Source organism: Bos indicus, chromosome 25 (assembly GCF_029378745.1).
Source record: "Bos indicus isolate NIAB-ARS_2022 breed Sahiwal x Tharparkar chromosome 25, NIAB-ARS_B.indTharparkar_mat_pri_1.0, whole genome shotgun sequence".
NCBI classification, from domain to species: domain Eukaryota; kingdom Metazoa; phylum Chordata; class Mammalia; order Artiodactyla; family Bovidae; genus Bos; species Bos indicus.
Genome location: NC_091784.1, coordinates 34,287,091 through 34,420,221, shown reverse-complemented (window position 1 = coordinate 34,420,221; position 133,131 = coordinate 34,287,091). Strand labels below are relative to the sequence as shown.

General features: G+C 55.0%; 2 protein-coding genes and 1 long non-coding RNA gene across 10 annotated transcripts; 2 read left to right on the top strand and 1 right to left on the bottom strand.

The window, feature by feature from the left end:
• The first annotated feature begins 50,205 nt into the window (after positions 1 to 50,205).
• ELN (elastin) lies at positions 50,206 to 83,070 on the top strand. Of its 6 annotated transcripts, none has more exons than XM_070780031.1 (36): positions 50,206 to 50,381; positions 56,822 to 56,872; positions 57,952 to 57,981; positions 58,479 to 58,511; positions 61,931 to 61,966; positions 62,605 to 62,697; positions 62,949 to 63,008; positions 63,091 to 63,153; positions 63,854 to 63,901; positions 64,872 to 64,943; positions 65,176 to 65,205; positions 65,711 to 65,782; positions 66,625 to 66,666; positions 67,079 to 67,138; positions 67,399 to 67,449; positions 68,890 to 68,985; positions 69,071 to 69,130; positions 69,687 to 69,872; positions 70,873 to 70,926; positions 71,500 to 71,580; positions 71,852 to 71,890; positions 72,299 to 72,385; positions 73,102 to 73,158; positions 74,768 to 74,881; positions 74,969 to 75,028; positions 75,551 to 75,676; positions 76,301 to 76,339; positions 77,757 to 77,828; positions 78,007 to 78,066; positions 78,335 to 78,403; positions 79,288 to 79,326; positions 79,538 to 79,591; positions 79,931 to 79,975; positions 80,317 to 80,343; positions 80,978 to 81,028; positions 82,045 to 83,070. In XM_070780031.1, the coding sequence occupies exons 1-36, from the start codon at positions 50,300 to 50,302 to the stop codon at positions 82,086 to 82,088; spliced, it is 2,283 nt and encodes a 760-aa protein (XP_070636132.1). In that variant the 5' UTR covers positions 50,206 to 50,299; the 3' UTR covers positions 82,089 to 83,070. The 6 variants fall into 6 exon arrangements, with proteins under 6 accessions (XP_070636132.1, XP_070636131.1, XP_070636133.1 ...); XM_070780030.1 differs by having other exon boundaries at positions 50,207 to 50,381; positions 71,849 to 71,890; XM_070780032.1 differs by lacking the exon at positions 66,625 to 66,666 and having other exon boundaries at positions 50,207 to 50,381; positions 71,849 to 71,890.
• A 12,475-nt stretch (positions 83,071 to 95,545) lies between these two features.
• On the top strand, positions 95,546 to 121,504 carry LIMK1 (LIM domain kinase 1). Of its 2 annotated transcripts, XM_070780028.1 has the most exons (16): positions 95,546 to 95,778; positions 97,461 to 97,557; positions 104,746 to 104,884; positions 105,201 to 105,310; positions 106,866 to 107,072; positions 113,106 to 113,211; positions 113,311 to 113,477; positions 114,492 to 114,675; positions 115,196 to 115,282; positions 115,591 to 115,722; positions 116,081 to 116,140; positions 116,476 to 116,541; positions 116,915 to 117,071; positions 119,652 to 119,707; positions 119,933 to 120,090; positions 120,200 to 121,504. In XM_070780028.1, exons 1-16 carry the CDS (start codon positions 95,724 to 95,726, stop codon positions 120,360 to 120,362), a joined length of 1,944 nt encoding a protein of 647 aa, XP_070636129.1. In that variant the 5' UTR covers positions 95,546 to 95,723; the 3' UTR covers positions 120,363 to 121,504. The 2 variants fall into 2 exon arrangements, with proteins under 2 accessions (XP_070636129.1, XP_070636130.1); XM_070780029.1 differs by lacking the exons at positions 95,546 to 95,778; positions 97,461 to 97,557 and adding an exon at positions 100,974 to 101,143.
• LOC139179745 (uncharacterized) lies at positions 96,025 to 100,679 on the bottom strand. 2 transcript variants are annotated; one of them, XR_011564091.1, is made up of 3 exons: positions 97,811 to 100,679; positions 96,723 to 96,827; positions 96,025 to 96,373 (listed from the first exon to the last, which is right to left on the bottom strand). It is a non-coding gene; the product is annotated as an uncharacterized lncRNA (long non-coding RNA). The 2 variants fall into 2 exon arrangements; XR_011564090.1 differs by having other exon boundaries at positions 96,723 to 98,030; positions 99,138 to 100,679.
• Positions 121,505 to 133,131: the final 11,627 nt, after the last annotated feature.

Genomic DNA, 133,131 nt, shown 5'->3' with positions numbered 1-133,131 from the left:
GACAGGTGAATTCTTAACCATTGGACTACCAGGGAAGCCCCTACCCTGCCCCGCCTTTTCATTTTAAGCTCTCCTACTTCCTAGCTGAGTATCGTGGGGCAGTTGATTACCCACTCTGAGCCTACAATGGTATTTTCCCTTGGTGTTTCACAGACAGTGAGGTGGTGGTGGTGTTCAGTCGCTGAGTCATGTACAACTCTTTGCGACCCATGGACTACAGCACACCAGGCTTCTCTCCCTCACTATCTCCCTGAGTTTGCTCAAACTCATGTCCATTGAGTCAGTGATGCCATCCAACCATCTCATCCTCTGTCGCTCCCTTCTCCTCCTGCCCTCAATTGTGGGTGCTTGGTAGATGGTTACTCTCCACTCCTTCCTTCTTTGGGGAGCCTGTTGTTGGTGTGAGACACTAGGAACCTCTTCTTGAAGAATCAGGGAGTTGGGATGCCTCAACCCTGTAGAAGCCAGACTGAGGCGGCCCTGTGGGAGGTGAGCATGGCAGAATGGTCCCAGAGGTCTCTGCCTTGGGAGGAGGGCCTCCCGAGTCATGGGCACATGGGTGCCCGCCTGCCCTTCTTGCCCACACACTGCCATGGCCTCTGGCCTCTGCACTGCTCGGCAGGGCTGGTACTGGGTGCACCCAGCATTGGCCCCACACTGGCTGGCAGGGCCAAACCGTCATCGGGCCTGGCCCCGTGCCTGGCATCCCTCTGGCATTGCTTGGACACTGGCTTCCTGCAGACGGATGCAGGCCGTATGCCCTGTGCTGACAGGCCCTCCCTGGGGCTGAAGATGCCTGGGGCCAGGCCCCCACCCGCTGACCCTCCCAGGGAAGGCCTGATGAATGGAGGCTAGTCAGAGAAGGGCCCCATCTACCCTCAGGTCACAGCAACCGGGGCAGGGTGACACCTCCCTCCCCTGATGGGGGTTTTTCAGAGTAGGGCCTTGCCCACCACCCTCCTCAGACTGGGCTTTCTGAGCCAGGGCTATGTCCCCCCCTTCAGACTAACTTATGTTTTAGGGTGAGTCTGTGTCTCCTCTCTTGTACCAGCTTCACGGGGCAGAGCTGTGACTCTTGCTCAGACAGAGACGGTGGGTTGCAAGAACATTCTAGAAGGACCCGGTGGTAGGGGAAGCATGGTGAATCCAAGGCCCAGTGAGTGGTCCTATCGGTGCTGGGTGTCAAGTGGTAGAGAAGGGAAAATAATGGATGAAAGATGTTGGGTCCATGGCTCCCTAAGGCTGGGCTTTGTCCTGAAGATGGAGAGGCGCCGGGGAGGAAGCAGGAGGGTCAGGCAGGCGAGTCCCACAGATCCTGGCTGCATGTGGACCACAGGAGACAAGCCTAGGTGCCGAGGGGTGGTGGGTGGATGGGAAAGCGTGAGGAGGGGGGCGTTTGGGAAGGAGGAATCGATGGGCCTGCTGGCGGGGGGATGATGTGGGTGTCAGGCCCAGGTCCCCAAGCCCGGCTTGGGCAGTGGAGGCAGGTCCATAGCAGGGGGGCGAGGATGTGGTTGCTCAGGGCCTGCACTGTGAGGGCCCAGGGCGCTCAGGTGGCCGTGCCCAGAGCGCAGCCCTGGGGGGAGCTCGAGTCCAAGGAGCCAGGCAGTAGGTGGAGGTGACATGCGCCTGAGAAGTCCAGGGAGAGGGAGAGTTTTCGGGGCTGGGCAGGGGGACGCAGAGAGGAGGCAGGGACGAGAAAGCCCCTCCGGCAATGCCCGAGTCCTCTGCTGGAGGAGGGGCAGCACGTTCTGCCTGGAACGTGGGGGTCCCAAGGCAGCTGGTGCTCAGGGGGGGCTCTGTGGGTTCCCTGATGTCCCACTGCCCCGGCCTGAGGCTGCCCGCCCCTGCCTCCAGCCCTCCTACTCCACACCGAGCCCTCGCAGGCTTTTGGAATTTTCCAGGTGGAAATTCACCCCAGAGGCCCTCTGGTCCCACATAGGACAACCCATCTTGTCTCTAGTCCCACCACCCCCGACCCCCAGCCATCCTGTGGGCTCTGGGATGGGGGCTCCCCAGGATCACCGGGCCCTCCTCCCCAGGGGTCAGCATCTGAGGAAGGAGACGGGCCCCCTGGTGACCCCCGCGTACCTCTCTCCTTTCCCCACCAGTTCCAGACACATTTGCAATTTATCTCTGTGTGTTGTTTATTGTGTGGAGGCCAGGCCTCCCAGCCAACTCGGAGCTGGACCGGCCAAGCCATGGCCCGAGACGGCCGTCCCAGCCAAGCCCGGAGCAGCCCCCCGCCCGCGCCCGCTCCGCCGCCCCTGAGCCAAGCAGGCCCCGAGCTCTGGCCGGGCCCGTTGCTCTTTATGGAACCCCGGGGCCTGTCTCCCCCATTGTCTGCCCGTGTTTACAGCCTCGCTGTTTGCCTCATTTCACTCTGGGTGACGCCCCAGTCTGGACAGGGTCTGCATGCCATCCTGCTGAGACCTCTCTCGTCGCCCGGGCCCTGGGCCCCCGGGCTCCTCATCTGTCATTTCACTGGATTTCACTCGCCGGCCACAGGCTTGCTGGGAGGGCTTGTCACCCACGGGAGGCCAAACAAGGGGCCCTGGGTGAGCAGGGCAGGAGGCGTGCACGCGTAGGGTGCGTGTGTATGCTTCTATATGTGCGTGTGTGTGTGTGTGTGTGTTGGGGGCCTGGGGAAGGCACGCACACAGACCCAAGCATACACACACACACCCCGCCTGAGCTCGTCAACTTTTGCCCCATCTCTGCTGCGGTGACACGGCCTGGAGAGCTAAGGCCAGGGATGCTGGCAGACCTCCTTGCCCCCTCTCTCCTTCACCGGCCAAGTCACTCACCTTTCTGGGTCTCGGTTTTTCCTTTTGGGTAGGAGGAAGGCTGTATTCATGCTGCAACTGCTGAAGCCCGCGTACCCCAGAGCCCGTGTTCCTCACCCAGAGATGACACAGCCATGAGAAGCCGGGGCGCCGTGGCTGGAGAGCGGCCCCACCGGCTGCACCTAGAGAAAGCTCGCACAGAGCCACGAAGACCAGCGCAGCCACAGGTCGATAAAGAAACAGTAAAAAAAAGAAGGGAGGCTCTGTTGACACCAGCCTCGCAGCCTGCCTTTGGGCGTCTAGAAGGGCTGTGCTGGCCTCTGGCTACAGTCCTACGGCCTGTCTGTCCCTCTGCCCCTCTCTCCCTCAGCTACCATTGTTAATCTCTGAGGCTCTTCCCAGGAAAACACACCCGGTAAAATTTGGTAGGTCCCCTGAAGTACCCCCATCAATTTGCCAGTGAAAAACCTTCTCTGTGAGACAGGACAGAAAACCCCCCGGAGGCCTAGAGTTTTCCATTCCAGACGCAATAAAGGTGGTAATCACTGCGATGTCCCAAGAGACCAACAAGGGACCCAGGCAGCCACTTGGACCTGTCTCCTCTGTCCATTAAGAGGCAAAATAAGGGAGCAGGTCTCAGACACCCTGAGGCCGGCTGCAGCAGATCACCTGAGCTCATACCTTGACGCTGTGTGATAACAAAGGTTGGTGCCCCTAACTCTAGAAACTGGGGGAGTGCTCACGTAGCTGTGTGATCCTGGGTTGAGGTCTCCCGCCAGTCCCCTGGTTCGAGCGACCCGGGGAGACTGTGGCCAGAGGCCTGTAGCTCTCCGGACCAGGGAGTGGACTTGAGGGCAGGATGCGGCCAGGTGGCAGGGCTGCGTGGTGTGCAGGATGGCAGAGCGTTATTGATCTTGCTGGTTCCTTAGCGGGTGCTGACAGCCAGGCGGCGCTGTGTAACACTTCCCAGGCGCCCCCTTGTCTCTTAGGACTGGAGCTCTAGACACTGATAGTGGTGGTCAGGGGACTACCACCTGTGGCTCCCAAGGACAGGCAGGGGAGGTTTGTAAAGTTCTTGCAGAGATCGGTTCCCCAGGCCATCTGCCTGGGATGCCTGCCAGCCATAGTGCTGGATTCGATTCGCAGGGTCTCCCTTTCTCGGAACCATAGCTATGTTCCTGCAGTCCCCGGGGCTCGCTTGTCACTGGAGACTGGAGACCAGCCCAAGCCCTCTGGGGCTGAATGAGGAACTGAAGCTGGGGTGGTTGTACCTGAGGCAGGGGGCTCAGGGGTGCCCTGGAAAGGACAGAGAGGTTACTCCAAGGGTGTGGAGCCCCTAAGGGGGCTAGGGTCTTCTGAGTCTTTTGACCTTGGTAAAGAACCCACCTGCCAATTGCTGGAGACGCAAGAGAGGTGGGTTTGATCCCTGGGTTGGGAAGATGCCCTGGAGAAGGGAATAGCTACCCACTCCAGTATTCTTACCAATAGAATTCCATGGACAGAAGAGCCTGACAGGCTACAGTCCGTGGGGTTGCAAAGAGTCGGACTTGACTGAGGTGCCATTCTATTTCTAATCTATTCAGGCAAAAGGCTGCTGCAAGTTTACACAACAAATCTTTTACAAGCCATGTCCACTAACCTGAGTGGGCAGGGCGCTCCCCTGGGAACCCTCAGAGCCTGCAGTGGCCAGGCCTGGACAATCTCTGTTCCCCTCACCCACCCCGGGCTGCCTCAGACCCTAAGACGCTTCCACTTGTCTCACACCCGTCAGGGGCTGCCTGAGGAATTGACACAGCATCTTTCTGGATGGTGAGGGAAGGTACGGGGAGGATTGGAGGCTTCCCAGCGGGCCCCTTGTGCCCAAAAATGGCCCAGTCCCCCAAGATCCAGGCTGCGGGGAGGGATGGTCCTGGAGAGCCAAGCTCCTTGACCATCGCTGTGACCAACCCTCGCGCTCGGGAAAGGCTGCATTGTGTACTTGTGTGAATGCTCTTATATCTGAAGCCTCAGGGTCTGTCCAGAGACTCCACAGACAGTTAGACGCAGCCTGTGACACTGAGGCAGGCCATGCGGCTCCATCTGGGAGTCCATGGTCCGGGCCAAGGACGGGCTCGCTGCCCGCCCACCCATACACACACACAGGCCAGCATCCCTGATCGCCCACCTTTCGGAGAACAGAGGATTGGGGTTTGAAGGTCTTGGGAGAGCCCGTAAAAGAGCCAATAAATGCATTTATGTTCCTCCAAATGACACCCTAACAAAGCACACGAAAGAAAGAGGCAGCGTTCATGCATCTTAAATCATGGCCACGAGGACCGTGCGATTAATTTCCATTTATCATCCTTCCTGTGCTCTAGAAACATCCACGTCTCAGACTAGCCCCCGCCCCCAAAAGCCTCATAAATCTGTTTTGCTGATTCCACACGAGCTGCCTGGGAAAAGGCCCCATGTGCTGCGTCTGCTCCTCCGTCCAAGCGTTCAATGCCTTCGAGATTTTATGGTTTCACGTTATTGACTTGGCTTCCCAGGTCTCCTGGGGCAGGCGGCTGTTTGAGAGCGCAGCAAGAGGCTTGGGGTGACCTCAGGTTCACCCCCTCGCCTGACCAGAGCGGGGAGCCCCGTGCAACAGGCCTGTAGCTGCCCAGGGGCCCTGCGACCTCACGCGGGAACTCCTGGGGGACCCTGACCGGGGCTGGCCCCTGTGCCCTGACTTGGGCCCCACACCCCACTCTATGCTGAGGCCCATTTGTCCTCACCTTCCCCCACCTGCGTTGGCAAACCCTCAGCTTCTGCTTCCTCTCCTCTCTGTCTCCCCAGCCAAGCTCCTCCATCCCCAGGGACGCTCTCAAGGGAACAGACCTGAGGTTGGCGCATCCTGGAAGCAACACGTCCAGGTGCAGGTAACATTTTGTGCCCGTGACGCGCAGGTTGGTTCCCTCCATGGCTGCTCCAGGCCTCCTCTGTGCCACCGAGGATGCAGATGAAGGCTGGACTGATTTTCAGCTGCCGTGTCCTCGAGAAGTGGCGTGTGTGCTCAGTGACTTCAGTTGTGTCCGACTCTTTGTCACCCCATGGGCTGTATTATATTATAATAATAATTACAATTGCTTTAACTGTAATGAATAATTGTGTTGGTTTCTTCCGTAAAGGCTGAGTTTAAGCAGAGGAGTAACATGGTAAGGTTTGAATTTTGGCAAAACCATCCTTCAATGAGGGGAGTCAATTGGAAGGAGTCGGACTGGTAGAGGTCACCCTACTTCATACCATATACAGAAATTAAGTCAAAATGGATCATGCTGCTGCTACTGCTAAGTCGCATCAGTTGTGTCTGACTCTGCGACCCCATAGACGGCAGCCCACCAGGCTCCCCTGTCCCTGGGATTCTCCAGGCAAGAACACTGGAGTGGGTTGCCATTTCCTTCTCCGATGTATGAAAGTGGAAAGTGAAAGTGAAGTCGCTCAGTCGTGTCCGACTCTTAGCGACCCCATGGCCTGCAGCCTACCAGGCTCCTCCGTCCATGGGATTTTCCAGGCGAGAGTACTGGAGTGGGGTGCCATCGCCTTCTCTGAAAATGGATCATAGACCTACTAGTATGAATAAAAACTATGAAACCTCTAGAAGAAAACATAGAGGAAATTTTTAAAATTACCTTGGACATGGAAAACATTTCTGAAATGCAATACAAAAAGTACCAACACTAAAAGGAGGAATAGATTGCAATAAATAAAATGCAAAAGGTTAGCTCTTCTATCATTTTTTAAAAATTATTTATTTTTGGCTGTGCCGGGTCTTCGCTGCTGCCTGGCTTTACTCTAGTTGTGGCAAGCAGTGTGTGGGCTTCGCATTGTGGCAGCGTCTCTTGGGGACACAGGCTCTAGAGCGCAGGCTCAATAGTCGCGGTGCATGGGCTTTGCTGCACGTGGGATCTTTCTGGACCAGGGATCGAACCCAGGTCTCCTGCATTGGCAGGCGGATTCTGTACAACTGAGCCACCAGGGGAGCCCTAAGATACTCTTAAGAAAATTTTACAGGCAAGGCACAGACTGGAATTTTTGTAAAACACATATCCAACAAAGGATATACACAGAAAATTTACAACTAAGTAGTAAGATAGATTGGAGAAGGCAATGGCACCCCACTCCAGTACTCTTGCCTGGAAAATCCTATGGACGGAGGAGCCTGGTGGGCTGCAGTCCTTGGGGTCGCTAAGAGTCGGACATGACTGAGCGACTTCACTTTCACTTTTCACTTTCATGCATTGGAGAAGGAAATGGCACCCCACTCCAGTGTTCCTGCCTGGAGAATCCCAGGGACGGGGGAGCCTGGTGGGCTGCCGTCTATGGGGTCACACAGAGTCGGACACGACTGAAGTGACTTAGCTGTAGCAATAAGATAAATATCCAATTTGAAAAAACGGGCCTGGGACTTCTCTGGCAGTCCAGTGGGTTTCAACTCTGTGCTTCCAATGCAGGTGGCGTGAGTTTGATCCCTGGTTGGGGAACTAGAATTCCAATGCCATGCAGAGCATGTCCAGGACTGTGGGTGGAGTAGTAAACACAGGACTATTCCTCTTTCGCTAAAAAAAAAAAAAAAGACAGGCCAAAACTGGAACTCTTATCCATGGCTGGTGGGATTGTAAAATGGAATGACCACTTTGGAAAACAGAGTGGTAGTTCCTCAAAATGCTAACCATCCATGTACCTCATGACCCAGCTATTCCCCTCCTAGGAATCTTCCAAGAGAAATGAAAGAATCTATCCACACACACAAAAAAATTATGCAGGAGTATTCATAGCAAGAGCTATGAATTTGTTTGCACCCCAAACAGAAAACGACCCAAATGTCCATTTGTTGGTGAATGAATGAACAAGCAAATTGAGACGTAAATACGCTGCAACATGGACACATCTCAAATAATTACTCTGAATGAAAGAAGCCAGGCCAAAAAAGAGGATATAAAATTCTAGAAAATGAAAATAAATCTATACTGAGTTGTTAGAGGACGTGGTGGGAAGCTGGAGGGAGAGATTGCAAAGAGGCAGGAGGAGACTTTGGCGGGTGAAGAATGTGTGTGTCCATTATCTTAAACGTGATGACGATTCTGTAGGTGCATACCTGTGTCAAAACATACTCAAACTGAACATGTCAGATTATTTGTGTTAATCTATGTCGGTTGAACCTCAATAAAGCTGTAAACAAACATCCAAATTACAGTGGGCGACCAGAGAGGTCTGGGGTAATGTCCAGGACTGTGGGTGGAGTAGTAAACACAGGACTATTCCTCTTTCGCTAAACTTTCAGTCCCATAAAGGGAGAATTGAGATCTGCCTTGCCCAAGTCGTAGGAGGCACTGGGGCAGAGAAAAGTGCCTCGTCTCAAGAGGCATTTAGAAGGTACTTGGCCAGACCTGAGGGTGTTTGAGGTGAGAGAGGTTGAGGAACCAAAAACAACCGCTCTGTTTCCAGCTCAAGTCAGTGCTCCTGGGGTACACATCCCAGTGGGGAGAGGAAGGTGCATTCAGACCTGGGGGTGCTGAGTCTGTGGTGCTGGGGGCCAACGTGTGGAGACAGGCGGGACTGGGGAGTCCCCAGCGTCTTTCCCAGTGGTTCACAATGTGCGTTTCATATTAGAATGAAAACTTGGAAAGTTTTTTAAACATCCTGACACCTGGACCCCATCACTAGACCGATAGAATCTCCGAGGAAGGATTCCACTTGGCCCTGGAATTTTTCCACGGCTCCTCAGGGATTCTAAAGTACAACCTAGGCCATTTCCAGGAGAAGGAACAGAAAGGTCAGTAGTGAGGGGTCCCGCCTGCGGCCATGCCCAGTTGGGAAATGGCGAGCGGAGTGGGGCTCAAGCTGGCTTTGAGCACCCTGAGCCTGTCACCGAGCAAGGTGGCTCCCTTGGGCTGGCCACCTCGGCCCCCTCCCAGCTCTGAGGCAGGGCCCCGAGCGGCGTCTGGCCCCCCCCCGCCGATGGCTCCCCTCACGGCCGTGGCTGGGTGCCGGCCCATCACATGGCCGGTGCTGATGGATTGGGTGTCTCCGGTGTGCCGGCGGCTGCCGCTAAGTGGCCTCCTGGCAAGGAGTCAGAGGTCACCTCATTGCCGCTCCGCTCAAGCAACACTGGCCTCTTTGGGGCGCCTCCCACGTCTGTCTGGTGGGATGGAGTGTGTTCAGCATCAGCTCTGAGATCTAGCCCCTGCCTGGTTTCTCCCGGGAGAACCGCGTTGGGAACCCGCAGTTCCACAGGGCAGATGAGCCACTGGCCAGAGGGGCGCTGGGTTCGAGTGAGAGCACGGTCACCATGTGTGCAGGACTGGCCGTGTCCTAAGATCCTGTATGCCATCCCCTTGTTCTGGCAGGTGGTGTCCGGGCCACTGGCTCCAGGCAAGTCTTTCTTTTTCTTCTTGCAGTGTTTTTCTCCTTGAGCCTATCTGGGGCCCGGGAACTGGGTGAACCTGCGTCCGAACCTCCATCTAAGACCACGGTCCTGGTCCGTGAGTGGTGTAGGTCAGGTCCCGGTGCAGCAAATGGCCACAGGGGTCAGGGCAGCTCAGTTCCAGGGGCCGTGCCATCACCTAAGCTGAGTGACCCTGGGCGAGTCACTTTCCTGGCTCAGAGAGCCGAGTACCTAACAGGGCTTCAGCAACCCCAAGATGGGAGTCTGAGCGTGTGTGTCACGGCGAGGCTGGTCCGCACCGCTCTCCCAGCAGTTCTGGGCCAGCCCGGCATGGGGACTTTAGACCTAGCCCCAGCCAGGAGGGGAGGCAAGTTCAGTTCAGGTGACAAGTGCCACTGGCAGATACGTCAGAAAGAAGGGGCAGCACGGACCAGGTGGGGATCGGGAAAGGCTTCTTGGGGTGAAATTGGAGCTGTCCATGAGGCCGAGTAGGGGTAACCCTGGGTAGAAAGGAGGAAGAGGAACAAGCCTTCCAGACAGAGGGACCAGCATGTGGAAGAGCGAAGTGCTGGGGAAACAGATGCTGTTCTCAGTGGTCAGAGCAGGGAGTGTGTGTGGGGCGGGGTGGCAGGAAGCCAGAGGGCAAAGTGGGGTCCTGGGGACCAGGGGGCGGGGCTGGGTGAAGCCTGGCGGGCAGGGCAGGTTGCTGTGGTGTAGGCTTTCTTCACGGAGAAGGCAATGGCACCCCACTCCAGTACTCTTGCCTGGAAAATCTCAGGGATGGAAGAGCCTGGTAGGCTGCAGTCCATGGGGTCGCTAAGAGTCGGACACGACTGAGCGACTTCACTTTCACTTTTCACTTTCATGCATTGGAGAAGGAAATGGCAACCCACTCCAGTGTTCTTGCCTGGAGAATCCCAGGGACGGGGGAGCCTAGTGGGCTGCCGTCTGTGGGGTCGCATAGAGTTGGACACGACTGAAGGAACTTAGCAGCAGCAGCAGCAGCAGCAGCAGGCTTTCTTCAGGTGTGCCCGCAGACCTGCTGTCTCTGATCACCTGTGTGTGTGCATGCACGCACTCAGTCACTCAGTGTCTAACTCTTTGTGACCCCATGGACTGTAGTCCACCTGGCTCCTCTGTTCATGGAATTCTCCAGGCGAGAATGCTGGAGCAGGTTGCCATTTCCTTCTCCAGGAGATCTTCCCTACCTGAAGGAATCTGTTAAAAATGTAGGTTCCAGGCCCATAGCTCCAGCAGGGTATGAAGTAGAGAGATCTAAGGAAAAGGGAGACGGCCCCCTCTCAGCCTGATCAGGGCCTGGGGCAGTTTGGGGGCCCTTTGCAGAGAGCAGCTGATGCCTGGGGTGAACCCTGCCCCTTCTGTGTCAGGCTCCTGGCACAGGTGGGCCCTCTGCGTGTTCCCCTGCAGGGAGAGGACCCAGTTACCTCCACCTCTCCCTTCCAAGGCAAGAAGGAGCAGGGGCTGAGTCTCTTGGTCCCCCGGTCTGGGCTGTTAGGCCTGGATCCCTGCAGCAGGAAGCCTGACCCTGTAGCCAGCAGGCGGAGCCCTATCCAGCTGATATGCGCTCTTTGTCTGCTCCCCAGAAGGAGAGGTGACTGTGTCCAGCCTGGTTGGGGTCCAGGCTGGGTCAGCAGTGCCAGCCTCCCATCTGGCCCCAGAGACACTCCCAGAGTTCCAGGCTCTACTAAGCAAGGTCAGGATGCTGGTACCAGGGTTGGGGAGAACTTGGGCTTTTCCGCCATCACTTGCCAAGACTCAGTGGGTAGGTTCCCAGAGATGCAGACGCGCTGTGCTGGGCCGAATCGCCCACCCATCTGGACCAGGGCGGCAGACCCCCGAGCTGCCCAGATGGCTCGGGGCTCCTTGAGTGTGCACAGGGAAGTGAGGCGTTCCCCCAGATCACCAAGGATCCAGACTGGAGACAGTCTCCATTCAGGGCGGGCTGGGGGCTGAGGAGGCCAGGCAGGAGGGTGGGGCTCAGGGACACAGCCCAGCGGGGGGCCCGGGGCTTCTCAGAGGGGCCTGTGCCCTGAGCCCAGGGACAGGATGAGACTTGGCCTAAGCTGAGCTCCCTTGGTGCCTGGCACTGGCTGAGGCTGGAGGTGTGGGTGGGCCTGGCCTCTTCCAAAGCCCTCCTGGTTGGGCAGCGGGTGGGGTGGGCTGGGGGCTGGGCGCGGCCGTTCATATCTTACCCGTTACTTCATTCATTTTGCTCCCACTGATCCCTTGTTTATCTCACTGGGAATGCAGCCGCAGTGGAAGCTGGGGCCAAGGGGAAGGCCGGAGCCTGGGCAGCCTCCAGGAGGGCCCCAGCCCCGACCGCCTGCCTCCCTCACCTGGGTCCCCGGGCTGAGCCCACCGGGTCAGCCATCTCAGCCCCGCTGCTCAGGGAGGGGCCGCTCTAACAGCCTCTAACCTGGAGCCCAGAGGCGGGGTTCTGGACTCGGCCCTGCATGGATGGGCTATGCAGCCAGGCCGAGAACATACTGTCTCCAGGCCTTGTTTCCTCCGTCTGGGAGTTGGAAGTTGTCCTAAATGACCTTTGAGGGTTCTTGTTGCTGTGAGCAATAAACCTACCATTTCATAAGCACGGACCCCATGCCCACCCTAGGCTGGTTCTTGGGCTCCTGGCTCCCACCTGCACCTCGCACCTATCCGTGGATTGTCATGATCCCACTTTTAGAGAGAGGTGGGCTACCTGGAGCACCCCCAGGTGGAGGTGGGGATGGAGCCCAGGCTGAATAAGACCCTCTGGGGTGGGGTGGGGTAGCAGCATCGGAGGTCAGAGCTGCCCTGGGGCAGGGATGTGAGGGCCCCAGAGGGTCAGTGCCTGAAAATGTCCTTTAGAAAGTGATCAGGGGGATATGCCAGGCCCCAGCCACACCTCCCGCTGCAGGGCCCCTGGCTGAGCGCGGCGGATGGGGGCGTTGGTGGCCCTGGGGGCTTGGGTTCAGTGAGTCCTAGTCCCCATCGCCGAGAAAACCTGCCTGGGTGAGGGAGACCCACCCTCGGGGGAGGTGGGGCAGCACTTTGACTTTAAGCCGGCCAGTCTGAGCCCTTGTCCTCGGTCAGTGATGTCCAAGGACTGTACCACCCTGCCAGGAAGGGGGCTTCCAGGTCCCTCCATCAGATGTGGCAGCTGAGTCTTGGAGAAGGTGACTGAGTTCCTCAGGGCGCACAGCTGTGAGTGGCCGAGCTGGGACCCCCTCCACAGCCTGTCTGACCCCCACCATGGATCTGGACCTTGGCCGTTTTCCGGGGCCCCTCCCCTGAGCTCAGCGACCCAGGAGGCTGTGAATTCAGGTCGCGAGAGCCAGAGCCTCAGCGCCCTCTTGTCTTCTTTCCGCCTCCCCCCCCACCGTGACTTGGTTTTCCAGTCTGTGAAATGGGATGGGTGGGTCCAACTCCAGGCTTGTTTCTGCCCTTCATGTTGGAGCCCTGAGGAGGAATGAGGTCATGTTTGTCTAGGGGTTGAAGTGTCTTGGAAGGAGAAAGCTCGGCAAAGACAAGGGCCCATTGTCCCCCCTTCCCCGGGCCCTGCCAGCTCCCGCCCCAGTTACCAGACAAGGCCAGCCCTGCCTGCGGGCCCCAGAGGCCACCACATGCCAACAGGGGGTGACTCAGTGCCCCCTCCCTTCCCATTGGTTGTCACTGTCTGGAATCCCCCCTCAACGCTTTGTCGGGGTGTGCAAAGGTCCAGGCAAGAAAAGAAGCTAAGGCTTTGGGGGTCCCGGCTTGGGGATCCCACATTCAGGGTGACAGAGTAAGCTTGAGTGAGGGATCAAGGACAGCAGCATGTGGACTTGCCTCTCAGCAGCCTTGCTGGGATCCTCCTACCAGCATCAGCTTGGTGATCGCTCACAGCACCCCTGAGCAGGGCACTGATGCCTCTACCCCCATTTCACAGATGCGGAACATTTGTCCTCAGCCATCCAGTTCTTAACTAGTAGATGTGGAAGGGAGAGGTGGAATTTGAACTGGAGTCTGTGTGGTTTGAGAGAACTCTGCAGACAGGATCCAGGATATGTAGACGGGGGTGGTCGGGGGCACAGAGAAGGGGCAGGCCCAGACCCCGGGGCTCACAGTGGCGGAGTGGTCCCAGCAGAGATGCAGCGCCTCCCCTCTGAGCCTGTGGACAAAGGACAGGACACAGGACAAAGCCTGTGTAGCCTTTGCTACAAAATGAAGAGGTTGGGCCAATCGGGTCTTCCTCTGCTAGGAACTGGGAAATTTCCTCGGCCTCCGGCACCTTAAAGGCAAAATAAAGGAGACCTAAAAAAAATCTCGGCACTTCAAAACAGTAAATGAGGGGACTTCCCTCGTGGTCCAGTGGTTAAGAATCCGCCTTCCAATGCAGGGGACATGGGTTCGATGCCTGGTCAGGGAACTGACATTACATGTGCTGCAGGGCAGCTAAGCCAGCACATGGGAACTACTGAGACCACACACGCCCTAAAAGAGAAGCCTGTATGCCACAAAGACCGACACAGCCAAAGATAAATAAATAAATATTTTTAAAAAGAGAAAGAAACACCTTTCTAAAGGGGCCATACGTGGCCAGGGCCGCTTCTGGGTCAGAGACACCCCTCTTTCTGGCCTTTCTGCAGCTCCAAGACCCATGGAGCTCTGTCAGCAATGAACCAGGCAAGACAAATAATAGCTCAAGCTTAAAGCGTCCAAAAGTAAACTCTTGATTTCCTCCCCAACCTGCTCCTCCCTGTGTCTTCCCCATCTCAGGAAATGGCAACCATCGTCCGCCCAGTTGCTCAGGCCAGAAAACTGGGAGGCATCCTTGAATCCTGCCACTCCTCACCACCCACATCCATCCCCTGCCAAGACTTGTCAATTCTACCTCCAAAATAAATCCCCAATCCACTTTCCTCTGTTCCCGCTGCCACCGCTGTGTCACACCACCACAGGCTCTCCCCTGGACCACAGTGCCCGCCTCCCCTCTGCCAGAAGAATGGGCTTAAAATGTAAAATGTGAATCAGATCCCACTCTTTTGCTTAAACAGCCCCTCCCCCCAACAGCTTCCTGTTGCTTCCGGAGCAACATTGACAACCCTTCAATGGCTCTGAGGTTCTGGTGACCTGGTATTACTTCACCTCCTTCCACTCTCCTGATCTTCTCTTTGCATCTGTGTGTTTGCACATGCTGTTCCCTTTGCCTGGAAGCTCTTCCCTGCAGTTTTGCACTCAGACGATCCCTTCTTGTCCTCCAGATCTGGGCTCCTGTCTCATTTTCTTCACCATGGCCCCCAACTAGGATTTCACCAGCCTGTTCCTTCACAGTCCCTGGTTTGTCTCCTTTATAGGAACTTGCTTTAATTTACGATTATGCTTTTCTGGCGGCTCAGATGGTAAAGAATCTGCCTGCAATGCAGGAGACCCAGGTTCGATCCCTGGGAGACCCAGGGAAGATCCCCCGGAGGAGCGCATGGAAACCCACCCCAGTATTCTTGTCTGGAGAATTTCATGGACAGAGGAGCCTGGCGGGCTACTGTCCATGGGGTCATGAAAAGTCGGACACGACTGAGCAACTTTCATTTCAGAATTATGCATTTACCCTTTGTCTCTGCCGCAAACTGTTAAGATCCCCGAGGGCAGAGCACGTCTGTCTCACTGTGTGCTTCTGATTGGCACTGAAATCTCTGCTGAATGAATTAACAACTGAAGTCATAGCAGCAGCTCTTCCTGATTGAGCACTTCAGCCTCTCTCTCACGTGGACTCTAAGCATCTTCACCACCCGAGGAGGTAGATAGTATTAGTGCCCCCATTTCTCAGATGTGGAGACTGAGGCTCAGAGGCTGGGATGAGTAGCCCAGTATCAGCAGCCAGAACAGGGCAGAGCTGGGCTCAGAACTCAGATGGGTCAAACCTGAGGTCTGACCTAACCCTTGTGCTATCTCAGTGGTGTGATGTAATCAAGGCCGTTCCTGTATTCCACCAAGGCTTAGAAGCCATCCAGTCAAGAATGTGACATTGTTTTCTGGCCCATTAAGAAAGATTAAAACCCCTGACAGTTAAGCTGGGACATGCCATCCCAATTTCAAAGACGTGAAAATGTGAAAACAGTGTTTTGGGGGAACTGATGAAATATGGTATTTTGGAAACAAAAACCATCCAGTCCTCATGATCCAAGGGACAAAATAGATGGGTTTCTCAGCAGCACTGAGGATTCTTCTGTAGCCACCCCAGGAAGAGTGGAGAAGCCCCGCCCTCGGCCCTGGAGAATTCAAGGTCAAGCAAGGACAATCCAACCGTGATGAACCGAGCTCTGTGCTGTAGCCAGGAAGCCCAGGATCTCCTGGGGGCACCAGAGGGAGACCCCAACCCTGGGAAGGGCACAAACAGGCTTCCTGGAGGAGGGGGCAACTAAGGTAGATCGGGGAGGAAGAGCAGAGGGGCAGAGAAGGGCTGGGTGGTGTGTCGGGCAGAGGGAAGAGCGCCCCCTGGAGGCCTCAAGGGACAGGGCATGTAGCTCCCTGGGGCTGGAGTAGAAAGAGGGGACCGGCTTGAGAGGGGGATGTGGGGTGAAGAGTGACCGCTCCATTCAGGGCTGGAGAGCTTCGAGGCTTCCTCCTGCAGCGCAGGGAACCCATGAAGTCACGAGGCAGTGCCGTGAGCAGGCCAACTCTATAAGCGAGAAGGATGGAGTGAGAAACGACAGGGGCCTTGAAGGCACTGTGGTGGCCTGGGAGCGTCTGGGAGGATGCTGTCGAGGATCCCCCGTCACCCTTGGGCTGGACGGGACAGGCAGCTTGAGTTACACGCTCACTCTTGGGGGTTCCCCTGGCTGTGGTCCGACCCACTGGTGAGGGGCACAGGGAGCAGGCTGGGGCCGGGGTGGGGTGCAGCCTCCCACTCCCCCGCCACCCCACCCCCCGCCCCGGGGCCTGGGAATGTCTGGGCCGGCTGAGAGCCCGCTAGAAGCTGGTGAAAGGCCCCACTTACCGTGACGGATGGGGGCCCCGTCAGGCCACGCCAATTAGGCAAGATGGAGTGCCAGGGCAAGGCTATAAATATCTTGGCCAAGGCCCGGCCCAAGAATGTAAATGGTGGTGTTGAACAAGCGGGAGAAAATGTTCAGTTCAGACAGGATGGGATTTTTTTGTGTGTTTTAAAAACATGTTCTTCCCGCTGAGAAGACTTCACAACTGGGCAGCAACAAGACTGGGTGCCCAAGAGCTGGCTTCTTGTCTAGTCAGGCTAGAGCAAAGGCTGTTGAGGTGGAAAGTTTCAGGACAAGTCCTTGGGAAGATCCGTGCATTTGAAGCCCAGAATAAGCCTGACCCCACTTGCGGCTTTGGCCTTTGAGTGAGGGTACACATTTGTCATCCAGTCTGGGGACACACAGCCCAGCCAGGTGTCAGGAGTGGCACGAGTAGAGGCATCTGCCCACACCGGGCAGCTTCCCTGGAGTGCTCTGTCCAGCTGCGGGCACTCTGGATGGGGCATCACTGAGGGAACAGCTGCTCAGGGCGCAATGGCAGGGCGGCGGAAGAGCTGCTGGGGTCACGGATGGGTGAGGCTGGGAGACCCTCAGCGGTACATCTGGAGATGGAGTCCTGCCCACCTTAACACCCTTGTAGGGACTTCCTTGGACTTCCCTGGTGCCTGAGATGGTAAAGAATCCGCCTGCAATGCAAGAGACCTGGGTTTGATCCCTGGGTTGAGAAGATCCCCTGGAGGAGGGCATGGCAACCCACTCCAGTATTCTTGCCTGGAGAATCCCCATGGACAGAGGAGCCTGGTGGGCTACTGTCCATGGGGTCACAAAGAGTTGGACATGACTGAGCGACTAACACACACACACACGCACAAGGACTTCGTTGGTGGTCCAGTGGTTAAGAATCCACCTTCCAGTGCAGGGAACATGGGTTCTATCCCTGGTCACGCGTGGGACTAAGATCCCACATGCCACAGAGCGATTGAGCCTGCATGCTGCAACTAAGACCCCAGGCAGCCAAATAAATAAAACAACCAAAAACAACCTTTGTAAATCTCAGAGCAGCACTGACCCACAGGATGACCCCTCTGCCTCGATGTCTCTGTTAGTTTCTAACCACAAGGTTGCAGGAGCACAGGGAGGGAGAATGGAGAGCTGGCTGAGGAGCAGAGACAGGCAGGTGCCCAGCAGCATTGGTACCCGCCCCTCTGCACGGACAGGCTGAGAGTGCTGAGCACTTGGCGCCGCCTGGAAACCCTTGGTCAAGCTCTGAGAGTGAAATACTCACTCGTCCTCAGAGGGGTCTGAGGAAACTCAGCACAGGAGAGGCAGGGTGGGAGGCCTGGGCCTCCAAATGAAGCAGTGGCTGAGCCAGGCCGGCAGAAAACCCCTGGGCAACAGGAAGGGTGAGGTCCAGGAAAGCTGGTGGTGCTGGGCCCTGCTCTGAGCGCCAAGGAGAAGGCGCTTCGAGTCAGGAAAGACGACCCCTCCACAGGGATGCCTGGGAGGGTGCGGGATGGGGCTTGAGCAGACTTGCCCTGAGCAAGGACTCACCTCCTGGCCCAAAGCAGCCCACCCCTGGGGTCCAGCCGAGGGGATGGGTCAAGCAGATCACTAGAGTGTTCGAGGGGTTTTTGAGGAATTGACTCAAATTAATTGACTCAAATATTTGGCAAATATTAATTGAGAACCTACTATGTGCCGGGCACTGTGCTCAGTTCTGGCTGGAGTCCTCCAGCACAGAGGTGGGGCAGGGGGTCTAGCTTTCCAAGGAACGTGCTTCCAAGGGCTTGGAGATAGGACTTGGGCTTAGCCAAGACGGAGCTCAGGGCGGAACTCAAATTCTACAGGGAAGGGCTGGGTCTGGGGAGTAAGCCCAGGCAGATGCTGGAGTTGGGACTGGACCGACTGGAGAGGGGTAAAGGGTGGTGTGTGCTTGCCAGGCAGGAGCAGACCTGGGAAACACAGGATGGAGGCCAGTCCTGCTCCCTGGAGATCCCCCAGCAGGTGGTGATGCCTCCTTCCAGCCTGCGTAGGTAGGAGGGCTTAGAGAACAGGGCTGAACCTGCAGGGGAAGGGGATCCTGTGACCTTGCCTGGGACAGGCCACTTGTCCCTCAAGGCCTGCAGATGCACAGTACTGGCTGGGTTGGAGAGGTGGGCCAGGCTGGGAATATGAGGGGGCAGTGGGGTGAGCACATTTGTGGGACACAAATTGGGGTGCATGAAGTCAAGAGAAGATGCCTCTGTGGAAATCCAAGGCTGTGAGAGTGCAACCAGGGCTGTAGTGCACAACCCAGGTGTGAGTGTGCCCTGAAGGTGTAGCTGGTGTGAGCATCCAAGGGTGGCCAGGGGTTTCCAGGTACCAGCAACGTGGCAGCCATATGTTGGTCTATTTCTCAGTCTTCACCACTAGTTGCTGTGCCCTCGTCCCCCACGGTCATGCCCAGGAGAGTACCTTCTGCTCCTTCCCCTGACCTCACCCAACCCACAGCCAGAAAGATTTGTCTTTCTCCTTGTGATTTCTTCTATTGCTGAGAAGCTTATAAAACCCCTCAGGAAGTTTAAGAAAAGTTAAAGAATTTAAGGAATATGTATAAATGCTTTTCCAGAGGGAAGAAAATCTTCAGTATTTCCTACTAGCTACTGTAGAATTTTATTACTTATTTATATAAGTTTTAACTCTGTCCTCTGCCTGGAGATGATTTTAGTGTTAAATGGGACGGGTTAGCTAATGTCCTCCCACCCCGAGTGCTGACCCTCCATCTTATAATCCTTGCTTTACCGTGCATTGCATTTTCCGTAGAAGTGGTCCTTACATATAATGACTGCTTTGTATTCTATTCCAGTGATGCATGTTTCTAATCTTACCGCACCGTTAAATTATTGTTCTTAGAGGACAAGTTTTATTGAAGGCTTTATAGCATAGTAATTATGATTATGGCCTTTGAAGTCAAACTGCCTGAGATTTACATAGGAACTTTTTGCCACTTAATAGATGTGTGACCTTGGGCTAGTTACCTCACAGTAAAATGGGGTATTCAGTTCAGTTTAGTCGCTCAGTCGTGTCCGACTTTTTGCGACCCCATGAATCGCAGCACGTCAGGCCTCCCTGTCCATCACCATCTCCCGGAGTTCACTCACACTCACGTCCATCGAGTCGGTGATGCCATCCAGCCATCTCATCCTCTGTCGTCCCCTTCTCCTCCTTCCCCAATCTCTCCCAGCATCAGAGTCTTTTCCAATGAGTCAACTCTTCGCATGAGGTGGCCAAAGTACTGGAGTTTCAGCTTTAGCATCATTCCTTCCAAAGAACACCCAGGAATGATCTCCTTCAGAATGGACTGGTTGAATCTCCTTGCAGTCCAAGGGACTCTCAAGAGTCTTCTCCAACACCACAGTTCAAAAGCATCAATTCTTCGGCGCTCAGCTTTCTTCACAGTCGAACTCTCACATCCATACATGACCACTGGAAAAAGCATAGCCTTGAGGCGGCCTATAAATAACATCTTCTTCACCAGTTCAGAAAAAAACTGATTGCTGCAGGAATCCATCAGAGACAGCATTAACCTTATGACTGTGAATTGCTGTCTGCTGTCACCATTCACGTTCAACGTTGTACGGGAGAACCTAGCCACTGCAATAAGGCAAGAAAAAAAAAAAAAGGTATGATGGTTAGAAGAATAACGAAACAAAGCCTCAGTGGGCACCCTAACCTTACCTCCCTGACTTGGATAGAGTTAAACCTTAGTCATTGGTAGTGCCAGACATCCTAGACCTTCTTCCCACCCCTGCCAGGCAGAGGCTTCCCTCATAAAGTTACTGCTGAGCACAGCAGAAAATACAAGTGTCCTGAGAGAGGAGAAACAAGAATGGAGAGAGAACTGGAACATCCTCTAGCTGTCATGCCTTCAGATAGAAATCTGAGCTGGGGTGGCAATGGAGACTGGCCCCTGATGACACCCTCACATGTGCCCCCGTGATGATGCAGTGAGACAATGCCCATGAAGCACTCGGCACAGTGCCTGATACACAGTCAGTGCTGCGCATATTAGCAATGTGCATGGGGTCTTGTTCGATTTCATTTCTTCTCTTGTCTTGAATTTCTGAAAAAAAAAAAAAAAAGAGTTCAGCCTGTATTTTTCCAGATGAAATGTAGGATGCTTTGATGGCATTCGAAGGAAAATAAAACCGACTTCCCTCCAACCTTTGCCCCTCCCTCACTCTTTCAATAGTTGCTGGATCGACATACAAGTGGTCCTGGGGTCGGGGGCTTCATTCAGGTACAGGACGGGAGTGGGCAGCAGGGATGGGAAGCGTGGCAGGGATGGGCACAGCTGGAGGGAGACGAGGCACAGAGGGCTCCACGGAGAGGGCAGCATGGGACACTCAGGTGCATCCAGGATGGCTGGACTGGTGCAGTCGACCGGAACCAAATAACGCAGGGCTCTGTGGGCGTGGAAAGAATTTCCCAGGTTATCCTACTGGTGGTGGGAAGTTATTGGTGGGTTTGAGGCAAGCAGCAGGATGAGCTTGGCATTTTTTAAAGATCAAGCTGGATTAGAAGGGGGCAGGAGTGGCTGATGGCAGATGAGTTGGAAAGCTATCTCAGGAAGGCAGGTGAAAGTGACGGCAGCTTGGTCAGGTGCGGGGGATGATGCTGGAGGAGGGCAGTGGTGGTGGGGGGAGGGAAGGAAGGCGTTGGGGGGCAGTGGGAGCAGTGGTGGAGGAGCAGTGGCGATGGGAAGGTGGTAGGGGTGGGTGATGGGGATGCTTTGGGGAGTGATGAGCTGTGAGGATGGCAGGGGAAGGGAGACGTGGGAGGAGCCATGGCTATGATGGGGTGGGCGTGAGTGGGGGTAACCAGACAGTGCAGGGTGGTGAGGGGATGGGCATGGGACAGAAGGAGGCAAGTGCTCGAGGGATTCACGAGGTCAGATTCCCCAGGGCACGGTCCTGGTTTGGACCTGAGATGGAGAGGAGGGGGCAAGCATGGGAAATGCTTTGGGTTTGAGCGGCTGGGATGTGAGCACTGCAGAGGGAGCAGTTTAGGGGAAGAGGAGGACTCCAGGTTTGGACGACTGAAGTTCAGGTGCCGAGGGAGAACCAGCAGAGATGACACTGCCTGTCTGGACCAAGGAGGGTGGAGTGGGGTCCTCGGAGCCAGAAAGGATAACGGTTTTAGGGGGCGGGTGGTCCGCGGCGCGTAGGGTTAAAAAAAAAAAAAAACCGCGATGGCGGGTAGGGTAAAAAAAAACCCGCAATGTTGCCCTTGGGGCGGGGCTCTGTGGGGTCACCGCTGACCGCGGTGAGGGCTGTGTGGGCAGCACGGTGGGGGCAGGAGCCAGACAGGAGTGGTCCGAGGAGTGAGAGGGAGGTGAGGAGTGGGAACAACTGTGCAGACAGCTTTTTGGAGGGTTTGGCTGTAACAGGGAGGCGCGAGACAGGGGCAGCCAGAGGTGGACGCGGGGTTCAAGGGAGGCTTTCTTTTTGTCGATGGAATGTCTGCATGCCATTGAAGGGACTGATAAAAAGAGAGGTGCTGGAAACCTAAGAGAGGTGGATGGGCTGAGATGCTGAGCAGGTGAAGGGGAGGGGAGCCAGGCACCTTGGGAGGAAGGGTCTCTTTGGCCTGGGTGGAGAGGAGGAGGGCGGACAGACAGCCAGAGGCTTGGAAACAGCAGGTTGATGTTGGTCCGTGGAACCAGCCTCAGGCTGTGCGTAAAGGCTCAGAGCTTGGGGACTGTGATGAGGACTTGAAGGATTTCTGTTTAAGAGCTCAGAGGCAAGTCCAGAATCAGCCTGGGACTGGGGTCAGAGGTCACTGTGGAACTCGAGCCAGGTCTGAGTCTGGAGTTAGGGCCAAGATTCAATCCAGGGGCAGAGAGGGTCCTATCTAGAGTGGGGAGAGAAAGTGTGAACGTGTTAGTCACTCAGTCGCGTCTGACTCTTTGCGACCCCATGGAATGTAGCCTGCCAGGCTCCTCTGTCCACGGGATTTTCCAGGCAAGAGTATTGGAGTGGGTCACCGTTTCCTTCTCCAGGGGATCTTCCCAACCCAGGGATTGAACCTGGGTCTCCCACATTGCGGACAGACTCTTTACCATCTGAAGCACCAGGAAAACCCTACTTTGCGTGGCGACCTGAGTCTACTATTACCACATACATAGACTGGGGAGCAGATGGTTAAAACATGGTCAGAGCTCCACACCCCTGGGGTTCACCCCAAACTCAGGGTGCAGCCCAAGAGCCACTGAGGACAAAGGTGAGCTCTCCCAGATGCTCTGAACTCCAGCTGTCTGACCTGGCCCAGCTCCTATCCAGGAACCCTCCACCCCTAAGGGCAATGCCAACCCAGACCCCACTCCAGCCCTCTCTCCAGGGCCCCCTGGCTCAGCTCACCCTTCCTGTATCTGGGCACGAGCCGAGTCCCACCCTGCCCAGTCCAGGGTGAGAATTCCGGCCACACGTCTCTGTGATGTGGTCACGTTGGAAAAATGTTAATCAAGTATTCTCCTCGGTGTTTCCTTTCTTTCCCAGGCTGGATTCCTAGAAGACAGGAATTTATGGTGTGAGAGCTCCAGCCCCCGCAAACCCACAGCCAAGGTCAACAGCACGAGGCGGGCAGCACTGCCAAGCAAGGGGGGGAGCCCAGAAAACCAAAGTACATGCATTTTAAAAATTCCCTTCTCTCTCTCACGTTCCCAAAAGGGGGGCTGTGCTCAAACAAGGTCCTCCAGACAGGCCCAGATGAGCCCCACTCAGAGGCAAAGCCTGCAGAGCTGTGGGGGAGAGGGTCTCTTGGGCCCACGGAGGGTCTGGAAGTGGCCCCACTGATAAGCCCCAAGCACGGCAGGCCCCACTGGGCCTTGGGGATGCTGGGCCGGCTACCACTGGTGCCCCTCCTTCTGATCAACCAAGGGCAGCTGAGACGGACAAAGGTGCCTGGGCCAGAGCCCCCTGTGGTGGGCGCCTGATTCACCCAGTCTCCCCTCTGCCTTCTGGGGTCTGGGGGTCTCAATCGCCTACCCACAGGGAAGGCCCCATGCCCAGGGGCCAGAATTCCCTGTCACGGGTCCTGGCCCCAGACCCTCTGGCAGAGAACAGGCTCGTTCCAGCCTCCTGGGGTAGCCTAGGAGAGGTGAGGCAAGGCCTGGAGACCCCCATGGTTCAAACCCCAAGGACTCGGTGCTGACAAGGCAGCCCCTACTCCAGCTGTGAGCCCCTGAGCATGTAACTAAACATGTATGCAGCACCCACACGCTTGCCTCCAAGTGAGGATGGAATGAAGGCTGATGTGGAAACAGCGGGTGACCGGCACGTGAGGGGCTGTGGCTCCCCTAGGAGAGAGCGACCTCCCAGAGCACTTGTGTGTGTGTAGTGGGGGGGACGGACCTCAGTCAGAGAAAGCCTCAAGGAGGTGACTGGAGTTCACCAGGCAGACACAGAGCAGGAGGGGGCTTGCAGGGAACATTCCAGCTGAGCTTGCCGCATGTGCAAAGGCCCAGAATGTTTATACCTTGGTGAGACTTTTCATATAAATACATTCTCAAATCCAAGAAAGCCCAGACCTCTGGCAAACTGCACGTCTGGGTCTCTTACTCTGCCCTGGAGCCCGGGGATCAGCAGAGCGTGTGGCCCTACACAGCCCCCGGGTCCCTGCTCTTCCCGTCGGCTTCCACCCCAACAGCGCCACACCATGCACCCCAAAAGGGATCCCCCTCTACTACCATCCAGCCCCTCAGCTCCAGCCTTACTCTGCCTGCTTCCTCCTCCCCACCGCCTCCCTCCCAAGCCCAAGGACCACCTTCAGCCTGTTCTCCACATGTGCCAGGAGTCAGGAAGCAATGGGAGACTCTCCCCAGGACCCCCGAGTCTCTCTCTTTCATGGTCTGTGCTCCCTGAGTCCCTAAAGTAGAGGGAACATGAACTTCCAGCTTGTATTTTATTTTGTTTTATAATTTTTTAATTTACTTATTTAATTTTGGCTGTGCTGGGTCCTGGTTGCCGTGCGGGCTTTTCTGTAGTGACGGTGAGCAGGACTACTCTCTAATAGTCAGACTTCTCATTGCGGTGGCTTCTCTTGTTGCAGAGCATGGGTTTTCAGGCGTACGGCTCCCAGGCTCTACAGCACAGGCTCAACGGTCGTGGCACATGGGCTTAGTTGCTTTACGGCTTATGGGATCTTCCTGGACCAGGGATCAAACCTGTGTCTCCTGCATTGGCTGGCGGATTCTTTACCAACTGAGTCATTAGGGATGCCTTATGTTTTAATTTTTCAATCTTTTTTTGGCCCTCAATCACAGATGGTTCATTTCCGTTGTCGTTTTCAGCCCCATGGCCCTGCCCTCCCCGGTCATCTTTCTAACGCAGGTCCTTTTCTTCACAAGTGTTCTTGCAAATGTGGACGACTAATGATTGCCTTGGAGAAGGCAATGGCACCCCACTCCAGTACTCTTGCCTGGAAAATCCCATGGATGGAGGAGCCTGGTAGGCTGCAGTCCACGGGGTTGCTAGGAATCGGACACGACTGAGCGACTTCACTTTTGCTTTTCACTTTAATTCATTGGAGAAGGAAATGGCAACCCACTCCAGTGTTCTTGCCTGGAGAATCCCAGGGACGGGGGAGCCTGGTGGGCTGCCATCTATGGGGTCGCACAGAGTCGGACACGACTGACGCGACTTTGCAGCAGCAGTGACTGCCTAGTATGTGCGGGGCTTCCTGTCAGGGGGATGACATGTCCCAGAACTACAGAGGGAGTGATTGCACAACATCATGCAACTGGATTGCACACTTTAAAATGGTAAATAGGGGGGAACCTTCCCAGTGGTGCATGGTTAAGATTCCTGGCTTCCAATGCAGGGAGCACCGGTTCAATCCCTGGTCTGGGAACTAAGATCTCACATGCCACACAGCATGACCAAAAATAACATTAAGTTAAATTTAAAATAATAAAAAAAAAATGGTTAATGTTATGTGAATTTTAGGTCAATTTTTTAAAATGTACATCACTATTTGGGGGGATTTTTTATTTACTTGAGTGGAATTGGGCTGTGGGCTATATTTCTTTTTTACTTTTTCCATGCAGGGCTCTGTTTTTAAGATCTAACAGCACGGACTTGTCTCCATCGGGCTGGTCACTTTGCATGGTGACCTACATCATACACCCAGATCCCAGCGTGGGCACCAAGGGTACCCGTCTCCCTGCCACCAAGAGCAGTGTGGCTGTGGATGCCCCCTTGTGGGCCTGGGTGGCAATGTTTTGATGATACTGCCAGGTCTGAAGGCACATGTGCACTTAACGAAACCCTGCTAGATGGCCCGCCATCAGGGCTGATCACTCCTGCCCACATCCATGCCAGTATTTAGCATTACCTGGCTCTCTAATGGCCTTCTGTGGTGGCTCAGATGGTAAAGAATCTGCCTGCAATGAGGGAGACCTGGGTTCGATCCCTGGGTTGGGAAGATGCCCTGGAGGAGATCTTGGCAACACACTCCAGTATTCTTGTCTGGAGAATCCCCACAGACAGAGGAGCCTGGCGAGCTACAGTCCGTGGGGTCGCAAAGAGTCGTACTCTGTGTATGACCGAGCGACTAAGCACACACTAATACCCAGGAGTCTGATGAATGTTAAGACATATCTCATCATTGGCCTTCCTTGGTGGCTCAGCGGTGAAGAGTCCATCTGCCAGTGCAGGAGACACGGGTCGGATCCCTGGTGCAGGAAGATCCCACGTGCCGTGGAGCCACCAGGCCCGTGTGGCACAACTGTTGAGCGTGTGCTCTAGAGCCCAGGAGCTGCAGCTGCTGAAGCCTGCAGGCCCTAGAGTCCATGCTCCTCAGTAAGAGAAGCCACCGCGATGAGAAGCCACCGCGATGAGAAGCCCGCGCACCACACGAGAGAAAGCCTGTGCAGTGAAGGAGATCCAGGGCAGGCATAAATAAATAAAGTTTGAAAAAAAATATATCTCATTATTGTTTTAATTCCCTGGGCTTAAAGGCTTCCCTGGTGGCTCAGCTGGTAAAGAATCTGCCTGCAGTGTGGGAGACCTGGGTTCAATCTCTGGGTTGGGAAGATCCCCTGGAGAAGGCTACCTACTCCAGTATTCTGGCCTGGAGAATTCCATGCACTTTATAGTCTCCATGGGGTCACAAAAAGTCAGACACGGCTGAGCAAGTTTCGCTTTCATTGTCTTAATTAGCATTTCTCTGATTATAAGTGCAGTTGAGTCCCTTTCCCTGTTCTCTAGTTGGGTGTGTCTTCTCTGCAAACGGTCCGTTCATAGCCTTTGGCCCATTTTTCTACTGGAGCTGCTGTCTGTTTCTCCTTGCCTTACAGCCATTCCTTGTCTATTTCAGGTCACAGTTCCTTGTTGCTTAAAAACCACGATATGTCATCATCCTCCCGTCTGTCACTTCCAGAACCCCTAGTTCCATCTGGATATTTTTGAGGAACTCAATAAACTTACTCTAAAATTGACACAGAAGACAGATCCGTGAATGGCCAGGTGACTTGGAAGTACCGAGAGTGAAGCGTTCACTTGTCCTGCCCAACGTTAGCACACAGAACAAAGCCACTGGGAGAAAACAATTTGGTGTGGGCGTGAGCACAGAGAAGCAAGTGACAGAGCAGACACGCACGCTCGGGGCAGAGTTTAACACACTCCAGGTCCACGGGGAAAGGGTGGAGGGCTTAATAGGGTTGAGGAGATGGGCTCACTTGACCGAGACAAATTACAACCTCATCCCTGTTTAATACTATCGTAAAAAGGTGACTCCAGATGGATTAAAGACGGAAATGTAAAAAAGCAGAGTTCTGAATTTGCTAGAATCAACTGTTGGGTGGAGAATAGCTTTGTAACACAGGAGTGGGGAAGGACTTCAAACAAAACCCCTGAAGCACAGATCTGAAGGCAGAAACGGCGGGCCCTGTAGCCTTATCCAGGGGAAGTGGCATTTCCTCCCGGATGCCAGCCTGGACCCTGCCCACCTGGTGAGTCATGGGCGCTCTCGAGGCTGGCGGCCTGGCCCGCCCTTCCCGTCCGTCCCCAGGCGGGAGCAGCCTGCAATGCCCGGCTTATCTCGCCCTCGCCCAGGTTCTGCAGACATGAGGTCAGGGCCGGGGATGTGATGGAGGGTGGGAGGGGGGCAGGGGTCAGGGAGAGGTCAGGGGTCACTGGCAAAGCTGTCGCTGCCCTTTCAAAGTGGGAGTGGAAGACAAAGCAGGCCTTGAGCGACCCTGCCAGCCCCTGGGGCTGGGCCACAGGTGCGAGGCTCCTGTCATTGGGGTGAGGGGAACAGGGACACGTGTGGCAGCCTAGCCCTAGATCAGGATCCCCAGGCTGGGACTCCCTCTGCACCCCCTCCCACCTCCCAGCACCCTCTCCAGTTTCTCCACCGGTTTTTTGTTACCGGCTCTTCCAGCCAGACTGAGTGTGTCTATGCTCCACCTGGGCACCTCCCTGGGGCGTATCCCGTATCTGTGTGTCACTCTTTGGGTCTCCCCGCACCAGCCCTGTCCCCGGGGCACTCCGAGTCCAGGGTGGGCTGAGTCCCTCTCAGAAGCAGGGTACGTGGACACCTGGGTGCCCAGGTCCACACCAGGTGTGTCTGTGACCGTGTGCGTGCAGCTCTCTCCAGCCGTCCCGCCCCCTTGTCCTGTCCCCGAGTCTGTGCCGCCTGTATTGACTGCTCTTCCCAGAAGGTCCCTGATGAGTGGGACGAGATGGTGTGTCCCCCACCTGCTTCTGGGCATTCTGGCCAGTGCTGGGCAGCAGTCTGCAAGCTGGGCACTCAGTGGATCAGCACATATTTATTGAGGGGCGTATAGGTCGGCCTTGAGGGGCTTACAGCCTGGTCTGCCAGCCTGCAGGGACCAGGAGGAGGATATAGATGTAGTTGTCTGCTCTGGCCAGCAGTGTTATTTGTCTCTGTAGCTCAAAGACAACAACACAACCCTGAGCCCTTCCCCTTCCGGCGGAGGGGTGTCAGATCTGAGGGTCTTTGTTCCGGGTGAGTAGGGGAGGGGGGACCTGGTCCTTACCTCCCTTCACCCACCTCCCTGCAGGGAACCCAACATGCAAGTGTTATCAAAGTTTTCTCGAGTACACATAGCTAAATGATGATAGATGTGTGTGTGCTCCATCGCTTCAACCATGTCCGACTCTTTGTGACCCCATGAACAGTAGCCGACCAGGCTCCCCTGTCCATAGGATTCTCCAGGCAAGAATCCTGGAGTGGGTTGCCATGCCCTCCTCCAGGGCATCTTCCTGACCCAGGGATCAAACCTGTGTCTCCTGCATCGCAGGTCAATTCTTTACCCACTGAATCACTTGGGAAGCCCAGACAGGCAGATAAATTAACAAACATTTGATTGTTGTTGCTTGGTCGCTGAGTTATATTCAACCCCACAGACTGTAGCCTACCAGGCTCCTCTGTCTATGGAATTCTCCAGGCAAGAACACTGGAGTGGGTAGCCCTCTCCTTCCCCATGGGATCTTCCTGACCCCGGGATCGAACCTGCATCTCCTGCATTGCAGGTGGACTCTACTGCTGAGCCAGCAAAGAAGCCCAGATTTGTATATACACACACATATATACATACATATATATTCAAATACTGTGACTCATTTTTGAACTCTTTAATTACAGTATTATATTATTGGGTTGGCCAGAAAGTTCGTTTGGGTTTTTCATACCATCTTATGGAAAAATCTGAATGGACTTTTTGGCCACCATTGTTCCTCTAGAAAAGCACAAAAATCAATCAAATCCAATGTGAATTTTCACAAACTGAGCACACTTGTGTTGACAGCACCGAAATCAATATAGAGACCTTTGCCGGGTCCCCCAAAAGCCACCTCACACCCCCTTTCCGTCTTGATGACTGCTCCCCCTCCACCCCAGGATGACCACTCTGCCGGCCTCTCTTACCATAGACAAATTTTGCCTGTTTCGGAACTGGATGTAACTGGAATCCTAGAATATGTCCCCGTTTACGTCTGAGGCTCATCAAAGCCATCGAGTGTAGCTGCCAGTGTTTACGTGTTTATTTGATGCAGGCAACAGCCTGTGCCTCCCCTTCACCACCTGAGCTCTCAGAGTCCACCCCTCGGATCGCTGAAGTTATCCCGAAAGACTCCTGGGGCCCCTCCTGGACCCTGCAGCCCCTTCCTGGGTACCAATGGGTGGTGTTCTGCACGTAGGAGGTGATGCCCTGAAGGCCATCCGAAGATGCAAGTCTGGTCTTATGGCCCCTCTGCTTCGAACCTCCCATGCCTCCCACTCGCCTCCATAAAAGCCACGTCTGGAGGGATCCGGCCTGCTGGCCTCCCCGCCTTTTTCTTTCCACTTGCCACTCTCAGGCACCCTACTCAAAGCCCAGCCTTCGATTTCTGGCTTGTGTGTTTTCTGAATTGTGGTTACCCTAATTGCTATGTCCCTGTCTCCCTTTAAACTAGCAAACATCTTCTTGTCTTTGAAGACTTGGCTGAAATGCGCCCTCCTCCAGGAAGCCTTCTCTGACTGCTAAGGCAGGGTCAGCGCCTCCTCTGGGCTCCCACAGCCTCCTGCTCCCCTTAAGGTGCCCCCATTCCTCCATTTCAGTAGCATCAGTTCACGTGACCTGGGTGCATCCGGCTTGGGAAAGATGTCAAGGGGTCCTGGCCAGGGACCCCAAAGGAGAACCATCTCTGCAGGGGTAAGCCAGCTTCTCCTCCAAGCTGGCTTGGCAGCAGAGAAGGCGGTGTGACCCTTCGGGTCAGAAACCAGTCTTGGACAACACCTCTGATCGGGATCTACTATGACTCCTCCAATTTCCCCTGACCAGGATCCCACAGCCCTCTAACAGGGCCCTCCATCTGCCCTGTTGCAGCCCAAGGGTAGCTGCTCATCCCCATATCTGATCATGATGCTCCCTGTCTCAAACCCTCCATGGCTCCCCAGTGCCTTGGGCCCACACCTTGGTGTGATTCCCATGGTCTGCTGACCTCCCCAGCCTCGCATCTCAACACCCATGGCTCATCTGCAGCACTTCACTCCATCAGATAGACCCTGGGAAGTTCCCCAAACTCTGTCCCCCGAGCCTTCGCCCACCACACTGCTCTGCCCAGAGCTCCCTTTCCATCCCCCAGCCTGGCCCCAGGTACTGTAGAAATGGATCCTCTTCTTTCCAGAGAGGACTGACTGCTCTGCCTTGTCCCCCGGCACCCCCTGTACCATCTGTCCTAGACCCTGAGATGCTGGGGGAGCCCCTCTGTGTTTGTCTATCGTCCCCTCTAGACTGTAGATGCTGCCTGGTGCTGCACCATGCCTGGGGCCTGGCACGCAGTGAATGTTTGTCTGATGAAGGAGTGAACGCACCCATTTCACAGACAAGGGGTGTGAGGCCCAGAAGAGCAGGGACAGGGCCTCTGATCTGTTGTGGAGTGCAGACATAGGCCCTAGAGTTTCTCAGAGGGTGTGGGCCAGTTTCTAGCCTCTAGGGTCTTCCCCTCCGCCCCCGACCCCAGATCATCCCCTGCAGGGAACAGTAGGCTTGACTACCCCTCCAGGGGCCAGGAAAATAGGGGTCCCCTGGAGCAGTCTTTGGAGAACTTTGGGGCTGCTTCCTGAGAACCAGGTCACCAGGACATCTGTTCTGCAGAGCTGGGAGCTCTGGCCAGGCCCTAGGCTCACCTCTGGGCCCCCCTCTGCCTCCCCAGCTGGGTGGGACTCAGGGTGAGGTGAGCAGCAAGGGGAGGATGTGGCCAGAGATGGGAGGTGTTGGGGAGAGGCAGGCCTGATTTATGAGGCAAGCAGTGATGGGACCATTTGGCAAGGTGGGCACGCACGACAGACCCTTGGAGATAAGAGCCCAGAAGTATGTGAGCAATGTAAACAGCAGGGGGCGGACACCGCGGCTGCCCTCCCGCGCCCGCCACTGCCCCGTACCAGCCGGAGACACCGGGACCGGGGCAGGTGAAGGACAGAAGGTGTCAGGACCTTCCAGGACCCGACCCACCTTTCCCCACGAGCTGGCCTGAACCTCTCCTTTGTGGGGAATGGCCACCTCCACACATCACTTCATCCTCTCTCAAAGCAAACCTACTCCTTTTTTTCATCACTGCCTTTGCTCAAGTCAGTCTCTCCTCTTCCTAGCTCATCATAGCCCTTCTCAATCTCAGCCTTGGGGCTTCCCTGCTAGTCCGATGGTTAAGGATCTGCCTGCCAGTGCAGGCGGCATGGGTTCAATCTCCGATCCAGGAAGATGCCATATACCTCGGAGCAACTAAGCCCTTGCGCTACAATTGTGGAGCTTGCACAGCTAGAGTTCATGCTCTGTAACAAGAGAAGCCACCGCCATGAGAAGCCTGCACACCACGACTGGGAGTAGCCCCCTCTCACTGCAACTGGAGAAAGCCCGCGCAGCAACGAAGATCCAGCATAGCCAAGGATAAATAAATAAGTAAATATGAATCTTAAAAAAAAAAGCACAGCCTTCCTAAGTGTGCCTCACACTTCATACCACCTTGGGGGCCTTTGCACACATGAGGCTTGATGCCTTGTCTCTAAATTCCTTCTCTGCACTGATCTGCTGGCAAACTCCTACTCAACCATCAAAACCCATCCCATAAGTCCCCTCCTTGAGAGTCACTCCTGCCTCCCTAAGGTAGGAGAGGGGTTGTCTTCAGCTCCTGCAACCCCCAACCCCATCCTGGTCCTCTTGTTTCACAGTACTCAGCACTCTTGCCCACCTCCTCTTTCTTTGATGGGCTCTCTAAGGCAGAGGCCTCATGCACGCCTTCTCTGGGTCCCTGACCTCCATCTTAGGCTAATGAGGACTCGGAATCTCCAAGTTCAAGACTAGAGGCTCCCTCCTTTTATAAAGAGGCCAGAAGGATCAGGCCTCCAGCATAATCCACCTCCTATACATACCCACATTCTCTCTGTCTTTCCCTGTAACCCAGTCCTGGGCCAGAGACCAAGAGTGTCCTGGCCATCACACTTTATCCTGATCACGGCAGTCATGTGAATGACAAGAGCCCCTTAAAGAGGAGGAAACTGAGGCTAAAGGTTGGGGGGCACACACTTACCCAAACCATACTCCAACCAGCCCAGGCCGGTACCCGGGAGGACACGCGCGTGGGGAAAGGTCAGTGAGTGCAAGGGCAGAGGCTGTACCAGCTGCCTGGTCAGGACTGAAGACACTCGTGGGCAGGGTCATACCAGTTGTCCCCATGGGGGCAGGGAGATGACCAGCTGAGTGCCGGGGGCAGGACACAGAACCGGGGCGTCGGCTCCGTGACAAGGCTGGTGTCCACCGGCGGCCTGCAAGGACAGGATGGCAGCTGCCTGCCCACGGCGCCGCCACCCGGCACTGACTGTCCTTGGCTGTGGACACGGCCCAGGGACCCACGTCTGCAGACAGGACTGGGTGTCTTAGCAGAGCCTCGCTTCTGCAGACAGCTGAGACCCCTCCTCACAGCCCTCCCACAGGAATGCGTGACTTGGGATGGAGACTGTGTCATCCAAGAAACATTCCATGTTTTCCTTGGTGTGTGCTCTGGGAACGTGGCAAGAACGGCTGCCCACACGGCCGTCCACATACTTGGGCGGCTGCCGGAAAGCTGGGCTGCCCGGGGCCAGCCACAGCCTCCGTCCCGAGAGGACTGGCCCCCGGGAGGCCGCCCCCCCACCTCTCTGGAGAACAGGTGGGAATATCCTGGGGCTGGCATCTGGATCGAGAGGAGGAAGGGGAGGGTGCTGGCGACGGAGGTCTCCCACCCAGGCCCGGGGCCCTGCTGGCCAAACACTGTCTTTGAGTCTGGGAGACAGACATGGAGGCCAGATCCCTTTCTGGCCACAACCACGTGACTTTGGGCAAGCCACAGTCCTCTCTGAGCCTCAGTCTTAGCCTCCAGATAATGGGCTCCCCTCAAGGTCCTCTCCAGAGAAGGCAATGGCACCCCACTCCAGTACTCTTGCCTGGAAAATCCCATGGACGGAGGAGCCTGGAAGGCTGCAGTCCATGGGGTCGCGAAGAGTTGGACATGACTGAGCGACTTCACTTTCACTTTTCACTTTGATGCATTGGAGAAGGAAATGGCAACCCACGCCAGTGTTCTTGCCTGGAGAATCCCAGGGACAGGGGAGCCTGGTGGGCTGCTGTCTATGGGGTCACACAGAGTCGGACACGACTGAAGTGACTTAGCAGTAGCAGCAAGGTCCTCTCAGCTCTGAGGTGTCTGAAGATAGAACCTGGGTCTTGGAATCTGAGCATCTCATGTGAAAAGGGCTCACTAGAAACACCCGCCACCCCCAACCCGAGACACCAGGGACACGCCAGCCTTTGTGCCTGTGGGCATCCTGCCTGAAAAACTGCCCCTCTTCCTGCTTTGAGCACAGCGGCCCCCTGCCATGGTGTCCTTAGTCTCACACTGGCCCCCACTTTTGTGCTGTGACAAAGCAAAGTGGGAGCAGTGAGGTGTGCCGTCTGCCCTACTCCTCTCTCAAAGGGGGCGCCCAGGCCCGGCCCTCGGGTGGCTCTGAAACATCTCTCAGCCTTTCCCTCCTTTGCCCCCTCCCTTCCCCCAGAAAGGCCTCCCACTGAGGTAGCTGGTCTGGGTGTCCCTGGGCCCAGAGTATGAGGTTGGCTGGCAAGGAGCACCCACCTGCCAGCCCTGAACCTGCCCACGATGGAGTCTGGGGCAGAGGTGTGCACCTGGGCGCCAGCGCCAAGCCCCAGGCCATTCACTGGCTCTCCCAGAGTTAACAGCAGCGCTCCAGCCCCTTCTGTTTTCAATTGGACGTGGTGGACAGAGCTTCAGGATTTCCATGTTTCCTTAAACATTTCTGGTTGGGGCCTGGGGCAGGGACCGAAGACAAGCGACTTCAGGGAGGAGCGGCAGGTACCACCTGGCCGCTCCTGGAAAGCCAGGTCTACACAGAGACATGGGATTGTTGTGGGCCACAGGCTCACAGGGCGCCAGGGGCTCGGGGGTGACCGATGAGGAAGCTGAGGCCCACAGGGCACGGGCACGGAGTCCAGATGGGAGCCCAGGGCATCCAGCCCTCCACCTTTGGCTGAGCAGCTTCTAGCCTGCGGCAGCTCTAAAGAGTAATGTCTTTTGGGACCCAAAGACTCAGGTTGAGGTGGGTTTCTCTATCTGAACTGGGCCTGTCCCTCCGTCTCTGGGCCTCAGGCTCTTGCGTGGGGTATATGTCCATGTGAGAGGTGTCAAGGCTATCCCTGGGAAGCCCAACCCTCTCTGACTGGCATTTCAGTTTAGGGGATTTATCAGAGAATGACCTTTCAGGGACTAATGCACCAGCTTCATGGCTCAGGGCCTCAGTTGGGACCCCCTGGAACTGAGACCCAGGCCTGGGTCAGCCTTTGGATCCCTTGACCAGCCAGGCCTGGCCTCCCTGCCTGCCCCCTGCCCAGCTGGCGTTTGCCTTGGCCTGCCTCTCACCAGCCTCGGGGAGGCCCAAGCGCCTGGATGTGGTCACATCCGGCCCAGCCGTCTAAACAGGCCTGAGGCCCCAGGGCCCGCCAGGCCCAAGGGGAGCCCAAAATAACATCTGAGTCAGCGTCCCTGCAGACACCCCCACCCGTCCGGGCCTGCAAGGAGGGGCCTAGAGGTGGCCCAGACCAGGGACTGGGCCGGGGCAAACAGCCACCTGCTCCAGTGGGGACCCAGCCAGTGACGGTCACAGCCTAGAGGGCGGCAGGACCGTTAGGGTCAAGAGAGGGAGGTTGGGGAGTGGCAGAAGAGGGCGCCCAGCTCTGCGACTCCCTTCTGAGAAGAGTCTGCAGGTGCGGGCAGCCCAGGGTGGCCGAGGTCCCAGGAAGGGGAGAAGTAGGGGGTTGGGGAAACAGAAGGGAGCCCTCAACCCCCCCTGGGGTCAGAGAAGACACCGGAGGCCGAGAAGTCCTGAAGGATGGGTTGGGTACAGACAGGACAGGGAGAAGGAACACACCATAGTCAGGGCTGCAAGATGGACAGAAGCCCCAGGCACCCGGGGGCCCGCCCCAGAGCAAGTGGGGCCTCACCCCTCGGGGACACATTTGGGCAACCCAGGACAGCTCCTGCCCCGGGTGTGTCTGCCCCACACCATGACCCGGCAGCTGTGGCTGGGATCTCCATCCCATGCTGTCTCCCACCTGAGCACAGAAGTGGTCTTAACAGAAAGGACCATCTGCCCTGAGGCCCCCACCTCCTCCGACCCCTTCCTCCACGCAGATCCCAACCCCAGGAGACTCAGAGGAGGGGAGATCCCAAGTTCGGGGCAGGGTCCAGCCTGGGGTCAGCACTCAGCCGGGGCTGGAGGAGAGGGGCTCCAGGCTGCGAAGCCGGGTCGACTGAGGGGGCAAGAGGGACCAGAGTCAGGTGGCCCTGGCTCCGCTTTGAAGGTGGTTCCCGGGCGAGCTGGCTCGGGGGGTGTTGTGTCCCCAAGAGGATGGCAGCTCTGAGGTCGTCCTGCCCCTCCTCTCCAGGCCGGGGACAAGAGGCGGATACCTGAGTCCCTGCTGGCCTGCGGCTTAATCCCCCAGCTTTCCTGAGAACGGCTCTGCTGTTCTTGGCCAAGGGCCTCCGCTGAGCCTGGCACGGCCCTGGCTTGGCCCTCACCAGCGAGTGAGGGCTTGGCGGGGGCCCAGCCAGGGCGGTGGACATGATGAAAGTGGAGAACATGGGGCCCGGGCGGGAGGCAGGGGCCCAGCTGGGCTCCGATCGGCGGCTCTGCAGCGGACTTGGGGCTCACCTCCCAGGGCCCCCTCTCGTCCAGCCGAGACAGCAGTGGCCTTTTTCCCAGCTTACCCGGGACAGAAAACAGACAGACCCTGTTCCTTCAGGACTCTGAAACCAATTAGGGCTTCCCCAGAGGGAAGGAACCAGAAGATTGAGAGCAAAACCCTGATCTTTCCTCCCTGCCTCCCTCCCTCCCTCCCTCCCTCCTGTAACAGGCCTAGATTGCCTGTCTACCATGTTCCCAGCTCCGTGCCAAAGTCTGTGCAGGGGGCACAGTGATGAATGTTCTACAGAGCCCCGAGCGCCGGGCCACGCCCTCCGCCCTGCTCCAGTTTCTCGGAACAGCTCTGAGCCAGGGATCTGAGCGGGGCTTTGGGGGGTGCTCCCGTAACGGTTGCTGAACCCCACACCCAATGTGTGTGCCACGTGCTCGTGGGTGTCTCACCCACCACCCTCTCTAAGAGACGGGGATGGTGAGGCTCGGGGAGGCTGCCTCACCCAAGGCTGAGTCACAAGTGGAACAGTGAGAGCTCTAACTTGAGATCTGTGAGCACAGACCCTTGTGGGGCAGAGAAGGTGTGTCTAAGCCTGCGTTTGTCTATGGCCCCGTGTGTGCTCCTCTGTGTGTGTGTATGTGTGTGTGCATACCTATCTACATGTGTGTGCATCTAGGGAAGAGTGGAGAGTCCTGAGGCTGGCTCAGAGGGAGAAGGGTGTCCAGACCAGGGGGCAGGACCAGGGGGTTGTCGTCAGATGGTGTCCAGACAGGCCCCGAGAGTCATTTCAGAATCCCCGGGGTCCTCCTGGGCCATTTCATTAGCGATTTTCACATCCTTTTGTTACAGGTCTCATCTGTGGATGAGTTTTGTGAAAGTTATCTGGGGAGAAGCACTTCAATCATGGAACTTCAGGTACATACCAAGTTCCATTTTTAAAAAACTGTACTATAATTTCACCCCAGGGACTGGGACTGGAGGATGAAGAAGTGAGCGACGGCAGGCTGGCAGGATGGCAGATGAACATCATGTGAGACCCCCTGATTCATTGATTCTGTATGTTGAATATTGGCATCAGGGAAATCATGAGACGAGGGATATGCCAGACTAGGGCTTATTCATCATTATATCCTCAATGCCCAGCTGTTATCGTTCAGTCATTAAGTCATATCCAGCTCTTTGCAACCCCGTGGACTGCAGCACACCAGGCTTCCCTGTTCTTCAGTCTTCCAGAGTTTGCTCAAACTCATGTCTATTTATCAGTGAGGCCAGTGCCCAGTTCGGGGCCTGAAATATTGTAGGTGCTCCATCAATATTTGGTAAGTGAATATATAAGCTGCTTTTTGGCTGAATGGGTAACACCTGAGCTTCCAAACTGTCTCTCTCTTAATTAAGAGCTGAGTGCCCTTGAATGAGTCATTGAAACTCTACTTTTGACTAATCCTAGTGAGAGTCTTAGACTGGATCAGAGGCATTAAAGACACAATGTGCAGGGCACAGCGCCCATCTCTTGTTTCCAGGCAGACGTTACCAAGCAACTGTGCAATTCTCACCTGCTGAAACTGGATATCCCCAGAATCCTTTTTAACACCATTTCAGGCAGCCAATGCCAATCAAATGTGGTTGGTGATGGAGCCTATTTGTCATCCTGGTCAGGACAAGCTCCTCTGGTCCATAAATCTATGAACAAATGGAGAGTAGCTATGGGGAAGGTCCAGGCTGTGGGGTGGGTTTAGAGAAGAGTAAGGAAGGATCAGTAAAGAGGCTCCACATCCCAGTCTGGGGACCCTCAGAGTTGTAGAAACTGATGAGCTTATCCCACCCCAGGTAGGAATAGACATGCATATGGAGAGGGGATGGGGCACCCCACCTGCTGCCTGAATCCTGACAGAGGTTGGAGCCAACATTCAGTCTGAAAACCACAGGCAGCTCGGAGCTTTTATTAAATCCAGGGCCTGAGGGAAGGGCAGGGGCTGGTGAAAGAGGCCATACAGCCGGCAGCACAGGAGGGAAGGACTTCTCCCAAAGGCTGGAGCCACCAAGCTTGGAGAGTGGTTGGGTGGGCAGACTGAGGCCTGGCTCTGCTAAGATTTAAAATACTCTTGTATTGGGACTTCCCTTAGTAGCCCAGTTGTTAACACTCTCTGCTTCCAATGCAGGGGGCCCAGTTCGATTCTTGGTCAAGGAACTAGATCCCACGTGCCACAACCAAAAGTTCGCATGCCACAGCTAAAGATCCCACGTGCCGCAACGAAGATCCGGTGCAGCCAAATAATTGTTTTTTTAATTACTTCTGTGTCAAAGTAGATCTGAGACCTAAAAGTGAGAAGCAAAACTATAAAGCTTCTAAAAGAAAATAGGAGAATATCTTTAAGACTTTTGAGTAGGCAAAGATTTCCTAAATGAAACAGAAAAGGCACTGACCACTAAAGAAATACTGGTAACTCTGCCTTCATTAAAGTCAATGACTTCTGTTCATCAAAAGACAGGAAGGCAAGACAGGCAAGCTACAGAGTGGGAGATCCTTACAATACATGCAACTAGCCACAGAATTGTATCAGCGTACATAAAGAACTCTTACAAATAAACAGAAAACTATCAAACAACTCAATTTTCAAAAGTGAATAGAAGTCTTAAATAGGCAGCATGTCACAAACACAGATATTCAAAGGCCCAAAGGTCATATGATAAAGAGCTCACCATCATTACTCATCAGAGAGATGAAAGTTAAAACCATAATGAGATATCCCTGTATACGCACCAGAATGGCTAAAATTTAAACACTGACAATTCTAAATGTTGACAGGATGAGGAATAACCGGAATTCTCCTAGGCTGCTGATAGGAAAGTAAAATGGTACTTCTTTAAAAAAAACTGTCCAAAAATTCTTCAAATAATTAAACATGTATTTAGCATAGAACCCAGCAATTCTACTTCCAGCTGTATACCCATGAGAAATGAGTACATATTTCTACTAAAGACAGGGATGTTCCAGCAGCATTATTCACAATACCAAAAAAAAAAAAATTGGAACCAAAAGTGCATTAAAATTACAATAGATAAATACACTGGGGTTTATTTATCAGATGGAATATGACACGGCCTTGAAAAAGAATGAGGTCTAGTTACAGACGGAAGTATGGGTAAATCTGGTAGTCACCATATGAGCAAAAGAAAGCAAATACAAAGAAGTACACACTGTGGGAGTTCATTCCTGAGAGGGTGTGAGCTTCCTGAGGCTGCCAGAACAAACGACCACATACCTGGTGTACAAACAAGAGAAATGGATTCTGCCACAATTCTAGAAGTCCAGACTCAAGCGGTTGAAAGGGCCATGCTCCTTTCAAAGGCTCTAAGGAAGAACGCTTCCATGCCTCTTTCTAGTTTCTGATGGTTGACAGCCATCCTTGGTGTTCCTTGGCTTGTCTACCTCCATCTTCGCATGGCCATCTTCTCCCTGTGTGTCTGCACCCCCACATCATCACATGGCCTTTTAAAATTTTATTTATTTGGCTGCTCTGTGTCTTAGCTAAGGCATCAGTTCAGTTCAGTCACTCAGTTGTGTCCAACTCTTTGAAACTCCATGAACTGCAGCATGCCAGGCTTCCCTGTCCACCAACTCCTGGAGCTTATTCAAACTCATGTCCATCGAGTCGGTGATGCCATCCAACCATCTCAACCCCTTCTCCTCCTGCCTTCAATCTTTCCCAGCATCAGGGTCTTTTCCAATGAGTCAGTTCCTCGCATGAGGTGGCCAAAGTATTGGAGTTTTAGCTTCAGCATCAGTCCTTCCAATGAATATTCAGGACTGATTTCCTTTAGGATGAACTGATTGGATCTCCTTGCACTCCAAGAGACTCTCAAGAGTCTTCTCCAACACCACAGTTCAAAAGCATCAATTCTTCGGCGCTCAGCTTTCTTCACAGTCCAACTCTCACATCCATACATGACTAGTGGAAAAACCATAGCTTTAACTAGACAGACCTTTGTTGGCAAAGTAATGTCTCTGCTTTTCAACGTGCTGTGTAGGTTGGTCATAGCTTTTCTGTCAAGGAGAAAGTGTCAAAAAAAAAAAAAAAAAGGAGAAAGTGTCTTTTAATTTCATGGCTGCATTCACCATCTGCAGTGATTTTGGAGCCCAAGAAAATAAAGTCTCTCACTGTTTCTATTGTTTCCCCACCTATTTGCCATGAAGTGATGGCACCAGATGCCATGATCTTCATTTTTTGAATTTGCTTTTTAAGTCAGCTTTTTCACTCTTCTCTTCACTTTCATCAAGAGGCTCCTTTTCACTTTCTGCCGTAAGGGTGGTGTCATCTGCATAGCTGAGGTTATTGATATTTTTCCTGGAAATCTTGATTCCAGCTTTTGCTTCATTCAGCCTGGTATTTCGCCTGATGTACTCTGTACATAAGTTAGATAAGCAGGGTGACAATATACAGCCTTGATGTACTCCTTTCCCAAAAACGGGATCTTAATTGGGGCACGCGAACTCTTAGTTGTGGCATGTGGGACCCAGTCCCCTGATCAAGGATTGAGCCCAGGCTCCCTGCATTGGGAGTCTTAGCCACTGGACTACCAGGGAAGTCCCCACGTGGCCTTCTTATGAAGACACCAGTCATTGGATGTAGGACTCACCCTAATCCAGTAGGACCTCATCTGAATTAGATTACATCTGCAAAAACTCTAGTATTAAATAAGGTCACAGGTGCCAGCCATTAGGGCTTGACCATATCTTTGGGGGACACAGTTAGGCCCACTGCAAAGTTCAAGAACAGGCAGCAGTACTCTGTGGTGAGAGGCATCAGCCGAGTGGTTGTCTCCGGTGGGGACTGACCCGGAAGTGCTCTGTATGTTGATGCGAAGGGTAGTGACCTGGGTGTGTAAGCATTTAAAAACCCTCAAGCAAAAAAATCACATAAAACAAAAACCCTCAAGCTACCCACCTACTCTCTGTGCACTTGACTCTGTATATGTTGTGTGAAAGTTGCTCAGTCGTGTCCGACTCTTTGTGACCTCGTGGACTGTATAGTTCATGGAATTCTCCAGGCCAGAATACTGGAGTGGATAGCCTTTCCCTTCTCCAGGGGATCTTCCCAACCCAGGGATTGAACCCAGGTCTCCCACATTGCAGGCAGATTCTTTACCAGCTCTCACTTTAAAATGCCCTTGTGGAGTTGAATTCACTGATCCCTGGCCTGGGGTTGATTAGGGCAGATGAGTGGTGGCCCGGAGGATGAGAGCTCCATAGAGGAGGTGGTTGAAGTGTGAACTCTGGATTGGCTGGTTTATATGTGAAAGTCCCTCTCCCAGGCAAGCTGTTTACTATCTATAGGAATTAGCTTGCCCTGGGAAGGATGGTCCCTCCAGAGTCAGCAACATCCAAAGATGGCAAAGCATCAGAAATACCAGATAAAAAGATGTGATTGAGTCAGGAAAATAACACCAGCTCCTCATTCATTTGGAGATGAAACAGGTTACTGTCGTTGAAGCTCCCAGCATGGGGCCTGACAGATGAGGGGAGCACAGTACCGGCTGGATCCAAAGCCACATGCTTCCTCCTCTGAGAAGCCTTCCTGGGTTGACCCCACCTGACACTTCTTCTGCTTGACGGCCCCCAATCCGCTTTAGCAGTATCAGATTTTTATTTCCTAACCGGCGAACTCTACACACACAGGGTTCTGGAGGGACCAGGGCTCTCAGCAGTCTGGGTTGATGGACAAAGAGTGGGCAGCTTAGCCGAACACTGCCGGGCAGGGAGCCCTCCTAGATTCTGCCAGTCTCCAGCCCTACAAGACCTCAAAGTGCGTTCTGAGAGCAATGGGTGAGAACAGCCCTACACCCGTCTGGATAGTAGGCCCGTCTGGTAACACCATGTGACCAGGAAAGACCCCTTGGAGAAGCCAGCGCAGGGGAGGGACCTTCTGTCCTCTAGGGGACATTTTGAAATGTCATATCAGGAGGTTTATACACCTCCTGAAACCCACCCCGCAAATCCAGGCAAGAATCAGCACCAGAGGGACTGCTCTCAGGAACGGGAGCAGTGAGCATGTTGAGGGTCAGGAAAGGAATCAGAGCGTCAGGAGGGCCCTTGGGGGAGTCTTGGGGGCTTTGGAGCCAGACGGCAGGCATAGCGACCCCCAAGAACAATGGTGACCCAAGCTTGGGGGCCAAGACTTCAGTTCTTATCAGCTTGGTGGGAACCCAACCTGTGGCCAGGCGAGGGGTATCAGGAAGGCATTGCAGGATTGGGGGATCTCCCTCCCCCCATTCAGCTGTCTACCTGGACGTTCCTCAGTCACATCACAGGTACCTCTTCCCCACAGCTCCCCCGCGCAGAGTGTGAGAACCATTTGTAAACACTCATGGTCATGGTGTCTCTCGGACTTTCTGACTGTGACATGCAGGAAAAGAATTCATCTTCATCTAGGCCTCCCAGGCAAACATGAAAACCAGACAAAAGAGTTAAGATACAAGGCTGGTTTGGTCACATGTATATTACACTTGCATGTCTTCTTTTCTCTCCTTCTAAAATGCTGTTCCTGACCCGCTAAATCAATTTTATACCTCATCAATGGGTCACAGCCTGCTAGTAGAGTGTGAAAGGCTGAGCAGGAAGGGCCAGCATCCTCCCAGGGTCAGTTACTGGTGGCCTGAAGCAGGGCGGGGACAGCTGGGGTCTATGCTTTCAGAAGCTACCCCTCCCCCGCAGGCAGTCAGGCAGGCAGCCCGTGGGTGGGCTGAAGGGTACAGGTCTCAGCCAGGGCTTTCAGCCTTCCTGCTTCTGCAGATGCCACCCAGCGTGCATCTCCCTTTGAGAGAAGGGACCAGGATGCAGCTCTGGCGTCATCTCCTCCAGGAAGTCTTCCTGATTGCTCCTCATTCCAGGATTGCTGGTGCTAGCATTCTGTGAGTCCCCCACTCCCAAGGCTCCATGCTCAGCGAAAGCAGGCAGCTCAGGAATGTGAAGGACAGAAAGAACTGACAGAGTAGATAACCCCAGCCCAGCAGGACCCCTGGCCTGGCCTCGCCTGTCTCCCACCCTTCATCCTGGCAGCTGCCCTGCCCGCCCCGTGGGACCCGCCTGGCGCCACAGGGATCAAGCCAGCTAAGGGTTCCAGGCATGGGTGGAGGGGTCTGCTCAGGGCAGGGAGTGGCCCCAAACGTGGTGTAGAGATGGAGACTGGCAGGATTCAGGCGAAGAGAGCTCCCTGCCCGGCCGTGTTCATGGGTCAGGCTTTTGGAAGGGCTCCTGGGCACGGCGGGCTGGGGGAGGTGAGGTGATAAGGCGTGCAGGAGAAAGCCGGGCAGAGGGAGCACGGAGGAGGGCAGGGTGCGCAGACTGCTCTGCCCACCAGAGCCCCGTAGGAACTGCTGGGGGCAGACAGCTCAGCCCTGGGCCCTACTATGTGCCAAAACCAGGGAAGAGAAGGCCCTGCTCTCCATCACTCAGAAGACAGGGTGGCTGAGGGGGTGAAATCAGCTCCAGGTGACAACGCCTTGGGGTGACCTTGGGCCGGGTGTGTGCTTTCTTAAGGCCCAGTTTCCTCCTCTGGGAAGCGTAATAGTTTATTTGGTTGTGAATACCTGTAAGTGTCAGTCCTGAATCCCTCCCCTCCAGCAGCTTAGCAGGCTGCTGGCCAACGCGGACTGAAGCCATCCTCGCTTTGAGTCAGAATCCCAGAGGGACAGGGGGCCCAGAGGGAAGAGGTCCTTCTCGGGGACCGGGAGATCCTCCTGTGACTCCCAGGAGGGGATTGCCCCATGAAAGCCTCCCCAGGCCCCGGCTCCCCAGCCTCAGCGCAATGCGGGGTTCACAAAGGCACAGAGGCTCCCACATGGCGATCGTTGAGCCAGAGCCGATTCTAGTCTCCAGGGCTTAGCGGAGACGCCTGGATTTTGGTTGGGGGTGGAGGGAGGAGGCAGAGAGGCCCAGTAACTGGGATGGAATTCGCTGCCCCTGCCCATGTGACAGGGGCTCAGAGTTAGAATTAAATAGATCTGCAAGAGATAGCAGTGCTTTCTGGCAGCCCAAGTTTGTAGACAGGGCTCCTAACCCCTGTGTTTATAAACTTGGTTAATAATATCTCTGATCGAAAATGGAGATGTGCTTTTGTAAACTGTCAAGTGTGAAAGCCGTGAGAGGCGTGTCCTGGACTCCTCCGTCCCAGGTCCCCTAGGGAGGGGTGCTCAGAGCACCCAGCTCACGATGTTCCCCCCAGACGGCAGCAGACAGCCCGCGAGGCAAAGCGGAACAGCACGGGGCAGAACGGCCCGTCCGGGACACCCACCCCCTGGCTTGCACGGGCCAAGGACCCAGACTGACAAATGACTCAGACATACAAACACCCGGGCCTGGGCAGAGGTTACTGGATCGGAGACGCGGGCCTCCGGAGCTGGGACACCCTGGGGCAGTGTGTGGAGCTGGGGCGTGGGGCAGGGGGGATGGTCCTCCTTGGCCTTCTCCTCCCCCAGCCTCAAACGTCTGCTTCAGTGGACCCTGTCCCACTCTTGAGTACTTGCTGTGTGTGTGTGTGTGTCTGTGTGTTAGTCACTCAGTCGTGTGACTCTTTGCGACCCCATGTGCCTGCCAGGCTCCTCTGTCCATGGAATTCTCCAGGCAAGAATACTGGAGTGGGTTGTCATTCCATTCTCCAGGGAATGTTCCCAACCCAGGGATTGAACCCAGGTCTCCTGCATTGCAGGCAGATTCTTAAACATTTGAGCCACCAGGGACTAGACTCTTAAAGCCAGAAGTTTTCCCTCATAAGGGCTTGTGGAGACCCCTGTCCCGTCTCCATAAAAGGAAACGAGTGCACCTTAGGGTTGATTACTCCTGATGTCACCTTCATCAGGTATTACAAGGTGATCTGTCGCAGCTCACACACTGATCAGCGTTAATCCCTGTCACAGTGACAGCCACTGGCCCCTCTGCCCTCCCACCCCAGCCTGGGGGGTTGTAGAAATGCTAGCCAGCCTTCCCAACTCCCAAACCCCGCTCTGAGCACAGGCTGTACTTCCCTTGGGTTTACCCGGGTTTGGGCAGATCCCATGTGATGAAGTAAGATTCCACGAGTGGCCCAGATCTGCAGCGTTCAGTCTTTTTTCAGCTGCAGATGCTTTATCCCCAGGAAAGTCCGCTGCGGGGGTCCCAGCCGCCTCTGGGGAGGCTGAGCTGCAGAAGGCCGCTCTCCTCTCCTAGATGAAATGCTGCCTGGTACCCCTCGGTAGGAGGCCGGCCTCCCTGGCTCGGTCACCAACACAATGGCCTCTCCCCTGTGCTGTGCGTTCCTCGGGCCTCCCACTGAGGGCCCCCAAGGACTGCACTCTTCCCTCTGTCCCTTCTCCTCATGCCCTGTCCCACTGGTAACCTTTCAGTAGCAAGAACCACCCCCAGTGTTCCCTCCTCGCTGGTCCCAAGTCAGGCTCATTCCCCATCAGACCCAGACTCCTCGTGGTCTCGCCCTGGACCATCCACCCAGCAGCCACTGGCCACAGGAGGCTGCTGAGCACTTGAAATGTAACTGATCTAAATCAAGGTGATAGTCAAAGTGTATCCTACACTCCAGTTTGAAGACTTTGTACAAAAAAGAATGCAAAATATCTCTTGAATAATTTTTTGTATCCATCAATTGCTCCAAATACAATCTTTTAGGTATATTGGGTTAAATGCCACCCCACTCCAGTACTCTTGCCTGGAAAATCCCATGGATGGAGGAGCCTGGTAGACTGCAGTCCATGGGGTTGCAAAGAGTCGGACACAACTGAGCGACTTCACTTTCACTTTTCACTTTCATGCATTGGAGAAGGAAATGGCAACCCACTCCAGTGTTCTTGCCTGGAGAATCCCAGGGACGGGGGAGCCTGGTGGGCTGCTGTCTCTGGGGTTGCACAGAGTCGGACACAACTGAGGTGACTTAGCATAGCTTATTAAGCAAATTAATTTTATTTGTCTTTTCTTTCAAGTGGCTACTTGTTATTGTTCAGTTGCTAAGTCATGTCCAGCTCTTTGTGACCCCATGGACTGCAGCATGCTAGGCTTCCCTGTCCTTCCCCATCTCCCAGAGTTTGTTTGAACTCATGTCCATTGAGTCGGTGATGCCATCCAACCATCTCATCCTCTGTTGTCCCCTTCTCTTCCTGCCTTCAATCTTTCCCAGCAGCAGGATCTTTTCCAATGAGTTGGCTCTTCGCATCAGGTGTCCAAAGTATTAGAATTTCAGCTTCAGCATCAGTCCTTCCAATGAATATTCAGGACTGATTTCCTTTAGGATGGACTGATTTGATCTCCTTGCTGCCCAAGGGACTCTCAAAAGTCTGGTCCAGCACCACAGTTCGGAAGTATCAATTCTTCAGTGCTCAACCTTCTTTATGGTCTAACTGTCACATTCATCCATGACCACTGGAAAAACCATAGCTGTGACTACACGGACCTTTGTTGGCAAAGTGATCTCTCTGGTTTTTAATATGCTGTCTAGGTTTGTCACATTTGTCATAGCTTTCTTTCCAAAGCTACTAGAAAATTTAAAATCAGAAGAGGGGAAAGCTCAGACCTTAATGTCATTGGCAGCTGGGTCTCATGGGTGAGAAGGGATGGGCCAGGGCAGCGTGTGTATGTATGGCCTTCACTCTGCCTTCCTGCTGCTTCTCTCTTAGAAGGTCTGCTCTGGAGCCCACACTACCCAACCAGCATGCAAGTCCTTCCCAAACCTCACTTAGGTTGAGAAATTCTTGTTCCCGCTGTTAGTGTAACGAGGACCTTATTTCCCATGGGACCAGCCGGGGGGACGCTCGCTCACACGGAGGTGTAAATGATTGATAACTGAGGCCCCCTCATTTGAGGGAACCCCAGTAGGGGGTCCCAGGTCTGGGATGACATCGAGCTCTTCCCAGGCTAGCTGGCAGCCTACGCTTACTCTCTCTGGTCCAAGGTCCCGTGCAGATAGATAGCACATCCTGCACTCAGTGGACAAAAGGACCGTGTGCAGATAAGGAAGAAAACAGAAACCACACCTCCCGGGTTTCTGGAGGTCTGTCCTTATCACCAGAACTCTGCCCCCATCTCCTGGAGTGCACGTCTGTGTTTGTCCTCTCATACTCTTCAACCATGAAGGAAGCAGAAATGAGTCCGTCCTCACACTGCCCTCAGTGATGGCCAGGCCAGTGGAGGATAAGAATGAAGCACCAAGTTCAAGTCAAGAACCTTCAGAGAGCTTCTGGGGGCAGGCATGTCGAGGGGCACGGAGCTGGAGGAAGTTGAGACCAGTGAACTCCAGCAGCAAAGGTCCAGCACCCAGCCCTCCAGGACGAGTCCAGGTGCTGGGGAGCCGCTCCATCAGCCAGAGGGGAGGAGAGAGGCAGAGCAGTGGAGCCAGGTCGGGCAAGGCCCTGAAGGACATGCTCAGAAATCCGGGCTTTGTCTGAGAGGCTTTTTCTGAGGGTTTCTGAGCACAGCCATGACTGAGAGCCAAACGGAGGCTGGGGCTCTGTCCTTCCTAAAGGTCTGGAGAGGCTGGTGGCCCATCAATGACTCACCTGGATGCTCTGGACCAAGTGGGTGGGTAACACTTGTTGGTGGTAACAGTAAAGCCAAGCCCCTGCAACATTTGGTGCCCCAGGCAGTTTGACATTTTCTTTTTTTTTTTACATTGCTTATCTGTACAGCTATGCCGGCAGGTGGGTAGAGAGCAATTCAGGACTGTTGTGTTTCTTGAATGAATGAATGTTGGTCTATCACTGTAACCCCCAGTTCTTACATTTTATGCCTTGAATGCATTGGACTAAGTGGCACTGGATAATCAGTCTACTGGGTTTGATTCTTTGGAGGTGTACAGAAAGCCTGTGGGATATGAGTTCAGGGAGCTGCTGTGATACAGGATGCTAAGGAAAAGGGGGGACTCAGGGATGCAGGTGGGGGACAGGACACAGCGGAGAGGCTGGGCCCGGCAGCCTCAAGTCGTACCCTGCAGGCGCCCCCACACCTCTCCTGGCCCCCCCCCCCCACCACTACCCCTGCAGCAAGTCCTCTCCCGCTGGCTCCAGCCTCCCTCCCAGTCCTGGAATTAATAAAGACTCTGAGCAGACTGCGGTTTGCAAGTCTGAAAGCCGGTTCCTGCCCACGTCACTGCCCTGAGAGGAGTGGGGCCCAGTTTCTCCCCAGTACCCTTGTCCTTCCCGCTCCCCGGGACGGGGCAGGCACTCAGATCCACCCTACCCCCTGGCTTCCCCTCCCTTCCCCCAGCAGGCACATCTCAGGCCCCGAGCCTCAGCCCCTAACCCTGATCACCCCCTACCCTCAACAACAAGGGCTGGCTTGGGCTCATCATCTCATCAGCGACGCCCCCTGAAAGGATCCCCAAGTAACACACACAGGAAGTAAGAGCTGTACACTTACTGTGCATGCACAGATTCAAGACAGTTCTTCTAGCACCCACACCCACCACCTTCCAAACTCCTAGAGCAGCCACTGCCTAAGAGCAGGGAGAGGAAGGGGAGAGCCCGGGGTCCCAGGGTGACCCAGCAGAGAGCCAGGTCTAATAGTTACATGGAGTGGGGCTTGCAGAACTAATGTTAACAGCAGCAGCACTGCAGCTAAGACCAGGGCACGGAGCATTTCGGAACTGCAGCACGGTACAGAAATATATGACCTCATCTCACTCATCTTTGCGATAACCTCCCAGGCAGGAGTATTTATCACCATATGACAGATGAGGAAACCGAAGTCCTTTGAAGAGGTTACCCTGATAGAAAGTGCTCGAGCCAGAATTTTAGTCCTAGGTCCCACCAAGCCCAATGCCTGGCCTCTGGCCCCTGCCACCCCGGCCTCCCCCACTGGCCCTGCCGACTGCCTCGGTGCTCCTGGCTGGAGGAGGGGTCCTTTAACTCCTGTCCTCGGACTTGTGACTGTGTTCTCCTCTTATCCTCCCTCTGGGGGCAGGGAAAAGCTCTCAGACCTCACGGCCTTGACTTTTCCCCGTCGAAAGCTGGGATGAAGTCAGGTACCCGTCTCCCTCTCCTATCCTCTGGCCCCTAAATTTTCCCCCACTTAGGTGGGGAGGCATGACCCCCTCGTTTCCCACCCCATCTCACCCCTCAATCCCCAGGGTCCCGATCCCATAGTCAGGCAAGGACAGCCCAAGTCCTTCTGGAAATGCTGGTCCCAGTTGTTTCAGCGCAGGGCCTCCCCCTCCTGGCCGCCAGAGGAACGTCAGCCCCAGGCATTCTCCTGGGGCAAGGAGAGGCCTGGTAGTCTGAGGGCTACCAGGTCTGGTTTGGGTCCTAGGGATGCTCGGTGTTTGGACAGGTGGGGGCCAAGTGATAAAGGTGGGGGATGTTGGGCCACTTATCAGTCTGAGTGGGCTCCCTCGTCCCCCTGGTTCTCTGCAGGGCACCTGGGGATCCAGCCTGACCTTAACCAGACACCGTGGCCCGCATAAACGGCAGGGGGCTATATCTTCATCCATGACAGACGGAGCCCCTTGATGTATCAGAGTCTCCAATGTGACCCCCTGATGCCCCAGGGAATGACACCAACAGGGTCTCAACCCCCAAGCCATACTGCCCGCAGCCACCTGGCCTCTGCAGACCCGGATCCTAGACCAACCCATCACCCCCTCCCCAGCCTCAGGCAGGAGGCTGTGACCTTAACCCACAGAGAATGGAGCCCTGCAGGGCATCAGGGTCCCCTTCCCTGCACCCAGATGCCCCACGGGGGCAGCAGCAACACAGTCTCACCTTCCCAGCCATTCTGCCCACAGTCCCTTGACCTCTCCAGACCCTGGCCTGGATGGACCCCAGACCCCAGCCCCCTCCCCAGCTTTGGCCTGTCTCTGGCCGGGTCTGGGAGTGGTGAGGGAGTCTGGAGGGCTGGGGTGGGGGGGCAGAGGCGCAGGACAGCTGGCCTGTGTCCCCACACTGGGCCCGGGGCCCAGCCGGAGGGGCGGGGGCCTGGCCACTCAGGCCTTGGCTGGAGCCGGATTTTTGGCCGGGCTGCAGGGCCCTCCCTCCTGCTTCCTCTCCCGAGGGCTGTCCTGGCAGAGGCCCCCCTCGCACTTTCTGGCGGGAACAGGGCCAGCAGCGAAAGAACAGCCGCAGAGGGAAAGCGGGAGAGAGATGGGGGGAAACTGTGTGTGTGTGTGTGTGCGCGTGTGTATGTGCGCGCGTGTGTTTTAAGGGAAAAAAAAAAAAAAGAGCCCACAGTCCAGTCCAGTCAGACCCAGCCTGGGAGGCTTGCGAGCCGGCCTTTCGTAATTGCCCCCTCCCCGTGGCCCCCTCCCCGAGGCCTCCCCCTTCTCCCGCCCTCCCGCCCGCCCTCTCTCCCTCCCTCCTTCCCTCGCAGCCGACGAGGCAGCAATTACGCTTTGGGGATAAAACGAGGCGCAGAGAGCGGGCTGGGGCATTTCTCCCCGAGATGGCGGGTCTGACGGCTGCGGCTCGGCGGCCCGGAGTCCTTCTGCTCCTGCTGTGCATCCTCCAGCCCTCGCAGCCCGGAGGTAGGCCTCCCCCTGTTCCCCCCAAGGGCCCGCAGCCCTTGGGCCGCCCGCTCAGGTGGCTGGACCGACCGACAAGAGGGCTCCCTGCCCTCCCAGCACCCTCCAGGGGGCTCCCAGGCAGGAGCCCCTCAGCCACTGGACCCTCGGAACCACCCCTCCCGGGAGCCAGCCGTGCGGAGCAGAAACCTGTCATACGTTCGCCCCGAGACTAAGAACGGTGATGGTCCCAGATCAGCGCCGGCTTCTGCTGCCCCGACAGAGTGGATGAACCTTGCTCTGTCCTGGGGGGCTCTCCCAGGATGGGGATCCTGAGCACGCTGGGGAAGGGCCGGCGAGGTCCGGTCGGGTCTGTGAGCACCAGCGGTTTGCACACCTGTGGACCCAGTGGCTGTGTACACGTGCCCCAGGGACAGGGGACCTGGGCTGGAGGCCAGCTCTGCAGGAGTGAGCTCTCTGACCTCAGCAGGTTCCTTGTCCCCTGGGAAGTCGGGACCTGCTCTGGGTGATGTCAGGGTTAAGTTGATTACAGGGTTGCGGGTTGGAAAGCTGCCGCTGTGGTCTGTCCCTGGTGAGAAAGGCTGGGACTTCTGAGCATGTGTGTAAGTATGTGAAGTGTACGTGTGTGCACGAGTGTGTTACATGCTCTTGTACAGGTGTGCATGGTCTGTATATGTCCAATCGTGTCATCAGATAAAGGAGGAGGTTTCTGCAAGGGGATGAATGTTCACAGGTTCATCCCTGGACAGGTGTGTGTGTTTGTGTGTGAGTGTGTGTGTGTGTTGGAAGGAGGGGTGTTATAAGATATATGAAAGTGCCTGTTAGCATGTGCAGAAGTCTGCCACCCAACAGGCATGTACACAGAGGCGATCTGGTGTCCAGGTGTGTCACTGGGTGTGGTTTGTCATTGTGCATATGCGTGCGTGAGAGTGTGTGTGTGTGTGTTGGAGGGAAGCATGTTATAGGATATATTCATAGGATATGTGAAAGTGCCTGTTAGCATGTGTAAAAGCCTGCCACCCAACAGGCGCATCCCAGAGGCGATCTGGTGTCCAGGTGCGTCACTGGGTGTGGTTCGTCATTGAGCATGTGTGTGCGTGTGAGTGTGTGCGTGCGAGTGTGTGTGCTATGGAACACCAGCGAGGACAGGGAAGCTGGGGAAGGTATCCGTCTCCTGGCAGAGGGAGAGGCCTGAGTGCTGGGGGCTTGCACGAACCTGGGGGCACTCCCGGGCCACCTGGCATGTTCCCTGCCGTGGTCCCGGAGGACGTCCCTCTCCAGGTGCTACGCACCTTGGGGGGACTCTGGGAGTGGTCCCCCCGCATCCCCTGAAGGTGCTCCTGGCCGTGGGGAGAGAGAGGTGCAGGCAGGCTCCTGAAGCTTTGGTGGGGTAGCCTGGGTGGGGTCTGGTTTCCAGGAGACTCCTCTTTGCCGTGAGAACCAGTGGGGGCCAGTGTCGGGATGGGGGGGCCACTGGGTGGAGCAGGGCCAGGCCAGAGGGCAGGAGCAGGAGCTGGGCAGAGGCAGCAGCTGTTTCCGTGAGATTGACCGGCAGGGCAGGACCGCTGGGAGCAGGGGCTTCCTGCACAGAGGTCAGCTCCCAAGTCTGGACAAAGCCGAGGGATGCTGGCACAGCATCAGGTGGGGTCCCGTGGGGGCCAGAGAGACCATCCCAAGGGAGCAGCCGTCCCCGGGCCTGAGATGGCAGCTTGGGTCCCATCTGAACCTCCTCCCCGGAGTCTGGCCCCTGAACACCTGCCTTCCCAGAGACAGCTCCTCGCTAGAGCATGACGCCTAGCCTCCGCAGGAACCCTGAGAGTAGAGAATTTTTATCTACACTCCACAAACAGGGAGATTGAGGCTGAGACAGGCTAAGGCAGCACCAGGGGGTGAGTACCAGCCAGCTCGTCCCTGGGCTAAAGGATGAGGGAGGTGGGGGCCAGGTTCCAAGTGGCATTTGGGAGGGGGCAGGCCTGGGCCTGAGTACTCCAGGGTGGGCCTGCCCTAAGAAGAATGCACCCTCAATGACCGGGTTAAATGCTCCGCTGGCCCTGTTCTTTTTTTGCAAACATAAATCTCAGCTCTGTCCTGGGTGGTAGAGTAGCCGGGTCCAAATAAGGGGTGTGTGAACTGATGCGTTCTTCTGGGGTTTGTGCCCAGAGCCTCCCAAAGGAGGGGCCCCCTCGCACATACACAGGCTCAACACAAGCACACACACTCTCACACCTGCCCGGCTATCCTGAAGGATGTCACCCCTATGGGTCCCCTAGTCCCAAAGAACCACGTTGCCAGTGGAGACAAAAACGGGACAACCCAGGAAGGCTCTGCGATGGAAGGGTTGTCTGGACCCATTTAAGATGGGTCAAAAGTAGCTTTGAAGATCATTTGCCCCAGACTCCCTTGCCATTTAAAGAGAGAGAGAAATTAAATCAGTTATAATTGGGACCAGCTGCCCCAAACCCCCAGAAATTTTATCATTTTAGCTTTGGGTGGTTTTTCATTTTTGTTTTTCTGATTTTGGAACTGAAGATGGTTTTGAAACAGGGATTTTTTTTCAGCCTATTGGAACTTGAAACCATTCTGACATGGGGTCTCACCCCCAAATTCTTGCTTTACTTGGTCTGAGGAGGGACCCAGACATGTAGGTCTTGTTAAAGCTGCTGCCCAGGTGACTCTGAGGGGCCTCCAGGGCCTCGGACCCCCAGTTTAGGGGTTGATGCTGCTCTCTGAGTCTGCTGGGGCCGAGGCAGGAAGGCAGGCATGCCCGAGGGGAGGGAGGGGACAGACTCAGTCACTGAAGGGCGGATTGTTTTTGAAAAGCCCTTGGCAGCCTTTCTCCATGCAAACAACAAACAGCTTCGTGTGGTCTTATCTGCTCCCCAGGCCGGCCCCCCTGGACTTGAAATTGGCAAAGTCCCCTGCCAAGGCCCGCTGGCCCTCTGCTTGCTCCCGAACAGCCGTCTCCCAGCTCTTTGAACCTGGAGCCCAGGGCCCAGGCAGAAGGCCCTGTGTGTGACTGGGGTCAGCTCTGAGTACCTGGCCAGGCATTTCATCTCTCTGGTTTATGGATGGTTTCCCTGGCTGTAAAATAGGGAGAAGATCCTTGCCCAGCATATCTCCTAGGGCCGGTGGGTGGCTCCAGCAATGTCATATTGCAAATAATGCATCAAGAGGACTATGGGAATGCAAATTTTAAAAACCATATATTCTCTTACTGGAGATTTGCTAGTGTGAACTAATATCAACCTTTGTAATTCATACACATTTATAAGGTTTAATTTTTCTCTTGCTACTCACGCCACATTTTGTCTAATGGGGAGGCAGCCCATGTGTAAACAGAGATGCAGTAACGGAGGAAGGTGACAAGCCTGGGAGAGAGGGTGGTGCAGAGGAAATCCAAGAAGGCTTCATGGCAGAGGTGACATTTGAGTTAAATCTTGAAAGAAAATTAAATGTTTGAGGGGCTTCTGTGGATGGGAGGTGAGCCTCGGTCTTTGGGGCTCTAGGGGGCAGAACTGGAGAGACAGAAGAGCAGATTCTATCTCAGTAGGAGGGAGATCTCTGTTGGTAGAGCTGATAGCATCAGGAGGTGGTGATTTGCCTGTCACTGGAGGCGTGCAAGCAGAAACACAGGATGTTCGCAGAGGAATTTCAACCCAGGCCAAAAGACTGTTATGATCCCTGAGAGTCTAGGACCATGATTCTAAGATGCAAGAGACAAGTTCCACCCTGGGCTAGCCGGTGAAACAAGCCAAACCCACATAAAACAAGACAAGTATGCTCCAGGCCAACTGCTTTGGGCAGCTGAGCAGTGGGAACCACAGGCTCAGAGACGGCAGGGGGGAGAAGCAGAGCCCAGTCTTGGTGGAAGGGTAGGACTTGGAGAGAGGAAAGGGCATTCCTGGCAGGAGGAACAGCTCAGGCCAAGGAGGGGAGGTGGGAAGCAGGATGACCCTTCGCATGAGGGGCAGGAGAGGAGACTGCTGCCTTTTCAAAAACCTTTGATCACCACCAGTCTTATTCTGTTCTCCCCTCTCCTGTACTCAAAGAGGGGCCCGGCGGGGATCCTTTACGCCCACTAAGGCTTCTCCGTTTCCTCACTGCAGAATGGGGATCAAAACCTTTGGCTCTGTGGGCCGTCATGGTTCAGGCATGGAGTTTGGCAGACACTGTTGGGCTCTGAATCATGGAGGTGGAGAGTGGGGAGAAGAGAGAGCTGGGGAGAGCTGGGTAGGCCCTGGGGAGAGTGAAAGCAGAAGAGGAGCTGGCTGATCCCAGGACGGGCCTGGCCCCTGCGCTGGGGGGAGAACAGAACCCCAGGAGAGGAACTGGGGGTTCAATCAGACCAGCCTGAGGTGGGGAGACCCGTAAGCCCGTTGGGGATGGAAGAGGTCAGACCAGACCTCCAGGCAACTTCCTTGGCTCCCCTCCACCAAATTCACCCATCCTTTATTGAGCACCTATGTCTCCCTGGCCCCAGGCCATGTACTGTGAAGTAGAAACAAAGTGTCAGTCATTAATTAATTTACTTATTTTGGAGCAATTACGGAGCAAGCGCCAGGCCCAGGGCAGGTCTCTGGAACTCTTTGACAACTCCGCAGCAACCTGGCAAGGCAGAAGTTATTAGCCCCACGTTTCTACAAAGGAAACTGAAGTTCAGAGAGGTTAAGTGACTTGCCTGAGGTCACACAGATGGTAAGAAGTTGGCACAGCCGGGATTACAGACCAGATGGGTCTGTCCTGAGCCCTTTGCTCCCTCCGCCCACCACATTGTTCTTGCAGCCACCCAGCGCCCCCCTCCCCCAACTCTGGAGCCAGAGAGCCGAGGGGAGAGGAGAGGAGGGGGAGGGGAAGGAAGGGGAGGAGGGAGAGAGGCCAGGCAGGGAAAGGCACACGAGCCAGTGCTCAGAGCTGGAAGCCCGAGCCAGAGAAGGCATCAAAGGACCATGTGTGCGCTTGGCAGTCGATGACAGGGCCCGAGCGCCCATTCCCAGCAGGCCCAGCCTCCTGGGCCACCGCTCTGAGCCCCTCAAGGCTCTGAGCAGATTACTTAGACACTCCAGGCCTGGATCACAGTGCCTGGGGCGGCGGCGGGGGGTGGGGGGGAGGGGCGGGTGGCGCCGGGGCTTTGGCACAGGGTGACCATGACAGCTTGGCATCCTCCACCCTGCTGGGCCGTGGCTGAGGCTGACCAGGCCCTGGGGCCAGCAGGCCCAGCTGTGCAGCACAGCCAGGCCACAGAGGCCAGATGTCTGCTGGGCATGCGGGAAGCTGCCCTACACTCTCCCCTTACCCCATTCATTCAGCCATGTTCAGCTGGGTGGTGCCGGGGCTCAGGCTGGGGCACCGGCAAGGCAGCTTGTCAAGGGGCCATTCAGTGGTGATGGAGTCAGGGCCTGGTCTGCACCAGGATTGTCTGTTGCCATGACTACACACAGGCTGGGTCTGGGGCCCGGCCTCCCAGTGTTCCCCTGTGAGAGCTTCACGGGTCCATGGGGACTGAACTCGTGATCTGGGCTGGGCAGACGGCCCCTTTGGCCCAGCCAGTGAATTAGCTTTTCCTTAGGAAACTATTCACTTTGCTCATTCATGGTGTCCCCCTCTGGGCCCCCGCGCCTCCTTAGACAGCTCTGTGTCAGACAGCCAGAGCCCCACCCAAGCTCTGCTGCCCAGCAGCTAAGGACGCTGACCTCACGCTTTCCTATCAGTGTGGGAATGGCTGGGCTTCGGCTGGCAGCAGCCGCGTTTCCTTACCGCTTGCTGTCACAGCCCAGGCCTGCTCTCCCACGACGCTGGGTCCTGCCCACGCTGCTCAGGACTGGAGAGACGTGGCCAAAGGTGCTCAGACCCAGTCCCTGGCCAGGCCTTCCCCAGGTAACACAGCACGAGCCATTATGCTCAGAGGACTGGCCTGGCTTTGAATCCAGCCTACATCTATTTGCAGCTGTGTGACCCCCGGCCCGTGTCTTAACATCTCTGAGCCTGAATTCACATCTGTTAAATTGAAGTTAATAATCCCTGCCCTTCCAAACTCACTGGACCATTTTGAGGAGCAGGAAAGAGAAAATGCTTTGCAAACATAAGGTGCTTGGGCGACACTGGTTACTTTGTAGACACACAGGATTATTGCCATCATCCCTATCTTTTATCTTAGACTTTAGACTTCCCTGGTGGCTCAGACGATAAAGCGTCTGTCTACAATGCGGGAGACCTGGGTTCGATCCCTGGGTTGGGAAGATCCCCTGGAGAAGGAAATGACAATCCACTCCAGGACTATTGCCTGGAAAATCCCATGGACAGAGGAGCCTGGTAGACTACAGTCCATGGGGTCACAAAGAGTCGGACACGACTAAGCGACTTCACTAAGACTCACCAAGACTATCTTTTATCATTACGCTTTTATTCATTCTGGCTCATGGGGGACTCTGCCTCCTTCCTTCCAGGGGTCCCAGGAGCTGTTCCTGGTGGAGTTCCTGGAGGCGTCTTCTTCCCAGGTAATGTACATGAAATTTGCACGTGCCCAGGTAAGACAGATGCTGATTAAATTTGCAAGAGACAGACATTTGGACATTTAAAAAGGAAAAAACATTGGCATGCCCACCGCAGAGGACTCATCAGTCACTCCTATATTAAAAAGCAGTTTACATGATGCTGTTCTACAACTACTGAGCATAAATTTTCTAAAAGATGAAACTCAGTGCTTGCAAAACGGTAGGAAAGTGGCCGCCTCACCCATCCTCTGCTGTTTAGTCTTCGAACCATTAACCCCACTCTTGGAAATCCATTCAAAGGAAATCATTGAAAAGAAGAGAGAGAGAAAAAAAAAAGCCATCTGCCCCAAGGTTCATAAGAATGTTACTAGCAAAAATGCAAAACAAGAAACCCGCTTGACAGGAGGGTGTGATTAAGTAATCTAAGGTTATACAACTACTAAAAAGTATGAATATGCTCTCTTACGGTCAAGTGATTTTCAAGTAAAAACAATATAAAAGCAAGAACAAGGTGCAGATGAAGATTAGCCCCACCTCAAGAGAAAAAAAAAAGGGCAGAATGTTAGCTCAATGGCATGGCCGGGGTTGTGGGGGGGGTGGGGGCGGGGATAGAGGGGGAGGCAATCCCTTCCTTTAATTTAGAAAAAAAGCTTGATGTTTTAACGTAGATTGAAAAATCACAGATAATATTTTCAATACTTAAAAAGTGTTTAAAGGACTTCCCTGATGGTCCAGTGGTTTAGAAACCACGCTTTCACTACAGGAGGCATGGGTTCCAGGTCCAGGGGACTGAGACCCCTCATACCGCACAGTATGGCCAAAAAAACCCACAAAAAATAAAAGGGTTTGAGCGTTCAGAACTCATGTGGAAGTGAGAGAAGCCACCAGCACATTCCCAGGCACACACAGAGGCAGGAGACTTTTGCCAGATGAGACAGATGAGGAAACAGAGGCTCGCAGAGCTCAAGGCTTGCCCAAGATCATGTGGCTAGGCAGCAATGGATTTGACCATGGGTCAGTCGATGGCTTCTTGGCAGGGACCTTGATGCCTTTCCCTCTCTCTCTCTATCCTGCTGACACAGGGGCTGGTCTTGGAGGCCTGGGAGTAGGAGGTGAGTTCAAACACCAAACTTGGCTCCTCGCTAATGGGGTCTGGGTCTCAGCCTAACCCACACATATCCTTGGACCTCAAACCTCAGAAAACTCAGGCATTAAGGGGTCCCTCTTTTCCCAGACTGAGCATCTAGTGGAGAGGGACTTTTCTAAAAACTATCTCCCTCAGCCCCCTAAGCCCTTGCCCCTAGTCTCTTCTCCCTGGGGGCCCCTGCCTTCTTTCACATTTCTTTTGATCCTTAGTAATATCCATGCAAATCCAGCTGAATGGGAACCATCACCCCCTTCAGAGGCCTGATAAACAGTGAGAGAGGGGGAAACCCCAGGTCAGGAAGGGACCTGGGCCCCCACCCAGGCATCTAGGTGCTGGGCTCCCAGCAGCTCCTTGTACACTGACCCCACAGTGAGACCCCACAGTGCCCTGTGGGGATCGTAGTGGGACAGGTGGGCTAGGACTCCCCATTAACAACCATCTCTTCCCTCCTTCCCTCTGTAGCACTGGGCCCTGGAGTCAAACCAGCTAAGCCAGGTAAGCCTTGCAGCCTCTGAGCACTGAGGGGGCAGGGGAGGGAAGGGGCCACAGACCCCTGAACCGGGCCTGTGGATGGGAGGAGGGAGTGAGGTGGTGGATGGACCCTCCCCTCTAGTCAACGCCTCCCAGGACCAGGCTAGGACCGAGCTCTGGGGCTTCCAGGGTCAGGAGGCTAGAGGCAGCTTACAGTCCTCCCTGAAGGTGGGGTGTCCGGCACCGACTCTGCCCAGGCCTCTGTGCCCCCCGAGAGTCCCCTCTGCACCAGATCCCAGAAAACAGCCCTGGTGCTGGGGTCAAAGGTCAGAATTGATGCTCCAGTGGCCACCAAGCCTGTGAATGTCACTCTGGGCTCAGACACAGATAATTGGACCCCAGCCTCTGCCTGAATGATCCCTGACTCCCAAATGAAGCCCTCTCTTACTCCAGGCCAAGATCTTGGCTATCCTTGACTCTGATGATCCATTCTGAGCCCTTATCCTGACCCCAGGCTGAGCCTTGACCCCAGATCAAAGCCCTGCACCTAACCCTAGGCTGCACCCTAACCCTGACCCCAGATGAGCTTCCTTCCTGATCCCAGGCCCCTTTCAGCTGTGCTCCGACCATGGAGTTTTCCAGTAAGATGTGGTTGGCTGTGTCCTGGCCCACAGGGCTCCAATCCACCGCTAGGTCCACTAAGCTCCAGAGAACACACCACACCCCCCTCGCCAAGGAAAGAGGGAAGGTGGGTTCCTCCAGGAAGTCCTGGTGGATAAGGAGCAGGTGGAGGAAGGGGTGTCTCTGTCTGGATTTATGATCTGATCAACACGAGATATAGCCTTTCCCCCCACCCGCCCCCCTACCCCGCCCCACTCCGTGTCTCCCTTGTTTTGAAGCCTGAGACTCCAGGACAGTTTGCATGTCCAACAGCTCTTACGAAATCCACCCCCCCTCCAACAATGTTCGATGATTCAAGTGCAAATGAATCTACAAAACCCAGATTCCCCTTCCCTGCAACCCCATCTGGGTTGTGAAACTCTAGGGCTGGGGCCAGGCAAGAGAGAGACACAGGAGGGCAGGAGGCCTGGGCAAGGGGTTTACTGGGGTCTGTAGGAGTCTGCAGGGCTGGGAGCCCTTTGGGATCCACTGCTTTTCCCGCCAGAACCTGTTTCCTATCTTCTCAGAGGAGTGAGTGATCTTAAAAGCATCTTTGATGGTGGAGAGAGAAGAGAGGAAAGGCTAGATAAGCAAGGGTGTGGAATTAGGATCGCACGTATCTGGGAAGACCCAAATGGAGGAAGTCGTGACTGCAGAGCTGGAGGAGGGACTGGTTGATCCCGTTGGCAGCCGGGGACGCACGGTCGGTGGTGATGAAACACCAGAGAGAAGACAGAAACTTGCACACAGTCGCAGTTGATAAAGTGAAGCTTTGAGTAATGAAAGATTTAGCGTAGACTTCCAAAAGGACTTCCAGCTTGGAGTGAAGATGTAGACCAAGAGGAAAGTCAGGACCTCGACTGATGAAAAGGGACTGGACTCCATGACCTCCCAGAGCTTATCTTTCAGCCTTAGGTCTCCGGGCTCCAAAGGCCTGGACTGGGCCACAGTGCCCCCCAACACAGGGCAGCTCCCCACATCCAGGCATACCCAGGAGAGATGGAACTGGGCACAGGCAGCGAGTGTCATGCCTGGGAACAACTAATCCCTTGGCGAGTAGAGGGTGGGTGGCCTGGCAGCTGCTGCTCGTGGGCCTCGGGAGCTGGCCCCGCCTGGGCTCTCAGTGGGGGACCAGGCAGCTGGGAGCCAGCACCACCCCCACCCCCAGCACCGGCTGAAGGCCAGTCACCCACCCAAGAGCCTAGGAAAGAGCAGGGGGGGGACATCCAGCGGTCATCCCAACAGGCTGCAGACACAACATGCTCTCTGCTCACAAGCCCTGTGGTCCCAGGAAGGCTGGGGACACACCAGCCTTTTTGTACGTGGGGAAACTGAGGGAAAGTGAAGGGCAAGTGACTTGCTGTTTCATGCAAGGAGTAACATGGGGCAGCAAGATTTAAATCCAGAGCTCAGTGACTCTGGAGAGTGACGGTTGGATAAGCCAGGCCTCTCGGGGCTCCCAATCTTGGCCATTCTCACCCCTCTCTCCTCCTCACCCCTCTCTCCTTCTTTCCAGGGGTTGGACTCCTGGGGGCATTTGGGCCAGAGAAGTCCACGGGAAGAAGGGGAGCAGGGGTGGGACTCTGCTCAGGGGCGACCCTGGAGGGGAGCCCTGGAAGAGGGCAGATGGCTGCAGAGAGCCACCTGCCCCACCCCACCCACCAGCCTCTTCTTGCTTCCTGGCCGGTCCCCATCCTCTCCTCCCGGCCCCTCTGTGGTCAGGAAAGGCCAGAGGGTGTCTGCTGCCCTGCTGGACCTCAGGAAATAGGCCAGGCTGGAGAGAAACACCCCTGACAGAGCTGGGGCGGGGTGGGGCCGGCAGCGCTGGGAAGTGAACCCAGGCACACCCCAGGCCCGGCCAGACCACACCACACCTGCCCGGAAGGGAGATGGGCTGGAGGCAGAGGCCCATCTCACAGAGGGCCTGGCTGGCTTTCAGACGGGCCAGCTCACATAAGTAGGAAGTGAGGCCAGGGGACCACACCCAGAGAAAGGCAGGTGGACTCTCCGGGACTCAGCTGTCCTGCTTGTTTGGGGTCGGTCCCCAGAGAGGCCGCCTCTGAGCTTGGGACCCTGGTGACCAGGACTGGCGCTTGTGGGAGAGATTCTCATATAATTGGAAACAAAGCCGGCACGGTTGTGAACTCCAACCTGATTGCCCATCGGTCCTGGCCAAAGCCGTGGAATGTCTCCTGGAGGGAGAAAAGCAGAGATCGAGCCCAGATGTGGGAAGGAGAGAGCCAGAGGGACCCATTTGGCTTTTTATAAACATTTTAGCATCTGTCTGCAGGCAAGGAGGCTCCCAGACTGCAGGGCAGGCTAGATGGATGACAAAAAGGGCTCCAGATACAAGGGAGAGGGCGTGGGCTGCACCAGGGGACTCCTGCAAGGAAGCCGAAGAAAGGCCTGGGGTGGGGCTGACGTGGGAGCAGGGCAGGGCCTGGCCTGGCCTTGCTGGCAGCTTCTGCTCAGCTCCAGCCTCAAGGGAAAGCCCTCCTGGGTCCCCCGTTAGCTGGCGGGACTTCTAAGGAAACTGAGAGGTCTGGTTGGGATCAACACAGTGGCACCCACATGGCACAAAGCAGTTGGTTACTAAGCAGTGGTGACTATCTTACCAGGATTGGCCTCCAAGTACCGAAAACTTGAGTTCAGCTTAGAGACCTGAGTGGCCACACACGGATCCCAGCATTGCCGGGTTCCGAGAGTCCCTTCCCACCCTGGGCCCAGGAACGATGACCCACACCAGCCTTCCCTCACCTGGCTCTGTGTTCTTCTCCCTACAGGTGTCGGAGGGCTTGCCGGCCCTGGCCTTGGAGCAGGTTAGTGTTAACATCCAGGCAAGATGCTCCTTTGGGTGCAGACCAGGCCTCTTTTGGGCACTGGTGTAGGGTGTGATGTTAAGACCACCTGCCCGGGGCCCCGGGAATGACAGCTGGGTCTTGGCGCTATTATAACATACTGACGAGGTGGCAGTAGTGGTTAAGAACCCGCCTGCCAATGCAGGAGACAGAGGCAGATTCGATTCCTGGGTCGGGAAGATTCCCCTGGAGAAGGGCATGGCAACCCACTCCGGGATTCTTGCCTGGAGAACCCCGTGGACAGAGGAGCTACAGTGGACTGCAGTCCATGGGGTCCCAAAGAGTCGGACACAACTGCAGCAACTTAGCAGGCAGCAAGCAAGAAGAGCTAGAAGGAAGCAGCCCCCGGAGCCCAAAGAAGTCACCCAACTCAGCGGGGCTTCAGGAAGGCTTCCTGAAGGAGGGAGGTGTGGAAGTCTGACTCCAAAAGATCCCTGTAGCTTGTCAGGCTGAGCGGAGCAGCCTGGGCCGTACTGCATCTCTGACATTGAACCCAGTCACATCTTTGCACGGAGCAGAAGAGCCTCAGATGTACCTCCTGGACGGGGTGGGCCAGGGCCGGGCTGGGAGCAGGAGCTCACCTATCTTCCTCTCTGCAGGGCTCGGGGCTTTGCCCGGCGCCTTCCCAGGGGCTCTGGTGCCCGGTGGCCCGGCTGGCGCTGCTGCAGCCTATAAAGCCGCTGCCAAGGCCGGTGAGTATTACCCTTTGGGATGTGCCGTAAGCCCTCTGGCCTCTGTGGGCTCTCCACCTTGCAAAAAACCTTTCCTGAGTTGGGTAGCGGGTGGGCAGGTGAACAGGATCCTCAGCTCCAGTCTCCTGGGGGTGATGGGAGGCAACTAGCTATGTCTGAGTCTCAAAGTGAGGCAGAGGCGGAGCCAGACCTCAGTCCAGTGTCCTGCTGCCTTTCAAGGCTCCTGGTGTGACCCGCCTCTGCCTCTGCAGGTGCTGCTGGTCTCGGGGTCGGCGGCATTGGTGGTGTTGGCGGCTTAGGAGTGTCTACAGGTATGGAGGCGAGACCTGGGTGGCCCGGGAGGAAGTCGTGGGAGGAGGGGAGCCCCCTCTGATGTGGCCCCTTCCCCTCCAGGTGCAGTGGTGCCTCAACTTGGAGCCGGAGTCGGGGCTGGAGTGAAGCCTGGGAAAGTGCCAGGTCAGTGGATGGAGTCCCTGGGGCTGGAGGGCAGAGGTCAGGGAGAGGCAAGAGCTCCCAAGCTCCCCCCAGGGGCAGGAAGGTCAGGGCCTGGCTGCAGCGGGGCAGGGGTCAAGGGGCAGAGGCAGGCCCAGAGCGTGATGCCGGGTCCCAGACAGGGGCGAGGGACTCCGGCCGTCCTTCCAGGCCCTTCCTCCAGGACCTTGGAGCAGACCTGAGAGACAGGCTCTGTGGCAGGCATTCGGGTGACCGATGGGGACACTGAGGCGCAGAGCAGGGAGTCAGTGCAGCAGGGTCCGCCCAGTCCCGGCAGGGCTGGGGTGAAGCCCCATCCGGTGCCCGTCCCTCTGCACCGAGCCCTCAAGGAAGTGACTTCAGGTTCAACTGAAGGCGGCCTGAGTCCGCACAGCGGGAAGGGAACATCTGGAAGCTGTTAGCCCCGAGTTGGGCTGGGCCGACCGTGTCCGGCCGTGTAAACAGGCTCCAGGAGACGGGACAAATCCACGCACAGAAGGATCTGCAGATGACTTCCGGAACTTGTGGGAGGGGGGCCTGCAGCCACCACACACATGTCCCCAGCTCTTCCCCAGGGCGATTCTGGGGGGCTAGCTCGGGAGCCTTGGGACTGCCGCAAAGGGAAGGACCACGAGAGGCTCCTGGAGGCACGGCTGCTGCTCACACGGTTTTCTTTTGGCCGTAGGTGTGGGGCTCCCAGGTGTGTACCCGGGCGGAGTGCTTCCAGGCGCAGGTGAGAGCAAAGAGGAAAAGAGGGACCCTAGAGCGAGGAGAACAGCCCCTGGCAGCCTCCCAGGGGGCCCCCAGCTCCCCCAAACTGTGGCCACCGGAGTCTTGACGGGCACTGTTGCCCTAAGCATTAAAGCTCAGGCCACAGACCAAAGATAGCTCTGGTTGTCTTTCCCCTAGGAAGACCAGCAAGCTCCCCCCAGCCCCCCCAGAACCCCAAGCCTAGGCCCAGACCCAGACCAACGTCACAGCCTGCGGTGGGTCTCCAGGGACAGACCGAGTCCCCAGAGTGGCCAGCGGTTTCCCAAATGCCATGAGTCACCGGGGGGCCCGCCCAGCACATCCGCCCTACAGGAGACCCTCGGAGTTGCCCTCTCAACCTCCTTTCCCCGCCAGGGCCTGGCCACCCTACGCAACATGTGACCTCCTGAATTCCCCCAAAACCCCAGACTCAGGCTGGCTCGGTGGGATTGGCTGGCAGAGGGTCCCCCGTGGCCCCTGCCGAGCCCCTGCCTGCTATGGTGGCCCAGCCCCGGTGTGGGGAGAAAGGAGAGGTGGCAGCACTAAACGCTGGAGACCTCCCAGCCAGAGCAGATGATGGTTTCGTGTTTGGTTGTGAATCGCATCCACTGAGAGCCCCTCCCCGCCAAGGGCACAGGCCTCCCCGACCTGCAGCCTGTTCCCTTGTCTGCCTGCCTTCTCTGATGAGGCTGGGCAGGGCGATGGGAAATTAACTCCAGTTTAAGAGACAGGCCAACAGAAGCACAGGAAATAGGATTAAAACTTCTGACCCTGGGGCAGACAGGGCAGAGAAGTCACCACCAGAGGAGCCCTCCACCCACCCCATGAGCCACGCCAGTAGCTGACATCGAAGGAAGCCAGCTGTGTCATGGAGGGTGGGTGCAGTGCCAGGCTGGCCCTTCCAGGTTGTACCTTCCCCACCCTCACCACCAGCCCCCTCTTTGCTCTCTCAGGAGCTCGGTTCCCGGGTATAGGGGTGCTCCCCGGGGTTCCCACTGGAGCAGGAGTCAAGCCCAAGGCCCCAGGTATGTGGGACTCTCCGATCACCCTCAGTCCCCTCTGTCCTGGGTTGAGTGGGGTGGGGAACCTGGGCTCAGCTGGCCCAGATGGGTGGTGCGAAATCCCTGATGTGTTTGTGATGAGCTGGGAGGTCTGGGCAGAACTGGCCACGGCTTGGGCCAGCACTCCCCTCACCAGAGCCAGGGTGCCCTGGGCCTGTGGTGGCCAAGCTGCAATGATGGCTCCTTGTCATTACAGGTGGGGGCGGAGCTTTTGCTGGAATCCCAGGTAAGGCAAGGCTGGGTCCCTCCACGCCAGGGAGGGTGGGCAGGCCTGGGGGGCGGTGGCGGGCAGCCAGGCAGGGATTCCTGCCTTGGGAGGAGCTGAGCACTCCCACTGCTCCAGGCCTTGGACTGGCTTCGCACAAAGTGGCATCCGTCACAGGCCTGCTTCCCCTGCCCCCACTCCTGTCTGGCAGCCCAGAGGAGCCCAGAAAATGCAGCAGCCTGTGCCAAATGGCGAGAAGGCTGCGGTCTCCGAGTGTAGCCCAAGCCACAGGAAGGGGTGCATCCTGCAGCTTCCTGGAGGAAGCGGCCCGTCGCTGGGGGTTGCTCAGCTGACTGATGACATAAAGAGGCAGGAAGGCCCTCTGGGCAGGATGCTTTCCATATTCCCATGCCATGGGAGCTCATTCTAGCCTGAGCGGAAAGTGGGACTGGAGGCTGGAGGCTTCGCAGGGGCTTCTGGCCCACGTGGCTGGGGCCTGATTGCTTTGCTTTCCTTGTTCCCGCAGGAGTTGGACCCTTCGGAGGGCAGCAGCCTGGAGTCCCGCTGGGATACCCCATCAAGGCACCCAAGCTGCCAGGTAAGGCAGGCAGAGGATTTGTGAGACACCACTCACTGGGCCTCCCTGCTGGGAGGTCAGTTTGGGAGGGGACTTGTTTGTCCACCTGTATCTTGGCGTGGCTGGAGAGGGTAGTCAGGAAACCTGAGTAATTTTGCCCACTTCTGGTCACCAGCAAAAGAAAGCAGGGAGGAACGAACTTCCCTGGTGGGTCCAGCGGCTGAGACTCCACACTCCCAATGCAGGGAGGGGGCCGGGTTCAAGCCCCAGTCAGGGAACTAGAGCGGGCACGCTGCAACTAGAAATCCCCCATGCCTCAACCAAGATGCTGCAAAGCCAAATAAAGAAATATTTTTTTTAAAAAAGAAGGAAAGCGGGGACAGACCAACATCTTGCAGGTGCTGGCCTCCCACACACACACATGCATCCCTGTCCACACACACATACACACGCACAGAGACCCATAGCCCTGATGGGAAGCCATATATGTTGATGGCAAGAAACACCATTCACTGGAAAGAAACCTCTGATGTCAGTTCACCCCAGCTGTCAAGCTCACACGATGATGAGCTATTTCCTGCTGGGGAAGAGACTAAGGAAGACCCTCAGGCTTGGGGGCCATGGCAGGTAGAAGAATGGCCATCCCTTTGTGCCCTGGAGCGGCGCATCCTCTCCCCTCTCCTCCTCCAAGGCCTTGGCTCTCCTGAGAGCCTCTGGAAGCAGCTCAGGACCCTGGTGGACAGAAGGAGGCCTCAGGCCTCAGTACGTGTGGGGACTAGGTCTGTCTGCCCAGGTAGCCGGGGGCCCGGTGAGGCGTGGGGCCGCCAGGGGGCAGCCGCTGAGCCCACGCTCCATCTCCTCAGGTGGCTATGGACTGCCCTACAGCACGGGGAAACTGCCCTATGGTAAGGCCCTCTTAGACTGACGGGCTTCTGGCTCCTTCCAGCTGCAGGGTTCTGGCAAGGGAGCTATGGCCCCAGTCCAGGGCTAGGAGAATACCAACTGGGGGGTAGGGTGGGCGTGGAGTCTCAGAATGGGAGCCCCCTAAGAAGGGGGACGTGGAACTGGGACTCAAGACAGCTTGGTTCTCAATCCTGGCCCTCGCACTTATCACCAGGCCTTGAGAAAACAGGTTTTCTTCTCAGAACCTCAGTCTCTTCATCTGTAAAATGGGAATAACCATTCCACACATGTTTGTATTTAACTCTGGCTGGGGGTGACAGGTGGAGGCTCTGGGTGGCCTGGTCCTTGAAGGGCAGGGGAGGGGGCAGCCACCGTGAGATCGCACGGATGCCCACTGAGCCTCTCCTCTCGCAGGCTTTGGGCCTGGAGGAGTGGCTGGTGCCGCGGGCAAGGCTGGGTATCCAACGGGGACAGGTAAGGAGAGCCTCACCCCTCCACCAGCCAAATAACTCAGGCTCCAGAAAGCTAGCCTATATCCAGACCCTGGTCTGAGTCTAAAGAAGGACCCTGGTGGGGCAAGGCAGGAAGCTGGGGCAGCTCTCCCAGCCTCTGCTTGCTATATGCCCCACATCCACACCCAGATATGAACCAGTTGGTTTTCTTGGGCCTGGAAGAGACGGGCTCCGGAGATCCCGGGGCACACTTTCCAGGCTCTCCCCTTCCTCTTCCCCCAGGGGTTGGCCCCCAGGCTGCAGCAGCAGCGGCTAAAGCAGCAGCGAAGCTTGGTAAGTACGCCTGGACCCCCTGCCTGCTAGCTGCCAGCCCTCCAGCCTCACCATGCCTATTACCACCGAGAGCGTAGTTATCCCAGATAACTAACCAAGGTGGCCCCTCCTCACCACACTCCTGTTTATCCGGCTGTTTCAATGCCACCCGTTCCTCCCTCCCGCCCTCCATTCATTCCTTCCCCCTGTGCATCCGATCCACCCTCCATCCCTCCATCCATCCACCCACCCCTCCACCCATCCATTCACCCATCCCTCCCTCCTTCGGTCCTTCCTCCCTCCATCCAGCCATGAATCCACCCCTCCCTCTGTCCATCTATCCACCCATTCATCTCTCCATCCATCCATCTACCCATCCCTCCATCCATCTGTTCATCCATCCCTCCATCCTTTCCTCCTCTGTCCCGCCCTCCGTTTCAGAAACCAGGGACAGATAAGGGCTCTGCTGAAGAATGTCAGCACTGTCATGGGGCTCAGGAAGAGGGAGATGTTGCTTCTACCTGGGGATAATCAGGAAGGGTTCTCAGAGAAAATGATATTTGATTCATAGCCTTAAAATATAGGTAGAGAGTTTGCCAGGCGGTTAAAATAGGAAGGAGCAAGCAGAGGGAGTGGGTACAGCAGTGGTTAGAATGATCATTTTAGGTGGTACATGTATGAGCGTTTAAACAGTTTAATAGTTGAGTATCAATTTAATATGTACTATAAAACTTTTAACTAGCTCCTCAAGCCCCGATCCCTTGGCTAGTCGATGTGGCACGGCCTTCCCTCGGCCCATGCATGGGCCGAGTGGGCCCCTGGCGGTTCCCCAGTTCAGAGTTAGATCATGGGGGTGAAGTCTTCACCTTCAGCCCCAGTCCCAAGGGAGCCCCTTCTTGCAGCCATGATGAGATGGAAGATGCCTGCCCACTAGCCCAAGGGGGCGAGAATGTGGAGGGAAGCAGTGAGTTGGAGGCCTGCCACACAGAGGTCCTCCTCCAGGCCCCCAAGGCTGGAGGGGATGGCTGGAATGTGGGAGCAAGAGAGCGGGGCGGCGAGGGGCAGCGAGGGGCTGCGAGAGCCAGGCGGCTGGGCGCTTGGATTACAAACTTGGCCGCGTGTTCGGAACACAGAGAGAGGAAGTCTTGAACATTCTTGCAGGGGCCCCTCTGGCCCGGGGAGCGGCCGCTTGTGGTTTCTCAGTATGTGGCAGTGATTAGGATGGGATTTGTCTGAAAACATACGAGTCACTTAATGAGGCTGTTGAAATGGACACTTTAGGGGTGAGTCAAGGAACAGTGGGGTGGGGGCCCCTTCCCAAGCAGGCCCGGCCGGAGATGCCTGGGCCTCATTCCCAGAGGAGATTGCAGCGGTGAAAACACCAGCGTCCAAGCAGCCTTCCTGCCTGGCTTCAGGAGGGGCCCCTGGGAGCCACCTCTTCACTGTCCCCACTCCAAACAGGTGCTGGAGGAGCCGGAGTTCTCCCTGGCGTTGGCGTCGGTGGTGCTGGCATTCCTGGTGCGCCTGGCGCAATTCCTGGCATCGGAGGCATTGCAGGTAGGGTCCATCCCAGCAGGCGGTGAGGGGTGTCCTTGAGAAGGTCGCAGGGAAAGGGCCTCACCCTCTGCCGCTTTCCCTCCAGGGGTCGGGGCTCCAGATGCTGCTGCTGCCGCCGCCGCCGCCGCTAAAGCAGCCAAATTCGGTGAGTGTCCCCGGAATGGGCAGTGCCAGGGCTGCAGCCAGCCCCAGCCTCAGCATGCACCTTGGAAGGCTCCAGGCCTATAAGGCTGGATGGACTTTGTCTTTGTCCAGCTGGGGCACTGTTCCCCCCCAACCCCCCCAAGCATCATGGTCATGCCTCCTTGCCTCTGTCCAGGAGGCTCTGTCCACTGCTCTGCACTGATTGGCCCAGCGCTGTGGGCAGGGACCCTGCTGACTCCTCCCATTTTACGCCCTGGGCCAATCACAGCTGCTGTACCAACTGCCTGGGCCTAGTAGAGCATTATGAATCTGCTTTAGACATAGTCCTTGCTCTTCCCAGCCACAGATCCAAACAAACCCCTAGAGCTCTGTCGGGGTTCCCTCAGTTCCCTCACCTCCTCTCGGGTGACTTGGATCCACGCAGAGGCTATGCCCCTCAGGCTAGCATCCTGCACACAGGACCTGTGGCTCCTGAAGCTCCCCAAAGTCATGCTCCCAAAGGCCCCCCTGAGGTTCCCACAGGGTCCAGGCCAGAACAGTAATCCTTCCATCCACAGGTGCTGCTGGAGGCTTCCCAGGAGTTGGAGTCCCTGGTGTCGGGGTCCCTGGTGTCGGGGTTCCAGGTGTCGGGGTCCCTGGTGTCGGGGTTCCAGGTGTCGGAGTCCCAGGTGTTGGAGTCCCAGGTGTTGGAGTCCCTGGTGTTGGGGTCCCTGGTGTTGGGGTCCCTGGTGTTGGAGTTCCAGGTATTGGGTGCTCGGATATCATAGGTGGACCAGCTGAGCTTGGCTATGTGTGCACATATGTGTTTGTGTGTGCAAGAGAGAGATGTTAGAAATTATTGCCAAGACTTTCCGATTCTCCTTAACACATCACCCTTCTATCCTTTTCTCTCCATACCCTTGGTCATCTTCTCTCTCTTGGGCTATAATTAACTACTGCCAGCCTCTGATCTTCTTCAATTTACCTTCTGGTTGTCAGTATGCTCCATGTCTTTTTCATCTCTGTGTTCCCAGCCCTTCACAGAATATGTGTTCAGTAAATGGTGGATAGATGGGTGGGTCGGTAGATGGATGGATAGATGTCTGGGGAGATGGATGGATGGATGGATGGGCAAATGGGCAGCTGGGGAAGTAGGTGGACAGCCAGGTGGATGAGTAGGCATATTGATGGATGAGAGAGTGGGTGATGGGTGGATGAATGGAGAGATACAAAGATGGGTGGTTACATGGATGGATAAATAAGATGGGCAAAATAGTGGATGGCAAGATAAATGGGTAGATGAAAAGAGAGATGGATAAGCAGGTGGGGACAATACAAGTGATTAGAATGATGGGTGAATGAATGGATGGTGGATGAGCAGATGAATGGGTGGGTAGAAGGCCAATACAAAATAGATAGTTGGTTAGACATTTAGATGAAAAGATAGATAGGCAGGCGGGTGGATAAATGGATGGATAATGCATGTGTGGGTGGCTGGAGAGCTGAGTGGTTGAGTGGGTAGATTGAGATTGAAAGATAGACAAATGGACAGACATTTGGGAAGGTCAGCAGATGGATGAATGGGTGGCTGGGTAGACAGATGGACAGATGGGTAAGTGGAGATATGAGTGGGTAAATGGATGGACAACCCTGTGTTGGCTCAATAGATAGAAGATGGACTGAAAGACAGAGGGATATATATACATATCCTGAGTGTCCACTCCATTCTCCCCTGAGCATTTGTGTTTCTCTTGGTCTCTCCAGGGGCCGTGTCCCCAGCCGCAGCTGCTAAAGCAGCAGCCAAAGCAGCCAAATTCGGTGAGTGCCAAGCGGATAGCTCCGCCCCGCCCTGTTCTGGCCTTTACTTGGACTCCAGGACCCTCATCTTCTACTCCCCATTGTGCAGCCCAGAGAAGAGGAGGGACTTGCCCAGGGCCACACAGCAAGTCACTGGCAGAGCTGGGACTTGGACCTGTTGGGCCTCAGGACGATGTGTCCCCCAGGTGTCTCCCACCATGAGGCCAAGGGACTGAGTAATAGTGGAGTCCCAGTATGTCATTCCCAGTGGAGACAGTGTCCCTGACCTCCCTGTCCTGGCCAGGACCCACTCAGAGGAGAGCCTCAGCCTGGCGGAGGATAAGACTGCACAGTCCGCCCATCACCAACAAAGAGACCCTTCCCCAACTGCTCAGAGAAGAGAGGGGCTGGGGACACACTAGGGGGTGTCAGTAGGGAGGGAATTGGTGGGGCTCAGGCATCTCATGGTTTCCTGTCCTTCATGGACCAGACTTGGGGGGAGGCTCGCATCCTGTCCCCCATCCAGCATCCCCCAGAGCCTGCCCCAGCCTCTCCCACTAGACCCTTTACCACTTGATTCTCTTCCCTCTGCAGGGGCCAGAGGCGGAGTGGGAGTTGGAGGCATTCCCACATTTGGGGTTGGCCCTGGGGGCTTTCCTGGCATCGGAGACGCAGGTATTCTAGGAGCTGGCCTTTCCCGTGAGCCTTAGCTCCATGAAGGCAGGTGGTGGGGGGTGGTGGGGACAGGGAAAGGGATGGAGGCTCATCTTCTGTCGGGCTATGGGAGGCTGGGGAGGGTAGACTGAGCTCTGGGAACTCAGGGAAGACGTGGGGGAGAGCACAGGGTGGGCCTCCGGTGCCCTTGGGGCAGGTGCACTGTCAGCACAGCCCAGCTGAGATCCAGCAAGGTTTCTGAATCTCTTTCTTTCTCGATTCCTCGTAGCAGCAGCTCAGGCAGCTGCCGCCGCCAAGGCAGCCAAAATCGGTAAGTGCCCCAGCCCTGCGTTCCCTGCCCCCTCCGCCTCCCCTCCTCCCCCTACTCCTCCCCCCACGGCCAAGCCCTGCCCCCTCCCCTCCACAGCCAGGCTCTCCTGTGGGGGCCAAGGCTCAAAAATCAGAGCAACCTCATACTCTTGGCCTCTGGGGCCGAAAAGGCCTGGGTTAAGTCAGAAGCCCCTGGCCCCATTTTCCAAAGCCACAGTGAACATTTCTGGCCTTTGCAATTGCCCACTGTTGGGGTCATTGGTACCTGGCTCATCATCCCCCATCCCACACCAGTGAGTTAAAGGTGCCCAGATGATACCCGGCCACGATGCAACCCCCACCTCCACCCTCGGCTCCCCCAAGAAGAGGGTGCTTCAAGGGCAAAGCTGGATGCTCTTCCTCACTCCAGGTGCTGGGGGAGTAGGAGCCCTGGGAGGGCTGGTGCCAGGCGCCCCAGGAGCAATACCAGGCGTGCCAGGTGTTGGAGGGGTGCCAGGTGAGCTGTGTCCCAGCCCAGACGTGGGTTTGGTTTATCTCATTGAAGGGGCCCTGGAATTGATGTAGATCAAGGGTCCCATTTTACAGATGGCAAGACTGAGCCCAGAGACAGGGGTAGAGAAAAAGGGATTTCCCATACTTTGAAGGGAAGTGTCTCCATGGGATTCCAGATCGCTGAGTGAACCCAGAAAGTCTCCTCCCTGCCCTCAGGGATGCTCAGGATGTCAGCCTGAGAGCCAGCAGAACTCCGCTTGGCTGGGGTTTGGGGAGACCTCATTCATCCCTCACCCCACGGGGCCTTTCTGCTTTCTGATCGGGTGGGAGGGCCTGTGTTAGTCTCTGTTTACCGGCACTCTTTCTCCAGAGGGAGGAAATGAGATTAACTTACAATCCTCCTTGTCGGTTTGTGGTTTTTTTCCCCACCAGAAGATTTCTCTTCTGCATTTCTTCTTCTTTCTGGGCGGGGGGAGGGACATTCCTCTCTTGCGTTTCTCCCCAAGAAATGAGCCGTTTCCTCCAATAGCCACAGAGTCAGAGCTGCTTCTCAGGGAGACGGCATGCCCAGAGCGGCTGGCGGGCCATCACAGTGCGGGCCTGGGAGAGGGGGCAGTTCCCGAGATGTGGACTCCACGAAGTCTTTCTACCATGGGGGATGGAAGAGAGAGGGGAGGGGTGCTGGGGACGGCTCCGGATCCTTAATCTTCGCCTTTCCAGGGGTCGGGATTCCAGCAGCTGCAGCCGCCAAAGCTGCCGCCAAAGCCGCCCAGTTTGGTAAGAGTTGTTGTTTTGTCCCTCAGTCGTGTCCAGCTCTTTGCAGACCCACGGCTGCGGCCCGCCAGGCTTCTCTGTCATGGGATTTTCCTAGGCAAGAATACCGGAGTGGGTTGCCATTTCCTTCTCCAGGGGGCCTTCCCGACCCAGGGATGGAACCCACATCTCCTGCATTGGCAGATGGATTCTTTACCACTGAGCCACCTGGGAAGCCCCCTGCCAATTCTGCCTCCGAGCCTGATCCCAGAGCACTGCTCTCTCATATCTCTGCTTTGGAGTCTGACAGCACCCCTCTCCAACGTGATCTCTCCAAGCTGTCACATTCTGGGCCTGGGCCTTCCTCAAAGGTCTCGGCCCATCCAAGCACTTTGAGGGATGGGAGCGAAGTTTCTGAGCAGGAAGACAAAGAGAGAAGAGATGCCGGAGAGCCCTCCAGCACCCACCCCTACCCTTCCCACAGCCCTTGCTGCCTTCCGGTCCAGCTGGGGCCTTGCCCCATTTCTGGAGCCAACGCTGGGCTTCTCTGAGCTCCTGCCCACCCTGAGCGACAGCAGGGCTCTCACTCCCTGACCAGGCTCTGCATCTCCTGCTTCAGCCGGGGGCCACCCTGGCAGCCCCAGGCTCCCACACCCTCCTGAATACGGCACAGCCAAACAGCTCACTTTAGAGCCCAGCTGCGTGCCAGAGAAATCTTAACCTCGGGTCTGTTTAATCGCTGAGTCGTGCCTGATTCTTTGTGACCCCATGGACTGTAGCCCACTAGGCTCCTCCGTCCATGGGATTTCCCAGGCAAGAGTACTGGAGTGGGTTGCCATTTCCTTCTCCAGGCGATCTTCCCAACCCAAGGATCGAACCCACGTCACCTACCTTGACAGGCAGCTTCTTTGCCACTGAGCCACCAGTGATTCCTAAACTCAGATACAGCAACTCATGTTTGTAAAACTACTATTTGCTGAGAGTTTCCCTGGTGGCTCAGACAGTAAAGAATCTGACTGCAATGTGCGTTCCATCTCTGGGCCAGGAGTCTCCCTCCTGTTTTCTTGTTGGGAAATTCCATGGCCAAAGGAGCCTGGTGGGCTACAGTCCATGGGGTCACAAAGAGTCAGGCATGACTGAGCTACTAACACTTTCAGCGTTTGCTGAGGTAATCCTTACACCAGCCTTATGAGATCGGTTCTGTTGCACCCATTTTGCAGATGTGGAAACTGAGTCTCCAGGAGCTTAAGTATCTTGCCCATACTCACGTAGCTAAATGGTGGCTGAGCTGAGCTTTGAAGCCAGGCCTGCCTGTCTTGCCAAACTCCCTTTACTACACGTTGTTGCAGTTGTTTAGCTGCTGCATGAGTCTGCCTGTATCACCCTCAGAGTCTCAAAGGGGTCCCTGGAACTCCAAAAGTTGAGCTCCTGATCTTGCACAGACCTCTTATTAGGGATGAAGAAGCTGAGGCCCATCAAGAGAAAGTAACTTGCCCAAGGTCACACAGCAAGTCTGTGCCCAGCTGGAGCAAGGATCCAGGGTTCCTGACCCCCCAGCCCGCTGCTCTTTCCGTCAGCTTCTGTCCTCCTTGGTTAGGATTCGGTTAAGGACTGGCTCTGCTCGCTTTTGCAGGATTAGGCCCTGGAGTCGGCGTGGCTCCCGGCGTTGGCGTGGTTCCTGGCGTCGGTGTGGTTCCCGGTGTCGGCGTGGCTCCCGGCATTGGCCTGGGCCCCGGTGGTGTCATAGGTAAGCCGTGTGAATAAGTGGGCCTGAGTGAGGGTGCTCTGAATCCTCCATGGGTGCCGTCCTTAAACCTCATCCTCTCCCCTACAGGAGCAGGGGTCCCAGCTGCAGCCAAGTCTGCTGCTAAGGCCGCCGCCAAAGCCCAGTTCCGTGAGTGTCCTGCCTGCCTTCTCGGTCTGGTGTGACCCCAGCCTGAGCTGGGTCCCTGGACACGCAACCTCTCAGACCTGCCCTCCAGCTTCCCGAGGCCCCCCAGGCGGCAGACATGGGCATTAGAAACAGATTTAGCATAAGGGAGACCCGCGTTCGTGTCCTGAGCCCCACACCAGCCGAGTGACCTCTGATGTCCCTGTGTGGTACCGAGGGTACATGCCAGGGAGGCTTGTTAGGGGAATCAAATGAGTTCATTCAAGAGGGAGGGACAGGACGTGAGGATGAAAAGGGAAGCAGTGTCCAGCGTGTGCAGCCGGTCTGGGGAGGGGCTGGACTTGGTGGTCAGTGTGAGTTTTAGGAGAACTGGTGGCGGTGTAGAGGGCAGATGAAAGGGATAGGGGCCCCTGCAAGAGACTGGGCCCCTTCTCCTGGGCCCTGACTCAGCTTCCTGGGCAGGACACCCCCAAAAGGGCCTGTTTCCTGCCTGCCGCTGTCACCCTACCCCCCCATCTCCCGCAGGGGCTGCTGCTGGCCTTCCCGCTGGTGTTCCTGGCCTTGGAGTGGGCGTTGGAGTTCCTGGCCTTGGAGTGGGCGTTGGTGTTCCTGGCCTTGGAGTCGGGGCCGGAGTTCCTGGACTTGGGGCAGGTAAGGGGCCTTCTGGGGGCTGAAGAGCAATGCTCCCCGAGCCCAAAGGAGGCAGGGCTCTCTCCCCAGCACGTCCTCCAGCACTCTCGCACCGAGGCGTGTGATACATGCTCTGTTAGATCCTCCTGAGCAGTCCGAGACAACTGGGATAAGAGGTAGGGGAAAGGCCAGGTGAAGGGCTCCAAGCTGAAAGGAAGCCCACCGCCCAAGGAAGGAGGCTGGGGGTCCCTGGGGTCAGTGGAAGTGGTTGGGCCCACCTAGCTCCCCTTCAGCAGTGTGTGGGGGAAAGGGGGCCACGGGGAACTCTAGTTCTTCATCTTCTAGTTACATCAGCCTCAGACAGACCATGCTGGTCCTCGAGGAGCCAGCAGAGGATAGAATGGAAAGAGGAGGCACAGTTAATCCCTCAAGCACCCCCAGACCAGACTGGTAGAGACACAGTTAGATACCAGAGCTCTGTCCCTGGCCCAGTGAGCTCCTAGCTATGAAGCCACGGCTTCAGGGCTTTGAGAGAAACAAAGAAAGCTGAGGAAGTCAAGGAGGGCTCCCTGGAGGAAGCAGAACTCCCAGGCACAGAGCTCAGCTACTGACCTCCCCAACTCTTCCTTTTGCCCTTTTCCCCAGTACCTGGAACCCTGGCCGCAGCTAAAGCAGCCAAGTTCGGTAAGAGCCCCTCAACCCACCACCCACAGTGGTTGATACCCTTGCTGCCCCACCATCCCTGATAACACCTGGTCACCTGTCTCCTCTCCCCCTGGGCCAGGACCCAGTGCCTACAGCCTACATCACAGGGCTGTGATGGTCAGCGTGGAAAAAGGCAGTTTCTAGGACACATTAATGACAGCTCAGCAGACTCCGGCTCCCACCCACTAAATGCCTAGCGTGCCTACAGCCCCAGGACAACCCAAACCGCCCCTCACGTTTCCAGCCCCCCGGGGGGGCAGTTCCATGTTGGCGAGGACCATGGTCGTTAAGGCCCCTCAGACCATGACAGTTTCATGGGGCCCAAGGCCAGGGAGGGACCAGGGCTGATGTCCCAGCAAAGCCAGGACTCCTCATCTGGGCCCCTGCGTTGCTGTCAGCAGGACCGTGCCCGCCACGAGGACGTGGCAGGCCTGCCTGCCCCCACCCCCCGACACTTGGCACCTAGGCAGCCCCAGCCTGGCCAATGCTGTCTGTGTCCCCCTGCATTCCGGCCTCCTAGGATCTGGGCCGGGGCCTCTGCCAGGGAACTGCCAACCAGGTCTGGCCGGTCCACTTGGGGCCACTTTCCACCTTGGAAAGTGTTCCGTCCGTGGCGGGCCTGGTAACCCACAGGCCTCTCTCCTGTTCCTTGCTGGCGGCCCTGCTGGTCTGAGCTCGACAGCCATTGCCAGGGAAACGGAGCAGCTAAGGGCTCTGGCTCCCAAGTCATTTCCTGCCCTTGAAGCCATGAGCACATTGCTTAACTTCTGCTGTGCTTCAGTTTTCTCATCTGCAAAATGGGGCTAACGGTACCTACCTTCCTGCTGCCTGAAACAATAAGCCGGCTAACGAGCATGAAGCACTGACCATGAGTGTGCCCCTAAAGCACTAGCTGTAACTCCTGGCAGCTCTGTACTGGACAGTGGTTCACACTCAGAGGGCCTTCACACAGAGAGCGTCCTCTCACTCTCCAAACACTTGTAGGTGAACAGGGAAAGGATCGTCATCCCCTTTAGGGTCAGAGAGGTGACAGCTCTGATGAGCAAAGAAACCAGAATTCAAACCCAGGGCTGTCAGGGCCTGAGACTAGTCCTCCACCCTTGGCAGCTCGTGGCCACAGCCACCACTGGGACCACCCGCGGCTCCCAGTGCCGGCCTGGGAGGAAGGAGAGGAGGTGGGCAGGTCAGGGATCAAGACGGGGTCTGCCTTTGTCCAGTGGGTCAGGGCAGAGCCGGGACTCAGACCCGTGTGTCTGGGAATGGACCTCTGTCCTCTGCTCCTTCCACTGGGTCACGTGGCCTTCACCACCTGTCTACTTGCCTAGTGACCTTGGGGTGGGGAAGCCTCGTCCTTCAGAAGGGGGGGAAGGACTGACTTTCCGCCCTCTCTCCACAGGACCAGGAGGGGTCGGGGCCCTTGGAGGGGTTGGAGATCTTGGTGGAGCCGGCATTCCAGGTGGTGTGGCAGGTGAGTTGAAACCCCATGAAGCCTTGAGCACATTGCTTAACCTCTGCTGTGCCTCAGTTTTCTCATCTGTGAAATGGGGCTAATGGTACCTACCTTAGTGGAAACCCCAGGATGGGCTGGGCATTGAGGGAGACTGACCTGTGGAGACTCCCTCCCTGAGCTCCCTCTGTGTCCCCAGGAGTCGGACCTGCTGCCGCGGCCGCCGCCGCCAAAGCTGCCGCCAAAGCCGCCCAATTTGGTGAGCACGGGTGTGAGGTGGGAGCTGCCCTGGGAGTTGGGGTGGAGGGTGTCTGACTACATGCCATGAAGCATATATTCCTGGCCTGCTCCCCAAGGCCTTCAGGGGCATTGTCTCTGGGGGTCCAGCCCACCTCCTGGCCCCACCAGCCCTCCAAGGCCCTTGGGGGCCCAGGCTCCACGTGGGACCTGGGATGATAGCCCCACCCCTCTGCGGACAGAGCCAGCTGCTCTCACTTTCAGGGTTTAATACACAGCTCTCTCCACAGGCCTGGGGGGAGTCGGAGGCCTGGGAGTTGGTGGGCTTGGAGCTGTCCCAGGGGCTGTGGGCCTTGGAGGTAAAGTGTGTTCTGGAATCAGTGAACGAATGGCGTGGGATGTGTGTCTGTGTTTGCATACACGGGCACATACTGAAGTGACTTAGCAGCAGCAGCAGCAGCCTATATGAATGAGATAGAGACTGACTTTCTTTCCCTCTGGCCATACCTTGCTGAGGCGGTCCTCTTTGCCTGGACCCTGCCCACACTTTATCAGCAACTCAAGATTATACTGAGCCCTCCCCCCTTCTCTGGGCTCGTGCAGCATTTGGAGGGGCCCCAGTGGCTCAGCGGGTAAAGAATCTGCCTGCAATGCAGAAAACATGGGTTTGATCCCTGGGTCGAGACGATCCCCTGGAGGAGGAAATGGCAACCCACTCCAGTATTCTTGCCCGGAAAATCCCACGGACAGAGGAGCCTGGCGGGTTACAGTCCATGGGGTCACAAGGAGTCGGACACGACTGAGCGACTGAGCACAGGGCAGGCTTAGAGAGGGCTGCCCCTTGCAGTTGGATGTCCCAATCTCTCCCTCTCCTCTCTCTTTCAATCCGCCCAACCACCTCCAGTGGGAGTTCAGAGAAGGGAAGCAAAGCCTGGAGGAAAATCCCTTTCCCAAAGTCTCTGCCATCGTGGTGGACCTTGTGTTAACGTCTCTGTCTCTCTCGGGTCATCGTTGTGTCTCTGACCCAGCCTGAAGTTTCTTACCCCGTGTGCTCCACAAGTCTGGTCACACAGTAGGAGCTTAATAAAGATTTCTGGAAAGATGGATGGATGGAGGCGGGGTGGAGGCATGGTGAAAGCATGAGTCAGTGGGCAGGGGCAGATCGATGGCAGTGGTCAGGAGGAGGACACGACTCTGGGAGGGAGGAGATATTCCTAAGCCCTCCTGCTCCCCATCTTTCCAGGTGTGTCTCCAGCTGCAGCTGCTAAAGCAGCCAAATTCGGTGAGTTACTCCCACAGCCCCCCCGAGCCCAGGCCTGCAAGCTGCCTATACCCCACCCTCACTGCCCTGTCCACGAACCAGCTCAGGCCTCAGTCCTGTTCACAATACCTGTGAAGGATCCTTCCTGGAAATCACGTCCCAGACCCTGGAGGGGATGCTCAGGGCCCCTTACGCTGTGCCTCATCCCGACCCCCATCTGCCCTCTTCTCAGGTGCCGCTGGCCTCGGAGGTGTCCTAGGAGCTGGCCAGCCGTTCCCAATTGGAGGTAGGGGCCACCTCTGCTGTGAGATCCGCAGCTGAGCCTGGCTGGCTAGCAGCAGGGACTCCAGGGCTGTATCAGCACAGGGAACCAAGAGAGAGGGCGGAGGGGACAGTCCGGGAAAGGCCGCAGGGTTGGGGGGACATGTGGGCCTCAGACACCAGGCTGATGAGACTTTGTTAAGAAAGCTGTTTTGCCAGTGGGGGAGGGGCAGTGGGAGGAGGGGATCTTAGGCGGAGAGGAGTAGGTGGCCAGGCCGTGGTGGGTCCCAGGGTCCCACCCCACCCCACCCCACACCACCCCACGCCCCCACACCCCCACGCCAACCCCAAACCCCTCCTGCAGGAGTTGCAGCAAGGCCTGGCTTCGGACTCTCTCCTATTTTCCCAGGTACGGCCAGGAGCCCCAGCCCTCCTCTTCCCCTGCCCAGAAGGGCTGAGCCAGGCTACAGACTGGGGGGCCCCCTACATCTTTAGATAGTACAGATCTGGGCCTCCTCTTCTTCTCTTCCTCCCGTGCAACATCAGGGAGCATCGGATTTTACAAAACATCATGTTCAGATGAGACAAACTGAGGTTCAGAGAGGATCCAGGGTCACACAGTCACTGGCAGGGCCCCCCACACCCCAGCCCAGAACTGGGCCCCTCTCAGACGAGGCCCACGCTGCCGGGGAGGGCTTGGTGGGCTTCTTAGAGGCGCGCACCCTCACCACCCCTCTGCTTGCCTTGCAGGTGGAGCTGGGGGCCTGGGAGTTGGTGGTGAGTCTACCAATCTCACAAGTCGGGGCCTCATTTCAAGCAGGGCCCTGAGCTCCTTCGCAGTGTGGGGCGGGGAGGGTCCATCCTATTGAGGGAACGGTTAGTGCAGCCACAGCCCTAGGCTGGCCTTCTGGTGTGGGGGCTTGATGGAGCCCATGGGAGAATCACAGAAGCTGAAAAGGCCAGCCTTGGGGTGTGGGGACCCCAATTCCTAGAGCTCCCAGCCTGGCACTTGACTGGGCATCAGGAGTGAGACGGGGATCTGGGTCACCCCAGGTCTTAGGGTCTAACCAGAGAGGTTGACGAGGTCTCAAAGAGGAAAGATATTGTTGGGTAAGAACAGGGCCTATTCAAGCAGGTGGTCAAGGAGGCCGAGCCTGGAGCCCCTCGGCTGGGGGGTGAAGCTGTCCCTGGGAAATGTGGCCTGGGGTCTGACTGTGGTGGGAGGGGCTGCCACAGAGCTGGTCAGACCTCCAGAGGCTGCAAGGAACGAGGCTGGGCGGGAGGGTCAGGCTGGGGGCAGAGAGGCCTTCGGAACCTGCTGCTACAGGCGCATGGGTGCGGGCTAGTGGGGCGGGCTGGTAGAGGTGGGGAAGCCTGGCCACCTCCCCAACCCCCTGCCTTCCCTCCACAGGCAAACCTCCCAAGCCCTTCGGAGGGGCCCTGGGAGCCCTGGGATTCCCAGGTGAGTAGACTCTGCCCCTGGAAGAGGGCAGGGTGGGGGGACAGGCTGGAGCTGCTGTCTCCAAAACAGATCCTCAGAGCTGAGAGTGGGCCAGGGACCCTCCTGGCTCTCCCAGGCCAGGCCTGGCAAGCCCTCCCTGCCTGGTACCCACACCCCGACTCCTGCAGGGAGAAGCCGAGAGAAAGAAAAGGTGGGGGGAGGAGGAAGGACTGGGAGGGACAGAGGAGGAGAGAGAGGATGGAGGTGACAGGGAGCCCTGGTGTCAGGGAACTGGAGGGTAGACCCTGCAGGGGTCCTGGAGCCACGCCCTTGCTCCAAGGGGCAGACATGTGTCTGGCAGTGTCTGATCACCACCCTCAAGGCCTCTCCCAAGATGCCTGAAAGGGACTCAGAAAAGCCCCAGCTCCACCCTGGCAGTCGCTCAGGCTTTGGATCCCCTTCCACCCGCACCTGCTTCCCACCGCCCCCCCCCCCTCACCCTGAGACGAGGCAGCCCAGGGAGGAACAGAGGCCAGAGCAGTCTGACCTCATTCAAGGCGCCCAGCTCTCAGTCAGGCACCAGCTGGTGCTTGCGGCCCATGACCCTACTTGCTTTCTTTCCCAACAAACACCCTGGATGAGCTCTGCAGAGATATGGTGTCTCTACCACTAGGCAGCTCGCTGCCACCAGGTGGCGGTAACGAGCCACACCTTGCTCCTGCAGGGGTAGGCGCTAGTCCAGGCCCCACGACCGACCCTGGTGGCTTGATGATTTGAAACAAGGTTAACCAGTCAGATCCTCCCCAGGAGAGGGCAAGAGCCCTGCTACCATCCACTTGCCCAGTGGGAGTTTGCACAATGAAAGGGCGCGGAGTTTGGCCTGGGGTGGTGGCCAGGCTTCCGCCTGGCTTCCTGGAGCCTCTGTTTCCCGTGGTGATAATGCGGATGTGAGAAGAGCTTGGAGTTGGGCAGAGTGGGCAAGGGCTTGAGCACCAGCGGCCAGGACTGACTGGGGGGCGTGCCTCCCCTGCACCCAGGTGGGGCCTGCCTGGGGAAATCCTGTGGCCGGAAGAGAAAGTGAGCTTCCCGGGACCCCTGACTCACGACCTCATCAACGTTGGTGCTACTGCTTGGTGGAGAATGTAAACCCTTTGTGACCCCACCCCCCTTTCCCATGCCCCCTCCTAAGTTCCCACCCCGGGTGGGAACAGGGCAGGCCGGGCGGCCTTGGAAATCCACAGGGCAAGGAGGCAAGAGAGTGGTGGCCAAGTGGGCCCCGGGAGGCCCCCCCTCCTTCAGAGGCAAGGGGTGGGTGGGCTTGGCCCCCTGCCCCGACGCCCTTCCCGCCCAGGAACTCCCCCTTCACACACTCTCCATCTCTAGGGGAACTTGGTGCTACATGCTGGTGCTCTGACTCTTCCTGCGGGGAGGGAGGAGGGAAGGGCAGCCCCTTAGGGACCCCCCCTCCCTGGGGCTCCTCTGAAGATGGTGCAGACACTTCCTGGGCAGTCTCGCCTCCCCCTGCCCACCAGGACCCACCTCTGGCTGCGGTCCAGTTGGTACCCAAGCATCGAAACCCTCACGCTGGATTGGGTCACACCATCTCTTGGCCTCCTTGGCCCCCCTTTCCCCGACCCATTGCTGTTCCCTATGTCCGAAGACTCCCCCCGCCCCCATATTGGGAACAGCCCTCTTGCTCTTGTGGAATTCATCCGCCCATCTGTCCATCCGTCCGTCCATCCTTGTCCTGGTTTGGCCGCCCGGCACCCCTAGCTGGCTGGGCACCCCCACCATCGACTTGGTTAACCTGTCATGGCAGCCTGGGCCCAGCCTCCACCCCATCGCACACACCCCTACGAAGGGGCCCCGAGCCTCTGGGTGTGAAGAGCTGTACCAGCTGGGGCCGCAGGAATCTCCGCCCAAACCTGGATCTCCCCCCACGCAGTACTGTATCCCCGTCCCCTCCTCGAGCCACTGTACTTCAGAGCATTTCTCCCCCGCCCCGCCCATCTCTATGTGTCTCGCTGTGATAGATCAATAAATATTTTATTTTTTGTCCTGGACATTTGGGGATTATTTTTGATTGTTGATGTTCTTTCATTTTACTTGTGTGGTTTATTGGAAAAAAACAAACAAACAAACAAAAAACCTTTCTTTTTTCTGATCTGGGGAGCTATATCCCCTTTAGAAAATTCATTTTAATCACTTTGGTATAGCTCTGGATGAAACATACATTTAAAAAAAAAAAGAATTAACTGCTTCAGAAAAGACTAATAAATGAAAACATTTTAAAGGAAACTGTGTCTTGGCCTCCTTTGTAAGCTCTCATCTGCCTTCAGTTGCCGGTCCAGGTAGGGAACAGGGCTCAGGGAAACTCGGGGAAACTTGGGTCTTCCCAAGTGGCGCTTAGGTAAAGAATCTACCTGCCAATGCAGGAGGTGCAAGAGACGCACATTCGATCCCTGGGTCAGGGAAGATCCCCTGGAGAAGGGAATGGCAACCCACTCCAGTTTTCTTGCCTGGAGAATCCCATGGACAGAGAAGCCGAGTGGGCTACAGACCATGGGGTCGCAAAGAGTCAGACACGACTGAGCGACTAACACTTTCACTCTACCAAAATCATCTGCCATTGACTTCTGGTGAAAGGATCCTTCTTCAAGTTCAGCCTGTCCTTTAAAAATGATAATCCCTTTTAGGGGAAGCAGGGAAGCCAGTCTGACGCACTCATCCCTCCGAGGAGATGGGCTCACCCAGACACACGTTCCCCAGCCCTCACCCCTCAGACCCAAGTCCTTGGCCTCTGGATGCTGTGGCTGCAGCTGGATGAGCGGAGGAAACAAAAATGACCCTTCTGTCCAGACCAAACCTTGACCTTGGTGAACAGCCAAGAGAGAAGAAATGGTCCAGCCGAAGAAAAACAGGAGCATGCTTCCCTCTCAACGCTCCCTCCCTGTCACACCTGGCATAAGGCACCACTTTGCTTCCTGACAAATTATAAAGAGGGACACCCTGCTGGCTCAACAGGAGACTGAGTACCACCCTTGACTGCACCCATTCCCCAGGGCCGTCCCCCTCCCCTCGGGCCACTCATCCATCTGATGCGCCCTCCCGGAGCCCACCCCTCCCTTCTAGAGCACTCTGGGTACCAGATTCCAAACTCCCCTCCCCAAACCACCAAGTCCACGTCCAGGGCCCGTATGGGCTAGTGTCCGTCCTCCCCAGAGACAACCCCAGGGCCAGTGGGCACCCGGGGAAGCCACAAGGGTGGCAAGGAGGAGCTGTGTTGGGAGTGCAGGTGGGGTCTGCCCGTGTAGACGCTAGTATCCGCACATCTGAGAACAAGGGCCCTCACGCTGCCAGGAGTCTGGCTGGAAAGACACGGGTGTGGGGCGATGCTCAGGGACCCAGTTCCAGAGGACAGCAGAGCGCAGGAAGCAATTTACCAGGCGGAGAATAGTGCAGAGAGTAGGGAGGATCAGGCCTCTCAGGGAGGAAGAGCAGCCCCGTGAAGGCCCGCAGTGCCTGGCCGGAGCGGCCAGAGCCCAGGAGAAACGGAGGATGGGTCAGAAGGGGGTAGGGGTGCGTTCGCAGAGACCGCAAGGGGCTGCGGTGACCATCAGTGAGGAGGGACAACCTGCCCAAGAGCAGTGGCAAGCGAGATCGATTCATCACTTATTTGTTCATCGAAAAGATCCCTTGCTCATTACTCCACAAGCTCTCCAGACTCTGAAATTTGGCCGGCTCCAGCATTCAGCCCTGGGGGCCCCCTGCTGTGGTTTCTCATAATTTATGACTTTAAATACCATGTACGCATTAGCAATTCCCAAACTGATACCTCCAGCACAGACCTCTCCCCTGAACTCTGGACCTGCACGTTCACAGCCAGTTCCTAACATCCCCACCTGAAAGTCTCATAACCCTGAGTGGCATGGGTTCCCCCCTCCCACCCCCACCATAACCTGCTCCCCTCTGCCCCTCGGCACCTTCCCCATCTCAGTTCCAGGGGTTCAGGCTGCAGCTTAGGAATCCTCCTCTCCTCCCATTTCACACACCAGATTCACCAGCAAACCCCAGGGCACCACCTTCAGAGGGTGACCAGGGTCCAACCACCCCTCCCAACCTCCAGGGTCCAGGCCCTGGTCCACAGCAACTCTTGCCTAGACAACAGACACAGCTTCCAGACTGGGCTTCCCCATCCTGACCTGGCTCCTTTTCAGCCTTCGCTTCACACAGCAGCCAAAACAATCCTTTTAAAACGTAAAGTCAGCTCAGGTCATGCATCTGCTCAAAATCCTGCAGCGGCGGCCGTCTGCCCAAGCCAGAGGCCCGTCCATGGCCGAGGAGCCTCTTAACTGAGTTAGACCAGCTGTTCTGATCTTGCATCCTGCTACCTGGCCCCCTACCAGCCACCCAACTACCCTGCCCTCTCCCCATTCCTCGCGGGCAGAGGCCACCCCATCTCCGGCCAGCACCTCTGCTGTCTCCCTTGCCCAGAACGTCCTTCCCTCTGCTATCAACGTGCTTGGCACCCTCACCTCCTTCAGGTCTTGACTCAAATGTCACCTTCTCAGAAGGTGCTCCCCTGACCCTGTTTCTGAAATTGCAAACTCTAGGGAATTCCCTGGTGGTCCAGGGGCTTCCCTGGTAACTCAGCTGGTAAAGAATCCCCCTGCTGTGCGGGAGACCCAGTACAATTCCTGGGTCAGGAAGATCTGCTGGAGAAGGGATAGTATTCTTGGGCTTCCCTGGTGGCTCAGCTGGTAAAGAATCCGCCTGTAACGTGGGAGACCCGGGTTTGCCCTGGGTTGGGAAGATCCCCTGGAGAAGGGAGTGGCTACCCACTCCAGTGTTCTGGCCTGGAGAATTCTATGACTTGTACAGGCCATGGGGTTGCAAAGAGTCAGAGATGGCTGAGCGGCTTTCACTTTCTTTTCCAGTGGTTGGGGCTTCCCAGGTGGCGCTAGTGGTAAAGAACCCACCTGCCAAAGCAGGAGACATGAGTCCGCATGACTGAAGCAACTGAAGTGGTTAGGATTCCTGACTTTCACTGCTGAGGGCAAAGGTTCAGTCCCTGATTGGGGATTTCGAGCTATACCTTCCTCTAACACTAGGCCCTGCCTTCTCTTTCTCCAAGCACCCGTGACCAACACCCACTGTCATGTCGCGACATAACACAGCACACTTTGTTGTTGTCGTTTAGTCATTAAGTCGTGTCCGACTCTGCGATCCCATGGACTGTAGCCCGCCAGGCTCCTTTGTCCATGGGATTTCCCAGGCAAGAATCCTGGAGTGGGTTGCCATTGCCTTCTGCAGGGGATCTTCCTGATCCAGGGACGGAATCCGCGTCTCCTGCACTGGCAGGCCGATGCTTTACCGCGGGGTCATCAGGAAAGCCCAGAGTGCACTTTGCTTCTTTGTTTACTGTCTATCCACACCATAATGCAATTCCCTGAGGATAAACTTTGTTGTAAGAATAAGAGAGATTAAACTCCCTGCTGTCACTAGTTATACACGCTGGGAGAGAGATGGTGATTTAGTCGCTGAGTCGTAGCCGACTCTTGCGACCCCCGTGGACTGTAGCCTGCCAGGCTCCTCTGTTCATGGGATTCTCCAGGCAAGACTCCTGTGCCAGGCTGATAACAGTCTCAAGGAGACCTGGGTCCTAATCCCCGAAACCCTGTAAATACCACCGCTTGCTAGTAGTCTGTTCAGGCTGCCATAGCAAAGTGGCACAGGCTGGTTGGCAGAAATTTATTTTCTCACAGTTCTGGAGGCTGGAAGTCCAAGATCAAGGTGTCCACAGGCCCAGTTTCTCCTAAGGCCTCTCTCCTCGGAGTGCAGGTGGCCGCCTTCTACCTGGGTCCCTGCATGGTCTTCCCTCTGTGCATATATGTCTCCTAACCTCCTCTTCTTATAAGGACACAAGTCGTAGTGGATTTGAGCCCATTCTGACAAATTTTTATTTATTATTCTGACACCATTTTTATTTTAGTTCTTGTATTCATTTCATTTTTGTGTGTATTTTTCAGTATTGATTTATTTGGCTGCACCGGGTCTTCGTTGCCGTGTGAGGGCTCTTAGTTGTGGTATGGGGGAGTCTTAGTTCCCTGACCAGGAATCGAACCCAGGCCCCCTGCATTGGGAGCATGGAGTCTTAGCCACTGGACTGCCAGGAAAGTTCCCGATGACCTCATTTTAACCTAATCGCCTCTTTAAAGATTCTATCTCCAGACACAGTGACATTCCGAGATGTTGGGGGTTGGGACTTCGACATATGAATTTTAAGGGGGCATGAATTTTAAGCCCATGGCAGCTACCTTATATGAAAAAAGTTTTTGCAGATGTAATTAAGAATCTTAAGATGAGGATATTATCCTGATGGGCCCTAAATGCCATCACAAGTATCCTTAAAAGAAGCTAGGAGACTTGTGTGCCAACAAATTGAATAACCTCCAAGAAATGAATAAATTCCTAAAAACACACAATCTGCTAAGACTGAATGGTGAAAAAAAAATTGAAAATCTGAACAGACTAATGGCAAGAAAGGAGAATGAATCAGTAATCAATCCTCCCAACAAAGAAAAGCCAGGACCAGATGGTTTCACTGGTGAATTCTACCAAATATTTAAAGAAGAATTTATACCAATTCTCCTGAAACTCTTCCAAAAGACTGAAGAGGTGAAACAGATCCAAGTTCATTCTAAGAGGCCAGCATTACCCTGATACCATTTCGTTACTCGGAAAGCCGGACAAAGATACCACAAGAAGAGAAAAATACAGAGAAATGACATTAGCAAGGTTGCAGAATAGGAAGTCTTCAGCCCACGTACCCTCACAGAAACAAGCCTAAAATTCATCCAGAACCTCAAAAGACCCCAAACAGTCAAAACAGTCTTGAACAGGAAGAATAAAGCTGAAGGCATCACTCTTCCTGACTTCAAAATACATTACAAAGCTACAGTAATAAAGAAAAAGAGAGAGTCCAATGGAACAGAATAGAGTCCAGAAATAATTCCATGCATTTACGATCGACTGATCTTCAAGGGCTTCCCTTGTAGCTCAGTTGGTAAAGAATCCGCCTATAATGCAGGAGACCCGGGTTCAATTCCTGGGTTGGGAAGATGCCCTGGAGAAGGAAATGGCAACCCACTCTAGTATTCTTGCCTGGAGAATCCCATGGACTGTAGCCTGCCAGGCTCCTCTGTCTGTGAGGTCACAAGAGTCGGTCACAACTTAGCGACTAAACCACCACCACGAATCTTCAACAAGGGTACCAAAAACACACAATGGGGTAAGGATAGTCTCTTCAATAAACGGTGCTGGAAAAAACTGAATATCCAGATGCAGAAGAAGGAGGGTGAACCCCCATCTCACACCGTACACAAAAATCGACTCCAAATGCATTAAAGACAACTGTAAGGCCTGAAACTATCAAACGTTAGAAGAAAATAAACATATAGAAGAAAAATATATTAGAAGAAAACATAGAAGACAAGCTTCCTGACCGTGGTCTGGGCAACAGTTTTTTTGGATAAGACCCCAGGGGAACAGATGGCAAAAGCAAAAATGAGCAAGTGGGATGGTTTTAAACTAAAAAGCTTTCTCACAGAAGAGGAAACCATCAACAAAGCAAAGAGACCACCGACGAAATGGGAGGAAATATTTTTGGATCGTATCTTTGATATAGGTAAATAGCAAAATGTATTTTGCTTAAGCAACTCAAAAATCTTTTTTCTTTTTAATCCAATTTTTTAAAATAGGCAAAAAATCTGAGCAGACATTTCTCAGGAGAATGCATCTACGTGGCCATTTGGTAAATGAAAAGGTGCTCAGCATCACTAATCGTCAGGTGATGCAAATACAGATCAAAACCACAATGAGATATCACCCCTTTCCTGTTAGAATGGTTTCTTATCAAAAAACAAAAGATAACAAGTGTGGGAGAGGACGTGGAGAAAAGGGAACCCTTGTATACTGCTAGTGGGAATGTAAGTTGGGACAGCCATAATGGGAGAATGGTATGGAGGTTCCTTGAAAAAATTAAAAATAAGGATTTCCCTGGTAGCGCAATGGATAAGAATCTACGAGTGGATCGAACCCTAGTCTGGGAAGATTCCACATGCCTCTGGGCCTGTACGCTAAAGCCCACGAGACACAACTACTGAAGCCCGTGTGCTTAGAGCCTGTGCTCCGCAGCAAGAGAAGTCACCGCCAAGAGAAGCCTGTGCACCGCAACGAAGAGCAGCCCCTCTTGGCCGCAACTAGAGAGAGCCCTTGCGCAGCGACGAAGACTCAGCGCGACCAAAAATAAATAAATTTTTAAAAAAAGAAAAGAAAAGAACTATCGTATGACTCAGCAATTTCACTTATGTGTATATAAGTGAAGAAAATGAAATCACTGTCTTGAAGAGATATTTGCACTCCACGCTTGCAGCAGCACGATCCACATTAACCAAGATATGGGAACAAAATACGTTTCCAACAACAGAGGAACGAAGAGAGAAAATGTGGAGTATTATTCAGCCTTAAAAAGGAAGGAAATCCTAAAAATAAATAAAGGAAGGAAATCCTGTCACATGCTACCACACGGAGGAAGCTAGAGGACACCTTGCTGAGTGCAAAGCCCGTCACAAGGGAAATTCTGTACAATCCCACTTGGATGAAGCCTCTAAAGTAGTCAAATTCATGGGAAAAGAGTGTAGAACGGTGGTCACCAGGGGCTGGGGGAGAGGGGGAAAGAAGATGGACTGTTTAATGGGTTCAGAGCTTCAGATTTGCAAGATGGAAAAGTTTTGCACTCCGTGATGATCTATATGGGAAAATACTCTTTAAAATTTTTTGGCTATATGTGCACATATCACTGATTCACTTGACTGTAAACCTGAAACCAACACGTATTGCAAATCAACTATATTCCAAATAAATAAAGAAAGGCTTTTTTTCTTCCAAGTATTGGGGAATTCCCTGGTGGTCTGGTGGTTAGGACTCTATGCTTCCACTGCAGGAGGCACAGGTTCGAGCCCTGGTCGGGGAACTAGAATCCGGCAAACCAAATGGCATAGCCCCCCCAAAAAAGAAAATTAAACTTTTGGAGATCTGTTTCACAACAGTGTGAATGTACAGTTTACCCTGGAACAACATCCATTTCAGCTGGGAGTGTCCATTTATATGCAGATTTTCTTCAGTAAAGATAGTACCTGTATTTTCATTTTACAGGTCTTTGATGAAGTGTGGGGAAAAGTTTGTGTTTGAGTAGAGATCGCAATTTGTAGAATCAAAAGAACAGGGAGTTGAGTCCTGATTCTTTCCAGTTTCGGCTTCCTGGCCTGGGTGAGTCATCATCTATCAACTCTTTTGGTTTTAAGGCAGAGATAGCAGTGTGCAGATTTTACGACTGTGTGTGTGTGTGTGTGTGTCTGTGTGTCTGTGTCTCTGGGGGCAGTGGGAGTGGGCGAGAGGGGGTGTTGGTGGCCCTAACCCCCTGAATTGTTCAAGTATCAACTGTACTTAAACCACTGACCTGTACACTTAAAAATGGTCAAGATGATTCATTTATACTATGTGTGTGTGTTTTAAAACACAATTTTAAAAGGAAAAGAAGCCGGAAAGGGAAAGGAACAGATTGTCCTCTAGAGACTCCGGAAGGAATGCAGCCCTTGATTTTGGCCAGTGCAACTGAGTTGGGACTTGTGGCCTCTGGCACTGTGAGCACAGTAATTTGTGACAGCAGCCACAGGAAGCGAACACAGTGAGCAAACGATTAATCCTAACATCAGGCGAATCAGTGCTATGGGGATCAAAAGCCAGGGAAGGAGATGGAGAGTGAGGAAGAATGTTAAGTCAGTTGGGATGGTGGGGGACACCTGATCTCAGGTGAGAAGCCCTGTGACAACCCCTTGCTTGGGAAGTTATGAGAGCAGAGAGGTGCACTGTGGTTATTGAAAAAGAGCAAAGGAGAGAAGAAACAGGAGCAAAGAGTAATCAGGGACGAGGTCCCCTAATGGCTGCGGTAAGAGTTTTGGATTTGAAAGTAAGGAAATGTCACACTTTGACCCATGTGTGCAGGGGCATCATGGGGGAATAACCCGGGGGCAGTTGTACCCAGCTAGACAAGGGAGGAGGGTGGCTGGAGAGAGAAGCAGTGGAGTTTGGGATTTACAGGGAACCAGTAGAATCTGCCAATAGGATTTGCTGATGGATCAGGAACTCGCCTGCCAACGCATTAGACGTAAGAGAGGCAGGTTTCAATCCCTGGGTCGGGAAAATCCCCTAGAGGAGGAAGTGGCAACCTGCTCCAGTATTCTTGCCTGGAAAATCCCAGGGACAGAGAAGCCTGGGGGGGCTACAGTCCATGGGGTTGCAAAGAGTCGGACACAACTGAGTACACACACACGGGTGCAAGAAAAGAAATAGGGAGAGAGGAGTTGAGGATGTCTTTGAATTTTGGCTGAGCCACTAAAGGACAAGGGTGTCATTTACTGAGATGAGAAACACTGAGGGAGGAACAGATCCGGGCACCAGTTAAGAGCTCTAATCTGGATGCATTCAGTTTGAGGTGCCCATGTGTCATCCAAGAGATGCCACAAAGATATTTGGGTCTTTGTGTCCACAGTTCAAGGAGAGGGCAGGGGAGTCACCGAGCCACGTGTCTGGGTGAGGTCACACAGAATGGGCAAGGAGAGGGCAGGCTGTATCTGACAGCAGGGATCCTGTGATGCCAGCTCTCTGTCCCTCCCTGGGCTAGAACACTTCAGGCTCTGGCCCCTGTCCTGGGTCACAGTCTTGGGCTCATCCTGTCGGTGTTCCTATGCAGCCTTTTGGCACCAGCTTGTGTTCAGCCAGGCCACAATTTGGCAATTTGGGCAAATCCTAATCACTGACCTGGAGTAAAAGTGAAAATGTTAGTTGCTCAGTTCAATTCAGTTGCTCAGTCATGTCCAACTCTTCGAGAGCACACCAGGCCTCCCTATCCATCACCAACTCCCGGAGCTTGCTCGAACTCATGTGCATTGAGTCCGTGGTGCCATCCAAACATCTCATCCCCTTCTCTTTCAATCTTTCCCAGCATCCCAGTCTTTTCCAATGAGTCAGTTCTTCACATCAGGTGGCCAAAGTCTTGGAGCTTCAGCTTCACCATCAGTCCTTCCAATGAATATTCAGGGTTAGTTGCTCAGTTGTGTCCAACTCTTTGCAACCTCATGGACTGTAGCCCACCAAGCTCCTCTGTCCATGGGATCCTCCAGGCAAGAATACTGGGTTGCCATTCCCTTCTCCAGGGGATCTTCCCCACTCAGGAATCGAACCCAGGTCTCCTGCATTGCAGGCAAATTCTTTACCGTCTGAGCCACCAGACCTGGAGTAAGTCTTTCCCAATAGGGCTCTGGACCCCTAATCCCAAAACTTGTATCACAAACACAATCATTAAAATATTTTTTAGCAAACATCACATATATATTTGCCACTTGGATGGCAAATGGGTACCTAAAACTTAACACCTCTAAGCCAGAGATCTTAATTTGTACCCAAATTACTATTTGGGAATTCTGTGGCAGTCCAGGGAATTTAGGACTCAGAACTTTTGTTGCTGGGGGCCCAGGTTCAATCCTTGGTAGGGAAACTAAAAGCCCATAATCCGTGTGGTACAGCCAAAAAATAAAAATTTAATATTTGTTCCCCAACACACACATAGACATATTCACTTACAAATTACATACCTTCTTGTTCGTATAAATTATTTTTAAAATGTTCGTCACATAACAATGCAAAAACAGAATCTAAGAAGAATGTTCTAAAGATGAAAGTGAAAAGTGGAAGTGTTAGTTGCTCAGTTATGTCCAACTCTTTGTGACCCCACAGACTAGAGGAGCCACCCAGGCAGGGTTCTCTAGTCCATGGAATTCTCCAAGCAAGAATACTGGAGTGAGTAGCCATCCCTTTTTCCAGGGGATCTTCCCAACCTAGGTATTAAATCTGGGTCTCCTGCATTGCAGGCATATTCTTTACCACGTGATCCACCAGGGAAGCCCCTGGTTCTAAAGATGAGATGAACAATATGTGAATGTTTTATTTATTAAAAGTAAAAAGTTGGTTTGTTGCTTTCAGTTAAAAAGAGACTTAACTTGGATGAGCAATGCGACTGAATATGTCAGATCTGATGAGCTGGTCCTCGGTTTCACGGAAAAACGCGGCTGCCAAGGAGCTCCAGCAAGAGAAGGAAGTGTCAGCTCCGTCTTCTCATGCGTCTTACAGCATCAGCATCATCTTCAATCTCTGCTTTCTTTTCCAGAATCTTACACAGCCACAAGTCTATTCTGTAAGGGTTAATTGTGTTAAAACTGAGTGATTGTCTTCCAGCTAACTGGGCACAGGCCCACAGCACCTCTACATCCCCCTTGGTAGCCCCCTGCACTGGGGGCCTCTCCCAAGCCCCTTCACCCAGGAGTACTAACTGCTGCCACACTGAGGCTGTGCCTGTCTTCATGGATTTCCCTTAACTCTGCCCAGTCCATTGTCAAATCTCCTTTATTAAACTCCTCAGTAATCCCCACTGACTGCTCCTGTTTCCTATATCAGCCTGGACCCTGCCTGATACATACCTTGAAGGAAACCAACAAACAAGCAAAGGCGTTGCTGGCCAGCCTCTGAGGACCTACACACCTCCTTAGGACACTTTACTATAAGTACTTTAGGGCCATCTGACCAGCATAAAGTGAGGACAAGCATCAACCCTGCATGTTAAGAAAGGAGGGAGGAGGAAGAAGGGAGGAAGGAAGAAAAAGAAAGAAATAAACAGGTAGGGAGGGAAGAAAGAAGGAAGAAAGAAAAATTATGTTTTGTTTCCTCCCCCAGGTAGTTGTTTTGCACCCAGAGGTGACTGCCCCTCATGTAGGCCACTGGACAAAGCCCTGGCTAGAGAAAATTTATACACACGATGGCTGGAGTTGGAGCATAAACAGCTCTGCCCCTTGTTCACTGGATGAACTTGGGTACGTGGGTCAGCCTCTCCCCGTATAGGCTCCCAGGCAGTGGGATGAAGTGGGAGGGTGGATCTCGGAAAGACAGTTGTAAGCAGGGTGCTCCATACTTCCAGGGCTGGAAGGAGCACCTGCGCTTTGAAAGTGAAAGTGAAAGTGTTAGTCTCTCTCAGTCCTGTCCGACTCCTGGGACCCCATGGACTGTAGCTCGCCAGGCTCCTCAGTCCGTGGAATTCTCCAGGCAAGAATACTGGAGTGGGCAGCCAGTGCCTTCTCCAGGGGATCTTCCTGACACAGGGACGGAACCTGGATCTCCCACAGTGCAGGCAGATTCTTTATGGTCTGAGCCACCAGGGAAGCCTGTGCTTTGGGGACCACCCAATTCCTCCGGCCACTTCTCTCAAAACCTCCTTTTAGCAGTACCTCCTCCTGAATCCTGGGCAGGGTGGCGCCAGCTCCAGGGCTCTAGCACTGAGAGAAGCAAATCCCTGGGCTCAGTTGTCACCGTCTCCCCTGGGGTCTGAACCTTTAGCACACTGCCTGGCTGGTGAGGGCCTCACATCTCCTCCCCACCCAGCACCCCACCTGCCCCTGGTGGGGCCAGCTCTCACTGCAGGCCTCAGAGAGGGAAAGGATCTGGCCGAGGCCCCTCCCCCAGGCAACTACTATGGACCTCAGGGTCCCGCGACGTCTCTTTCCGATAGGGTCCCGGTTCTCAGCCCCCACCGAGCAGGCCTGGATCAGACGGGCTCTGCGCAGGGAAACCGAGGCTCCTAACTGCGGGCTTCTGGTTTTTCCAGTAGTCATGTATGGATGTGAGAGCTGGATCATAAAGAAGGCTGAGCGCCGAAGTATTGATCCTTTTGAATTGTGGTGTTGGAAAAGACTCTTGAGAGTCCCTTGGGCTGCAAGGAGATCCAACCAGTCAATCCTAAAGGAAATCAGTCCTGAATGTTCATTGGAAGGACTGATGCTGAAGCTGAGACTCCAATACTTTGGCCACCTAATGCGAAGAGCCGACTCTTTAGAAAAGACCCTGATGCTGGGAAAGACTGAAGGCAGGAGGAGAAGGGGATGACAGAGGACGAAATGGTTGGATGGCGTCACCGACTCAACGGACGAGTTCGAGCAAGCTCCGGGAGATGGTGAAGGACAAGGGAAGCTGTGCTGCAGTCCATGGGGTCGCAGAGTCGGACACAACTGAGCGACTGAACAACTGCGGCTTCTACACCCTCTAGGTTGCCGCATCAGAGCACACATCCCACCTAAGCCGCAGTTTTCGGATTCCGGATTTGCCTAGGGACTCGGAGGAGTGCTGTCGCTCTGGGAAAGATGAATGAAAGGAGGAGTGGGGCGGGGCCCAGCGGGGAGGGGGCGTGGTCGCTGGCGGGGCGGGGCTGCGGGCGGGGCGGGGCTGCGGGCGGGGCGGGGCCGCGCAGGGCCGTTCCGCAGCTCGCCGGCGCCCCGCCCCGCCCCGCCCCCGTGCCGCAGCTCGGAGGCCCCGCCCCGGTCCGCCCCTCCGCTCGCTCCCCAGGCCGCCGCGGTGCGGAGTGGTTGCCGGAGCCGGTATCCGAGACGCGGCGGCGGCGGTGCCGCGAGCCCCGAGCCCAGCCCGGCCCGGCCCGGCCCGCGCTCTCCGCCCCTGCCTCCCTGGCCGGCGGCGGCGGCGGCTGCGGGCGAGCGCGCGGGGCCCGGGCCGCCCCCAGCCCCAGACCCGCCGGGCCCCGCCCCCCGCCGAGTGCATGAGGTTGACGCTACTTTGTTGTACCTGGAGGGAAGAACGTATGGGAGAGGAAGGTGCGCGGGATGCGGGCGGCGGTGGCGCCGACCTGGGGGCCGGGCGGGCGGGGATGCTGCGCTGGGGGGGAGACGGAGAAGCAAGGGGGGCCGGGCGCGGGGAGGGGGCCGGGCCTGCCCGCCGCGGAGGCCGGGTTTGCGGCGAGGCCGCGCCCCTGTGTCGTCCGGGATGAGCTCGTCCTTCAGAAGCCCGCAGGCCCCTCCCTGGAAAGATCCCATCCCGTTTTCCCCTCCTCGGCTCCGGTGAGATGCTCCCTCCACCCCTCGCTGGCGGAGAGCCCCCTCCTCCCTTTCATCCCCGCCTTCTCCCATCCTCCGACCGACGACCACCCCGGAGGAAGCCCGGGCACAGCCCACCCAGCCCTGGCCTCCATCCGCGCGTGCTGTGTCCATCCCAGGCTCGCCCTGGGCCACCCGTTATCGCGTCTCTAACCGGCCCTTGGAAGAAAGAGTCGTTGGGAAAGCCGCAGCCCTGCGTCCGAATCGCAGCCCCAAGTCTGGGCCGGCTCTCTGACCTTGAGCCAGGCGCTACCTTCTGGGCCTCAGTTTCCTTGTTTGTACAGTTGGCCCCCGCATAGTTGGCGTGCCTGGGAATCTAGGGGCAGGATGGGCAGAGCAGAGATATGAGTCCGCCGAAGCTTGTGGGCAGCGGCCCCCACCCCACCCCCTCCCTGCACCAAACCCACTGCCTGCTGTCAGTCTTGACTGGGAGGATGATTAGTCTTTCTTCTGCCCCTTTCACCTACTACGGTCCAAGGCTTGGGTTTGCAGGACAGTTACGGTAGGAAGATCCCCACGATTCCCTCCCTAGCGTCTCCTTTCCTGGGGTTCCTCCTCTGAGCCATCTCATAGGCCCACCTGGTCCAACAAAGCTTCTACTCTGCCAGCTCCTCCAGCCCTGCCCTCCCCCCAGGTCCATGAAGGCCCACTTGGAGCCACCTTACGGAAGCTCCTAGGCCCCTGAGTCCTCTTGAAGGGGCAGGCTGTGGCCTTGGAGCCTGGTTGGTGACCTTGCAAGCTTTATCTTGTCCAGGGCTCAGTCTTCCCATCTGTGCAATGGGAAGGGGCAAGCTGGGAGATCTTGCAGGGCCCACCCTGCTCCGAGGGTGCCAGGCCCCAAGGATGACTAAGCATGCCTAGTGGCCCAGCTTAAAGAGGTGCCAGGCCTCCCTGGGAGCAGGTGTCTGGGAGCTCAGCCCTGAGGCCCTGGCCCCTTGTGAGGCCAGGGCATAGCCAAGCCTTCCAGGGGTCTTTAATACAGGATGCACCAACTTAGTGCTGTCCACTCCCTGCCCTTCAAAAGAGCTCCTCTTCCTGGGCAGGCAGCAGAGGAGAAGGGGCTGTGACGAGAGTGTCAGCCACTGCCTTCCATCTGCTTTCTTTTTTCACATTTACACTGCCAGAGCCTGAGCTGAAGAATGCTCTTGCTGGGGGGTGGACCTCTGCTACCTCCTCCTTAGCTTACATAGAGAGAAACTGAGGCCCGGGGGGCTTGGAGACTGAGCCATGGTCTCAGCAACTCTCATTCTGTCTCCTGCTCTGCACGGACACTGCTCAGCTTGGGTGCTGCATGTGTACAGGGGGCTTTGTGGAGGTGTACATGGGGTCTAGCGAGGCAGGCCAGGCCTACAGCAAATGGCCCCTCCTGAGTATGGTTCCTAACGCTCTTTCCACCCCTGCAGGAAGCGAGTTGCCCGTGTGTGCGAGCTGCGGCCAGAGGATCTACGATGGCCAGTACCTCCAGGCCCTGAATGCTGACTGGCACGCAGACTGCTTCAGGTAGGGCAGGCTAGTGGGGGCTGGGGTGCCCGAAAAAAGGCTTGCCAGAGGCAGGGGGATCTCTCTTTGGTCCTGGGCCTCAGTTTCCCATCTGTAAAATGGGGCATCTGGCTTAGAAGCTCCCTGGAGGCCTCTCTTTTTTGTCATTCTACACCTCTGAAGAGAGAAAAGGAGAGACCTGCATTTATGCTGATAATCCCAAGGCCTGATGGCACCTTGGCAGGCAGGGGAGTGGAGGGTGATCCACCCTTACCTTCTGGATGCTGGTGCTTCAGGGAGAAGAGGCAGACCAAGCAGGCCTTGGGAGGAGACGGGCCCCCGTCGTGGCCCCAGGCTCCTTGCAAAGATGCCTAACCAGGAAGACCAGTCCCTTCCGTCCAGGACACCAACTCCCAAGTACAGGAGAGAAGGATCAGGGTTGTGGTGGTGCATGTGGGGACGCAGAGGTGGCCCAGCAATCCAGTACCCCCATCCTGAGAAACAAGGCCAGAGGAGGGCCTTAGAGAGCCCTGTGGGGCCTGAGCTGGGGTCCGAAGGATGGGAGATTTCCCAGGTGGAGAAGTGTGGTAGGAAGCAATTCTAGACAGAGAGCCCAGCAGGTGCAGAATGAATGAATGGTAGAATGAATGGTGACGGGGCCTGGCCCAGCCAGTGGCCAGCAGAGTTCAGGCAGAAAAGCACCAAAAAGGAGGGAGGTAAAGTTGGGGAGGCCCTGCTGGGGTCAGGGCCACTACCACCAGCTGAACGAAGGGTTAAATTTGGGCACCGGGAGCCGCCAACGAGGGTTTTTTTTTTTTATGTTTTAAAAATAATTTCTAATATTTTCCACACTTTAGCAAGGGCTGGACACTGGTTTAAGGACTCTGTATAGTTGGATATGTGTGGTCTCCTTTAGTTGGGACACAGAGTGGTTAATTCTCTTGACCAAAGACACACAGCCGCAGGGGTGAAATGAACATTGGCTGGGGAGCCCAGAGGAGAGGTGAGGTGGGTTCCATGTCCTGGGCTTCCCAATCAGGTGTTCAGAAGGAGGCATTCGAGGAGGAACGGGGCTCTGAACAGGCAGAGAAGACCACATGCACGGAGACAGGGAAGGGGGAACAGTGCCAGCAGCTGAGGCATGGGAACAGCTCATCTGGTTGGACAGAGTGAGTCGAGGGATGTGATGAGGAGGCAAAGTTAGGACTGATGTGTGAAGGGCCCTGAATGCCAAGATAAGGAGCTTCTGAAGGCAGTAGGGAGCCAGCGGAGAGTGTCAGGAAGCAGGGGAGGGTTGTGAGCAGAAGTGCTACTGAAAAGTGCCATTCCAGTGGGCAGATGGTGGTCAGGTGACAGGGAAGGGACTGTCACAGTGGTTCAGGGATCTGTGCTCATAAGACCCGACCTGGGACAGTGACTCAGAGCAGAGAGAGTTTCAGATCTGAAAGGGACGCTATTTGGCAAGTTAGTCATATTAGCCACTGTTCATCAGTGACTCCTGGATGTCATGTCCTCAAGCCTTCACCACAACTGTAGGAGGTACCATCATTTGCCCAATTTCCATGTTAGAAACGGAGGCTCAGAGAAATCAAGTAACTTACCAAAAGTTGCAGCAGCGGAGCTGGGACTCGAACCTGTATCTGTCTCACTCCAAGTCACTGCAGAGTTGAAGAAGTCAGGGACCATGGGGGAGGAGCTGGGGGCTGGTGAGTGGCAGGGGCACACTAATCTAAGCCATTTGGTTCTGCACCCCCGGGTGCAAAGGAGACGAGTGGTCCGTTGGGTCTGGTGGAGCTGGGGGCCAAGTTGGCCATGAGTCATGCCCTGTTCTCTTTGAGTTGGAGAAGCAGTAGGTTAACCAGAGTGGCCCTGCCCTGCCCACAGCTGGCCGAGGTGATCTGAGACCAGTCCCAGGCGGAGAGATCAGAGAAATCAGCCCACTGAGGGCCGGCAGAGGGGATTGAGATGAGGCTGAGAGAAATCAAGGGAAGAACTTTGGGGGTCCCTGTGTGTGGGGTGGGGAGGGAGGGAGAGTCTTGGGAGACATGGGGAAGGGGCAAGAGTGCGCCTGCAGAAGCCACAGAAGGGCAGAGTGGGGCAGGATGTGTGGAACCCAACTTGGGAGGGGTCCCTGCCCTGTTCACCAGCAGAGGAGGGAGGCCCCAGGTGGGGACAGTAGGGAGGGGGCACGTTGGGTTTGTCCCTGGTGTGGTGGGGCCACAGGGAAGGCTCCCACAATGGGGCAGGGGCCCACAGGCAGTAAGAGTCGTGGCTTCCCCTGCTTCCATGACTCCCACAGCATTTCAGGCCCCACGCTGTGTGGTTCTCCCAACAGCCCCCAAACCTGGTTAAGGCTACCAGTCCTCACGCCCATGACAGGAAAGCAGCTCATAAAGGAGGGACTGCTTGCTGGGCCCCCTGGAAGTGCTAGCCCCTGGGCTTCAAGGCCTCGCAGTGGGAGGGTTGCTGTGGGCCCACGGAATGCCTCTGGCGTTAGCACTAGGGGTCGCTGTCACGGCAGGGCCACCCCCTTTCTCTGTCCCAGCCTTCTAGAAGGTTGGGGCCAGGCCCAGGGTGGTCCAGGCTTCCTTTGGCCCAGCTGTTGCCTCCGGGAGGTCCATTCTCAGAAAAGCATGGTGCAGGAGCCCCAGGGCTGCTGTAACTCTGGTAACATCTCCCTGGAGGCTGGTGGGGCCTGGAGGGCGAGAGCTCAGTACGCAGCTGGCACTGGGGGCTGGAGCCTGGGCTGGGATGCCCCCCCCTTTTCAGGGGACTTTCAGGGAAGGAGGATAGACTGTTCGTGGAAGTCAACCTCTGTTCCCTTGGGGGCAGCACCGGAAGAAGCAGCTGCTCCCTGTCCCCAGAGAGTACCCGGAGCCTTTCAAAGCAGAGGCCGAGGGGGACTTCCCAGGCAGTCCAGTGGTTCAGATGCCACACTCCCAGTGAGGGATTCTCAGGTGGAGCTAGTGGTAAAGAATCCAGTTGCCAAGGCAAGAGATGCAAGAGACACGGGTTCGATCCCTGGTTCGGGAAGATCCCCCTGGAGGAGGAAATGGCAAGAATTTCAGGAAATTCTTGCCTGAAAATTCCATGGACAGAGGAGCCTGGCAGGCAACAGTCCATGGGGTCACAAAAAGTCAGATATGACTGAACACACACACACACACTCCCAATGCAGAGGGTGCAGGTTCGATCCCTGGTCAGGGAGCTAAGATTCCACAAGCCATGCAGCAAGGCCAAAAAACAAAAGAGGCTGCGGGCTGTGGAGGGTGCCTTTCCCTGACGTGCAGGGCTGAGGGCAGGGTGCAGCCAGGCCTCCCTATCTGCACCAGAGCCCAGGCAGTAGGGCCTTCAGCTGCTTCCTGTTCTGAGCTAAGACCAGGTCCGCCAGCACCCACACTGCCGCATCCTCCTCCCCTGCCTCGTGGCCACGCTCGCCCCTCCCTCGGCAGCCTCCAATCCTGAGTGCCTGGAGCGGGACGGGGAAGCAGCTCTGTCGGCCCACCCCTGCGCTCCCCGCAGCCTCCGGGGGACCCAGAGATAGGCAGCAGCGCAGGATGCTGGCCTCCCCCCTGAGAAGACGGCGTGTCTTCATCAGAAGGGCCAAGTAAGTGGAAAGCCCCCCCTCCTGCCCTGTCCCAGGCCTCAGGCAGGGCCTGCGGTGTGAGGGCTGGGGCCGGCTGGGGCCTGCTGGGGCCGGAGGCCACGGTGGGACAGACCCACCTGAGGCCGGGTGCTGGGGCAGGAGAAGTGAAACTCCTTGGTCACTGTTGGCTGCTGGTCGAGGGGGAAGCAGGCCGAGGCTGCGGCCCCTGGCCCTTCTGGTACAGGTTCCCATCAGGCTGGTCCCCCAGCTGCTCTTTTGCACCCTTGGTATCCAGAAATATGATTCTGGGTAGAGGGCACCCCTGGGAGGGATTGCTCTTTCCTTGAGGGGGTCATCCCGGTTTCCCAGCCTGGCCTGTTCAGCCCCCCCCAACTCCACCCCACCCCACCCCCAGTGCCCTTCTCTCCTGCCCAAGGTTGGCTCTGCCATTGCCTGCTCTCAGGGAAGGTACAGTATCCTGGGTATTCCTCCCTGGACACCCTTTGTAGGGACATGACCTGCCCCACCTGCCTCCTCTGGCTCCTGCCCAGATAGGGGCCTGAGGGATGAGGGGATGCCCAGGGTCAGGGGCTCCTGTGTGCCTGCCATCAGCAGAGTCCACCGAGGCCCCAGGGGGCCGGCCACTAAGCCTCTGTGTGACCCTAGGCTGGGTCCGCTCTCTGAGGTGGAGGTCCCCTGGCCGAGGTAGAAGCTGAGCCCCAGGCTCCTGGGAGCAGTCCCGAGGACGCTGGCGGATGAGAACTGCTCCAGGCTGACGGAAACACTTACGTTCTCCGTGAGCGGCGAGCACCGTTTAAAGGTGCCTGGCCTGGGACCTCAGAGAGCCGGCAGGTTATAATGGCAGAGGCTGGGGGGATGCAGGCAGCGTGGGGAGCCCGTGGTGGGGCATCGGAGCAGGTTGCGAGGAAGTGGTTATTGGGGAGCTGACTGCAGTCTCAGCGCGTGAGTGAATCAACAGTCGCGTCTTCCAGGGCTGCTGCAGTGTTGAGTGTGTGTGCGTGAGCGAAGTAGTTCTCCGGCAGAAGAGCAGTCTCTGCCCTGGAGGAAGGTGACTGCCGCTGTCCCGCCCACTGGGGCGGGGGAGGGGGCTTCCAGCCGCCCGGAGTCGGGTGAGACTCCCGCGGGGACACTCCCGGGACGCGGTGGAAGGGCGCAGTGACTCCCGGATCGGGGTGCGGGGCGAGCGCGCCCCGCCTCTGTGCGGAGCCCGCTCTCAGGCCGCCACCTTCCCTTCCGCGCTGGGTTAGAGCCCCCCGGGGGCTGCGCTAGGGACTTCCCCTAGGGACCTCCCCACCCTGGGCGTCCTCCCGCCCCCTGGCTCGGTAAGTTCCTTGCCCGTCGCCCACCCTGCGGTAAGACGTCCACCCACCATAGGGGCCGCGAGTGTCGGGGCAGGAAGGGCCGCGGGGGCGCCTGATGACGTCATGGCTCTGGTCCAGCTGCTTCCGCCGCAGCGCCGCCTCCCACATCCCAGCGCTGCCTCCAGGAGCTTTCCTTGTCCCCTCCGCCCACCATTGGAGGTTTCAAAACCTGGGCATTTTGTGCTCCTCTGCCACCCGCCCCCACCCAAAGCCCTGAGCTGTGGTCCCCAGCGCCTCCCTTGAGGCTCCCAGACAGCAGGGAACCTGCTGGATCCTCTTAAAGGGACAGCGTCCCATCAGCGCTCTGGTTGCTGTCCCCTCCCTCTCCCTCCTCCTCTTCCTCCTCCTCCTCCTCCTCCTCCTCCACCACCCCCACCCCCCCACCCCCCGCCCCGCCAGTTGCCTAGTTCAGGAGCAGTTATGGAGCACAGTCAATGAGCCCTGCCACTCTGCAGGCTACAATAGAGTGGAGGCCTCCCCGGCTGCCTGGGGCACGGGGCTCTCTGACCCAGTCCCAGTCTATCCTGCCCTCCTCTCTCCTAGATTGTTCCTGCACCGAGCTAGGAGCTCTAAGCCTGGTCCTTCTATCCTTGTGTGACTTTGGCACATCATGCAGAGCACCCAGACAGCAGCAGAGCTGGACGGATTCCCTAGCAGTTCTCTGCATGGCATGTCCTCAGCTCAGACATACCTGTGCACGCCAGGACCCCGGTCAAGCTCTATGAACCCAGCAGGGCTCATGCCCAGGGTGGAGGGGCTGTTGGTCACTCAGAGTCCATTCTTGGATTTGTTCACCCTGGCTTAGCTGGGCTGCTGGTCCCCACCCCACCAGGACCCTTGAGTGTAAAGAAGCCAGGCGTGCCGGTCTAGCTCCTGGCTGTGGAGTTGTGCCTAGGAAGAAACCTGTACCTCATTTCTCTGCACCTGCCCTTCAGGGGCTCCACCAGCCAGGCCTCCCTGCTCCCTATGCCAAACCCTGTTCCTGTTACCAGCAGCACCCATGGGGCTGGCTGGAGTCTAGGAAGCCAGGAGATTTCCTTGTCTTAGCTAACTGACTGGTCTACACTGAGCTGAACTCCTGCCTTCTATCTTAGTGCAACTGGGAACATCTTCGTGGGGCCTGTGCTGCCCATCTGTATGACCCTGGGTGGAACAGACCCTCTCAAGTTCATCTGCCTCGTCTCTAGAAATGGGGATAGCCATGCCTGCCTCATGGTAGCCTGTGAGGACTAAGTAAATTTAAGCAAGAAGGTGAGCCTGTCATACAGAGTGAAGTAAGTCAGAAAGAAAAAACAAGTATCATATATTAACACTTTTCTGTGGAATCTAGAAAAATGGTACTGATGAACCTATTTGCAGGGCAGGATAGAGACACAGACGAAGAGAACAGACTGTGGACACACCTGGGAAGGAGAGGGTGGGATGAAGCGAGAGAGCAGCTTTGACGCTTATACACTACCATGTGTAAAACAGATAGCTAGTGGAAGCTTCTGCGAAACACAGGGAGCTCAGCTCGATGCTCTGTGATGACCTAGGGGGTGGATGGGGGGGTAGGAGGGAGGCTCGAGAAGGAAGGGATATGTGTATACTTACAGCTGATTCACGTTGTACAGCGGAAACCAGTAGAACATTGTAAAACAACTATACTCCAATTAATTTTTTTTTTAATGGAAAGATGTGAGCACTTAATAGGTCTTCACAGCTCCAAAAAGACACCTCCATTTACATCAGCAGCCTCCCCATTGCTGGGAATAGGAGGACAAGAAGGGAGAAGAAGCAGACTAGACTAGATGAGTGGGGCTCACAGTTTGTTCCAGTGCTCCCCGCAACATGAGTCCTGGGCTCCCAGGTTCTTCCCTGGGCCTGAAAGTAAGTCTTCTGCCCACACTTGGCCCTCTTCCTTGCACGACAGGGGATGGGGGCCTCAGATGAGGAGCAGTTCTCACCCCAGGGCTAGCAGGTGGACCGGACACTTTGGGTGCAGAACTGCTGTGGTGGGGGCACGGGGGTTGTGATTTGAGGTTGCACACAGGACCAAGGCTTCTGGCCGAGGGACCATGGTGGAGGGAGTGGGGTGGTCACCAAATCCATCCCTGAGTCCACTCACCAAGCCCTGTGCCCAGAGCAGGCTGCCTCCATCCAGAGAGCACACCTTTCTCTAATGCTGCCTGGAGACTGGCAGGGCCCAGGTGTGGGGGGAAAGGGTGGGCCCCTCTGAGTCCCAGCTCCCCTTCCACCCAGGTGTTGCGAATGCAGTGCCTCCCTTTCGCACCAGTACTACGAGAAGGATGGGCAGCTCTTCTGCAAGAAGGACTATTGGGCCCGCTATGGCGAGTCTTGCCACGGATGCTCAGAGCACATCACCAAGGGGCTGGTCATGGTAAGTACGCCCCCCAACCTTACCTGGTGGGTGTGTGTATGTGTTCACAGGTTACTCCCTGCCCCAGATCTCTCTCCCATCATCTCTCTTGTTCTTTTCACTGGTTTTCTGATTCCCCAGTGCCTCCTGAGCCTGTGTGTCTGTCTGTATCCCTCAGTCCCCATCTGTGGAGCCAGCTCTGCCCCCAAGTTGGTTTGGGGCTGCCCTTCTGAGAGGAGGCAAAGGGGAGAAGCTACAGGGGCTGAAGGAACCTCTGAGCTGGGTTGTGGTCCCCTTCCCCGCATGCCCCCCCCTACACACACACACTTGCTTCCAGGTGGCCGGGGAGCTGAAATATCACCCCGAATGCTTCATCTGCCTCACATGCGGAACCTTCATCGGTGACGGGGACACCTACACTCTGGTGGAGCACTCCAAGCTGTACTGGTGAGCGCCAGCCCCTCCCTGATTCTGGCGTGCCCCCAGGTCTCCCACGCCAGGGCCCTTCCCCTTTCTGCGAGAGGGCAGTCATGGTGACAGTGCAGAATCCACTGGGAAATAAGACACCGAAGTCAGATGGAGGAAGCCTGAGACATCAGCTCTCTTCCTGACATCATTGCTGTGTAACTCTGGCACCAGCGTGAGCACTAACCCTGTAAGCTCTGGACTCATCCCCAGCAAGACCGCCCACACCCCAGACCCAAGTGCAGGGGTCCCCAGGCCACTCACACTTCTGACCAACCAACTGCAGACTCAGGGATCCCCACAGCGCCCTCAGATTTGATACTTCACTCAGTGACTCACAGAGCTCAGGAGAGCACCACAATCACAGTTTTTACTAAAAGCTATACTACAAAGCTACAGTCATCAAAACAGTATGGTACTGGCACAAAAATAGAAATACAGATCAATGGAACAGGATAAAAACCCAGAAATAAACCCACGCACCTGTGGTCAATTAATCTTTGACAAAGGAGGCAAGACTGAAAAGCTAAAATCAGGACCAGCCAGGTGGAGACACACAAAGGGCAAGTCCGGGAGGTCTGGAATGCAGAGCTTCCACGCGTTCCGCTCATAGAATCAGGACATGCGATCTGTCCTCGCCAGCATCACCACAGTTTTTATTGGAGTTTCGTTATGTGGCGTAATTGACCGAATCACTGGGCATGGGGTTGAACTTGGGCTCCTTGAGGTCAGACTGGATCAGGATGGCAGCCTCTCATCACATGGTCAGTCTTTCTGGTGACCATCCTACCCCTACCCCCCTACCCCCGCCTGAATTGGCTCATTAACATTAACTCAAAAAAAGACAAAAAATAAATAAAAATTTTGGTTCGATGCATGGGTGCTCAGGGCTGGTGCACTGGGATGACCCTGAGGGATGGGATGGGGAGGGAGGTGGAAGGGAGGGTCAGGATGGGGAACACATGTACACCCATGGCTGATTCATGTGAATGTATGGCAAAAACCACCACAATATTGTAAAGTAATTAGCCTCCAATTAAATAGAAATTTTGAAAAAGAAAGAAAAACAGATAAAAGCAAAACCAAAAACATTAGCTCAAGTGTGGGTTGAGGGACTCATGAAAAAAGAAGACACACTCCTGAGGATTTAGAGCCTCTTTCGCAGGAACCAGGGACAAAGATCAGAGAAATCCTTTAGTGTGGCAGCACTGATAAAGCTGGATTTGAGGGCAGCATGGCTTTTGAGGCTCCCAAATGGACTTTTAATGACTTCCTCCCAAATGGGATTTATCCCCAGGTCTCATCCTGGCCAGCTGACAGTGTAGACAACCCTGAATGACTGAGCCCCAGAGAGGGGCAGGGCCTGCTCCCAGCCCACCAAGCAGCCAAGACCCTCCTCTTCCCATGGGGAGCAGGAAGGCGAAGGTGGAAGGAGAAGAGAGCCCGGGCCTGAGGGATTGTGGGGGGTGATGCTGCTGACTGCCCTGACACACTTTTCTTCCCACTCTTGGGTCCCCACCGCCGGCGGCTCTTGCAGCGGACACTGCTACTACCAGACCGTGGTGACCCCCGTCATCGAGCAGATTCTGCCCGACTCCCCTGGCTCCCACCTGCCCCACACGGTCACCCTAGTCTCCATCCCAGCCTCAGCTCATGGCAAACGTGGCCTCTCGGTCTCCATCGACCCCCCTCACGGCCTGCCGGGCTGCAGCACGGAGCACTCTCACACCGTCCGCGTCCAGGGGTGAGTGGCTAGGCTGCCAAGGCTGCAGCTGGTGTGGCTGTGGGCACGGATGCCTTAGGTGGGCAGGCCGACTCGGGCGGGGACTGAGAACGGGTAAATGTGAGCCCAGATGGAGCCCAGCTCCAACAACCTGCTATACCAGCTGTCTGATCCAGTCATTCCTCCAAGAGAAAAAAATCTGTAACAATTGCCAGATAAAATATTTAAAATGTTCTCTTTACTTACTGCATGACCAAAGAAGAAAGAGAAGCAACCAGGTCAGGAGCAGGTGAAGAAGGGAGCCTGAGGGTGTCAGCAGAGCATGGAAGGCAGCCATACCTTGAGGGCAAATCTAAATCAGGGGTGGGGGGGAGGGAATTAAGTTTCACTTTTGAAGTCTTCTTGTGGCTGAGCATCTCTCAAAGCCCAAGCGACTAGCTCTAGGAAAGTGAGTCTAGTAAGAGAACACTTATCCCTTCTCCATAAAGTTGGGACACCCCCCGCCCCCACAAAGTGCTCTCAAGGTGAGGAAGAACAAGAAATAAACCGTGCCTTCCACCAGCGATTTCCACCCCTCCTTCCCAGAACTGGAAAATAAACTGATTTGAACCTGAACAGAAGGGGAGAAGGAATCTCCCCTGAGAATTCAAACACTTGAGTTTGCCAACCAAATTGACAAGCCTGGGTAGTTCAAAAAGCCTCCAGGAGAAGTTGTAAAAGTTTAAAGTACTTCTCCACTGGGAATGTCCCTAGGCCCTGACAGAAGCAGATGCAGGTGGGACCCACCTCCAGGCTTCAGAGAATTTCCTGAGATGAGTGTCCCAAGGAATAGGAGCCGTTCAGTCAAAAACCACAGAGCACGTGTGGCAACAAGGCACTGTGATCGCAAGCCGACAGCAGCAACGGGGCAGGAGCAGACCTACAGAAACTGCAGAGAGCAAGATTATCAGAGACCATGTAAAATGCGCATGCTCCGTGTGTGTTCTTTTTCTGTTTACTCCTGTGTTTTAATAAGTAAGAGATGCTTGGGAAAAGTGAGTAAAGAGCAAATGAATTTGGAAAAGAACCAAATAGCACCTCTAGAAGTGAAATACAGGTTTAGTACTAGTAGAGCAAGGTTTTAAACAGCTGAAGTGAGAAGCAGAAACACGAGATGAAAGTAGAGAAAGAAAGGCTAAGATGTACTAAGAAAGTAGAGAGGCTTAAGAAAGTAGTGAGGCTAAGAAAGTAGAGAAAGAGAGGACAGAGTGAGTGGATCTAATTATCCATCTAAAATCCCAGAAGAGAGAATGGGAGAGAGGCAGTATTTAACAGCTGAGAACTTCCCAGAGGGGATAAAAGATGTCAATCCACAAACTCAAACCCAGTAAATCCCAAACAGAAAAATAAGAAATCTACCCATGGATCACCCCCACAAAGGCAAAAAACATATATATCTTAAAAGTAGCCATAGGGAAGAAACAAATTTCCTTCAAAAAAAGACCTGACTGTGGTCTGGTGGTTGAGACTCCAAGCTTGCATTGCATCGGGCTCAGGTTCGATCCCTGGTCAGGCAACTAGAAATCCTGCATGCCGCAACTAAGACGTGGCGCAGCCAGATGATTTTAAAAAGACAAAACAGAATTCTATACTCGATGAAAATGTCCTTCAAGGGTGAAGGAAAGGGCTTCCCCGGTGGCTGAGTGGTAAAGAATCTGCCTGCCAATGCAGGAGACATGGGTTCAATCCCTGATCTGGGAAGATCCCACATGCTGCGGAGCAACTAGGTCAGTGCACCTTAACTATTGAGACTGTGCTCTGGAGCCTGGGAGCCACAACTGCTGGGCCCAGGCGCCTGAAACCCGAGCTCCACGATGAGACACCCGCACACTGCAACACGTAGCCCCCACACACTGCAGCTACAGAAAAGCCAGCACTGCAACGAAGACCCTGCACAGCTCCAAAAAACAACAAACAGATAAATCAATTAAAAATTAAAAAAAGGAATGAAGGTGAAATAAAGACATGTTAAAGCAGACAAAACAGGATTTGATACCCGCAGATCATCCCTAAAGAAAATTCTAAAGGTTGTAGAAAAGGCCTGAGATGCAAGAAGAAATGAAAGTTAAGGGGCCAAGCCAGTGGCTCATACGCTGTGTGACACTGAGCTGCTTCCTTGTCCTCTCTGAGCTTCGTGCTGCTGCTGCTACTGCTAAGTCGCTTCAGTCGTGTCCAACTCTGTGCGACCCCATAGACAGCAGCCCACCAGGCTCCCCTGTCCCTGGGATTCTCCAGGCAAGAACACTGGAGTGGGTTGCCATTTCTTTCTCCAATGCATGAAAGTGAAAAGTGAAAGTGAAGTCACTCAGTCATGTCCGACTCTTAGTGACCCCATGGACTGCAGCCTTCCAGGTTCCTCCATCCATGGGATTTTCCAGGCAAGAATACTGGAGCGGGGTGCCATTGCCTTCTCTGAGCTTCGTAGTCTTTGTCTAAACCATGAGGGAGTCAGATACCTTGGAGCCTTCTAATATTTCTCCTGGGCCTTCAAGGACCCTTGAGAAATAGTTGTCTGAGTGTAGGACAACTACCCCCTTGGAGTCAGTGAACTGTTCCTTCCTTGGGAGTCAGTGAACAGTTCTCACACGCCTGCTGGGTACCAGGCCAGTGCCTGGTGAGAAGTGAAGATGGTTGGGGCAGGAGTGGAGAGGGTAGCGGGAGAGAGGAGGAGGCTGGACTTGATGCTGTGTTTCCAGCCCCATCTGGAGCATCAGCCAGGCCAGCAGCTGCCTTCCGCACACAACTAAGCAGACAGACTGGTGAGAGACAGGGAAACTCCCAGACCAGCTGGACCCTGACAGCAAGGCAGAATTTTAGAAACAGAGAGTCAGTGACACCTCCTCCCTGCCTCCCTCACTGGGCGAGCATTCTTTCCAGCCAACGTCTGCTTTCCCAGCAGTCTGCGAGGGGCCACACCCTTCTCAAAAGCATCCCAGCTTGCCCAAAGGCAGCTGGCCAGATTGAACTGTTTGTTTGAAGAGTCTTAGCTGGCCACTTTTTATTTTGTTTATGTGTATTTTGTTTATAGCAGCATTGAAAGGGAAGTTAAATTTATCTTTGCCCCAGCCTCCCCGCTACTTGAGCAGGAGACTGAGGCAAGGGAGACGGAGAGTCTAAGGAATATATATATATACACGCTTTCCTATTGGTTTTTCGGCCAAGCCGTGCGGCTTGTGGGATCCAAGTTCCCTGATCAGGGACTGAACCCAGACCACCCCATAGTGGAAGTGCAGAGTCTTAACCACTGGACTATCAGGGCAGTCCAGGAAATATATTTTTAAGGCCATATCCTTGGAAGAAAAGTTACGACCAACCTAGATAGCATATTAAAAAGCAGAGACATTACTTTGCCAACAAAGGTTTGTCTAGTCAAAGCTATGGTTTTTCCAGTGGTCATGTATGGACGTGAGAGTTGGACTATAAAGAAAGCTGAGCACCAAAGAATTGTTGCTTTTGAACTGTGATGTTGGAGAAAACTCTTGAGAGTCCCTTGGACTGCAAGGAGACCCAAACAGTCCATCCTAAAGGAAATCAATCCTGAATATTCATTGGAAGGACTGATGCTGAAGCTGAAACTGCAGTACTTTGGCCACCTGTTGCAAAGAACTGATTCATTGGAAAAGACTCTGATCCTGAGAAAGATTGAAGGCGGGAGGAGAAGGAGCCGACAGAGTATGAGATGGTTGGATGGCATTACTGACTCAATAGACATGAGTTTGAGTAAACTCCCAGAGTTGGTGATGGACAGGGAAGCCTGGCATGCTGCAGTCTGTGGGGTCGCAAAGAGTCAGACACGACTGAGTGACTAAACTGAACTGAACTGATCCACAAGAAGTCTCTGTGAAAATATAGTCGCGATTTTAAAATTTTTTATCTTGAAAAATACCAAGTTTACAGAAAAATTGCTGAAATAATAAGTGTATTGAATACCTATACACCCTTTCGGGCTTCCCAGATGGCGCTAGTGGTAAAGAACCCACCTGCCAATGCAGGCATGTGGGTTCAATCACAGGGTCGGGAGCATCCCTGGGAGGAGAGCATGGCAACCCACTCCAGGATTCTTGCCTGGAGAGTCCCGTAGAGAGGATCCTGGGGGGCTAGAGTCCAGGGGGTTGCAAAGAGTCAGACACAACTAAAGTGACTTAGCACATGTACATCCTTTACCTAGGTTCATCATTTTTAACTTTTTGTCACGTTTGAGATATGTGTGTGTTTTCGTCTATGTATATCTAGGTGTGGGTGTATCAACATATATATATTCATTTGTATATGTTCATACACACATGTACATGTATTGCTGTTATTTACTGAATCATTTGAGAGTAAGCTGTAGGCACCATTGACTCATCCTTTCCCCAAATACTTCAGACATTCTCCTGAAAATAAAAGCATAAATTCTCTTTATGTAATTACCCACTGTGTCCTATAGTGCAACTATATGACAGTTAGGAAATTTACCATCAATATAATACTTTTATCCAGTATACAACCCCGAACTCGGATTTTGCCAGCCGTCACAATGCTGTCTTCAAGTGTCTTCAGCTTCTTTTAACCTGTGCCAGTGCCTCCGCTTTCCATTGTCCTTTATGCCCTTGACATCTGTGAAGAGTCCAAGTCAGTCGTTAGGAGGATGTCCCCCTCCCCCGCACTTGGGTTCCTCTTCCCTAGATTTGGGTCGTGCATTTTGCCCTCGTAACTGATGCTCTCTCCTCCTCTGTGCATCTTAGTGGTAGACACAGGAGGTATAAAGTGTACCCTTCACTGGGGATGTCAACTTCGATTATTTGGTTAAAGTGCAGTCTACTCTCTCCGCTGTAAAGGATTTTTCCCCCCTTTGCAGTGTAACCAGTGAGTCGTCTGTGAGATTTGAGTCTAAATATCCTGTCCCCAACCACCTTTCACTAAATGGTTCTTGCCTTCATGATAAGTCTTCCCTATAGCAGTTACTACTGTGATGGCTACAAAATGATGATTTTTCTAGCTCTGTTCTTGCTGCTTCATTTGTTACCTGACTTCCCTGTGTAAGGAAGCGCTTCTCCCCCACGTGAGAATATACTCTCAATAATTGAAAAATTGCTAAGACTGTTTTTCTTAAAGCTCTGTCTCCTTTCTGTCCTGCCACCACCACAACCATATCCCTCTGCCCCAGCCCTTCCGCATCTCAAGGCAGAGACAAACATTCCTTGAAAAGCTTTAATGAGGACAAAATGAAATCAGATCATTAACACTCAGGAGGAGTTAAAAGAAGCAAAGTAGTGTGGCAAGTTGGCCATCTGTGACTTAGCTCGTGGCCAGCTAATGGAAGTCACCAGCCCCACCTCACCTGTAGCTGTGGTTCAGGGAAGGCTGCTTACCCCTTCCTGCCAATCTCGGAGGAGTGGGAGCCTTAGGCTCGTTTTGCAGTGCATGTTTGGGGGTCAGGCAGGAAGCCAGTAGGTCCAGACCCTCTTAGGCCTCTTTGACACTCGTCTGCTCCAAGCATCACAGGCAGTTGGAAGGAGAAGTCTGCCCTCCGTAGCAGAGACAATGCTCTGTTGAACAGGAGCCCCCGAGCATCTCGTTGTTGCTGCTGTTGCTGTTCAGCCACTAAGTTGTGTCCAACTTTTCTGCGACCCCATGGACAGTAGCCTGCCAGCTGCTCTGTCCCTGGGACTTTCCAGGCAGGAACACTGGAGTGGGTAGCCATTTCCTTCTCCAGGGGATCTTCCCGACCCAGAGATCTAACTGCATCTCCTGCATCGGCAGGTGGGTTTTTTTACCATCTGAGCCACCAGGGAAGCCTGACCATCTCGTATAGCAGGGCAGATACCTCGGGGCATGGCACTTTCCACCACCCATGGCAGGCGTTGCAATTAACGTAGAACTCTTCCCACCACCCAGACTTCGGTGTTCTGGACAACGGCCACCCACCAGTCATGCAAGACAGCATGGTTTGCCCCCACACTCCTGACCTGATCCCCTTGGCCTTGGCTTCCTGGGGCAGGCAGGGGTCTGACCACTGCCCTGTGCCCACAGAGTGGACCCAGGCTGCATGAGCCCAGATGTGAAGAATTCCATCCATGTCGGGGACCGGATCCTGGAAATCAATGGCACCCCCATCCGGAACGTGCCCCTGGACGAGGTGCGGGTCCCAGGTCTGGCAAGTGGGGTTGGAGGTGGTGCCTTCGTACCTGCTCGCCACCACCTGAGACTCACCTGTCCACGCGCCTGCTCTCCCCAGATTGATCTGCTGATCCAGGAAACCAGCCGCCTGCTCCAGCTGACTCTGGAGCATGACCCCCATGACAGCCTGGGCCATGGGCTGGGGTCTGAGCCCAGCCCCCTGGGCTCCCCGGCTCACACGCCCAGCGGGGAGGCGGGCAGCTCCGGCCGGCAGAAGCCTGTGCTGTAAGTCAGCCCTGCACCGTGATGCTCTGTATCTTGTTACTTTCACTGACACTGGGCCTCAGTCGGGGTGGGGAGGGGTGGTCCCTGCCCTCCAGTTGCTCACAGTCTGATGGAGAAGTCAGCCCTGCAAAAAAAAAAAAAAAGAACACGCCAGCAAGGGGTGCAGGGAGCTGGGAAGAAGAAGGGGAATGAGAAGGAGGAAATGGGGAAGCGGCACCCCCAGCCAGGGGTGACAGGGCTCCCGGGGTGGACCAGAGCCCTGGCTTCAAGGAGCCGCTAGCCTGGCGCTCAGGATGCTGTGGCGTCTGGTGTGTGTTGAGAGGTGGGCTCCGAGGCGGCAGCTGGTGGCCAGGGTCTCACAGCACAGTGATGCGTCCCACAGAGACCACTCTGGTCCCCTTTGCGAGAAGGTGCTCAGGACCAGAGACAGCCGGAGGGCTGTGATGTGGTCCAGGCTGGGGGGGCCAGGGGCACCTCTTAAAGGGAGGTGAAGGGTGCAAAGAAGAAGCCCAGAGACAGCCTGGTCCTCACGCCACTCCCTCTGGGGCCTGCTCAGGACTCCTGGTCAGGGGCACACCTGGGGTGACAGCCTTTACACTAGGAAGCAGTGACCTCGAAGGCCTGTGTCTCCTCCTCCCCCGTTTGGAGCTCAGGTCACCCTGCAGGGCCACCTAGGGGCGTCCTGCGCAGGTCGTCCGCCTCTGCACCTCGGGGCCAGGACTCAAATGCTGGGAGACAAAGCATCTGATCCAGGGTCGTCAGGCAGAGAAGGCCAAGGGCAAACATTCCTTCCTGAACGGGAAGTCCAAGCCAGACAGGGCACGGAGTGCTCGCATCAGGGCAGGGCAGGGCTCTCATGATGGTCCCTGGAGAGCTGCCCGGTCCCACCCTTCCTGACTACGGGCGATTTACATGGACTGGCATCGGGGCGTGGCAGGCTGGGGGAAGGGGCAGGGCCCTCGGCCAGGGGCCCACCTGACACCGGTGGCACCTGGCACTGGTGTGTCTCCCCAGGAGGAGCTGCAGCATCGACAGGTCCCCGGGCGCCAGCTCGCTGGGCTCCCCGGCCTCCCAGCGCAAGGACCTGGGTCGCTCCGAGTCCCTCCGTGTGGTCTGCCGGCCGCACCGCATCTTTCGGCCTTCGGATCTCATCCATGGGGAGGTGTTGGGCAAGGGCTGCTTCGGCCAGGCCATCAAGGTACGGGGCATGCCAGGGAGGGAGGGGACCACCTGGGGGTGACCTGTTGGCCCTCCACCCTCTTCCCACCAGTGTCCCCAGGAAGCCACAGTGGAAAGGTGTCTGGCTTCCAGGCTCCCTGGCCAGGGCTTGCCTCCCCCTGGGCCTCCTCGAGCTAGCTACCATATGTAGGTAGACTGCGTGAAGGAGGTCGTAGGGCAGTGGCTTCTCAGAGTCGGGATGAGAGGGCAGCCCAGACTGACCCTGAAGGCTTCCTCCCCCAGGCCCCCCTACTCAGCCCAATGTGGGCCGCTCACCCCCTTCACACTCTCACGACCAGCCCTCTCCTGCCTCTGATGTTCTCTGGCAGTGACCAGCCTAGAAGGTTCAGGTTTATAGAAAAGGCACCAGCCAGGTTGCCATGTCCACCAGCCAGGCCTCAGCCCCTGGCCCCGTGTGTCCATCTGCCTGGGGTGGGGTGGGGTGGGCCTCCTGCGGGGCGGCCTGGAGCAGAGCCCGTGCCCCGCGTGTCCCCATGCAGGTGACGCACCGAGAGACGGGCGAGGTGATGGTGATGAAGGAGCTGATCCGCTTTGACGAGGAGACCCAGCGGACATTCCTCAAGGAGGTGGGTGAGGGGCCTGCCCCACCCTTGCCCATCGAGAGGGGGTGGGTGGCAAAGGGCTCCGGGAGGAAGTGACACTCAAGCCCTCATCGAAAGAAGACAGACTCTGCCAGGAGGGCGAGAGGGGCAGGGACATCCCTGGGGGTGGGGGCAGCCCAAGCAAAGGGCAGGGCGGCGGCAGGTGAGGCAGGAACCCCCAGTGAGGGGGTGGGGTGTGGAGACTCCCCCTCCTTCAGAACTGCCCATGGCAGCTTCTGGTGGGAGGGGCGGGAGAAGATGGGGGCGCAGTCTGTTTGCACCCCACTCCCCAGGTGAAGGTCATGCGATGCCTGGAGCACCCGAACGTGCTCAAGTTCATCGGGGTGCTCTACAAAGACAAGAGGCTCAACTTCATCACCGAGTACATCAAGGGCGGCACGCTCCGGGGCATCATCAAGAGCATGGTGAGTGCCGGGCGGAACCACGCCCTCCCCCCCACCCCACCTCCACCCCTACCCGCATCCAATCCCAGCCGCTCCCACCGAGGGACCCTGGACCCAGAGGCTCCTCCCTGGGCCCCAGTCTCCCAGGCTCTTCACTGGGGATCAGCCTCTGATCTCAAAGCCGCTCTTCAGGAAATTGTTTGGAATTGTTCACCCACACCCCTTGGAAGGGACAGTTGGGGGTGTCGTAGAGAGTGAGGGGGTGATCATCAGCCCCTACAGGACACTCACCCCCTCCTGCTTTTCTCACCCACTGTCCTGTCCCTGTGGCCCTGTTGGCTCATCCTGGACTTTTTCCCCCCCTCACCCCCACCCCCAGGACAGTCAGTACCCCTGGAGTCAGAGGGTGAGCTTTGCCAAGGACATCGCTTCTGGGATGGTGAGTAGGCTCTGATTTCAGGGGCGGCACGGAGTGGGGGACTTCGCTGACGGTCCAGTGGTTAAGAATCCATGCTTCCACTGCAGGGGACATGGGTCTGATTCCTGGTCAGGGAACTAAGATCCCACCTGCCTTGCTTTGCAGTTCCCCCTCTCCCGACCCCTGCCAAAAAAATTCTCTACCATTCTCCTAAATTCCATAGGAAGCTTCAAGAGAGGACAGAGGGAACCCAGTGGGAGGGAAGATGGGAGCCTTGCGGAGGATGACGGGTCATCCTTGTGGCTGGGGTCCCTCAGCGCGGCTGCCCCCTCATCTCCACGCCCCTCTATCCTCAGGCCTACCTCCACTCCATGAACATCATCCACCGGGACCTCAACTCCCACAACTGCCTGGTTCGCGAGGTGAGCAGCCAGGGCTGCAGGAGGGCCCAGCGGGACCGCCGCCCACCACACTCCTAGCAGGTTGGGGGTCTGCTGGGAGGGTGACCGTCACAGAGAATGGCCCACAGTGTGGCCATGGGCCATACCAGGCTGCATCAGCCCGGAGGAGGGCCTGGATATGGGGCTGGGGCAATCAGGGGAGGTTTACTGAAAGAGATTTGGGGCAGGGAGATATACTTCAGTATATCTGAAGGGAGGCAGTGGGAGCAGGCAGCCCGGGGTCTAGGGGTCAGTGATGAGGAGACCACAGGCTGCCCCCAGAAGGCAGAGGAGGGAGTGAGCAGGTGGTGGTGGGAGCGTGTCTCAGCGCGGCCCTGCTTCCCCATCTCCCCAGAACAAGAATGTGGTGGTGGCTGACTTCGGGCTGGCGCGGCTCATGGTGGACGAGAAGACGCAGCCCGAGGACCTGCGGAGCCTCAAGAAGCCAGACCGGAAAAAGCGGTACACGGTGGTGGGCAACCCCTACTGGATGGCACCCGAGATGATCAACGGTGAGTCGGGGGCCCCACAGGGCACATCCCTGGGGCCGCATGGTCCCAGGCGGAACTGCAGGAGGCAGAGGTCCCGGCCGCCTCTTCCTTCTCCTCGAGTCCTAACATAAGTTTCCTTTTGCTGCTGCAACAGATCATCACAACTTGGCTTAAAAAACACAAATCATCCTAGGGACTTCCCGGGCGGTCCAGTGGTTAGGACTCCATGCTTCCAATGCAGAGGGGCACAGGTTTGATCCCTGGTCAGGGAAGTATGAGCCCACTGAAAGTGACAAGTGAAAATGTTAGTCACTCAGTCATGTCTGACTCTTTGTGACCCCAAGGACTGACTGTAGCCCACTGTCATGAAATTCTCCTCTGTCCATGGAATTCTCCAGGCAAGAATACTGGAGTGGGTAGCCATTTCCTCCTCCAGGGGATCTCCCCAACCCAGGCAGCAAACCCGGTCTTCCACATCGCAGGTGGATTCCTTACCATCTGAGCCACCAGGGAAGCCCTACATGTCATGAGGTTCACCCAAAAAATTTAAAACCGCACACACAGATTATCCTATAGTTCTGGAGGTCAGGAGTCCAGTATCAGGCTCGCTGAGCTAAAGTCCAGTGTCAGCAGGACTGCGTTCCTTCTCGTGGCTCGAGCGGGAAGGATCTGTTTCCTTCCCTTTTACAGTTTGCAGAGGCAGCCTCACTCCTTGGCTCCTGGCCCCTCCTCCAGCAAGGCCAGCAGCGCACACAGTCTCTTCTTTCCGACACCCGTATCCACCGTCACCTCTCTTACCCTGACCCTGACTCTCCGTTCTCCCTCACAAGGACCTTTGTGATCAGAGGGCTCAGCCAACTAACCCAAGATCATCTCTCCATCGCAAGATCCTTAACTGAGTGACACCTGCAAAGTCCCGTAAAAGGCAGCACATTCAGGGTCCAAGGGTCCAAGGAGCAGGCGGTCCCTGGACAGAGTGTAGGGTCTCTCAGGACCATTATTAGGCCTCCCACAGAGTCCCCTTCTCCCACCCCATTTGTTTTTTCAGGCCTGTCACACAGTGATCCCGTGTGTGCCCAGACTGGGGGTGATAAAGTCCATCCACAGGCAGGGGATGTGCAAACACAGGGTCAGGACAGGCAGACTGGGGGTCACCTTAACACCAACTCTGATCAAAGTTAATATAACCCACCCCCTAATAACATAACTGGTAAAGTAAAAGAAAGTGAAAGTGTTAGCATTAGTTACTCAGTCATGTCTGAATCTTCAACCCCATGGACTGTAGCCCACCAGCTGCCTCTGTTTATGGAATTTCCCAGGCAGGAATACTGGAGTGGGTAGCCATTTCCCTCTCCAGGATATCTTCCCGACCCAAGAATCGAACCCAGGTCTCCTGCATTGCGGGTAGATTCTTAACCATCTGAGCCATCAGGGAAGCCCTCGTAAAGTAGGGTTAATAGTCCCTATCTTGAAGAAAAGAAAAAGAATAAAATAAATAAACAAAAAGAGTCCCTATCTTTAAGAAGTGGTATGAAGATTGGGTAAGATTTGTAAACTAGTCAGGATTCAGTGAGAGTGGTTGTCCTGATTATCTGTAACATTATTAGGCAGACGGTATTGTTCCCATTTTACAGCTAAGGCAGGCCGAGGCTCAGAGAGTCTGTATCAGTCCCTGAGGCTGCTGTAACATGCACACAAACTGAGTGCTCGCAGCAGAAGTCTGAAATCCAGTAGAGCCTTGCTCCCTCCAGGGATTTCAAGGGAGAGTCCATTCCTTGCTCTGTCTAAGCTCTGACCCTGGCATTCCGGGCTTGTGGCCACATCGGCCCAATCTCTGCCTCTGTTTCCACATGGCTGCCTCCTCCTGTGTATCTTCTCCTTTTCAGTCTCTCTTATAAAGACAGTTAGGATGGCATTTTGGGGCTTCCACGCTGGCTCAGTGGTAAAGAATCTGCCTGCACTGCAGGAGATGCAAAAGACTCGGGTTCAGTCCCTGGGTCGGGCAGATCCCCTGGAGGAAGGCATGGCATCCCACTCCAGTATGCTTGCCTGAAAAACCCTACGGACAGAGGAGCCCATCGGGCTGTAGTCTAAAGGGTCACAAAAGTTGGACACAGCTGAGTGAGTACACATGCAGGAGGGCATTTAGAACCTGCCCAGATAATCTAGGGTGGTCTCATCTCAGGATCTAGAATTGTATCTTCAAATCAATTCTTTATCTTTCCAAAAACAGTAGCACAAACGGGCTCTGAGGGTCTGACAGTTATCTCTCAGGGTCACCACAGGGTCCATGACATGCCCGGAGTCACAGAGTTGGTTAGTGACTGAGCTGGACTTGGAACCCCTTGCCCAGGGCTTTCACCCTGACCCCCCCTCAATCAGCCACCAGCCACCCCTCCCCCGCCAGCAGGCTGGCTCAGCCTGGGTGGGCCCAGGTAAGGTCAGAGCCCAGGGCCTGATCCCGCGGAGGCTGCTAGCACCTGCCTCCTGGTCCCCACCTATGGGTCAGCACATCCCCCTGCAGGCAGTCCCCAGCCTGGCCCCCTCGCCAGCTGGCACCCCCGGCCCTGTGCACCTGCCAACCGTAGTCTCTCCATCCAGGCCGCAGCTACGATGAGAAGGTGGATGTGTTCTCGTTCGGGATCGTCCTGTGCGAGGTAGGCCCAGGGGCGGGTGGCAGCTGGCTCCAGCCCCCTCCCCACGCACTCTGAGCTGCAGGCTGGAGCCCTACGGGGTCCCAGGTCAGGGAGGCTGTGGGGACGGGCTGCCCGCCACTGCCTGCATCCCCGTGGTCAGATGGGTACCAGACCCACCCTCAAACCCATCCGGGTGGCACCCAGCCCCAGGGCCCCCCAGGTAACTGCCTGGCCTCGTCTGGACAGATCATTGGGCGAGTGAATGCTGACCCGGACTACCTGCCACGCACCATGGATTTCGGCCTCAATGTGCGAGGCTTCCTGGACCGCTACTGCCCCCCAAACTGCCCCCCGAGCTTCTTCCCCATTACCGTGCGCTGCTGTGACCTGGACCCCGAGAAGAGGTGAGCAGGATGCGGGGCTTAGGGCGGGGTGTGGGTGGGGGGATTCCCGAGCAGAGCCAGAACCCACCATGCCCCCACCTCCTGTCTCCCACCCCCCACCCCCACCCAGGCCCTCCTTCGTGAAGCTGGAGCAGTGGCTGGAGACCCTCCACATGCACTTGGCTGGCCACCTGCCGCTGGGCCCACAGCTGGAGCAGCTGGACAGGGGCTTCTGGGAGACCTACCGGCGTGGCGAGAGCGGACTGCCCGCCCACCCCGAGGTCCCTGACTGAGCCCAGCGCCCCTGGCTGCCCCTGTCCGCCTCCATGGAATCTGCCCGGCACTGGATTCCTCTACAGGAGGCGGCCTGGGTGTGGCGCCCTCACCGGGGCGGCGGGCACCCAGACCCTCCCCCGCGCCGGGCCCTGCCTTGCCCCATCTCTGCCCCCGGCCCCAGAGCTGGTCTGGCCTCACACACACCATCACCTCACCCTGCCTTACCTCTGTCTTGGTGGGGCCGCCCCCTCCCGCCTCTCCTTGCATGAGCTGGAGGGCCCGTGTGAGCTGCGCCCTGTCCCGCACCTGCCCCCCGGCCCACCCCCATGCACACTCCGCTGTCTGCAGCTCCTCCGAGGCTGGGCTGGAGGACAGGCCGCCCCCCCGACTGTGGCCCATCATGCGTGTTCCTGGGAGCAGACAGGGAGTTTGGGGCCCGTCAGCCCCCCAGGGGGTTGTCTCGGTAGCAGCAGGTATAGATAATTATCCAAACCCCAAAGGGAGAGAGGTCTGCTCCCGTGGGGCGAAAGTCCCAGGGGCCAGACAGCAGCCCTGACTCGCTTTGGGTCTTTTCCTTTCTTTATTGAAGCCACTTTAGTGGGAAGCAGGTACCAGGCCTCAGGGTGAAGGGAGGGTCCCTGGAGGGGGAGGGGAGCCGTGGTCCGGGGGCCAGAGCTGCTGGGGGGCGCCGCAGAGGGTGGTTGGGCAGAGTCCCCCAGCCTCCCAGCCCCCTGAAGTTCATCTCAGCACCCCCTCCAGGCCTCTCCCCAGGCTCCTTGCCAGTGGCTGAAGCAGCCCCTGCCCCTCCCCACACCCCTCTGTCCTCTGGGTTCTTTCTGTGTAATCTATTTTTTAAGAAGAGTTTGTATTATTTTTTCATAACGGCTGCAGCAGCAGCTGCCGGGGGCTTGGGGTTTTATTTTTTCCGGCGGGCGGGGGTGGGGGGCCATTTTGTCACTGTGCCTCAGTTGAGCATCTAGGAAGTATTAAAACTGTGAAGCCTTCTCAGTGCACTTTGAACCTGGAAAACAATCAAAAACAGGCCCATGGGACTATGACTCAGGGAGGTGACAAGAGTCATCTCCATCCAGGAATGGGGACGTCTAAGGAACAAAACCCAGACTCAGAATAATAAAATAAATTCCGTACTCCCCCCCCAGATCCCGCATTGTGACATGTGTCTGGGGGCCCCAAAGAAACAGGAGGAGAGAAGGACCTTTTGATTCAGAAGCCTGGTCTGAGAAGACAGGAATGGAGGTGTGGGTGGGGACAGATAAGAGGGCGGGGATGGAGGTGTTGGCCCAGCTTTGCCAAAGTTGAGTTTGAGGGTAGGGGGAGGAGTAGGGGGAGAGCCAAGGGAGACTAGGGAATGGATTGCTCTTATTTCATGCTTGCTTTTTTTTTTTTTTTCTAAAATGTAAAGAGTCCCATCAGGAAACTGGAAACCACCCTAGTTATTTCAAATGTAGGTCATTTAATCCAGGGAATCGTTTAATCCAGTGGAAGGACAAAAAGTGGATACTGAGATAACCATTTCTGTTGAACTGTAGGAAGCGGCCACCCCTTGGCTGGGGCACTTAAGGAAATAAGTTAATTTAGTTATCTGGTGCCAAGGTTAACAATTCACCCCTTAAATTTGGTGGCTTGAAATAACAGTGGTCACTCATGGCTCAGAACTTCTCTGTTAAGAATTGGGAACATCTTGGTGAGTGGTTTTGGCCTGGGGTCTCTCCTGTGTTTGTGGTCAGATACTGCCCGGGGCTGCAACGCTTTGAGGGCTTCACTGGGACCAGAGGGTCCCTTTCCAAGGACCTTCTGTACATGGCTCATGCTCATGGCTGCAAACTGGGCTGGCTGCTGACTAGAGGCCTCCGTCCCTCTCAGAGGCCTCCCTACAGGGCCCCTTGAGTGTCCTCACAGCATCCTCCAGAGTGAGCATCCCAAGAGAGCAAAGCAGAGGCTCCACTGCCTTTTAGGACCTAATCTCAGAAGTCACACAAGCTTGCTTCCACCATATTCCACCAGTCACACAGACCAACCCCGATCCAGCATGTGAGCTGTCTATACAAGGCCACAAATACAGCCCAGGAGAAATCACTGTAGTCATCTTGGAAGCTGGCTAGAGACGTGGAGGGTGGAGCCCCAGAACAGTGCTTGGATTTTTGATGTGTGTTGGGGGGAAGGGTTGGATTCCAGTTGGTGCTGGAACTTCTTACTAAGAAGATAGCCGCGGGACTTTCCCAGTGGTCCAGTGCTTAAGAGCCCACCTTCCAGTACAAGGGACACAGGTTCAATCCCTGATCAGTGTACTAAGGTTCCGCATGCTGTGGGTCAACTAAACCTGTGTGCCCACGTGCCACAACTAAGACCGAATGCAGCCAAAAGTAATTAAAAAAAAAAAAAGATGCAAAAATAGTGCTAGAGCTAAACATTGGCTCCTGCTGGACAAGGGCAGAAGAAAGTCTCTACCTGCTCCATGTTCCAGTCTCTCTCAGGGGACCACTGTTAGCAGGCGCACCTCAACAGGAAGCCAGTTGCAAGGAAATCTGGGAAATGTAGTTTTCAGCAGTCCAGCAACACTATCACAGAACAGGCTGTGGAGCGGGCATGGGGCTGAGGTACCGTGAGCAACCAGCACAACCCATCCTTTCGGCTCCTCACACACACACACCTTTCTGCCATATTTGATTTCCATACAACTCTTAACAATGCTTCCACATAACAAGATGCAAATACCTTTTGTACACAGATGTGTCATTCTCTTTCTAATGCCAAAAATTAGAAACAGTACAGGAAGAGGAAAATCAGGCACCATTGTTGTCCTAGAAATACCTAAAAAGAAAAATATACTATGACAAGGAGGATTTACCCCAGGAATGCAATAGTGGTTCAGTATTTGGAAAGTAAATCCGTGGAAAACCACAGCAAGATACCACTTAGCACCCACAGGATGGCCACAATTTTTAAAAAGAAAGGAAAAATATGTTGGTAAGGACGTGGATAAATCAGAAACCCCCTTCTCTGTTAATGGGAATATAAAATGGGCCGCTGCTGTGCAGAACAGTTTGGCAGTTCCTCAAAATGTTAAACAGCGTTATGGGGCTTCCCTGGTGGTCCCGTGTTTATGAAATTGCCTGCTAATTCAGGGGACATGGGTTCAACCCCTGGTCCAGGAAGATCCCACATGCCACGGGGCAACTAAGCCTGTGTGCCACAACTGCTGAGCTTACACTGTAGAACCCACGAGTCACAACTGCGGAGCCCGAGGGCTGCAGCTACTGAAGCCAGCCTGCCCTAGAGCCTGTGCTCAGCAAGAAGACGCGCCACCGCAATGAGAAGCCCCCTCCCCGTAATGAGAAGCAGCCCCTACTCACCGCAACTGGAGAAAGCCCTGTGCGCAGCAACAAAGGCCCAGAAAGCCCAAAAATAAATATTAAAAAAAAAATTTTTTTAAACACAGTTATGACCCAGCAATTCCCCTCTCAGGTTTACAAACAGCAGAGGTGGAAACATGCACATAAAAACTTGTACATGAAGGTGCATAGCAACATTATTTGTAAGAGTCAGAAAGTGGGAACAACCAAATGTCTATCACCTGCTAAATGGACAAACAAAACTAGTATATCCATACAATGGAATATTATTCAGCCATGAAAAGGAATGAAATAGTGATACATGCTACAACGTGGATGATCCCAGAAAACACAATGCTGAGAGAAAGAAGCCAAACATAGAAGGTCACATGCTGATGATTCTGTGTACACGAAATGTCCGGAATGGGCAAATTCATAGAGACAGAGAGTAGATGAGTTGTGGGAAGGGTAGATGTGTGTGTGCGTGTGTGTGTGTGTGTGCGCGCGCGCGCGCTCAGTCATATCTGACTCTTTGTCACTCCATGGACTGTAGCCCACCAGGCTCCTCTGTGCATGGAGTTTTCCTGGCAGGAGTACTGGAGTGTGTTGCTATGCCCTCCTCCAGGGGGTCCTCCCGACCCAGGGGTGGAGCCCGCATCCCTCGCGTCCCCTGCATTGGCAGCGGGTTCTTTATGACCAGCGCCTCCTGGGAAGCCGCTCCTACTGTGTTAAATCCACCCCTCGAGGGCTTGATTGTGCCCTTTCAGTGACTACATTTTCAGTTTTTTAGAAACTTTATTTGGTTCTTTGTCAGATGGAGTGTTGTCTAAAAGTTTGGGTTTATTATTTTATGTCTTTAAGAGTCTTCAGCATACTGAATTTTATGTTCTCTTTCATGTTGTTGTTGTATATCCTCAGGATCTAGGGGCTATAATTGTCCTAATTGTAACTTTGATTCTCACATGTGAAAATTTGTTTAAGGGCTTCGATACTTCTTTTTAAAAATTGCTTTTTTTTTTTTTTTTTTGGCTGCGTGGGTTTCCATTGCTGCACACGGGCTTTCCTTGGTCGTGGTGAGCGGGGCTACCCTTGGTCGTGATGCACGGCTTCTCTCTGTGGTGGCTACTCGTGCTGCGAAGCTAGGTGCGGGGGCTGCAGTAGTTGTGGCTCATGGGCTCAGGAGTCGCAGCTCACAGGCTCTAGAGTTCTGGCCCAGTAGTTGTGGAGCACAGGCTTAGTTGCTCTGCAGCATCTGGGATCTTCCCAGACCAGGGGTCAAACCAATGTCCCGTGCATTGCAAAGCAGAGTCTTAACCACTGCACCATGAGAGAAGCCCTCAACAATTTTTTTTTAATTGAAGGATAATTGCTTTAGAGAATTTTGTTGTTTTCTGTCAAACCTCAACATGAATCAGCCATAGTATACGTATATCTCTTATATGTATACGACATTTCTTAATAATGGGTACAATTTTCATTGTAGGTGAGTCCAACTGCCACACTTAGCCCAAAACTTTATGTATACATAATACATCCTGAATTAGTCTGTATTTTTCTTTTTTCTTGTAAATCTCATCTCCTGTCACTCCTGGTTACAGACCCTCACTAACACCTAAGGGAAGACACATTATCGACTCATTGTCGGTCATGTGTGGTGTTTGCTACTGCTAAGTCACTTCAGTCATGTCCGACTCTGTGCGACCCCATAGACGGCGGTCCACCAGGCTCCCCCATCCCTGGGATTCTCCAGGCAAGAACACTGGAGTGGGTTGCCATTTCCTTCTCCAATGCATGAAAGGGGAAAGTGAAAGTGAAGTCGCTCAGTCATGTCCGACTCTTAGGACCCCATGGACTGCAGCCCACCAGGCTCCTCCGTCCATGGGATTTTCTAGACAAGAGTACTGGAGTGGGGTGCCATTGCCTTCTCCTGTGTGGTGTTTAGTCCCGTTTGTTTCTGGACTCCTGGGTTTTCTCTTTCTTCCCTGGGAGCTCAGCTGTGCATCTGCTGCTGCTGCTGCTGCTGCTGCTAAGTCGCTTCAGTCGTGTCCGACTCTGTGCGACCCCATGGACTGCAGCCTACCAGGCTCCTCCACCCGTGGGATTTTCCAGGCAAGAGTACTGGAGTGGGGTGCCATTGCCTTCTCCGCAGCTGTGCATCTAAAATTAATTTGATCAAACATTTCAAAGGGTTTTACTTGTCGAGTTTTCTGGTTGTCCTAGCTGCCAAATCAGAAGCACGTGGGGAGGTTTCTCAGAACATGTTTCCTAGGCCTTCTTCCCCTGCCAAAATCCTGACACTGCCTCCTAAAGAGTCTGCCAAAATCTGGGTGCATCTGGGGCCAGAAATGGGGTGACAGTGGGGATTGTTCCTCTGTAACTTGAGAAGCGGCGCTAGTGGTAAAGAACCCACCTGCCAGTGCAGGAAACGTAAGAGATGTGGGTTCGATCCCTGGGTCAAGAAGATCTCCTGGAGTAAAGCATGACAACCCACTCCAGGATTCTTGCCTGGAAATTCCATGAACAGAGGAGCCTGGAAGGCTACAGTCTGTAGGGTTGCAAAGAGTCGGACACAACTGAAGCGACTGAGCACCCACGCACAATTTGGGAAATGACACAACTCACTTCCCCAGTGTTCTGATTCAGTTCCTGGTGTCTTAGACTTCTGTGCCTAATGCACCCAGAAGATGCTGAGTAAATGTACAGTGAATACGTGAATGCATGAAAGATGACTGGCTGACGCCTGTAGTCAGTGTAATACCCACTGCAGGTCTGATGTGTGATTAAACCAGAGAGCAACTGCTCAATAAAGATCATTTTCCCTTCCCCTAAAACAGGAAGGAGGAGCTTACCACCACCCCCACGGACTTAGCAGACCCAGGTCAGACTACCCTCAGGGTGGACAACCTGCATTCCAGCCTCTGTCCGGGTCTCTGAGGACCTCGATGGAGGTCATGCGGGAAGCATGCAGGTTGGCCTGGATTCCATTCTGTGGATTTACACCCACGTGTGCTTGATGAGTGGGCCAGTCAGCCTGGAGGACAGGCCCTAGAGGTATCTCAGAGGTCCGCATTAGGCCCCACCTGTTTGTTCTGGGTGTGACAGAGTGGAGAAGGATCAGCAGGAGAAGAAGGGGGTGACAGAGGATGAGATAGTTGGATGGCATCCCTGACTCAATGGACACGAGTTGACACAGCTCTGGGAGATGGTGAAGGACCAGGAAACCCTGTGTGCTGCAGACTCCACGGGCTTGCAAAGGGTCAGATACGACTTATCGACTGAACAACAACAAAGGACCCCTTAGGTGACAGTCAGGACCCTGTAGGGCCTCCTTTTGCCCCTCAAAGCCTCAGCTTTCCTTCCCCATCCCTTCCCCACTCATCCTGTCCTCAACCCTTTCCTGACTCTCGGCAGAGAATTTCACCTGCAGCAGGGCTGCCCACCCTAGGGCCTCCAACTCATCTCTCCAGGTCTCCAGCTGGTCGCAGGAAGACCCAAAGACTCCTCAAAGGCCAAGTGCCCAGACACAGACTTCAGTTTCCCCCAAGCATCCTGCCCTCCTTCTGGGATCCCAACTCCAAAGTGTCATCCTTAGCCATCCAACCCACGCTGACACCTGGGAGTGACCCTGGACTCCGCCCTCCTCTTTCTGAAAGTTTCCAGGATGGAATCTACTTCTGGGCATCTCTGCAATCAGGCCTCTGCCTGCCACCATCCTTCTGCACCATCATCTGAGGTCAGCCACCAGCATGGCCCTTTGGGTCATCATACCTCCTAACTCACCCGCAGCCTCTAGTCTGGGGTTGGTGGGCCCCTGCTCAGGGCCTCAGACTCGCTTTGTCTGCCTCCAACCGTGGTTTGCTTTCTTCTTATTTTTTCTTAATTTAAAAAAATATATATCTGGCTGTGCCAGGTCTTAGTTGCGCCACGTGGTTCCCTGACCAGCCATAGGATCCAGAAGCCCCGCTTTAGGAGCTCAGAGTCCTAGCCACGGGACCACCAGGGAATTCCCTGCTTTTGCTTTTAAATGAGCTAACACTATACAGTAGATTTCACATACAAGGAAAGAACTCTGGCTGCTCTTGAGTGATTTATTGGGCCCACATGCATGTTCTTCCCTTGGTGTCCCCAAGTGGCAGCCATACCCTGATGATCACAGACCCCCAAGGACAAGCCTTGCTTTTCAGGGCACTTGAGATTAAAGCTCTTCCCCTGTCCATCGTTACTCTCTCTGCTCCCAACTACAGCCCAGAGTTGACCCCATTCGGCAGCTGGTCCAAGTCCCTGCAGAGGAAATCAGCCTCTTTCCCCCGGCATTTGAGGCCTTTCCCCAAGCCACCCAGACCACCCTCCAGCCTCACCTTCTTCCCTGGAGAAACACAGCTTACTGGCCTCACAATTCCCAGATACCACCTGCTTTCCCAAATCTGTCTCCGTGGAGTTGAGCTTTTGTCTGCTTGGTTTACATAAGCTGACTGTACAGAACCACATACACAAAAGTGGGCACACGGAGTATCAAACATAATTTGCTTTTTTTTTTTTTTTTTTGAGACATTATAGAGTTCTGCTTAAAATATTTATTTGGCTGCATCAGGTCTTAGTGGCAGCATGGGAACTCATAATTTCGCACGGGGGATCTAGTTTTCTGACCAGGGATCGAACCTGGAGCCCACTGCACTGGGAGCATTGGAGTCTTAGCCACTGGACGATGATGGAAGTCCCCCAGTGGGCTGTCTTTAAGGAAAGATGTTTCTGCAAACTTTTCATTATGAGGCATTTCAAACATTAAGAAAACTAGAAATAATAAGTTAATGAGTCCCTTACGCCCACCACCTACATCCAACAATTGTTAACATCTGCCAGTGTGTGTACAAGGTTAATTGTTTGGTTGGTTTTGCTGAACTATTCATTTGAAATCACTTTGCAAACATCATGACATTTCACTTCCTGAACATAGCGAATACTTCGGCATGCAGACGCCTCCTAAAAATACATTATCTTCAAAACCACAAAACCATGATCAGACTCAAGAAAATTAACAATAGGGACTTCTCCGGTGGTCCAGTGGCTAAGACTCCACGCTCCCAAATGCAGGGGGCCCAGGTTCAATCCCTGGTCAGGGAATTAGATCCCTCATGCTGCAACGAAGACCCAGAACAGCCAAATAAATATTTTTAAAAACGAAAAGACAAATAACAATAATTTCCAGTATTACTATGTATCTAGTCAAAAGTCAGTTTCCTCAGTTTTCTCAGCTAAGCATTTTATAGCTGAGTTGTTATTCTTTTGCTGGTCGCATCAGCACCCAGTCAAGGCTCAGGGCACCTTTGTCTGTCATTCTCTTTCTTCCTGTGACCCCACCAATCCTTTCATCCCTGGTATTTTTTGTTGTTGTTGTTCCAGGCCAATCGTCTTGTACAAAGTTCCATCTTCTGGATCTGTCATTTTCCTTGAGGTGGCACTTACCTCATTCCTCCATCCCCTTTATTTTCTGCAATGGGAAGAGAAGTTAAATATAGAGACTTGACTGGGCTCAGTTAATTGTTTTGACGGAAACATCTCATGGCTGGAGTTCCCTAGTGGTCCAGTGGTTAAGACTGCACTTCCAATGCAAGGGGGCCTGGGTTCGATCCCTGGTCAGGGAACTAGATCCCACATGTTGCATCTAAGGGTTTACATTCTGCACCTAGAGATCCTCCCTGATGCTGGGAAAGACTGAGGGCAGGAGGAGAAGGGGAGGAGAGAGGATGAGATGGTTGGATGGCATCACCAACTCAATGGACATGAGTCTGAGCAAACTCCGGGAGATAGTGAAGAACAGGAAGCCCGACATGCTGCAGTCCATGGGGATGCAAAGAGTCGTTCATGACTTAACAACTAAAAAACAACTAGAAGTCCTGCATGCTGCAATTAAGACCCAGCACAGCCAAGTAAATAAACAAGCAAATGGAAAACTTAAAAAGAAAAGAAATGACTCATGGGTGCTGTGCTGTGTTCAGTCGAGTCTGACTCTTTGCCACCCCATGGACTGTAGCCCACCATGCTCCTCTGTCCATAGGATTCTCCAGGCAAGAATATTGGAGTGGGTAGCCATGCCCTGCTCCAGGGGATCTTATTGACTCAGGGATGGAACCCAGATCTCTTAAGGCTCCTGCATCGCAGGCAGATTCTTTGCCGTTGAGCCACTAGGGAAGCCCCTATCTCATGGGTGGTGTGATGTAAACAGGGGAAAGGAGTTTGATTTACTCTCCATGTTTTGACTGATACCTGGAACTAACTGGTGGACATTACAGGGGAAAGGAAGCTGTGTGTGGAGACAGAGCTGCTGAATGCGGCATGGGCTGCCTGGGGAGGTGGTAAGCTCCTCGTCACTGGGGGGTATCCCAGAAAGTTTGTGGACCGTCAAGTGCACTGGTGAAGAATCTCTTGCTTTGGTTAGTGCACCCCAGCCCCCTCTCACCTGCTGGATAATTTAAGGGGTACTTTTGGTCATCATGGTGATTGCAAATATTGTTGATGCACAGTGGATGCTGAGATCCTTGCAACTTTCGAGACAGTCCCGTAAAAAGACAGTAGCCACATACCCAACAGGCTACTGAGAACTTCTGGGCAAGCATTTCATTAGAAAAGGGGCTTTTGGACTCTTTAGCAACAGAGTTATTTTTCAAACAATAGCTTCATAGAACTGAGTACACAGAATAGATTCACAGTGCTTAAAGCTGGGGTCACGGCTGCGGGGGCCCTTCTCCAGGCTCCTAAGGCACCAAAGCACTCCTGTGAAAGCCACAGAGCTGGGGAACCTGAGATCCAGATGCTTCTGAAATTCTCCATCATAGGAGTGGGGTGGTTCACTCCAGGCCTCACTGCCAGCATCGCTCACGCTGTGGGTACCTGCAGGCTGGTGCTGGTCCTCTCAGACTCAGGTGAGGAGCAGGAAGCGTGGTCCACCCAGTGCCTGGCAGGGGCCCCGTAATGTTTCTTAAAGGCCAATCTGAAACATTCTCTCCAATAAGAAATACATTCACGTGGCAGAAGTTCAGGAGGCCCATGCAATTATACTGTGGCTTTGCAGCAGAAAAGAGGTTCATGCTCTTCCCAGAAAACAGCTTGTTTTTAATGGGCGTGTACTCTCTTTTTCTTTCCATCTCAGCCTTAGAGATCCCTGATTGCCGTATATGGAAAGGTTTCTCATTTCTTTTTTGTAACTTCTTTTTTCAAAGCGTAATATAATATACACACATAAAAGTATATATATATATATATATATATATATATACATGGGAAAAGCTCAATGAATTTTCACACACCCAATTGACCAGCATCTAGATGAAGCAGTAGGTTCCAGCCTCCCAATACCACCATGTGCTACCCCAAAAGTAACTGCTCTCCTGACTTCTAACACTGGAGTTGAGTTTTGCCTGTTTTTCGGACATTTATTATATAAATAGACTCAGTATGTTCTTTTTTATGTCTGTTTTTTTTTTTTTTTTTTTTTTTTTGGCTGCACCGTGAGACATGTGGGATCTTAGTTCCCCCACCAGGGATGGAACCCGAGTGCGCCCCCCCTGCAGTGGACATGCCGAGTCTTAACCACTGGACCGCCAGAGGAGTCCCTGTGTCTGGTTTCTTTCATTTATCCACATTGTGTGTAGCTGTAGCTGATTCATTCTCACTTTGGTGAGCTACTCCACTGAATGACATGACTACTGATTCATTATTCTGCCACTGATGGGCTTCCAGGTGTGTTCCAAGGTTTTGTTATACCCATGTGTGCCTGTGCTCACAGTCATGTCTGCTTCTTTGCAACCCCTTGCACTGTAGCCCATCAGGCTCCTGTCCATGGAATTCTCCAGATAAGAGTACTGGGGTGGGTTGTCATTACCTCCTCCAGGGGATCTTCCTGACCCAGGGATTGAACCCAGGTCTCCCACACTGCAGGCAGATTCTTTACCATCTGAGCCACCAGGGAAGCAGTTGTCTTTGGGAACAGGAATTGGGTGGCCTGGAGCCCAGGGCGTGGGGGAAACAAACTTTTTACTTTACACTCCTGGGTGGATTCTGAATCTTATGCTATAGAGTGAAAGTGAAGTCACTCAGTCATGTCCGACTCTTTGCAACCCCATGGACTGTAGCCTATCAGGCTCCTCCGCCCATGGGATTTTCCAGGCAAGAATGCTGGAGTGGATTGCCATTTCCTTCTCCAGGGGATCTTCCCAACCCAGGAATCGAACCCAGGTCTTCTGCATTGCAGGCAGACGCTTTATCATCTGAGCCAGCTTACTCTTAAAAACAAATGTTATCCATGTGTATATGTACACACACCTGTGTACATACATATTAGAACACGGACGTGTATTAGAATATTTGGGGAATAGAGAAGTTGGACTTTTTTGGGGGAGGTGACATTTGAGACTGCCTTTTAAAAAAAAAAAAGTTTTTATTTTGTATTGGGGTATAACCTATTAACAATGTTGTGATAGCTTCAGGTGGACAGTGAAGGGACTCAGCCATACACATGTATCTGTCATGCGAGTGTATGTTCCTCGGTTCTTTGTCTCCTCACAACAAAGATTTGGAGCAACGGACATTAAAGCCCTCGGTGCATCACAGCTCTCAGGTCTTGGACAAACCGTGCTACAGCTCTTAGGCAAATCAGTGTTACAGCTCTATTTTATTTAGAAGATAGCAGGAGAGTGAGAGAGAGAGAAAGAGAGAGAGAGAAAAGAGCGCACGCACGCGGAAGAGAGTGTCCCAGAGAAAGCGCTTTGGCTCCTCCTTTTATATGTTTTTTCCTCCACCTGGGCCTGCCCTATGCAAATTGGGCTTAGCCAGGAGTGCTGTTTGTTCTGCCTGAAGTCTTCACTCTGGTCCTTGGACCTTCCTTGTCTTTTAGCCACCGCCATTTTGGACTCCTTTTCCCTATTCTACCTACCTAACATATCCATTCTCTCCCAAACTCCCCTCCCATCCAGGCTGCCACATAACATTAAACGACTTCCCTGGGCTGTACAGTAGGTTCTTGTTGGTTTCATGCTAAGTGTGTGCTAAGTCGCTTCAGTCCTGTCCAACTCTTTGCAACCCCATGGACTGTAGCCCACCTGGCTCCTCTGTCCATGGGATCTCCAGGCAAGAATACTGGAATGGGTTGCTATGCCCTCTTCCAGGGGATTTCCTGACCCAGGGATCAAACACATGCTTCTTCTGTCTCCTGCATTGGCAGGTGGGTTCTTTACCACTAGCGCCACTTTAACAGTGTGTACATGTCCATCCCCAAATCCCTAACTGTCCCTCCCCCCATCCATTCCTCCCCCTGCCCCCCACCGCTGGCAACCGTAAGTTCACCAGGATGGGCAGAGGCCTGCAGGCTTTGGAAAGTGGGACCAGTGTGGGGAAGCCTGAGATGTATTAGGCTGTTAGTGAAGCATCCAGGGGAGCT

Excerpts from the sequence above, each read along its gene's own strand:
- ELN (XM_070780030.1), top strand. The coding sequence starts at position 50,300 with ATGGCGGGTCTGACGGCTGCGGCTCGGCGGCCCGGAGTCCTTCTGCTC. Across the intron at positions 57,982-58,478 it reads TGGAGGCCTGGGAGTAGGAG|CACTGGGCCCTGGAGTCAAA; the intron begins GTGAGTTCAAAC and ends TTCCCTCTGTAG. Across the intron at positions 69,131-69,686 it reads CGCTAAAGCAGCCAAATTCG|GTGCTGCTGGAGGCTTCCCA; the intron begins GTGAGTGTCCCC and ends TTCCATCCACAG.
- LIMK1 (XM_070780028.1), top strand. The coding sequence starts at position 95,724 with ATGAGGTTGACGCTACTTTGTTGTACCTGGAGGGAAGAACGTATGGGA. Across the intron at positions 95,779-97,460 it reads AGAACGTATGGGAGAGGAAG|GAAGCGAGTTGCCCGTGTGT; the intron begins GTGCGCGGGATG and ends CCACCCCTGCAG. Across the intron at positions 113,478-114,491 it reads GGCCGGCAGAAGCCTGTGCT|GAGGAGCTGCAGCATCGACA; the intron begins GTAAGTCAGCCC and ends GTGTCTCCCCAG.